Source organism: Nelumbo nucifera, chromosome 1 (genome assembly GCF_055504915.1).
Source record: "Nelumbo nucifera cultivar China Antique chromosome 1, China Antique-T2T, whole genome shotgun sequence".
In the NCBI taxonomy this organism is placed as follows: domain Eukaryota; kingdom Viridiplantae; phylum Streptophyta; class Magnoliopsida; order Proteales; family Nelumbonaceae; genus Nelumbo; species Nelumbo nucifera.
The window spans coordinates 128,251,863-128,374,772 of record NC_142649.1 but is presented as its reverse complement, the minus strand read 5'-3'; the positions used below and the strand labels follow the sequence as shown (position 1 = coordinate 128,374,772).

At 39.0% G+C, this 122,910-nt stretch overlaps 1 protein-coding gene across 5 annotated transcripts; it reads left to right on the top strand.

Annotated features, from left to right (window-relative positions):
• Window positions 1–33,116: 33,116 nt before the first annotated feature.
• Window positions 33,117–80,456, top strand: LOC104613155 (P-loop containing nucleoside triphosphate hydrolases superfamily protein). Of its 5 annotated transcripts, XM_010280864.2 has the most exons (11): window positions 33,640–33,779; window positions 34,298–34,912; window positions 34,998–35,391; window positions 49,784–49,998; window positions 51,690–51,840; window positions 56,036–56,227; window positions 74,074–74,236; window positions 74,395–74,639; window positions 75,101–75,277; window positions 75,347–75,469; window positions 76,467–77,331. In XM_010280864.2, the coding sequence occupies exons 3-11, from the start codon at window positions 35,287–35,289 to the stop codon at window positions 76,770–76,772; spliced, it is 1,677 nt and encodes a 558-aa protein (XP_010279166.1). In that variant the 5' UTR covers window positions 33,640–33,779; window positions 34,298–34,912; window positions 34,998–35,286; the 3' UTR covers window positions 76,773–77,331. The 5 variants fall into 5 exon arrangements, with proteins under 5 accessions (XP_088750322.1, XP_088750323.1, XP_088750324.1 ...); XM_088894196.1 differs by lacking the exons at window positions 34,298–34,912; window positions 34,998–35,391; window positions 76,467–77,331 and adding an exon at window positions 80,120–80,456 and having other exon boundaries at window positions 33,117–33,779; XM_088894197.1 differs by lacking the exons at window positions 34,298–34,912; window positions 34,998–35,391; window positions 76,467–77,331 and adding an exon at window positions 80,150–80,455 and having other exon boundaries at window positions 33,117–33,779.
• The last annotated feature ends 42,454 nt before the right edge of the window (window positions 80,457–122,910 follow it).

Genomic DNA, 122,910 nt, shown 5'->3' with positions numbered 1-122,910 from the left:
ACTTTGAACCTTGCACCCAACTTCTAACATCTGCAATCCACAAACAACTATATCTCATCAGCAACACCACCACACGGTATTGCCGCTTTGCTCATTTAGGTTGAGCCTTGGATATTGGCCAGACATGGTTGCATCTGGAGGTTGCCTGCACTGATTTATGCCGTTAGTTTAATCATTATCCAAAATAAATAAATAAATAAATAAGTTTGTGGTTGAACGTACCAGGATTGAGAATTTGAATAATTTTGGCAAAAGGTTAAGAGATGGATTTGTACATCATACCGATACAACAGTTTACTATATGATGGCTCATTGAAGGGAGAAATACCTTTGATTGCATGGGTGATTATTGGTTGGTAGATGAAGTTTTTGGAGGTTGGGGTGCATCTAGAGGTGGCAATTGGACGAGTTGAGTTGGGTTCGGTTTGGGTTGAGTTTCAACCCAATTCATCTAACCCCTCAACCCATTAATGACCCAATTAGATAGAATTAAATGTGTTGGGTTTAATCCAAACTCACCTGAACCCAACCCAACCCATTTAGATAAAATAATGAAAATTATACAAAAATAATAGAAATTGCAGGAAATAAATTTGAAAAAACACAAAAATGCACAAAATTAATAGAAACTACATAAAAATTTGAAAAACAGAGATTGCGACTTTCATTTTGTCCAAGCCCACCTTGGCCCAACCCATTAATTTTTTAAATTATTAAAATACAAACAAATGAACAAAAATATTTAAAATTACAAGAAAATATAACAAAAAATTATAGAAAATGTGGCAAATGAAAAGAAATACAAATCGTAGAAACATAACAGAAATTTTAAATTACAGGAAAATGTATTAAAAAACGCAGAAAATTACCAACAAAAATTACAAAAAAAATATTAAAAAAAAACAAAAATTTAAGAAGATACAACTTTGTCTGCAATTCGAAATTCTCTTCACTTGTACTTTGGCTTTCAGCAAGATTTGAGAATCATTCCACAACAAAATATGAGGTAGGATCGATATTTTTGTGACTAAAATAATAAATTAAAGAGATTGACAACTTATTTGACGATTAAATAATCCTTTACATCTGGCGTAGTAGAAGATAATTGGGTTAAAAGAACAAAACAAAGTCTGAAAAATGAAAATTCTAACATGTTTTGGTGATCGGATATAATGAAGGAAGATAAAGAATAATAAGAAACATAGCTGAGTTTTCAAGCAAAATTTTAGCAGCTAATTTTCTTAAATACAAATGAAGAAATTCAAAAAAAAAAGGATTGAAACATGAAATACCATTGGACAACACCAAAATCATTTTTCTTCACTACTCGAGTTAGGTAGGTGAGTTGACTCACCCATGCCTCATACAGTCAGCTGATCTCCAGCCCTGAAGTTAAGCCTTTTATCGAACACTTAGCATGCAGACTTTGCTTTGTTCCACCAAGCGATCAGTCATTAAACTCGATGTTAGTTCTATGCAGCCCTGGCCTTGAGGTTTATCACCGATTAGACTCAACGTCGATTGCAGGCTTGATGCCGATAACACTCCTAAATGAACCTGGAACCAATCCCTTTCACAGATTGACCACCGATTACAGTCTTGATGCCGATACTAGAGCAAGATGAATTGCTTGATGCCAATTACAAGCTTGGTGGACGACAACCACAATGAAGTTTCAAAAAAAATTGCAACCAAGACAACTGTCAATATGGCAAAGATGACATGATTTAGCTTCAAGGAGTGAAAACTCTGGATATTGCTTCTACTACAACGTTGATGGAATAGGCTGTGAAAGCTCTAATCCTTGGGCAAAGTCGGTGGCGTTGCCGCCTAAGAGAATGTGAGTGAGAGCAAAGAGCAGAGACCATGAATGCCGAGAAGCAGTGAAAACATCGAAGGATCCTTTTCAAAAACACTCACCTTCTAATCTTATTAGGAGTCGCAGAGTTCATCTCATCCCTTCACCAAAAGCTTCAGTACTCTCTGCTGCTAAATTTGGTTGTTTAGGGTTCGAATTAGGATTATTCAAAGAGGGAAGTCTAAATATAAAAAATTATTGGATTACCAGTTGGATAACCATGACCCAACCCACCCAACCCATTAAATGTCCCATTATTCGGTTATCCAACCCACAGTGACCCGAGACTAGATGGTTACAACCCAACCCGTAAATTAATGATTGGGTTGGGCGGGTTCGTGGATTGGGTTGAAAAACTGCCAGTCCTAGGTGCATCCTGTTCCTATTGCCGATTGATGTAGAAGTAGTTGTGGCATATACAGTGTATACAACTCTTCAAAGTGTGCAGAAGTTTATGGACAAAGCATTCTAATGACTAGAAAAATTCATATTGTTATCAGGTTCAAACAAGCTAGAATATGCATATTCGTGATCGAATTGTTCTTTTTTGTTGATTCTAAATCTCTTATTACTCAGTTTAGCGTTTCATCATTTTTATGTAGCTAGCGTTTCATCATATTAGTCATGATACAATAAACTTGACTCATATATTGGTTTCCTTGTTAGAGAGTGAAGGTTTTGTCTTGAATGAGTTTTAGTCCCTCTTGATGTAATTTCATAATTATCTTTGTAGTAAAAAATGTGGTAATTTTTTATTTTTTAGGTTGAATGGTTTTTAAATTTATGGAATAATGAAGGATAAAAGAGTCCCTTTATTGTTTCTGTTAAATTTAATGGAATCTTATTCTGATAGGGGAGGTTTAAGTCCTATTAGAAATTAGAAGGAAGGTATTAGTATTTATTTTAAAATTTTGGGGAGGTTTAAGTCTTTTACCCTTTTTTTTCTAAAAAAGATGAAAAGAAATCGATTTTGATTTGAAAAAAAAAAAAGAGTCTCAGTTTCTAAACCAAACAAGAAAATAAAAAAAAAACATGATTTTGCTTCCATAAAGGTTGACTTGGGCTACCGTTTGTTATGTGGCTCTCACAAAAATCTCCTATAGACCCTCTTACAAGTGTGGCTTTAAAGTATAAATCTCATATGGACTATAGCTACCAACATTTAAATAGACCTATGGTGTAAAATATAAATAACTAATAAATATAAAATAAAAATGGTGAGTTAATTAATATCTATTTCATCAAAACCTCCATTGGAATATAATATGTGATGCTGCTCGATCCGAGGTGGTGCATGAATTGAGGAGGCAGTCAGATAGTCCTTGCCAACAAGGCGGAGTCGAGATGGTAGGACGGAGCTGCGCTTCAAAACCTATGATCCAAAAAGGGAAGTCAGAGGCCCGAGGAGTTATCCCCGGGTAAGCACTCCGAAGCTCAAGTCAGTAGAAGGTGGTGAATGGTCGGGCCGAGTAATAAGGGTACTGGTCCGAGCAGAGTAACAGTATGGGTGCTAGAAGTCGAAATCCCTTACCTTGAGCGGGAGATACCTTTTTATAGCCAGACATCCATGTCCTAGTAAGATTGGGCTTCCGGGGTTGTCGGGATGAGGTTAACCGCCGAGGTCTCTGGAATAGAGTCCTATTCCCAACGGAGTTGTCCTCATCCCTCCTCTTGTCCTTGGTCATGCTTATTCGCGTGACGTGTAACTGATGTGGCTGAGTAGATAAGATGGGGGGCTACAGTAATAGCGTAGCGCGGCTAGGGCCGCGAAGTCGGTGTATGCCATGGAGTTGGCCGGGCCACATGTCGCCTAAGGCCAGCTCAACCATGACCCAAACACCACTCCCACAGTTCTGAAGTTAAGGGATGAAGTGCTCGGTCAAGGGACTGCTTGGCCGAGGTATTGTGCGGTCAATTAGTCTGACCAAGCGTCAAGGAGTTGAGTTGGGCTCTGAAGTCTAGGCCTCTCTGATGTTTGGTGGTGCTACACCGCGAAAGGGCTCTTCGTTCTTCAGCTGAGGAACTTGTGCTTGAAATTTTGGAATCTGAACATCACTCCCCCAGTTCCGAATCGAAGAGTGGAGTGCCCGGTTAGGGTGTGGCGCGGGCTCCTTTGGTCAGGGTCCATCGTTGGGCGTCTTGAGGAGACCCAAAGGGTCAGTTAGAACGATGGTCATGGGCGAACCGCAGGTGTCTACAGAGTTGGTTGGATCGGCGCTTCAGGGTGGACCGGTGCAATTAATGTCCCTACCGTTGCTTGTCAAGATCGTCGCTTCGGTTTCCGAGGTTTCGTGCGTGCAATGATAGTCGCGTCGATTGGTCTTCCTGAGCATCGTCAAAGCTATGCTTGATCTCCACCATTGATCTGGCTTCGATTCACACTTCTGAGGGTTATAAGAAGGGGTGGAAGGGAATTTCTCCTTTGCCATTTGCGAGAGGAATTGCTTAGATAGCTCAGTGAGCGGTTGTTGGCATTGTTTGGCTTTCACTTTGATTTTGCGGCTTCAAGTTCGGTAAGATGTCTTCTCCGTCTTCCCATTCCTCTTCTTCTTCTTCTGGTTCCTCTTCTAGTTCTAGTGGCTCTAACTATGAGTCTGAGGTCGGGGACTTTGAGGCCGCCGAGGTTGAGGAGGCTGAGGTTGGCTCTTCTGGAGTGGAGGTAGAGTTTCCCACGCAGACTGGTCACCGATTCAGGACCACCCCCTGTGTTTTGGCTCCCGGGGACATGGCTCGGATCCGGGCCATGTATGACATCACCAAGGAGTTCAGGATGAGGTGTCCACAGGCTGGCGAGAGGCCAACGGATGCTCGGCCAGGTGAGGTGTGCATGTATTAGAGCAGCTTGGAAGTTTGGCTGAGGTTTCCTCTGAATGAAGGGGTAGCCGGGGTATTTGGATGGTACCGAGTATTGTTGGTGTAGTTGATACCGAATTCTTTTAGATTTTTGTTCGGCCTTGTGTCTTATTGTGTGGTCTATGACATCGAGTTAACCCTGGTTATAGTGAGCTACCTCCTCCAGCTAAAGCTTCACTAGCAAGGCTACTGTTATTTCTCGGCCAAGAAGAACATCAAGGTGTTGGTTGGGGCCCCCACCTCTGTGAAGCATTGAAAGGAGGAGTTCTTCTTTGTGCACTGTCCTAGGGGCCCACCCTTCCCGGTCGCGCTGCAGCTCCCGAGGATGAAGGTGTCACAACCTAAGTGGCATATGCTTACTTGGGAGGAGAGGTCAGCCTTGAGCATGATCGACGAGATAGATGTGGTGGCGTACACATGCTCTGAAATGTTGATGCTCGTCGGACTGATGCGCAAGGCGGCCGATCTATTTTGTTGCTCCGGTTTACTTGTCGAATCCTTTCTTTCTTTTTTCTATCTTGTGCTTACTCCATTACAATTCCACGGTGGTGGTGTGGAGGTGGCGAGTGTGGAAGAGATTGTCCGCCGAATGAAAGAGAACCGGCAGAGGCAGAACCAGGCTGGTGGTGTGCAGTCGTAGGTCCACCTAGAGGTGGTTCCCCGCCGAGATCTTCCGAGAAGGCATCCCGACATCAAAAGAGGGCTCAACAACGAAGGAATGATGATGAGGACGTGGTAGTGGTAGATCCGGAGGATGTTCGCCGAGCCGCCATTCCCCCATAGACGGAAGTCGGGGGCAGCAGCTCGGCCATCCACGTACCACGACAGTCAGTCCGTAGCGAGGACGGGCTTGAGACGCCTAGGGTGCCCGAGCAGCTTCTCCGCGGAATGATGAGGGCATCCATCGCTCGAGAGGCTGGGGAGACTAAAATGGCACCTTGGAATGCTCACTCATTCGAGCAGTGGCTCAGGTAAGTTCATACTTGCTTCTGTTGTTTTTGAAGGGATGAGAGATCCATCATATGGATGGCCAAACCCTGTAGGAAGGTTGGGCGAATTTCAAAAATTTCTCTCTCTCCCATCTGGGAATCGCATTCCCTATTTTAGAAAACTACATTTTCAATGATCATTCTTGAAACAAAACCGGACCAGATCTGAAACCAATAAAAAGTCAGGGATATACCTGATACGAAGTAGCAGTAACTCCCAATGAAGGTGTTCATGCCCAAAGAGAAAACCAAAACCCGCTTCCATTGAAGATGACAAAGTGCGTGTTGAAGCAGGATCAGCAGGATGGATCTTCAGCAAAAACTAGGATTTTTCAACAAGAATCAAATAGGGGCTGGTGAGCACGACTTCAGATTGCTTCTTCTACCAAAAAGCAATATCAAGAACACTTCTTGATCACTTCCCCAAGTGGAGATCGAACTGGGTAGGGGCGGCAAGAACAGGGGAGAATTATGCAGATTGCTATGTATGAAACTATGGAATTCGCCCCCTATTTATAGTCTTCTTGGGCCAGTCTCCTAATCTAATTAGGAGAGAGTTTCTTGATCCAAATCTAATATTTGTGTTGTAAGGCTTACTTAATAGTTGTTGTTACAATTACAGTTACTTGTTTTTTTCTTCTTTCTTTTCTCTTATTATTTTGATTCTAGGATATGTCGCCAGGGGCATACTTGTAAATTCATATTCTTTTATGAAATTAATATAAATAGAAAACTAGCGGCTGCCAGTAGATGTTCTTCTCTCTCAACCGTACCTCTCTCTTCCTCTCTCTCTCTCTTTCTCTCTCTCTCCCAATCCCCACGAATCACCACATGGTATTAGAGCAGGTTCTCTGGGTTGAAAAAGACCTACGATCCCTCCTGCCCAGTTCTTAAAAGTGTTTGAACGTGGTTTTTTCTACAAAAACCCTAGCAGGTGTCTGGTGGCTGTTTCTGCAAAAACCCTAGCAGTGTTTGGCAGCAGTTTTTTTGGGAAACCCTTGTAGTTTCTGGCGACAACTTTTGTGATCTCTTTTTCCTGTCCGTAATAGCAAGAAAACCCTAGTTGGAGAAGGGTGATGCTGGTGCAGACTCCTCTGTTCAATGCTGTGAAGTCAAGTTTAGATTAACACCTTCTTACGAGTGCTGAACAAGTGTGGTTTTTTTGTTTCAGTTTGTCTCAGCCTTCTTTGGCCAATGGTGCGTAGGGCTCATGCCTTGATTATATAGTTTTTTGTTTGGATGTTGGATGGTTAGAGTGTGTGAACTAAAGTCAGACTGATTGTAATGTTTGTATTGGTGGTGTTGGACCGATTACCGGACTGATTTATTGTTATGTTTGAATGTTGTGTTGACTAAACCCCTTGTTCTTAACAGTATTCCCTGTGTTCTCAACAATATTTAGTGTTCTTTTGTTCACATTCTGATTGTGGCGGCTGTGTTGTTGGGTGATATTTGAACTGGTTTTCAGTAGTATTCAATGACAAGTCTAATGAGACCAAAAAGAACCCTATTTTTATCCCTTAATGTTCACTCTTTTACATTTATTTAGCACTTAAATGGACTCATTACTCTTGTATTTCGATTCAGGGCAATAAAGAAGGCAATTGGAAGAAAACAGGGCAAATCGGGTGATTTTGCACAGTTTCGGCGACAGTCAGTAATCTGGGCCTAACTCTCAATTCCGGACTCCGAATTGGACAATTCAAGAAGCATTAGAAAGATGAAAGGAAGGCCCACAACTTTTATGTTTTTGGTTTTAACAGATTTGGCCCGCATCGAGTATGAAAACGATCCCGAAGTCGGAGCAAGTTCACAGCCAGGCCCATTTCACAACTTAAGCCCAACTCGCAAAAGTACCTTGAAGCAGCCCAAATTTTAAAGCAGCCCAACTCGAATTCAAGAGTCAAAAGTCCAAATTTCGAATGTAATCTCCAAGGAGAGAGTTTTATCAGATCTAAAGTCTTGAATGTAATCCTAGAGAGATAAGAAGATTGAGATTAGATCATTAGATAAGAGATAGGATAAGATAGGATTAGTTCAAAGAAGATCAAGACTCCCTGAAGATAAGATGATCTCCTAGGAGTTGGAAAACAGCCATCTCCTTTGGCTATATAAAGAGGGGGGCGAGCCAGCTCTAGCATCACTCACTCGAAGATCCAAGAGATCATCAAGAAAATCAAGAAACTCAAGAAAGCAGTTCGGCCATGCAGAAGCAGAGCATGGAGATTGCGCAGATCATGAGCAGCTAAGCTTCTTTTTTTGGTTCAAGGGGGAAGTTCGATTGTGTCATTGTGAGGTTCTGTAGTTAATTTATCTTCTTGCTTTCTAATTCAAGTATTCATTGATTCTTGTGCATATTTTTTTTGGATGTTGATGTTAATTAGTTGGACAAAATGAATTAATGTTGATTTTCCTACTGCTATCCATGATTTCGGTGATCCGTAATTGTCACAAATAGTGGTACAAGTAGCAATTAGGTTAATATCTTTTTGTGTCAATTGTTCGTGACAGCCTTTGACCAATGTATTGACATAGTTTAACCTAAAAGGAATCGATGGAACAAGAATAGGACACGGAGTCAACACGTGTATTTCATCACTTTTACATATGATTTTTCACGATATGGTTACGTGTACCTAATGAGACATAAGTCTGAATCCTTTGAAAAGTTCAAAGAGTTCAGACAGAAAGTCGAGAAACAGTTAGGGAGAGAAATTAAGGCCCTTCGATCAGATCGAGGTGGCAAATATCTCTCTAACGAATTCAAGGACTACTTAAAGGACAATGGGATAGTGTCACAATTAGCTCCTCCTACTACACCTCAACTCAATGGTGTCTCAGAGAGGAGGAATAGAACCTTGTTGGACATGGTCCGGTCACTTCTCATACGCTCAGAATTACCCACATCCTTTTGGGGATACGCATTAGAGACTGCTATCTACGTGCTGAATCGGGTTCCAACCAAATCAGTTCCGAAAACTCCATATGAACTTTGGACCGGAAGGAAGCCAAGTGTAAGACACTTGAAGATTTGGGGTTGTCCTGTACACGTTAAAAGAACAAGTGCGGACAAGTTGAAATCTAAAACCAGTCGTTGCCTGTTTATAAGCTACCCAAAGGATTCGGTGGGTTATCTATTCTATGACCCAAGTGAGCAGAAAGTGTTCTGCAGTCGAAACGCCCAATTCTTAGAATCCGAATACATCCTGGACACCCATCATCAGGAAATAGTTCTTGATGAGGAGAGGTCAGGAGCAGTGGGAGATGTCCCACAAGTTCTAGGTAATGACCAACCTAGAAGGTCCACCCGGGTATCCAGACCACCAGTCTGATATGCTTATGACCAGGATAGTTACCTGGTGGAAGCTTTGACTAGTGAAGAGGATCCCGTGACTTACACGGAAGCTATGTTAGACATAGACTCCCAAAAGTGGGTGGAGGCCATGAGAGCTGAGATGGACTCAATGGAGACCAATGGAGTCTGGACTCTAGTAGATCCGCCCTCCGGGGTAAAAGCAATTGGTTGCAAATGGATCTACAAGAGGAAGAAGGGCCCCGATGGCAGGATTGAGACCTACAAAGCTCGATTGGTGGCGAAAGGGAATACTCAGAAAGAAGGCATCGATTATGAGGAAACCTTTTCGCCCGTGGCCATGCTTAAATCCATTAGGATCCTGCTAGCTGTAGCAGCGTACCATGACTACGAGATTTGGCAAATGGATGTCAAAACCACGTTCCTGAATAAAGATCTTAGTGAAAACATCTACATGCAGCAGCCGCAAGGCTTCATTGTTGCTGGTCAGGAACACATGGTATGTAAACTTAATAGATCCATATATAGACTTAAGCGGGCTTCTAGGAGTTGGAACATCCGATTTGATTCTACAGTCAAAACGTTTGACTTTGAGCAAAATCCGGATGAGCCCTGTGTTTACAGGAAATCCAGTGGGGATAAGACCACATTTTTGGTGTTGTATGTGGACGATACCCTACTCATTGGGAATGATGTAGGAATGTTGACTTTGGTCAAGGTATGGCTATCACAACAGTTCTCCATGAAAGATCTTGGAGAAGCTTCATACATACTGGGTCTTCGACTCTATAGAGATAGATTGAAGTGGATAATTGGATTATCCCAAGCTGGTTATATTGACAAAATTGTCAAAAGATACAGCATGGAAAACTCCAAGAAAGTGAAAGAATGGTAGGATCCATCTAATGGACGCCATAAAGGTTGCGGAATGGGTGGGGCGAAATTTCAAAAATTTCCTACCTTCTCCCAACTGGGAATCATATTCCCTGAATTTAGAATACAATATTCAAGGATCTACTTGAACCCTAATCAAACCAGATCTGAACCAAAAGATAAATGGGAGGATTATACCTGATCCGGAGAAGCAGTATCTCCCAAAGTTGGTGTTCACGCCCAAAGAATGCTCCAAGATCTGTCCCTGCAGAAGATGACACAGCTGTGGATGGAACAAAACCAGCAGGGTGCGTCCTACACACTGGATCCTTCACAAGAATCCCCTGGATGTACTAAACACTGAATTCTTTCAGTCTTTCTTGCAAGACTGATGTCAAGAACTGGTTTCTTGACTTTCTTTTCTGCAAAGATCAAATCTTGCAACAATGCAGATGGCGGCGGCAGGAGGAGATTTCCAGAAACGAAAAAGCTGAATTGTTTTCTTTTCTGGAGAGAATGAGATCTAATCTCAATTCGCAGGAACCTTTCTTGCTTACCAGAACCTCTTGGATCGAAATCTGATTTCCCTGTCTTGGTTCATTCGAAAATCTCCTCTCTTTTCTTCTTGATTAAGAAATCTCCTAATTAGGAGTTATCCCAATCCAAATCAGTATTTGGATAGGGGATAATCTTAATCCCTTTCCCAGATAGAGTTAGCTTACTCCTGATCTTATCAGGAGGTTACCAGATTCAAATCTGATTTGAATTTGGTCTCTAAGAGTGGATAAGGCTAAGAGCCCAATCCTTTTTGCTAACTTCAATCTCAAATTCGCCCCATTGATGGGTGATCATATCAGCCCACTTCGAAATGGGCTTTTGGCCCATTAAGTATTCAGTGTTTAATCAGTTTCCAATCTGCTGCCCAGTTGGGTTTCTTTGTATGGCGTGGGACCCAAGCATTGATCTACACACTAGCCACATGGGTTCGGCCCAGCCTTTAATACAAGGCCCAGCCGAATTCACTGAAAATCTCAATGAACCCCTTGAGTCCATCGTATGAACCCTATGGGCCCAACACTTACATTAAGTGGTCCCTGGGCCAAGCCATCTTATAAAAACCCAGGGACTGTGGGCAGGTGCAAGATTAGCCCATCAGGTATTATCCTAAATGGTCTTACACTTAACCTCTCAGCCCTTAATGATCAAGCACTGCCCGACAAGAGAGGACCTCTCCCTCGGCTGCAAGGAACAGTGCCGCACTCTCCTCTCACATGGATCCCGGGAATTAAAACCATTTGCAAACATTTTGAAACCGTACATATATATGTAAATATATTAATTTTGCAAAAACAAAATTCCAACGATTGAAATCAACTGCCGGCAGTTTGGTTTCCATCAGAGAGAGTGCATTCCCAATCATTACCCTTTGTCCGACAAAGTGGCTGATTCTGTCACTATGACCACCCACTCAGATGAATTCTCAAACTGCCTCAACATACCCAGGTTTTGATCCCCACTAAGGATCTCACTGATTGGTATATCAAAGGCAGCCTGATCCAGCACCTAGTGAAGTGTCATAATCGAGTCTAGGGGTCAGGTGTAACTTTCCAGTTTTGCCCATCTATCTCCAAGGTCCAGGGCAAGACTGGAAATCTGGTCCGGTTCAAGGATTCAAGTAATCCCATGCTGTATGTGCCTCGGGTCTTACCCTGATGGCTGAGACAGGCCATCCCAACACTTGGTGGCACACCAGTATCAGCCTTGGCAGGATAAATCTCCCCAGACTTATCCAACGGCTGTGAACATTTAAAACTAACATGAGTCTCTACAAATGTCCAGTTTTAGGGTTTTACACAGAATTAAACCAAACAACATGAATCAAACATGCACTTTATTTATTTCCACTAAATAACAAAAGTACATCAAAATGATTGAAGCTAAGGGCATACAAAACTGTCTAACAGAAAGGAAACGTTCATTTCAGGCACGGAGTCACTCTCTCCAAGAAGATGTCTCCCAAGACTTCTGAGGAGATTGAGAGCATGAGAGATGTTCCCTATGCCTCAGCCGTAGGGAGCATCATGTATGCCATGCAGTGCACTTGCCCAGACATTGCTCAGGCGGTGAGTGTGGTAAGCAGATTGCAGGCAAACCCAGGGCAGGAACATTGGACTGCTGTGAAGAAACATACTCAAATACCTTCGAAGGACAAAAGAGTTTTGTCTGGTATTCGATGGTAGTTCACTATAAGTTCTAGGGTATACCGATGTCGATTTCCAGTCGGATCCAGACGATAGAAAGTCTACATCTGGGTATGTTTTCACGATAGGATCGTGTGCTGTTTGCTGGAAAAGCAACAAACAGGGGTCCCCTGCAGACTCCACAACCGAGGCCGAGTACATTGCCGCAAGTGAAATTGCCAAGGAAGCCGTGTGGATGAAGAAATTCATACACGAATTGGGAACGATTCCATCCAGCACATCACCCATCTCGTTGTTGTGTGACAACAATGGAGCGATCGCCCAGGCTAAAGAGCCTCGGGCTCACTCGAGGTCAAAGCACATCGAGAGAAAGTACCATGTACTGCGGGAGATCGTTGGTAGAGGGGACGTCCTGATTCAGAAGGTAGCATCAGCGGATAATGTGGCAGACCCATTGACTAAGCCACTAACACAGAATGTGTTTGAGAAACATGTGGAAAGTATGGGACTCCGGCTTGTACCAGATTGCACCTAAGTGCAAATGGGAGCTGTTAGACAGTTTTTGTATGCCCTTAGCTTCAATCCGATTTGATGTACTTTTGTTATTTAGTGGAAATAAATAAAGTGCATGTTTGATTCATGTTGTTTGGTTTAATTCTGTGTAAGACCCTAAAACTGGACACTTATAGAGACTCGTGTTAGTTTAAATAATCACAGTCGTTGGATAAGTCTGGGGAGGTTTATCCTGCCAAGGCTGATACTGGTGTGCCACCAAGTGTTGGGATGGCCGGTCTCAGCCACCAGGGTAAGACCCAAGGCACATACAGTATGGGATTACTTGAATCCTTGAACGGGACCAGATTTCCAGTATTGCCCTGGACCTTGGAGACAGATAGGCAAAATTGGAAAGTTACACCTGACCCCTAGACTCGATTATGACATTTCACTAGGTGTCGGATCGGGCTGTTTTTGATATGCCAATCAGTGAGATCCTTAGATGGGGATCAAAACCTAGGTATGTTGGGATAGTCTGAGAATTCATCTGAGTGGGTGATCATAGTGACAGGATCCGCCCCTTTGTCGGACAAAGGGTAATGATCGGGAATGCACTCTCCCTGATGGAAACCAAACTGTCGGCAGTTGATTTCAATCATTGGAATTTTGTTTTGCAAAATTAATATATATATTTGTACGGTTTCGAATTGTTCGCAAATGGTTTTAATTCCCGGGATCCATGTGAGTGGAGAGTGCGGCACTGTTCCTTGCAGCCGAGGGAGAGGTCCTCTCTTGTCGGGCAGTGCTTGATCTTTAAGGGCTGAGAGGTTAAGTGTAAGACCATTTAGGGTAGTACCTAATGGGCTAATCTTACACTTACCCACAGTCCTTGGGTTTTTATAAGATGGCTTGGCCCAGGGACCAGTTAATGTAAGTGTTGAGCCCATAGGGTCCATATGATGGGCTCAGGGGTTTACTGAGTCTTTCAGTGAATTCGGCTGGGCCTTGTATTAAAGGTTGGGCCGAACCCATGTGGCTGGTGTATAGATCAATGCTTGGGTCCCACGCCATACAAAGAAGCCCAACTGGGCAGCAGATTGGAAACTAGTTAAACACTAAACAACTAATGGGCCAAAAGCCCATTTCGAGCTAGGCTGATATGATCACCCATCTATGGGGCGAATCTGAGATTAATGTTAGTAAAATGATTGGGCCTTTAACCTTATCCACTCCAGGAGACCAAATTCAAATTAGATTTGAATCTGGTAACCTCCTGATAAGATCAGGAGTAAACTAACTTAATCTGCAGATAGGATTAAGATAATCCCCTATCCAAATACAGATTTGGATTGGAATAACTCCTAATTAGGAGGTTTCTTAATCAAGAAGAAAGGAGGAGAAAAACAAGAGATAATACATCACAATTCGAACTAGGGTTTTGGTGAAAAAAGAAAACTCCCTGCGAATTGAGATCATATCTCATTCATACTCCAGAGAGAAGAAAAGCAGTTCAGCCATCTTCGTCCCTGGAGTTCTCCTCCTGCCGTCGCCATTCACTATTGCAAGACTCGATCTTTGCAACAATAGGAAGTCAAGAAATTAGTTCTTGACATCAGTCTTGCAAGAAAGACTGAAGAAGATTCGGTGTTCAGAGTTTCCAGAGGATTCTTGCGAAGGGTCCAGTGTGTAGGACGCACCCTGTTGGTTCTGTTCCATCCACAGCTGTGTCATCTTTAGCAGGAACGGATCTTGGTGCATTCTTTGGGCGTGAACACCAACTTTGGGAGACACTACTTCTCCGGATCAGGTATATTCCTCCCTTTTATATTTTGGTTCAGATCTTGTTTGATTATGGTTCAAGTAGGATCTTTGAATATTGTATTCTAAATTTAGGGAATATGATTCCCAGTTGGGAGAAGGTAGGAAAATTTTTGAAATTCGCCCCACCCATTCCGCAACCTTTATGGCGTCCATTAGATGGATCCTACCATTCTTTCAAATACTCCTATGGATGTGGACCACAAGATAGGTGACTGTGTTGGTGAACCTCTGAAAGATGTGAAGCAGTTTCAAAAGTTACTGTGAAAGCTGATTTATCTGTCTATGACCCGTTCAGACATTGCCTATTCCGTTGGGGTCCAGAGCCAGTTTATGCACTCTCCTAAGAAGCCACACATGGAAATAGTAGAGAGAGTCCTTAGATACTTGAAGAAATATCCAGGAACAGGCCTACTATTCAGTAAACACAATCACCTAAAGATGGAAGTCTTTACAGATGTTGATTGGGCAGGAGCTGTGAATGATAGGAAGTCCACTAGTGGGTATTGCACATTTGTGGGAGGAAATCTGGTGACCTGGAAGAGCAAGAAACAAAGTGTGGTAGCAATTCAAGTGCTGAAGCTGAATATAGAGCTTTGGCTAAAGAACCTTTTAGGGGAGTTTGGAGTTGTTGTTCATAGTCCTATGTCCCTTTACTGGGACAACAAGGCTGCAATAAACATCGCCAGCAACTCAGTTCGACATGAGAGGACCAAGCATATTGAGGTGGATAAACACTTCATAAGGGAGAAACTGGATAAAAAGGGAAATTTGCATCCCCTATGTCAACTCCAAGGAACAACTTGCTGATGTCCTTACAAAGGGGCTTCCGTGCTTGCGACACAATGAGTTATGTGACAAGCTGGGCATGATAGACATCTTCAGCCCAACTTGAGGGGGAGTGTTGTAAAGCTTACTTAATAGCTGTTGTTACAGTTACAGTTACTTGTTTTTTTCTTATTTTTTTCTCTTATTATTTTGATTCTAGGATATGCCGCCAGGGGCATACTTGTAATTTCAGATTCTTTTATGAAGTTAATATAAATAGAAAACTGGCGGCTGCCAATAGATGTTCTTCTCTCTCAACTGTACCTCTCTCCCTCTCTCTCTCTTTCTCTCTCTCTCTCCCAATCCCCACGAATCACCACAATTTGGATATGGACTCTTAAATGGATAAAACTTTCTTATCCTTTCAGCTAATCCTGATCAGATAATAAATCAGATCTTGCCCCTTTTATTTAACTAAATTAAGCCCAGTTCAAATTGGGCTTTCGGCCCATTAAGCTTATGTGCTCACTTACTCCTTAACCTCCTGCCTAGTTGGCTCTCTTTGTATGGCGTGGGACCCTTACATCGATCTACACATTAGCCACATGGGTTCAGCCCAGCCTTTGTTACAAGGCCTGACCGAATTCACTGTAGGAGACAATGAACCCCTGAGTCAATCACCATGGGCTCTTAATGGGCCCAACATTTACACTAAATGGTTCATGGATCCAACCACTTTATGAAAACCCAAGAACTGTTGGCAGATGCAAGATTAGCCCATCAGGTATTACCCTCAATGGTCTTATAATTAACATCTCAGCCCTTAATGATCAAACACTGCTCGACAAGAGAGGACATCTCCCTCGGCTGCAAGGTACAGTGTTGCACTCTCTACTCACATGGATCCCGGGAATTAAAACCTTTTTGCAAACATTTTGAATCCATAATATATATATATATATATATATATATATATATATACGTATCTCTATATAAATATATTTTGCAAAAACAAATTTCAACGTTTGAAATCAACTACCGGCAATTTACGTTTCCATCAGAGAGAGTGCATTCCCCGATCATTCACTTTGTTCGACAAAGGAGTTGATCTTGTCACTATGATCACCAACTCAGATGAATTCTCGGACTGTCCCAACATACCCAGGTTTTGACCCCCTCTAAGGATCTCACTGATTGGTACATCAAAGACAACCCAATCCGACACCTAGTGCAGTATCATAATCGAGTCTAGGGGTCAGGTGTAACATTTCAGTTTTGCCCATCTATCTCCAAGGTCTAGGGCAATACTAGAATTTTGGTCCATTTCAGGGTTTCAAGAAGACCCACACTGCATATACCCCAGGTCTCACCATGGTAGCTGAGACAAGCACCCCAACCAACTTGGTAGTACTTTAGTGTCAGCCTTGGTAGGGTAAATCTCCCTAGATCTATCCAACGGCTGTGAAGATTCTAAACTAACAAGAGTCTCATAAGTGTCCCGTTTAAGGGTATTACACAAAAACACAACAAATCATATGAATCAATTATGCACTTTATTCATTTACAATAAATGACTTAATGTACATCAATCTAATTGGATCTAAGGGCATACACTGTCTAACAATTTTAAGTAAGTTCCTCCATGCCAAAATCGTTCCTTGTCCGCAGAACACGTGCTCAGCAATTGCTTTGATTGACCGACTTCGGGACCTGCGGGGGATGTATGAGAGATAGCACTCTGAATATCTGAACCTGAAGGCTCAATTGGCCAAGCTTTGGGTGGCCGGGGAGTGGACAGCCGCGTTGGAAGCGGAGGTTTCCAAGTTGAAGGGCCAGATAGCCGAGTAGGCAAACATTGTGCGTAGCCTGAAGCAACAGATCACCAAGCTGAAGGTGGAAAGGGAGCGGCTAAAGCAGGAGGCCGCCAAAGCGGCAGTGACTCAGTTCAAGGGCTCGGTAGAATACCGGCAGGAGATGGATGAGTATGCCTCAAGCTCCTATGAGGCAGGGTTCAACGTCTTCCGGAGGAGGTGAGGAAGGAGAAGAGGCTGATGAGGTCAATAGGGACGAGGATGGTGAGGAAGGAGAAGAGGTTGTTGATCCCCACGCCAAGGATTGAGTTGCTGCGGAGTGTCCTTTGTTTCTTTTGTTCTTTTTGTAGTGGTTCAGTATGCCAAGCTTGGAGCCATGCCGCTTTTCTTCTTGTTTTTTTTTTTTTTTTTTTTGTAGTGGCTCGGTATGCCGAGCCTTAATCTATGTACCACTACTTCAGTTAATGGAAACATATTTACCTTCACGTTCTGAGCATGTATTCCGTTTTGCCCTTCCTCTTTTGTAAAGCCTTGGTCCTCGGTCTTATTCAGACCGAAGTTGGACGTTGTTTGAGATCTTGTTGATCCCCGGCTTGGGTGGCCAAAGTGTTTCCAAGCTCTCATCTTCGGGATGCTCAGTTATTGGTCTTGGAAGCTTTTTGGCTCTTTGAGGGCCAGTCGTTGCTTGGCTAGCTCTGGTCTAACTGTTAGTTAGTAAGTGTGTTGAGGTCAATGACCACCCTCAGGCCCTGATGGGCGGGGGCATTCTTCTCCGCTTTTGGCTCAGGCTGTGGTCAGCCGAAGCGGTTTGCTTGGTCGGAGATACGCTGCCAAGCTACGCATCGTGGGCTTCGGCCGTTTGAAGGTCAGCCGAGTTAGTGTTGTGCACCGAGCTATATGTGTGTTATGCGACTTGTGTTGCACGACTTACGTGATGTGTGTGCAAATTGTTATGTATCGTGCGTGGTGCATGTGTGTGTGGTGTGCTGAGCAATCAACCCATAGCTTGAATAAACTCTTTATTGATAATGAACTATTGTTAGTACATTTAGAGACTCCTGGTGTTCTAACTTCTTTGTATTGGTCGGCCATCGAGGCCTTTGAGTCTATAGGTGTCGAGTCCAAGGACTCTAGTGATTCTGTATGGCCCTTCCCAGTTTGGTCTGAACTTGCCTTCTCTTGGCGCGGGCAGAATGACTTTGTGGAAGACGAGGTCACCTGTTTTGAACTCGCGTCTTCAGACTTTGGAGTTATAGTACTTCGCCATCCTTTGCTGTTGTGCTACCATCCTGACGTGTGCTCAGTCCCGTGCTTCTTCCACCAGGTCTAAATCTGCGCGGAGGTCCTCTCATTTTGATCTTCATCGTAAAGCTTGGTCCGGAGAGTCAGGGAGCCTATTTCCACGTGTACCATGGCTTCGACCCCATAGGTCAAGCTGAAGGGTGTCTCTTCGGTAACCATCTGCGAAGTACTCCTGTATGCCCAAAGTATGCTCGGCATCTCCCCGACCCACCTCCCCTTGGCCTGGTCCAATCGGGTTTTTAGGCCGTGCAATAAGGTCTGGTTGGTTACCTCGATCTATCCATTGCTCTAGGTTGATGTACGGCGGTGGTTCGATGGTCAATCCTCAGGTCAGTGCAGAGAGCTTCGAATTTTTGGCCGGTGAACTACATCCCATTGTTAGACAGTTTTGTATGCCCTTAGCTTCAATTCGATTTGATGTACTTTTGATATCTAGTGTAAATAAATAAAGTGCATGTTTGATTCATGTTGTTTGGTATAATTCTGTGTAAAACCCTAAAACTTTACACTTATAGAGACTCGTGCTAGTTTTAAATGTTCACAGCCATTAGATAAGTCTGGGGAGATTTATCCTGCCAAAGCCGATACTGGTGTGCCACCAAGTGTTGGGATGGCCTGTCTCGGCCACCAAGGTCAAACCCAAGGCACATGCAGTATGGGATTACTCGAATCCTTGAACCGGACCAGATTTCTAGTATTGCCCTGGACCTTGGAGACAGATGGGCAAAACTGGAAAGTTACACCTGACCCCTAGACTCGATTATGACACTTCACTAGGTGTCGGATCGGGCTGTCTTTGATATGCCAATCAGAGAGATCCTTAACGGGGATCAAAACCTAGGTATGTTGGGACAGTCTGAGAATTCATCTGAGTGGGTGATCATAGTGACAGGATCAGCTCCTTTGTCAGACAAAGGTAATGATTGGGAATGCACTCTCTTTGATGGAAACCAAACTGCCGGCAGTTGATTTCAATCGTTGGAATTTTGTTTTGCAAAATTAGTATACATATATATATTTCTACGGTTTCAAAATGTTTGCAAATGGTTTTAATTCCCGGGATCCATGTGAGTGGAGAGTGCGGCACTGTTCCTTGCAGCCGAGGGAGAGGTCCTCTCTTGTCGAGCAGTGTTTGATCATTTAGGGCTGAGAGATAAGTGTAAGACCATTTAGGATAGTACCTGATGGGCTAATCTTGAACCTGCCCACAATCCCTGGGTTTTTAGAAGATGGCTTGGCCCAGGGACCACTTAATGTAAGTGTTGGGCCCATAGGGTCCATGTGATGGGCTCAGGGGTTTACTGGACTTTTCAGTGAATTCGGCTGGGCCTTGTAATAAAGGCTGGGCCGAACCCATGTGGCTGGTGTGTAAATCAATGCTTGGGTCCCATGCCATACAAAGAAGCCCAACTAGGCAGGAGATTGGAAACAAGTTAAGCACTGAACACTTAAATGGGCCAAAAGCCCATTTCGAGCTGGGTTGATATCATCACCCATCTATGGGGCGTATCTGGGATTAAAGTTAGAAAAGGATTGAGCCTTTTAACCTTATCCATTCTAGGAGACCAAATTCAAATCAGATTTGAATCTGGTAACCTTCTGATAAGATCAGGAGTAAGCTAACATAATCTACAGAGAAGATTAAGATCCTCCCCTATCCAAATACTGATTTGGATTGGGATAACTCCTAATTAGGAGGTTTCTTAATCAAGAAGAAAGGAGGAGATACCCTAAGAGAAATTAATATCAGATTTCGAACCTAGGGTTTTGTAAAAAAAAAAGAAAAAGCAAGAAAGCATCCTGCGAATAGAGATTGGATCTCATACAGACTCCAGAAAGAAGAGAACCTATTCAGCCATCTTCGCCCCAGGAGTTCTCCTCCAGCCGCCGCCATTCTTTCTTACAAGATTCAATTTTTGAAGAAGAAAGAAATCAATAAATTGTTTCTTGACATCAGCTTTGCAGAAAAGACTGAAAAAGATCTGGTGCTCAGAGTTTCCAGAGGATTCTTGCGAAGGATCCAGTGTGTAGGACGCACTCTGCTGGTTCCGTTCCACATACAGCTGTGTCATCTTCAGCAGAAGCGGATCTTGGTGTCCTCTTTAGGTGTGAACACCAACTTTGGGAGATACTGCTTCTCTGGATCAGGTATAATTCCTCCCTTTCCTTTTGGTTCAGATCTGGTTTGATTATGGTTCAAGTAGGATCCTTAAATATTGTATTCTAAATTTAGGGAATATGATTCCCAGTTGGAAGAAGGTAGGAAAATTTTTGAAATTCGCCCACCCATTCCGCAACCTTCATGGCGTCCATTAGATGGATCCTACCAAACTTTCACCCATTGTCTGTGATAAGGACCCGCGGAATGTCGAGCCGATAGACAATACCTTGCCAGAAAAAGTTTTGGGCATTTTGCATGGTAATGCATGCTAGTGCTTCGGCCTCCACCCATGTGGTGAAGTAGTCCACTACCGCCAAGAGAAACTTTTTCTATGTAGGCACATTGGGGAAGGGACCGAGGATGTCCATGCCCCACTGTACAAATGGCCACGGGCTGGTGATCGGCTTCAAGGGAACCGCAGACTGATGATGGAGGTTGGAATGCCGCTAACAACTGTCGTATTTCCGAATGAGCTGGGCTGCGTCTTACTTCATGGTCGGACAGAAGTATCCTTGCCGGAGTGCCTTGTATGCCAGGGTGCGCGCGCCAGGGTGGTCTCCGTAGATGCCTTCGTGGATCTCCGTGAGGACGTAGTCCGCCTCGACTGGAGGGAAACCCTTCAGGTAGGGGAGAGTGTACGAGTAGAGCTGACCCTGGATAAGGCAGTATCGGGTTGATCTTTGCTGGAGCCTCTTTGCTTCTGTCCGATCTTTCGAGAGCGTGCCATATCGGAGGTACTATGTGATGGGGTCCATCCAGGATGGGTTGTGTTGTACTGGGAGGATGAGGAGGGCCATCGGTGTGATGCTCGGTTGGGCCAAGGTGTCCAACTGCACTATTGAGTCAAGATTGACTTTTGGAGAGCTAGCTAACTTTGATAGCGCATCGGAATCTGTTGTATGTTGAACTGCTCGAGCCGTTGGATGAGCTCCTACACCTTCTGTAGATAGCTCGCCATTGTGGGCATTCGCGTCCTGAACTGTCAATGGATCTGGTTGACTACCAGTTGGGAGTCGTTGAAGGCTTCAATTTTCCAAGTTCCCAGGTCTAGGGTGAGGCAAAGTTCGGTGATCAAGGCCTCATACTCACCTTCCTTGTTGGATGCTTTGAATTTGAACCTGAGGGCATGCACCAATATCGTGTTGTCCGGTCCGAGGAGGATGAGGTTGGCCCTACTGCCTTGCCGATTTGATGAGCCGTCCATGTGTAGAGTCCATACCTGTGGTGGCGGGGTCGGATCCTCGGTGGTGAAGGTGCATTCAACAATGAAGTCATCTAGGGATTGGGCCTTGATCGTGGGCCGGGGTGTGTAATCTGTTAGACAGTTTTGTATGCCCTTAGCTTCAATCAGTTTTGATGTACTTTTGACATTTAATGTAAATAAATAAAGTACATGTTTGATTCATGTTGTGTGATATGCTTCTGTGTAAGACCCTAAAACTGGACACTTAATGAAACTTGTGTTAGTTTTAAATGTTCACATCCATTGGATAAGTCTGGGGAGATTTATCTTTACAAGGCTGACACTGGTGTGCTGCCAACTGTTAGGGTGGCTTGTCTCAGCCGCCAGGGTGAGACCCAAGGCACATGCAGTGTAGGATTATTTGAACCCTTGAACCGGACCAGATTTCCAGTATTGCCCTGGACCTTGGAGATTGATGGGAAAAACTGGAAAGTTACACCTGACCCCTACACCCGATTATGGTACTGCACTAGGTGTCGGATTGGGCTATCTTTGATATGCCAATCAGTGAGATCCTTAGCGAGGGTCAAAACCTAGGTATGTTGGGATAGTCTGAGAATTCATCTGAGTGGGTGATCATAATGACGGGATCAGCCCCTTTGTCGGACAAAGGTAATGATCGATGATGCACTCTCTCTGATGGAAACCAAACTGCCGACAGTTGATTTCAATCGTTGGAATTTTGTTTTGCAAAATTTATATATATGATATATACTTATATATGGTTTCAAAATGTTTGCAAATGCTTTTAATTCCCGGGATCCATGTGAGCAGAGAGTGCAACACTGTTCTTTGCAGCCGAGGGAGAGGTCCTCTCTTGTCGGGTAGTGTTTGATCATTATGGGCTGAGAGGTTAAGTGTAAGGCCATTTAGGATAATACCTGATGGGCTAATCTTGCATCTGCCCACAGTCCCTGGGTTTTTATAAGATGGCTTGGCCCAGGGACCACTTAGTGTAAGTGTTAGGCCCATAGGGTCCATGTGATGGGCTCAAGGGGTTCACTGGGCTTTCTAGTGAATTCGGCTAGGCCTTGTTACAGAGGCTGGGCTGAAACCATGTGGCTGATGTGTAGATCAATGCTTGGGTGACACGCCATACAAAGAAGCCCAACTATGCAACAATTTGGAAGACTATTGAGGCAGTTAATACATATTGGGCTGATTTGATCAGTCACTTAAAGGGGCGGATCTGAGATTTGGTTAAGTCCAAAAGCTTATCTAATTTGCAGATAAGATTAAGAGGAGTCCTAATCCAAATACTGATTTGGATAAGGGCAACTCCTAATATGATTAGGAGGTTTTCTTAATCACTAAGAAAGAGGAGGAAAACCCTAATTCGGATTACTTGAATTCGAACCCTAGGTGGTTTTAGCATAACACTCGGTATTCTTGAGATAAGATTCTCCTCCAGCAGCCACCGCCACCTTTTCTGCCAGTTCAAGTTCTCAGTTAGAGAAAATCAAGAAAGGTTCTTGATTGTTCGTGTGGTGCTCACAGTCTTCCATCGAGTTCTTCAGAAAAACCTGGTTCGTGGGATGAACACTGCTGGTTCGGCTCCATCATCACTATGTCATCTTCAGTGGGAGCTGATCTTGGGATCTTCTTTGGGCGTGAACACCAACGTTGGGAGATACTACTTCTCTAGATCAGGTATAATCCCTCCCTTCTCTTTTGGTTCAAATCTAGTCTGGTTTAGTTCAAGTAGGATCCTTGAATTTTGATTCTAAAATTAGGGAATGTGATTCCCAATTGGAAGAAAGGTAGAAAATTTTTGAAATTCGCCCATCCATTCCGCAACAGTTTTGGCGTCCATACGATGGATCCTACCATTCCTTTCATAATCGATGTCGAACTCACTCAACTCGACACTCCACTTGATTAGGCAGCCAAAAGCTTCCGGCCTTTAGAGAACTTGCTTGAGGGGCTGGTTAGTGAGCACCCAAATGTTGTGGGCCTAGAAGTATGGCCTGAGCTTTCTGGCCGAGGTGACCAACACTAGGGCCATTTTTTCCAAGTTGGAGTATTGGGTTTCCGTGCCGCCGAGGACTTTGTTGGTATAGTAGATCGACCTCTTTACTCAGTCTTCCTCCTTGACCAACATCGAGCTAATGACCACATCCCTAACCGAGAGGTAGAGCAACAACTCGTCCCCTGGGCTCGGTTTGGTGAGGAGAGGTGATGAGCTCAGCTAGTGTTTCAAAACTTGAAAGGACTGATCGCATTCCTTGGTCCACTGGAAGTCCTTCGGTCGCTTGAGGGCTTTGAAGAAGGGAAGGCACCGGTCCGCGGATTTAGACATGAATCTGTTGAGGGCGGCTACTTTACCGGTGAGGCGTTGCACTTCTTTGTGAATCTGAGGTGATTGCATGTCAAAGATGGCCTGTATTTTCTCTAGATTAGCCTCAATCCCCCTCTGTGTCACCATGAACCCCAGGAACTTACCAGAGCTAACCCTAAAGGCACATTTGGTCGGGTTCAGTTTCATCTTATATTTCTTGAGGGTGGCAAAGACTTCCTTTAGGTCGGCAAGTCGATGCTCGGCCTTCTTGCTTTGCATGAGCATGTTGTTGGCATAAGCTTCCACGTTTCAGCCGAGCTGATCCTTGAATACCTCATTCACCAGCCACTGATTGGTGGCATCGGCATTCTTGAGGCTGAAGGGCATCACCATGTAGCAGTATAGGTTGTGGTCGGTGATGAAGGTCATTTTCTCCTTGTTATCTGGGTGCAATCGAATGTGGTTGTACCTTGAGAAGGCGTCCGTGAAACTCAGGAGTTCATGCCCTGTCGTTGCGTCAACAAGTTGGTCGATTCTCAGTCGGGGAAAGATGTCCTTTGGGCAGACTTTATTCAGGTCGGTGAAGTCAATGCATATATGATGGGAATAAAAAGTAACATATTTTTTGTCCCCAAATATATTCTTTTACATTAAATTAGCACTTAATTGGACTCATTACTCTTCTATTTCGATTCAGGGCAAGAAAGAAGGCAAATGGAGGAAAACAAGGCTAATCGGATGATCTTGCATAGTTTCGGCACCGTTCAGTAATCGGGGCATAACTCTCAACTCTAGACTTTTATTGGGATGATTCAAGATGAACTGGAAAGATAAGGGAGAACTCCACAACTCTAGTGTTTTGGGTTTTGATAGATTCGATCTGCATTGAGGTCAAAATCGGGGCTGAAGTCGGAACAAATTCGCAATAAAGCCCAGTTCGCAGCTGAAGCCCAATTCGCAGGAAAGCCTTATAGCGGCCCAAGTTATTAAAGAAGCCCAACTCGAATTCAAGAATGAAGAGTCCTATCAGATTCAAATTCCAATTGTAATCCTAGGAAGATAAGAAATTAAGATTACTAGATAGGATTGGATCTAATTAGGACTTTCTAATTTTGAGGATAATCTCCTAATGGGAGTTGGAAAACAGCCCTCCTCCTAAAGTTATATAAAGGGCGGGGGGGGGGGGGGGACTAGCTTCTAGCACTCAATCAATTCAGAAGAAATCACTCAATCCAAGGATCCAAGAGATCATCAAACAACTCAAGCTACCAAGAGAGCAGTTCGACCACTGAGAAGCAGAGCATGGAGAGTTAGAAGATCATGAGCAGCTAAGCTTTTCTTTTCTGGTTCAAGGGGGGAGGTTCGGTTGTGCCATTGTGAGGTTCTGTATTTAATTTAAGATATTGCTTTTTAATTCAAGTATTCATTGGTTCTTGTGCATATTTTCATTTGATGTTAATGTTAATTAGTTTGACAAATTAATTAATGTTGATTTTCCTACTGCTATCTATGGTTCGGTGATCCGTAATTGTCACGAATAGTGGTACAAGTAGCAATTAGGTTAATATCTTTCTGGGTCAATTATTCATGACAGCCTTTGACCAATGTATTGACATGTTTTAACCTAAAGGGAATCGATGGAACAAGATTTGATGATTGCAGCTATCTCAATTGTTGTTATCTTGGTTTAACTATTTTCACAAAACTTAATGCTATCACTGGTTAATATGGAACGCTATCATACCCAATTAAGTAGTGATAAGTGTTGATCGAATGCTGGGTTTGGTCAGCTGAATAAGGAAAACACAAGGTTTATTATGGCTATCCTAGTAAATCTAAGGTTAAATGCTTGAATTGCAAGACTACCAGAGTCTACCTATGATCGATGGTCAATTGACTAACCCGAACCCTTGAACCAGAATTCGGTAAGACTGATTTCTCTTGTTTGTTAAGTTTTCTATTACTCTCTTTTAATTTTAGTTATTTAATTTTCCCACTCAGTGAGTGGTAGCTCCCTATGGGATTCGACCTAGTACCACTTTTACTACAAATATTTTATTGTGGGACTAGTACTAATTTTGAGGGCTTCGACAACCCGTCAATATCCTTCACTTCTCGTTGGCCTTCTTCACCATCACCACATTGGCTAGTCAATCGGGGTATTTTACTTCCCAAATGAAGTTGGCGTCGAGTAGTTTCTGCACTTCATCGGTGATCACTTCCCACCACTCTATAGCGAAGCTTCTTTTCCTCAGCTTGATAGGTCAATAGCGAGGGTCAGCATTCCAGCAGTGTGTGATGACCTCGGGGTCAATCCCCAACATATCCGCTGCCGACTAGGCAAACACGTCGATGTGATCTCTTAGCAATTGCACTAATTCGCCCCGGAGGCGGTCATCTAGGAGAGAGACGACCTGGAACGTCCTCTCGGGGACTTCCTCATCGAGCGGAACCTGGATGAGGTCTTCGACAGGTTGGCCACGCTGTATCTTCACCTCGTCCCGTAAATCATAAGCTTCCGCCATTAGCATTTTTGTGACTGGGTGCGGCCCTAGGTAGGAGGTCAGGTAACGTTGTCGTGCAGTCCTCTGGTCCCCATGTGCTACTCCCATGCCATACTGGGTTAGAAACTTTACCATGAGGTGGAATGTGGAGACAGAGGCCCGCCGAGCGTTGAGGGCCGGCCTACCGAGGATGGTGTTGTAAGAGGTTGGACAGCAAACCATGATGAAGTCTACCATGGCCGTTGCGGTGATGTCGCCATCTCTGATTAGAAGGGGGAGGGTTATCCTCCCAATTGGCATGAGGGACTCCCTAGAGAAACCCATCAGGGGAGTGTTGACGGGGGTAAGGCGATTTCTATCGATGTCGAGCTTGTTGAATGCTTCTCCAAAGAGGACGTCCGCTGAGCTACTTGTATCAACTAGGATGCGACGCACCTAGAAGTTGGCTACTTCTGCTGTAATCACTTGGGCATCGTCATGTGGGGTCTATACCCCTTGGAGGTCATCTTCTGTGAAGGTGATCAGATCGTCTCACCTCTTCTTCTATCCCTAGTTGTCAATCTCGCACAATCGCGCATATTTCTTGCACCCCGAGCTGCTCTCTCCTCCCATAGCGATCCCTCCGGATATCACATGAATTACGCCAATAGGAGGAGCTTGGGGTGGTGGGCGAGCATTTTTTGTGCGCAGTTCCTCCTGAGCTAGCTACTCATTCTTATCGACGAATCCACCGAGGTACCCGTGCCTAATCAAGTCCTCGATGTGGTTGCGGAGGTCACAGTAGTTGTCTGTGTCGTGTTCGTGGTCCCTGTGGAACTCACAATATTTGTCACGGTTCCTCTTGTTTCCCTGTGTTTTCATCTTTTTGGGCCACCGGATGTAACTGCAGTCACAGATTTGCATCAGAACTTCAAATCGCGGTGTGTTTAGCGGCGTGAAGTTCCGGTAGGTCGGTGGAGGTGTCCGTAGTCTACGGTCAAGTCAGCGATCCTGCCTCTTATAGTCTCGATCTGATCTCTCTGATTTCCGCTCCTTTGTATCCCTTCTCTTCTTGTTTGGTTTATCCTCTTCGTCTCATAGTTGCATCTGGCCTCTTCTGCGTTGATGTATTTCTGCGCATGGCTCATTAGCGCGGCTAGGGTCTGAGGAGGATTTTTGGAGATGGAGAAGTTGAACGGTGAGGGGCGGAGCCTGTGCTGTATGACAGTGATGGCCACGAATTGGTTCAGGTTCTTGACCCATAGCGCTTCCTTGTTGAACCTTGCCAGGTAGTCCCTAAGAGATTCTGCCTTCCTCTACCGCACTTGCATGAGGTTGGCCGAAGTTTTCCAATGCCTCTGACTTGCTGTGAATTATGCCAAGAACTGGATCTCCAGTTGCTCCCATGATGCTATGGAGCACGGGGGTAGAGAGGAATACCAAGCCAGGGTCGGGCCCTTGAGGGTGGCCACAAGGGATTTGCACATCAAGCCCTCAAACGATCCATGCAACATTGTTTGAGCTTTCAGTGCCGCGATGTGGTCAGATGGGTCGGTATTCCCGCCGTACTTGTCGAACTGGAGTGCCTACCACCCCGTGGGGGATACCTCGTCTATTATCTCTTGGACGAAGGGTGGCAGGGCTGGGTGGTTGGCTGCGCGAGCTGATCTACGGGTGGTGCCATGCTCTTTTGAACTTGGCTGTGCTCTAACTCCTCCAGCCGTTGTCGAAGCTCACAGATCTTGGCGTCCCTGTTGTCTGGGACCGCGGTATGTGTGGCCCTTTCCTTCTTGGGCTGCGCAGAACGGTCTTTTACCAAACTAGACTTGACGACGGAGACCACACGGGGTGGCGTTCGCTTGCCGAGTCTTTCTTTGGCGGGGATCCACGCAGATTGATGTGTCTTGCTATGGTTGTCCGATTCACGAGAGCGGGTGGAGGAGGCAGATCTTCTTGTCTTTCTTGGGACGAGGGTCATCCTTCGTACGCATTGGGGGGATTGCGGCGGCGAGATTCCCGAGATGGGGATCGGCCGGTTGATCGCTTGGACTGATTCTTGGGCATCTTGATCGCTTTCTTGATTGCGTAGTAAGAGAGAAAGATCTTGGGAAAGGCTTTTTGTGCATTTCCCATAGACGGGGCCAATCTGATGTTGCTCGATCCGGGGTGGTGCACGAACCGAGGAAGGCAATCAGATAGTCCTTGCCAACAGGGCGGAGCCGAGGTGGTAGGACAGAGCCGCGCTTCAAGACCTGTGATCCAGAAAGGGAAGTCAGAGGCCCGAGGAGTTATCCCCGGGTAGGCAATCTGACGCTCAAGTCAGTAGAAGGTGGTGGATGGTTGGACCGAGCAAAGTAACAATATGGGTGCTAGAAGTTGGAATCCCTTACCTTGAGCGGGAGATACATTTTTGTAGCCAGAGATCTGTGTCTTGCTCGGATTGGACTTGTAGGGTTGCCGAGATGAGGTTAACCGCCGAGGTCTTTGGGATAGAGTCCTATTCCCCAGTGGAGTTGTCCTCATTCCTCCTCCTTTCCTTGGTCGTGCTTATTCGCGTAATGTGTTGGGTAGATAAGACGGGGGGCTACAATAATAGTGTAGCGCGACCAAGGCCGCAGAGTTGGTGTATGCCACGAAGCTAGCCGGGTTGTGCTGACGTGGCCGGGGTGATCGGGTGATGATTGGGTGGCCACGTGTCGCCTAAGGCCAGCTCAACCATGACCCAAACAATATGCTTTATGAAGTGCTAGAGGAAATCTCAAGAATGTGTTTCCAGTTTCACCCTAGGCTGTGTTTGGTTGTGGTGCAAATTTATTTGCACTAATACAAATGCATGAGAGTGCAAATGTAAAAAATGCAAATTGTTGTTTTATTTTGTTTTGGATTTTACTTTATTCTGCTTCATGTCTTAATTTACTTCATTTGTATTGCAATCAAATAAAATAAAATAAACATAAGTCAGAATTTACACTCAAATCATTTGTACTACCATGGTTTTGCATCAATGCAAATTTATTTGCGTTGCAACCAGACACAGCCTTAAAAGAAAACAGAAAAATCAGAACACTACACAACTAAGAACATGTTTATATGTTACTGTTTTAAGGAAGTATGTTTTTTTGAACCATTTGTGGAGTTTAATTTTATTCAAGGTTTGGTTTGCAAAAGACTACAAACACAAATTTGTAGAGTGCAAAACCTCCATCAAATGGCTCAACCGACCGAGTAAATGATGGGTTGAAAGAACGAAACATTGAGCAAAACCATTCTGTCCACTCAAGATACCCATTGATACAGGTTAGAAGTCCAAACAAATGAAATTTCCAAATGGCCCTTTGATAAGAATTCCTATTTTTGAAAAATGGGCATCCGCCATTAAAACTAAACTAAAAGGGTGCTAAATGTTTAAGAGTAATACCAAAACGTATCAGTCCTCTTGCTTAATTTTCACTACCCTTAAACAATACTTCTTTTCTTTGGTATTACCCTTAGACAAAATTCTTTACCTCTTACGAAGGAGTATTAAGCCAAAGGGGTGCTAAATGAATTAGGGCCGCCAATGGATTTCGAAAGTTCAATGCCCAATTTGATGCTAGGGCTGTAACTTGGGCTGGGTTAGCCCAAACACAATTCAAGCCCAGCCCAGCCCAAAAACTAGGGTTAGGGTTGAAAAGTATAAACTTGGCTTAACTTTGGGTTGAGGCCTTGACCAACCTAAATCCAATTTAACTTTATATTTGTATGTTATAAAGATTATATAAATATGTATTTATGCATATAGGTATTTGTATATATGTAGGTTCATTATTCATGCATGTATAACTATGCAATTATGCACCCATAAATGTATATATCTATATATTTATGTATTTTTTTGTTGTGAGTATTTATGCATATATGTATTTACGTGTGTGTATATATAAAGAATGACAGATTTTTCTAAAACATGATTATTATGTTCTTTTACAATAAGAATATTAATATTGGATTAACATGAACCCTTAGAATCTAAAAAACAAATAAGTACATTTGACAAAATGAAGTAGAGAAATTAGCATGAGATCATGCTGAGCATGACCTGAACCCAATATGATCGTAGTAACCCAACCCGAAATTTGGAAATTAGAACTTGCATTTGAATAATAATTGGATCAGATGGAGATAAAAATTAATTATATATATATTGATGTTATAAACAATTATATAAAAATTTATAATTATAAATTTACTACGAATCTAATCAGAGCCCGACAACTTCAGGTTGTGGTTCGGATCTGGATCCAAAAGTTTAATATATTGAATCGGATGCGGATATAGCAATCCAATCCGATTACAATGCTAAATTGATCCTACCGGACCTGGTCTTTTGATTTTCAATGTACTTTGATTTCACAGTAGCGTACTAGAAAATTTTTATATTTTTATTAATTAATTGTTCATAAATTCATTTTTTTTGAAAATTAATTTATTAATATCAATAAATTTTGAAAATTTTATTCATATCAGTTTAATTTTTTTTATAAATTTTTGAAAAATAATTTATTAATAGCAATGTTTGTACTAAAAATTTTTAAGATATTCAAAATTTTATTTCTATGTTTTTTATTTTCTGTTGTACAAACAACAATAAACTATAAATAAGTATTTTTATTAATTTAATTTTAACATCCGATGCCAAAATATCAATTGGTTGGTTGGTAAGGTCTTTTATTGGTTTAGGGTTGGCATCAAATTCAGATTGCATTAGGGTTGGAAGATTTTATGGGTTGGAGATGACCTGATTGTGTAGCCCAATGGAAATAATAATAATTTTTAAGCATTCCTTATATTTTAATCTCTATCAAGATATAGGGTGGACTGAACCATAAAAACCCCTTAAATTATCTAATTTCCCGTACATCGCACGGGCCCTACTAATACCACTGCCACAATACAACAATTCCCTCCTTTCATTTGGCTCGCGCGCGAAAGTCAAGAAATCAGAACTTTATTAAAAGACCGGGAAGGGTTGGGTTGGAGGCTCCGAATTTTCAAATCAATTATAAGCGGCTGGCACTGGAATTCGTCCCGGGTAAAGGTAACCCAATTAGGGAATTAGTTACTGCTCTTTTTCCTTTTTTTACTCAAATTCGAAATCCCCCTCGCGGTTCGTGAATCCATCGTGACTCAGAGACCGAAAGCGAATCCCGCGCCCCTCCTCAGTCCTCCCTCGCCTTGACTCGGATAATGATATAATATTATAAGATTCAAAAATCAAATCACAGAATCCCTCCCTTCTTCTCCCACCCGCAACTGCAAATTAAATAATAAAAAAAATGAAATTCATCCAAAACAACTTGAATAGTTGAATCTCCCCTCCAAAACCTGTACAACAACCCACCATTACAAATACCTTTCTCCCCTCTCCTCGTCTCATCCACCATCTTCTCTCTCCCTATCTCTCGGTCGCTGCTTTTGTTAGAGTGTGGTTACTCAGCAATGGATGCTATCATCTCGCTCTGCGAATGCAACAAAGAGAATATCCCTCCTTTCTCTACCAAGCATATTAGCCCGGTTTATGCAGTCACTCCATCTTCTTCTATCCATAAGAAGAAGAGGGTGAGAAGGCCTCTCCAGGACATTACCCACCTTTTTCCTCCTGCTGTTCGATGCGGTTCAGTTGTCGATGTTGATACTGATCTTCTTTTGCTGCCCAACTTGCTGTCGACGTCAAATTCTCGCAAGAGGAAAGCTAGTGATGGCCTTGCTTCAATGCGAGCGGTTCGTTGGACATCTCTTAGGAAGGACTTCAGATAGTTCAGTTGGCACTGTTATTTTCCATTGAGATCATGAATGAATTTCCCCTTCATTCATTTTTTCTCGACTGTGGAACTGGGCATGACAAGAGATTTTTGTTATTTGGGCGTCAAAGATTGAAAACCCATGTACCAATAGATCACAGATTTCACTATTTGATGTTAATTATACATTTTACAGTTGATAAAAGGGAATGAAAGTTCAATCAACACTCTTTGACTCTAATGAGTATGGATATATTTTGTTTCTTTATCTGAAATGAGTTTTGATTGAGTTGGGGGCCTAGGGTGGGGGAGGGGACTGGGGGAGGAGTTAGAGGCCTGGATCAGTATTAAAGGTAGGGATACTTTTTCCTTCAAACCAAACACAACCTATTAAGTAAAGAGCTTCTCGCTGAAACTTGAATTCCATTTGGTCAATCAGGAATTTTTCCTGGGTGACCCCACCTATTAAGCCACGTGGACGAATCATGTGGCCAATTCAGATATATCATTTATGACGTGGGTTATCCTTTTCCTCTATATCAGCCTTAACCATAAGATCCATATTCAATTCTGATTTTTGAAACACATTTGGTCTGTAACTAACTAACTATAAACATCAACTATGGAATAGAACACTGAAAAAATATGGGTCGGAGTTGAATGGACGTATTCTTTCTTACCATTGGTGGTTGTACTTGTACCTAATTTGCGTATCCTTGCACTGCCCGAAGGCCGAATCCAATCACTCAGGTGGATCTTTCTTAAGGTCCAATATGACTGAGTAAAATGGATACGGGTCGGATTAAGTATTGGATCAAATGTAAGTAACACTTTAAAGTTTAATCCATTCATTTAACCCATGAACCGATTACTAAAATGGGTGGGGACGAAGACGAATGACTTCCAAATCCATTCCAGGCTCCAATTCCCCGAATTAGAATATTCGAACCTCCACCTGATCCAAGCAGGCAAGCTGCAAGCAGCAGTGCAGCACCCAAGAACTTCATTCATGCCGAGATAAGAATTCCAAAAATTCTACTTGGACGTTGCACACTCTCGGTCGACACCAGAGAAATCGGAAACTAGAGAAAGAAGCTGAACTTTTCTTGAGAACGTGGGGGGTGGGCATGTTAGCGTTCCGGCCAAAGCAAGTTCTCCCTCCCCCGAGCTACCTCCATCCTCTGCGTCCTCGAACGTCACCAACACAGCTGCCCCTCCTTACACATCATTTCTTCTCGATTTCTCCTCACCCCCTTTTCATCAAACGCGTTTCCCACCTCCTGAGAGGTAGCTTATGCTTGTGTTCTGGTTCGGAATTCTTGGCTGCTTCTTCTTCCGCGGCGGAAGATGAATCCGACGTCGAATTGGGACGCCTATTGGCTCTATTGCCGGAGGAGATGCGACGGAGGGTAAGCGAACACCCGGAACTCCACCGCCTGATTGAGGTTGTAATGGACTTGGGTCGGAAACCTTTGGCTCGGTTCCCCTCCGGCGACTTCGTCCTCTCTGATCATCCCATTACCTTCCAGGACCTCGAGCATGCTACTTCCCAGGTGAGGTGACCGATTTTTTCTTTCTTTCTTTTCTTTTCTTTTCTTTTTTTGAAAAGCAGGTAACCGAATCGATACCATATGGAATTATCTCGTATAGGCTTTTAATATTCGTGGGTTGTTCCCCCAGATCCCATTTGGGTGTTCTTAATTTCTTATTTTACTGTCATTTTTATGGAATGGAGTAATTTGATGATAATTGAAGGTACCTATTTTTGTTTATGTTATTCACTTATTCTAATGTCTTTGCACGTTTATTTGGTTTTGGGTCTAAATTTTATCTTAGGTTTGACGATGGTGGTTGGGGTAGTGCCGTGTTAGCGTAGATTCAGAGCACTCCACAATAATAGTTGTTGACTTGAACTATAACTCTATCTCTTAGTAACTGTATATTAGCTCGGGCTTGTATGTTAACGTGTTGTGATGTAACTCTAAGGTTGCTTTTATATATTCTGGATCTCGTATGGATTGAGCCATAGAACCCATTACCAATTGTTTTCTCTTGTTCTTAAACTCCTTAGAATTCAAACTTGGTATCAGAGCTATTATGTCACAGTAATCATGTCGTCCTCAACTTCTTCAACCCCTGAGTCTGCTACATCATCAAACGTTTCTTCAATTAGCTCGGTGACTATGAACTTCCTCGATATTTCTCATTATCTTCCATTTCCAATAAAACTCAACAGTGAAAATTATTTGCTGTGGAAAGCACAGTTGCTGCCGATTCTGAGAACCCATCAACTTATGGGTTTTATTGATGGAACTACAAAGGCGCCACCAAAGGAGATCACTGATCCATTGAATACTGGAGCCATGATTGCTAATCCAGCATATCAGACTTGGATGCAATTAGACCAACTAGTTCTTAGTTGGTTAGTATGTTCTTTGACTGAGGGAATACTCGCTCAGGTCATTGGCTTATCAACTGCTGCTGATGTTTGGGCAGCACTGGCCAAATCTTTCTCCATTAGAGCGTCACAGTTGAGACTCCAATTAAAAACACTAAAAAATGGTACTCTCTCTATCACTGGTTATGTGCAGAAAGCAAAAGCAATTTCTGATAATTTGTCAGCTATTTCTGAACCTGTCTCCAATGAAGATTTGGCTCTTTACATTCTCTCTGGTTTGGGCTCAGAGTATGACTCCCTCATTACAGCTGTTTTTACAAGACCTGATGCTGATAACCTCAGTTTTACTAACATCCTTTGGTCTTCTACTTAGTCATGAGGCCTGGATTGAGCAACATATTCAGCTGCCAAAGGACAAGAATCCTCAAGCAAATATGCCAATGAATGCACCAAAGAACAACTACAATCAACCCAAGATTTCCAGTAACAGAGGAAGGGGATGTGGAAGAGGTAGCAGATTCAGTTTCAATGCTGATCAACTTGTTTGCCAAATTTGCAATAAATCTGGTCATGGTGCTTTGAGTTGCAGACGTAGATATGACCTATCATTGTCATAGTGCGACACCCTCCATCACTAAACCTGCTGCATTCAACTCTATTATATGTTTGACCCCACACAGCATCCAGACTCTACTGCAACTCATCATCTTTCAACAACATTATTGAAGTGTCGTGAATCTACACTAACGTGCCTTTGGCTTCACATTGTGAGTTAGTTGCACTGGCATGCTACCGCTCAATAAATATCATTGTTTCATATTTCAATCAAGTACCTATACAACTTTCTTAATTTAAACTATTTCCTTTGACTTTGTTGGGAAGGTTTGTGGCAGTGTAAAGTCTTGGCCGAGCCAGATGCTAGTGACAAGATTTAATTGCATGCTTAACATTCCTTGTAGAGTCCTTTTTTGTTTATTTGTTAACCATATCTACTTTCAATGTTGGTATTGAAGGAATTGGAATCTTTTTGTGGATGCTCACTGACCTTCCATATTTCATTATGTGGAACTAGCACTTCGAAAATTTAGTGCACATATGAAGGGAATTAGAAATGTATAATAGACCATTAGTAGCTCTGAAACCAGAGAAAAGTATATAGTGGATTTTGTATCTTCAATTGAATAGTTAATGAACATAGGGAACATAGGGAATGGGTCTTTTATAGTTACCTATAAACTTCATGAAAAAAATATAAGCTTCATATTAAAACATAGAAAATCAACATATTTATGAGAAGAAAAAGAAGAATGGAAATTCATAAAACATAGGGGCTGGGTCCCTATTTTTGTTTTGGAAGAGGGGAAAAAGGAAGAAGAAGAAGATGATGATAAAGATAAAGAATGTTTTGATTGAATAAAATTTTAGCTCTTCATTGCTTATTGATTTGGGTTTTGAAGCCTTTGAGGGTTCAAGACATCATACACCAACGTGTGTTGATTGAACCTTGACAAATAAGAAAATAGCAAAAAGAAGCTAGTATGTAAACCCACAAAATGAATATTTTAGTTTAACAATATCTATTTTTTTTTTGTTTAAGAAGCTAGTTTAATAATATCTACTAATTATTATAATATCAAAAAACAAAGAATATAAGAGTTTTTTTTTTTTTTTTTTTTTTTTTTTTTTTTTTTTTTATCTATAACACCAGCTTCATTAAATTAAGAGAAAAGGGGGAGTATGTATACAAGAGGGGAGATAAAATATTTTAGTTCCCCAAATACAGAATACAAAGAGAATACAGAGAGAAAAATTAAAAACTAGCCCAAAATACAGACTCCCTATTCACCCCTTGCTTGGCCAACCCATCCGCAAATGAGTTGGCACTCCTCTTCACCCAGTTGTATTGGATCTCAATGTCCCTACACATCCATAAGAACTGCTTCTTTTCATTGTTAAAGTTCCACAAACCACTGTCCTCTTTCTTCAACCAGTTAACCACCACCTTCGAATCACCTTCCGGGATCAATTGGCTGACATTTAATTCCTTTGCTCTTCGAATTCCTTCAAGCACTGCAAGGATCTCAGCCCTAAGAGAGTCACCTTCTCCAATAGGGCTAGAAAATAGAGCAATAACAACCCCTTCCTCATTCCTGAAAACTCCTCCAATCCCAGAGGGTCCTGGATTCCTTACACTGCTGCCATCAAAGTTCAACTTAATGAAACCCAAGGGGGGAGGGGACCAAGAGGGACAAAGAGTCCTCTTGCATCTAGCAGTGGAAGCAATCTCTTTCCAGTTTCTTAGCAAGTCATCCACAGGAAAGTCTGAAAACAACTCCAAAGATTTCAGCCAGTGGGCAGCCCTTAAAAGGATTAGGTCTAACAATTCTTCCAGGGTTCTTTCCTTGTCTAAAAAAATACGTGATTTTTTTTCTTCCCACAATGACCAACACACTGATGCCCTAATACTCCTCCACATAGTCTTCCCTTGCTTCTTAGGCCATCTGAAAAAAGGAGAAAACAACCTTTGGACACTCTTTGGAGGAAACCAAGAACACCCAAAGTGGGAGAAAACCCACTCCCAAACAGTTTTAGCAACCTTGCAAGAGACCATGAGGTGGTAGCCGGATTCCCCATCGGCTATACAAAGAGTACATCTATTAGGAAGTAGACAATAGTTGGGTCTCTTTCTTTGAAGTAAGTCAAATGTGTTAATTCTTTCCAAGAAAAATTTCCAACAAAAAAAGCCAACCCGAAGAGGAATAGGTCTGCTCCAAATTTCTTTAGCCGGAAAGGACAACCCAAAGGGGACAGGAGGCTGAGTTAAAGTTTCATAAAACGAGACAGAAGAAAAAGTACTAGAGTTAGGAGTCCAAAATCTGGTGTCTTCCTTAGCAGGATTTAGGAAAACATTCTTAAGGGAGGCAAGCAAAGATACCAAGCTATCCAAGTCTGTATCCCTAATTACCCTACGCAGGCCTAAGTTCCACCCAAAGCCAGAAGTGGAGTCTGAAGGAACCAAGAAAGAAGAGGTAGGTTCATTTTTCAAATTTGATAGAGCATACAAGGAAGGAAACTGGTCCTTTAGAGGAGAATCCCCAACCCAAAGTTGTTCCCAGAATTTTATTCGGTTACCAGAATTTAGACCATACCTTATCCAAGGAGAGAAGACGGGAAGCAGATTGTGAATGGATTTCCAAGGAGAAGCAGCTATAGCCCTTGCCATGATTCCAGGATCCCAACCATTGTCTTCCATCCCATGTATGCTAGCCACAATCTCAGTCCACAATTTATCCCTTTCCACTGAAAGCCTCCCCAACCATTTCCCCGACAGATCCATATTCCTTTTCTTAAAGTTACCAATCCCAAGACCTAGTTTTTTACACCTAGTAATCACCTCCCAACTCACCCTATGATCTCTCTTCTCCTCTCTAGGCTCCCACAGAAAATTCCGTATTAATTTTTTCAAAAGATTGGAAACCTTTGAGGGTATCTTAAACACTGACAAATAGTAGACAAGTAGGTTAGCTAGGGTAGATCTAATAAGAGTGACTCTCCCACCTAGAGAAAAGATAATTTATCTTCCAAGCCGCCAGCCTCTTCTCAAACCTCTCCACTACCGGATTCCAGAAGCTTACATTCTTAGGATTGTCTCCTAAAGGGAGGCCTAAGTATGTCAAGGGCTAGTCCGAGATTGCACATCCTAGCTCACCTGCGTATTCCCTTAGGAAGGCCCCTTACATCCACATTCACTCCCACCACATAGCTCTTATCAAAGTTCACCTTGAGGTTAGAAATCTGTTCAAAGAGATGTATTGCCAACTTTAGATTCCGGATCCAATTAAGGTTTCCTTCTTCATAGAACAGAATTGTGTCCTCTGCAAACTGTAGATGTGTTAAAGGAACCTCCTCCCTTCTACTCTCCACCCTCTTATCAGATTCCTCGAGTCTGCTCTATGGATCAATCTCCCGAAAACATCAAAAATCAGGGTGAAAAGAAAAGGGGAAAGAGAATCTCCTTGTCTTAGGCCTCTCAACGTAGGAAAGAAGTCAACCACAGTTTCGTTTACCAGGATAGAGTAATGACAGGTCCTGACACAGCCCCAAATCCACTTACACCATCTACCTCCAAAACCAAAGCTCCTTAAAACCTTCAACAAGAAAGACCAATCAATCAAGTCATAAGCTTTCTCCAAGTCCAATTTATAGACCACACCCTTCTTTGACTTCCTAAAACTCTCCAAGCTCTCATTTGCAATGAGAATCTGATTGGTGATCTGTCTTCCCTCCACAAAAGCACCTTGGTTGGGTGCAATAATAGAGGGAATGTTAGACAATGTATGCCCTTAGTTCCAATAAGATTGATGTACTTATTGTCATTTATTGTAAATGAATAAAGTGCATAATTGATTCATGTTTTTATGGTGTGTTTTTGTGTAATACCCTTAATCTGGACACTTATGAGACTCGTGTTTGTTTAGAATTTTCACAGCCGTTGGATAGATCTTGGGAGATTTATCCTGCCAAGGCTGACACTGATGTGCCGCCAAGTTGGTTGGGGTGGCTTGTTTCAGCTGCTAGGGTGAGACCTGAGGTACATGCAGTGTGGGTTTGCTTGAAACCCTGAATCAGACCAAATTCCAGTATTACCCTGGACCTTGGAGATAGATGGGAAAAACTGAAATGTTACACTTGACCCCTAGACTCGATTATGGTATTGCACTAGGAGTCGGATTGGGTTGTCTTTGATATGCCAATCAATGAGACCCTTTACTGTGTCAAAACCTGGGTATGTTGGGGCAGTCTGAGAATTCACCTGAGTGGGTAATCATAGTGACAGGATCAGCCCCTTTGTCGGACAAAGTGAATGATCGGGGAATGCACTCTCTCTGATGGAAACCTAAATTGCCGGCAGTGGATTTCAAATGTGTTTGAAATTTGGTTTTGCAAAATATATTTATATAGAGATATACTTATATATTATGGTTTCAAATTGTTTGCAAAAAGGTTTTAATTCCCGGGATCCATGTGAGTAGAGAGTGCAGCACTGTACCTTGCAGCCGAGGGAGAGGTCCTCTCTTGTTGAGCAGTGTTTGATCATTAAGGGTTGAGAGGTTAAGTGTAAGGCCATTGAGGGTAATACCTAATGGGCTAATCTTGCATCTGCCCACAATCCTTGGGTTTTCACAAAATGGTGGTTCAACCCAATGACCATTTAGTGTAAATGTTGAGCCCATTAAGAGCCTATGGTGATGGACTCGGGGGTTCACTGTGACCTGCGGTGAATTCAACAAGGCATGGGCTGAACCTATGTGGCTGATGTGTAGATCAATGCTAGGGTCCCACACCATATAAAGAGAACCAAACTAGCCAGCATATAATGGGTTAAGTGAGCAATATGACTTAATGGGCCTAAGCCCATTTCGAGCTGGGCTTAAATGGTTTAATTAAATTGGGCCATTCTAGGTTTATAATCTGACTGGGATTAGTAGTTGGATAAGACAAGTCTTATCAACTTGAGAGTCTAGATTTAAATACAAGATTTAGATAAGGAAATCTCATTTCTAATCAGATTAGGAAGCTAATCCTGAAGGGATTATAAATAGGGGGCGAATTCCACAGAAGGAATACACTCCTCTTTATAGTCTTTTCTCTCCCTCAGTTCTTGGCACCGTCCCAGTTCGATCTCCACCTACTGGAGTCATCAAGAAGTGTTATTGATATTGTTTCTTGGTGAAGAAACAATCAGAAGTCGTGTTCACACCATCCTGCTCGATTCTTGGTGAAGAATCCCAGGTTCTTGCTGAAGAACCATTCTTGCTGATCCTGCCTCAACATATGTTGTGTCATTTTCAGTGGAGGTGGATTTGGTATTCTTTTTGGGCGTGAGCACCTACATTGGGAGTTCCTTTTACTTCGTATCAGGTATATCCCTCACATCCCTTTTGGTTTCAGATCTGGTCCGGTTTTGATTCAAGAACAAACCTTGAAAATGCAGTTTTTTAAATTAGGGAATACAATTCCCGGATGGGAGAGAAAGAATTTTTTGAAATTTCGCCAACCTTTCTGCAGGGTTCGACCATCCATATGATGGATCTCCCATCCCTTCAGGGAAGCATCTTCTTTATCCTAAGAGACAACACTTTAGCAATAATTTTGTACAAGCTAGTAACTAGACTGATAGGTCTAAAATCCTTTGGTTGAGAAGCCGCTTTCTTTGGGACCAAAGCAATGAAAGTTGAGTTCAGACCCGGATTTATTATTCCCCTTCTATGGAACTCCTCAAAAACTGATCTAAGATCATTCTCCAGTATATCCCAACAATCTTGGTAAAAGGCCATTGTGAAGCCATCTGGACCTGGAGCTTTTGCCCTATCCATTGAGAATGCTGCTTCCTTTATCTCCTCTAGATCAAAACTCCTTTCTAACCACTCTCTCTTCTTTGCACTTAGAGTCCCTCCAACCACACTCTCCCGTTCAGAGGTCTTCTAAAAATAGACTTGAAGTGGTTAACTAGAGCCTCTGTAATTTCTACTTGGTGGGACAACACTGCTCCTTCAACTTCCAAACTAGAGATGAAATTCTTCTTTCTCCTCCCATTTGCCACTGAATGGAAGAACCTAGTGTTTCTGTCTCCCTCCTGAGCCACTTACACGTGGATTTCTGCCTCCAGCTAATTTCCTCCTTAACCAGGATGTCCTCCATCTGCCTCCTCAACACCCATCTCAACTTCCTTTCTTCCTCTCCAAAGGAGCCTCTCTCTACCTTCATGTCCAAATCCTCAATCTGCTCCATCAACACTTGTTCTCTCTTTTCTATTCTTCCAAACTCTAGCCTATTCCACTCCTTTAATTGTGATTTTAAGTATTGGAGTTTCTTGTGGAACCTCATTCCCTCCCATTCAACTGCCGGATTAGCTTGCTCCCACCACTCTCTGACCTTCTCAATAAAACCCGGATGAGTCAACCACATATTTTCAAACCTGAATGGGGTAGGACCATCTCCTCTCATTTCCTCCTTAACCAACACTATAGGCCAGTGGTCTGAAGTAAGTCTTGGAAGAGCTCTAGAAGTTAGATTACCCCAATGTTCCTCCCAATCTGTTGAGAACAAAAGTCTGTCCAACTTAAAGCAAATTGGCCTAGATTGAAGGTTGGACCAAGTGAAGTTATTATTTAGGAGAGGAATTTCTTTAAGTTCAAAGGAGTTCACAAATTGGTTAAGCTTCCTCATACTTGTTGTCATTCTCTGTCTGGGGTTGTTAGTTTCCTCTGTAAATCTCACTACATTAAAATCCCCACCTACACACCAAGGACCTTCCCAAAGGCCTCTGATATCACTCAATTCTTCCCAAAGTTTTTCCCTCTGCCTATAGTCTCTGGGGCCATACACGTTTGTTAATACCCATTCATACCCATCATCCACCTGTATGAACTTTAGGGAGATAGAATTATCTCTGATTAGCTCCTCCACTCCAATGAGTAATTCTTCTTTCCACAAGGTTACAATCCCTCCTAAGGAACCCCACGAGGGAGCAGCCACCCACTTTATTCCCCTGGATCTCCACACACTCCTAGCCCATCTGCAATCAAAGTTCATTCTTTTGGACTCCTGAAGCATTACCACATCCGGATTAAACTTCTTAATTACCTCTTTAATAGTTGCTCTCTTCCTCATGCTGCCCAAACCCCTCACATTCCAACTTAAGTTTCTCATTTTAAACTCTTGGCCTCAACCCCAACTCCTCCAAGATCTATTTAAGCCCTTTTCTCCTATCCCCTTTCACCTCAAACTTCTTGCCCCCCTCAATGTCTCTTTTCAATCTCTTCACTTCACTCAACTTTCTCTTCTTCATCTTGCTGTCCTCTTTTTTTTGCAAGTAGGCTTTTAGGTCATTCGGATTCTTTAGTTTGCACCTCAACTTTTTCACTATAAAGAGACTGGGCCGAATGGGCCCTAACAGCCTCTCTTGTAATATCTTTTATTTTATGTTGATGGGCCACACTTAATGGGCCTGTTATTTATTCTTGTTTATTTTCTTTATGTAACTGTCAAGTTGGCCTCCCACTTAAGGGCATTCTTGTCATCATAAAATTTTAGATCTTAATAAAATAGGGTTAGAGGAGAATGGAGAATGATTTGACTCCTTCTCGTACCTCTTCTCTTCGCCATCTTCTTCTCTTATACAGTTATTCAGACCTGTTTTATTCTGTTAATCACTAAGTTTAAACTTGATATTAGAGGACTGATTTACATCTTGGTATCAGAGCAGGTTTAGTTCCATTTCCTTTTTTTCTTCATTCCTGTATACTCTAAAATCAAGAGAGTGTATGGAGAGATAGGTTCTCTATAGTATAGAGAATCACTTGCCTAGTTGGTGGAAGGGTTTGGAGAGTTTAGTTCTGGCTAGATTTTGCCAAGAAGTATTGCTGTTTTGCTGCTACCCGAAACCCTAGCCGACTAGAGATTTTCGAGGTTACCAGGAAAGGTGAAGCTCAGGTGTGGCTCTCTGTGCTTGGAAGGTGTCTTGTGACTGCTAAAGGAGGGCGGCTCAAGTTTGGAAGAGTTTGGGTTAGTCTGGTAGGTGCAGCAACATCTTCTCTCTTCCTCCCATCTGCTGGACGGAGTAAAACCCTAGTTTTTCAAGCACCCAAGTTCTGGTTTGGCTTCAAGTAAGTTTACATAGTCAAAATTTCTGTTCTTTGATTTCCGTTTGATTAATGGAGACATACGGAAGTGAGTTCAAGCAGGTGCCGGTTTCTAGACCTGCCTCAGTAGATTCCTTTTGACTGGTGTTACCACAATTAAGCTAGATGGGACGAACTATCTTGCTTGGGCACAGTCTATAAAAATCTATGTTTGTAGTAGAGGAAAACTCGGGTATCTCACAGGCAGTAAGGTGAAACCCAAAGAGATAGACCCTGAATTTGAAAAATGGATGCAAGAGAACTACACTGTTATAGGATGGTTAGTTAACTCTATGCAACCTCATATAAGCCAGCACTATCTCTGGATGTCTTCGGCTAAGGAGATATGGGACAGTGTAACCAAGACCTACTCACAGAAACTGAATGTAGCCAGAGCGTACAAATTGAAAAGTGATGTGAAAAACCTGAGACAGGGGGAGAAGAGTGTAGCAATCTACTACTCTATACTAAAATCTCTATGGTAGGAAATTGATGTTATGGAGACAGTGGTATGGGAGAGTAAAAAGGATGCTGAAATGTATAGAAAGCTGGTGGAGAGAAATAGGGTGTTTGAGTTTCTCACTGGACTCAACCCTGAGTTTGATATTATCAGACAGAATATTTTGGGCAGGGGTGAGGTTACTCTTTCACAGGCATATGCTATGATAAGTAGTGAGGAGAGTAGGCGGCAGGTTTAGTTGTAGAGTCCACCTACAGAACATTTTGCACATGCGGGAATGAAACCAAAGGGCCCTACTGAGAAGAGAGAGCAGGTGTGTGAATATTGCAAGAAACCACGACATACGAAGGACACCTGTTGGAAGCTTCATCCTGGACTTCTCCCTGATAGGTTTAAGAACAATAATAACCCTAAGAAGGGCAGTCAGGTGGGAAAACCCAAGACTGCTAATGCTGCTATAGTACCTGAAGGGGGAAGTAAGGAGAGTGAAGAGAAATCAACCATTGAACAGTTGGCTGCAATGAAGCTGGATTTTGAGAAGTATGGGAAGCTCCTAAATCACCTGGAAGCTACAGTTTCTTCAGCTCACCCTTCCAACAGTACATCATCTTCATCGGCTTTTTCTCACTCAGGTACTCGTGCTTCTGCAAATCATGCTTCAGCTTCAGGTAATCATAAAATCCCTTGAATTATCGATTCCGGTGCATCAAACTATATGACCAGTCTATCTAACCCTTTTTGCTCATATCACCTTCGCTGGGAAAGAGAAAATATCCCTTGCCGATGGGTCCCTTGCCCCCATCTTTGGTAAAGGTGATATAAAGACCTCTGACACCCTGTTCTTATCTTCTGTTCTTCATGTCCCTAAGCTTAACGCAAACCTCTTATCTGTTAGTAGCTTAACAAAGTCCATGAATTGCAGCATAACTTTCTTTCCCACTCATTGTGTTTTTCAGGACTTGCAGTCTCAGAGGATGATTGGGAGTGGCCATGAGGCGAACGGAATATACTTGCTGGGCACACTGGATCAAGTTTTGGGACCACCTCATGGATTTGCCTTAGAGTCAGTCGTATCAGAGTCTGTTAACAAAATTTTATTATGTCATTTTCGGTTTGGTCACTTGTCTTTTTTTGCTTTGAGTCATCTGTTCCCAGATATGTTTAAAGGAGTGTCTTTATCGAGTCTTCATTGTGAATCATGTGAGTTGGCAAAGCATTGTAGACATTCCTATTCAATTAGCAATAAAAGATCACTTTCTCCTTTCCATATTGTTCACTCTGATGTGTGGGGGCCATATCACATGCCAACCATGGGGGGTTACAGGTACTTTATCCTTTTTATTGATGATTATTCATGTTACACTTGGATTTATCTCATGAAATCCAGGGATGAAGTACCAGCTATTGTGAAAAATTTTCATGAACTCATCCTCACCCAGTTTAATGCTCGCATCAAAATATTCCGCTTTGACAATGCTAAGGAGTATTTTGAGAGAACCCTCTCCACTTATCTTGAAACTTTTGGGGTTATTCATCAAAGTTCTTGTTCCTACACTCCACAACAAAACGGGGTGGCGGAAAGAAAGAACAAGCATGTGGTTGAGGTTGCCAGATCCCTCTTGTTTGCATCTCATGTTCTTGTAAAGTTTTGGGGAGATGCTGTTCTTACTACTACCTTTCTGATCAACCGTATGCCCTCTCGGGTCCTTGGCTTTAAAACTCCTTTTAGTCTTCTCTTCCCGGATGATGATCTCTTTTCTCTTCCTCTTCGTGTGTTTGGGTATACTTGCTATGTGCATATTCATAGTCAACAAAGGCACAAGTTTGAACCTAAGGCTCATAAGTGCGTGTTTCTGGGATATGCTTCCACACAGAAGGGGTATTGCTGTTTTGATCTAGTTCGTGGCACTTGCTTTGTATCTTGGGATGTCACCTTTGCCGAGTTGACTCCCTTCTTTAGTATTCCTCTTGAGGGGGAGAAATCTGATGAACCCTTTGCTGTGTCTCCAGCCGTTCCTCTTCCCATCCCTTGTGAGTCTGATCATGGGGTGTCCACCTCTTCCACTGGACCTACCTCTGATATCCCTGCTCCTCCTCCTCCTACTCCTGCTCTCCAAAGGTGGTACCAAAGGCGGAGATTCAGACATGTGCAGGTTGTTTCCACTCCTTCAGAAGAGCATCTTGCCACTCCCATCATTCATGAGGAAACAAGTCAGCCCTCTACTGACCCATCTCTGACTGTCCCAGACCTTGACCTTTCTATTGCTCTTCACAAGGGCAAGTGGAAGTGTACAACCCATTGTATCTCCAAACACCTATCTTACAGCCTTCTCTCCCCTTCCTACTACTCCTTTCTTGCCTCTGTGTCTTCGCATGTGATACCCAGGTCTGTACCGGAAGCATTATCTCAAGCTGAATGGAGGGATGCTATGATGACTGAACTTGATGCATTGCATAAGAACCATACCTGGGACATTGTGGACTTGCCGGAAGGGAATGAACCAGTGGGTTGTAAATGGGTGTTTACCATTAAGTATCACTCTAATGGCTCTGTTGAGAGGTTTAAGGCTCGGTTGGTTGCTAAGGGTTACACCCAAATGTATGGCATTGACTATCTTGAGACATTTGCTCCTGTTGCTAAGATGACTTCAGTCAAGGTTTTACTTTCTCTAGCAACTACTTTTGACTGGCCCCTACACCAGTTTGATGTTAAAAATGCCTTCTTGAATGGAGACCTACATGAAGAGGTCTATATGTCTCTACCTCCAGGAGTGTATGGGAAAGAAATGAAAGGCAAAGTGTGTAAACTATACAAATCTATTTATGGTCTCAAACAATCTCCTTGGGCTTGGTTTGAGAGATTTCGGGCTGCTCTTGTCTCCTTTGGCTACATTCAAACACAATCTGATCATACACTATTCTTGAAGAAAAATGACTCTCTGGTGACCTTCTTGATTGTTTATGTTGATGACATTGTGGTCATAGGTAATGACATTTAAGAGGCCAGCAAACTAAAAGGATTTCTCAACTCTGAATTTGAAATCAAAGACTTGGGAGATCTTCGGTATTTCTTGGGCATTGAAGTTGCTCGATCTAAGGATGGTATCTTCATATCTCAGTGCAAATATGTCCTTGATCTTCTTGCTGAAACTGGTAAACTTGGAGCTAAACCCATCTCCACTCCCATTGATCATAATCATAAGTTTTCTGCCATAGATGGTGAACCTTTGTTTGATAAGGGAGTGTTTCAGAGACTGCTTGGGAAGTTGTTATACTTTTGCATGACTCGGCCAGATATTTCCTATGCAGTAAGTGTTATTAGCTAGTTTATGCATTCTCCCAGAGATACTCATCTAGCTGCTGCAGAAAGGGTTTTGTGCTACTTGAAAGGTACTCCAGGGAAAGGTATTCTGTTTGCTAAGCATGGTCACATGAAGCTGGAAGCCTTTACTGATGCAGATTGGGCAGGATGTATTGATGACAGAAGGTCCACCTCTGGTTATTGTGCTTTGGTTGCTGGGAATATTGTGTCTTGGAGGAGTAAGAAACAATCAGTAGTTGCTAGATCCTCAGCTGAAGCAGAATACAGGGCAATGGCTCATGGTGTGTCAGAATTACTATGGCTACGATCCCTTCTAGAGGAATTGGGGGTGGACTACGAGAAACCATTGATGCTCTATTGTGACAACCAAGCTGCTATCAACATTGCACATAATCCTGTTCAACATGATAGAACTAAGCATATTGAGGTTGATAGGCATTTCATAAGAGAAAGAGTCTCTTCAGGAGAAGTTTGTTTAACATTCATAACATCAGAAGAGCAACTGGCTGATATCTTGACCAAAGGAGTTCCAAGGGGGAAATTGACACACTATATAAGCAAGCTGGGCATGATTGACATCTATGCTCAGCTTGAGGGGGAGTGTAAAGAGACTGGGCCGAATGGGCCCTAACAGCCTCTTTTGTAATATCTTTTATTTTATGTTGATGGGCCACACTTAATGGGCCTGTTATTTATTCTTGTTTATTTTCTTTATGTAACTACCAAGCTGGCTGCCCACTTAAGGGCATTCTTGTCATCATAAAATTTTAGATCTTAATAAAATAGGGTTAGAGGAGAATGGAGAATGATTCGACTCCTTCTCTTACCTCTTCTCTTCGCCATCTTCTTCTCTTATACAGTTATTCGGACCTGTTTTATTCTGCTAATCACTAAGTTTAAACTTGATATTAGAGGACTGATTTACATTTTTCACAAACTCTGCAACTGATTCTTTCCCACTAGTTTCCTCTTTCTCTAAGGTTGCACACTCCCTACTCATAGGGAACAACTCGTTCATACTCTTACCTCCTTCACCAGCCCTTTTTGTCCTCTCTAAGCTCCCTTTCTATAATTCCTTCCTCTTCACTTCACCCAAAAAGCTCTCAATGATTTCCTAAATTATTGTCTCTCTGCCATTTTTCTCACCCACTTCCTCCCCTTGTAGACTCACTGTGGCTTTCAAACCATGGGTTTCCGACTCTTGGTGGAGAGGAGAGTCTGGAACAAGGGACATAGAGCACTCATCAGTAACAAAAACTGAATTAATAGAGTTGAAGGATTTACCTGAGGCTGGGATGTGAGGAGAAAGCATAGGAGATAAAGTGGTTGTCACTTTCTTTTTTGAGAAATTGGAGCACTCTGTCTCCTCGAATTGGGGGAAAAATTTCCTTGTCACTGTATCAACACAAAGACCCCTTTCTGTACCCAAGTATGTACCTCTCTGTGAAGTACCCTTGTTCAGCTCTGAAACAACCCGATCTACCTTCTTTTTGGCCTCTTGCAAAGCACTAGAACCTGGGAGGGGCTCAGCCGAGAATGGGTTAAGACCTCCTCTGTTGCATACTAAGTTTCAATCACCTGCTTCTCCCCCTCCTCCTTTTCCTCTCCCACCGTGTCCCCTATGAACAAATGATCTAGGTTGAAAGCATCCCTGTTCTGTTCTTCAAAACGATCTTCATCTTCTGCACTGCCTAGACTCTCACAAGCTTCCGAGCTTTCATCATAGTCAGAATCTGAACCACAGCTAATCCATCCTTGGTCAGCCTCTTCCTTCTCTTCTGTAATATAAGAGTTTTTTCATAGAAGCATGTACAAAATAGGTGACCATGAGTGCTCTATCACGTATGCATTGCCTTGATGACTATGCTGGAAATGTATTCTTACAAGCAAAGAACATACTCTTTGGAATCAAAGTTGTCAAAACATGGTATATTGATAACCTTTGAATTGGGAGGTTTTCTCAGAGTTGGCTTTTTCCTGGGATTTGTAATTTAGCTAAATCTATCTAAACTTCCTAAGCATCTCTTAGTGGTGATTGAAACTGGGTTAGTCCTAGTCCTGAAATATAATTTTGCTTTATAAATGGCAATAATGCATTCTTAAAATTCTCCATTCAACTCAAGTTATGCCAAGTACTTATCTTGCTTCATGAATTCTTTTTGGGCACACCACAATATGCAATCGTATATTCTGAAAATGCAACAATAAACTTAGATTCTTTTTATCTTTGAACTTAGTACCTATGGTTTTAATATTATGTGATCATGGTTTTCAAATAGGGGAAGAAAACAAAACTAGTGTAGTTAAGATGGGTAGGCAACACCTAGTTTTTTTTACCTGGCAAGGCAAGTTGCTGCCTATGTAACAAGTAGACATCACCCAGGTTACAAAAGTGAATGAGTAAATAGTCATATATAATACATTTATAATGTGTGTACATAATCATACACGAATATTATGGAATTACATGTTAACCATAAAATACTAAACCACGAATTGACTTAGTAAATGATGACATCACAACCGTTAGAAATATTGACAAGATTTTGTATGAATACCATGCATACTGAAGGATTAGGAGCTCTAAGTGGGCATAATTTGTTACCAAGATTTTTGTTTATACAACTTGCCTAGTTGAAAACCTAGTGGACACCTTGGAATAAAAATTAATTTACTAAACTCTCTTATTGAAGGTTGGTGACTTCTCCATTGATAATCGCGCTGGCATCAGTCGAACTTTGCACCGCATAAGTGCCATCAGGAATCGGAAGGGAAGGATTATAGGTTTAACTTGCCGTGTTGGTCGGGCAATATCAGGAAGTGCTGATTTGTTGCGAGACCTGGTTAAAGATGGGGCTTCTTTGTTGCTCATTGGGCCTCCAGGAGTAGGAAAGACTACAATAATCAGGTTGGTTATTTCTATGTATCAACAGTTTAGGAGCTATTACTACTTGGTGTAATGGTAAAATCTTGGGCTGGCAAGCATGCGGGTTCAAGTCTGAGTGCACAAAAAAAAAGGAAAAAAAAAATCCGAAGTTAAAGACCGTATCCAGTCTACCCCTCCCAAGACCCCAGATAGCTGGGACCAACACTGGATAATATCTTTTAACAAATTGGCATGTTTCAATGTTTTGAACTTGTGTAATTTTAAGATGCTTGGAACTACCTGAGAAAAAAAAAACTTTGTTCGATTTGGCTAAAGATTTTATTGTCAGATTGTTATGGACAACTTTTTAGGTTTTAAGCCTTCTTTTCCTTTGCTTTATTTTTTATTTTTTTGCCAACAAGATTTGTTTATGCAGTCTATCTTAGTATAATGCATGTAGATAAACAAACAAAAGTGAGTTCTAAGTTTAAAAGTTCCACTTTGTCTTAAAAATTTAGTGAAGGTTTTGCATTCTCTCAAGCTGATAAGTATGTATTTCTTAATTTCCTGTCGAATCATCCTTCTCGAGTTCTTCTGATAAGGCAAAAGTATTTCCCTTTTAATAGATTTTCTCCTCCCCACAAGTAGGCTATTATTATTTTATTTACCAAAGGTTAAAAAGATTTAATGGAGGTTTTGGTAAAAAAATTGAAAGAAAATAAAAAGAAAGGAAAAATGAAGTGATGGAGAAAGGAGGAAATTTGTTTCTCTGCTCTGTACCAGCCCTTGGATTTGAGTATTGGAGTTTTATCATCATGAAAGAGAAACCGTCTCACATCTTAAGAAGCAAACAGAATTGCACAGCAGTATCCTTTCTTTTATTAATTTTTTTAGTAAATCCAGCTCAAGGATTTTTTTTTTTGTTTTCAGATCAATACCATAAATTTCATTAATAATGAGCAAGATACAAGAGAACATCCAGGAGAGAGATAAACTCTCTTAACTCTCTCCAAGATGACAATAGAGGACAGCAATTACAGAACAGCCCAGAAAAGTTGATCCCTTCCCATCCCTTGCTTTGCCAAAACATTGGCAAAAGCATTTGCACTCCTTTTAACCCACTGCAACTTGATCTCTATATTGTGAGTTAAAAACTTAAACTTCCTCCTTTCATGAACAAATTTCCACCTGCCAGTTTCGTCTTTCTTCAGCCAGCTAACTACCAGCTTTGAATCCCCTTCTATGATCAACTTTCTTATATTCAACTCCTTTGCTTTTTGGATCCCTTCTATCACAGCCAGGATTTCTGTCCTCAAGGAGTCTCCCACACCTATTGGTCCTGAGTAAAGGGCAATAACTCCACCCTCCTCATTCCGAAAAACACCTCCAATACCTGAAGGGCCCGGATTCCCCTCACTGCTACCATCAAAATTCAGTTTAAAAAACCCACTAGGAGGTGGGACCCAAACTGGCCTAATAACAGCTCTTGGAAGAGAAGAATCAGTGACATCCTTCCACTTTCTAAGTCATTTGTGGGAATGTCATCAAAGCCAGCTCAAGGATCATGTATGTGAAAAACTAGCTTTCTCCTTAAGGTAAAAGCAACCTAATAAGAAAATACAAAAACAAATAGAATCTTGCATATGGAATTCTAAGAATTCTATTTGGTGGTTGTTAGTAGGTACAGATGACTGTTGAAATTCAACAATAGCCTTGACATCCAACTTTCACAGGGAGATAGCTCGTATGCTGGCAAATGACTACAAGAAACGTGTGATGATTGTTGATACATCTAATGAGATTGGTGGTGATGGAGACATACCTCATGCAGGAATTGGTAATGCCCGCAGGATGCAAGTCCCCAACTCTGATATGCAGCACAAGGTTGGCCATAGAACTACTCCTGATACTTGTCCTATTGTCCTTTTATGTCTTTATGTTGGATATTGAATTCCATACAAGAAAAAATTATAACATCTACATACTTTTAGCATTCAGCTTGACATAGAAAGCAAGGTATCATTAATCTTTACATTAAATGCTAGATGGTAGTAGCACTGAATACCTTTTCCATATCTGCATTGGAATAGGTTTCAGGTTTGGGTGTAGGCTTAGGTATCAGAGCTTCCTGGAAAATGAGGCTATACAACATATTATAACTGATATTCTAAATATTTTAATAGTCAATTATTTTCTTCTTTTCATTTTCAAGTACTTTCTAATATCATTATCTCGTCTTAAAAAATCTATTAAATATATTAGTCTTTTTTTTTTCTGGACAAAAATCTATTAACTGTACAAGTTAAACTGTAGTGTTGACATTGTGAATTAATACGGTTATGTCCTAAGGTGAGTTGAAGGATCTCAGTTTTATAGGTATTATATACCCATTGCAGGAAAGCATAAATAATATATACTGATAGCTTTGCTATTTTCTTAGTTCCAGTGCTGATGTATGTAATTATGCATGTCATGCCGTCTCTGTTCTAGATATAAGTAGTAGTCCTCTGGTGCTACAGTTTAGCAACCTGATATGTATTTCACTTGTCTTCTGGCCATAACTGGATAATACTTGGGAATACATTTGTATTTGGGTTTCAGTGCATCTCTGCAAGTAGCTGATAAGAGAATCCTGCTCAATAAGTATTTGCGATACTTTCTATCAATTGCTTACTTTAACACTTATTGTTATTTACCCCAACACTTCCATCTAAATTTTAAAGTTCTTTAGGTTACTGCCTAGGGTTCACCTGTGACCATGATTTGCATACTGTGCTCTAAGGTCCAGAATGAAGCATGGGTCATTTTGGATTTATTTGACACTATCATATTAGATTCATGATTCTTTGGTGTCCAGGTATTAGACCTATTGGAATTTGGAAGTAAGATTGCAAAATATGCTTTAACATTTGACACAAAAAGTCCAAGTTTTATTGCTTTGAGAGTCTAGGATACTAAAACTTAATGTTGTTCAATATTTTAGTTATTTTATTGACCTTTCTTTTTCTCAAATGTATTGCATTGGTTTTGATGGCTGTTACTTTCAATGGGTTCCAAGATTGATACCAGAAAAAAAAATCTCTGAAATGGGGTGGAGGTCCTTGAGGATAGTGACACAAGAGAGAACCCAAAAGGAAGCTCGTCATTCTAAGGAATTCACCAAAGAGATAAGATCAAGATAGTAAAAATCCTTCCGAGAAAAGCTAGAGGCTCAATTGTATTCAACCCAAAATTTTGAACTCCATTGTTCTGCAAACTACAGGGCTAATATAGACTTGCTTGGAACAACCACCTAAGCTGAGTAATTAATAAGGTAACTACTTACAATGAATCTCAACTAATTAGATTCATGAATTACTCTAGAAGACTTGGACTTAGAAACTAGAGAAAGCATAGAGAAAATCAAAAGACTTGGAATTATGCATTTTTTGGAATCCCGTAGACAGACTGCACCCTTGAGAAGAAATAGGCATAATTTCTCCTAGAGAACTCCAAATCCAACTTTGTTTGATCCATTCTAGGTATTTGTGACAATCAAATGGTATCACAGCCATGGGGATGCTCATGTCAAATACTCCACTCACTCCACCTTGACTGGAGGACCCACCAGACACGATAGAATCCTCAAAAGACATAATATAAGGTCTGATTTCACAGTTCAGTCAAAAAACATCCACTAGTACACAGACAGCACTAGATAACAATTCCTTTCGGTGCACACACAAAAAAGTCACTAGCACACTGCTGAATCAGCTTCTAATCCCAGAAAACCTGCTCCAATACTATGTTTTCTGGGTGAAAGATATCAGAGAAACAGAGGGAAGAGAGAAGAGAGAAGAGAGAAAGAAGAGTTTTTGGGGTCAAAATCTCAGGCTGGTAGCGCCAGCTTTAGTATTTATATTACGGCAACCCAACTTAATAATAGAAGAGAAGAAAAGTACAAATATGCCCCTGCAGCACAAAGAATAGAAAAAACACAGAATAAATAACATAAAAACTAGCTGATTTTAACAAAAACAGTGAATAATTGCTAGTTCTCAGTTTTGTGGAATGGTGGTGTAGCCGGCAACTTCAAATCCACAAGAGGGCTTCGACAAGGAGATCCTTTGTCACCCTATTTGTTTATCCTAGCAGAAGAAGTTCTGAGTAGAAACCTTGCTAAGTTAAGTGCTGAACAGCTGGAGGGAGTATTTGTTACTCATAGAGGATGTCCAATTATTACTCATAGCCTCTATGCGGATGACACCATTATTTTTACTCGGGGAACAAGGAGGGTATTGGACAAGGTTTTGGAGGTGATAAAAAGATATGAAGGTTGTTCTGGAGAAATGGTGAATAAAGGAAAAAATTGCTTTTTCACCTCGGCGAGAACTACTCGTAGTAGGATCCAGATAATTAGCAATGTAATTGGATTCAGTCATAAGAAGCTTCCCTTCACTTACCTTGGAGTTCCTGTGGCTAAAGGAAGGCTGAAAATGACAGATTTTGTTGACATGCTATCGAAAATTGCTTCTAAAGTTGCCGGGTGGAAAGGTAGAATGTTGTCGGCTGGTGGAAAACTTGTTCTCCTTCATCATGTCCTTAATAGTATACCTATTCATGTAATGACATCCATAGCAACTCCTAAGGGGGTAATTTGTAGAATTGAACACATGTTGATAAACTTTTTGTCGGCCAATACTGATTTGGAGAAAAAACACAGTTGGGTGTCTTGGAACAAGGTAACAGGGCCGTTTAAGGAGGGTGGTTACAAATTAAAAAAATTCAGGATGTCCATCAAGCACTTCGTCTGAAGGCTCTGTGGAAGGTCCTATTTCATGACTCAATCTGGTTGGATTTTTTAAACCAAGGTGTTGCGGAATAATCATTTCTATATAGCATAATGTCCATGTTTTACTTCTCAAACTTGGAAATTGAATGTGGAATTGAGGCATGACTTGGTGACTCTTTCCAGGTGGATGGTGGGGAGAGGAAATATCATTTTTTGGTTTAATCATCAAAAAAAGAAAAAGAAAAAAAAATCAAATTTGGCTTGATAAATGGCTGGGTTCAGGACCTTTGATTGATTGGGTCACGCATGTTGAAGGTATTAATATTCAACTACAGGTTCGTGATGTGTTGGATGTTTGAGGGGACTTGGAAGTTGGAACCTTGATCATATTCGGAGTTTTCTTGGTGATAATGTTATCAATATGATTCAGAACTCAGAGGTCAGGTTATCCAATCGTCCAGACAAATTAATGTGGATGGTGGAATCCAATGGTGAATTTTCTCTTAAGTCGGCTTGGTGCTTTTATAAATCCCCTCACTATGAGGTTCATTGGTACAAGGCGGTCTGGAATAAAGCAGTTCCAACCAAAACAAGCTTCCTACTTTGGAAGGTTATGGTTGGCAATGTTGATGTTGGTGCAGACATAAGAGATCTTGGAACCTCTAGTCTCAAAATGTTATTGTTGCCAACGGCCAGCAATAGAAGACATCAATCATATTTTTGTGCATGGCTGCCTTGCTGGAAAGGTGTGGACACATTTCAGCAGACTTTTGGGGCTGCCTTATAGAGGAGTTGAAAATGCAAGGGAGCTTCTTTCGTGTTGGGTTTTGGCGGCAATCAGGTCTAATAATCAATGGTCCTTCCTTGTGGGCCTGGTGCCTTGCTTTGCAGTATGGGAAATTTGGAAGGAAAGGAATCGACGTAAAATGGAGAACAAGTTTCAGTGCTCTCAAATTTGGATATTTTAATGTGTTATTGCTCTCTTGTACAGATTTGAGGGGTAAGGTATTTATGTCTTCCCTCCTAGGCTCCTATTTGGATTTTAATAAACCCCTTTTTCTTTTTATTTTTTTAAAGAGGGTTACTGGGGAAGTTTTTAGTGTTACTTGTTCTCTCTCTTTTGAGATCTTCTTGAATACAAGGATCTTTTATTTGTTTTTGTTATCATCATTGTTAATGTGTATTTATCTATGTATATGCATGTGTGTATAAACACAACACATACATATGTTAAATCTATCCTAGTCAATAGCAAATTTAGATCCATCAGTTAAGTCTAAGTGTCATTTTATTTCTTCACATTTCTAGGTATTGATAGAAGCAGTAGAAAACCATATGCCTCAAGTAATTGTTATTGATGAAATTGGCACAAAACTTGAAGCTATGGCTGCTAGCACAATAGCGCAGCGGGGAATACAGCTAGTTGCCACAGCTCATGGAGTAACAATCGAGAATCTGATAATAAATCCTTCTTTAGAGATGCTTGTTGGGGGTATACAGGTAGGTGCACCTATTCATTTTAATTCATTTATCCTTTTAATTGCATTTTGAACATGCTAGAAACTACTGACGTAAACCTGTTACAACATTTAATTAATAATATGGACTGCAATTGCAATTTCTACCTTGAACGTGAATCTTCTATCTGCAAAAATTATGGATGGTAGCTTGCTAAGTTGGTAAAATTGATGAGGGCTGGTATCTGATATCATAGACATACAATCAAAACCCATCCTTATGGACCAGCACATTAGCCTACTAACCCTCCAGACTTCCAGAGTAATGAAGTCAACTAATAGACTGGTTAAAACTGGATATAGACATGTATGATTCTGTTAGCAATGTTTTTTCCTTCTTTTTCTTTTTTTTTTTGCCCTTTTGTATGAGGTGTGTGAGGAATATGAGGCGCATGAGGTGTACACCTCAGAGGTATCAGCGTCTCTGGCATATATGCCTCAGGGTGTTTTAAGGGCGTCTTGCCGTACACCTCCCATGCCTTTAAAAACTCTGGCTGTTAGTAATACCAATTCAAGCAACTAGATTTTATATTTCATATACAACATTTTGCATTTCACATATGGATAAATATGAATTATTACATACTTGATTTAAGTGTCAAAATAATTATAGTTAATTCAAGTTTCAATGGATATGGCATTAAACAGAATGGGATGGTGAAACAGGATTCATGTAGCTGAACCCATATAGTTGGGATGAGGCTTGGATGATGATGATGATGTTGGGTCTCAAAGAATTGTTGTGGTTGTCGTTATATTTGTTTTTTGTCTTTTTTGTTGTTAAATATATACTAAAAAAGATAATATGCAAAGTGGTTATTGTGAGGACCTTGGTGTCCAGAACCATTAATATAGGGGCATAATTTCCACATGATCTGCAATTCAGATGAGTCAGAAGTAGACTTGGTCCTAAATCTCGTATAATGAATATTTGATTTGTGGATGATGAAAAAGAAATGGTCCTTCTACGCAGTTCAAGAAATTGCTTCATTTAAAAGAATCCCACAATAAATTGAATTAGCCAAGTCTATGGTCTATTTACTTAAATATTTTAAAACACGGAGGTGTGAAGCAACGCGTTCCACTACTTGGAGGTGTGAGGATGGTTCAAACTGAAAGGAGGGAGAAATCCATCGTATGGACGCCAAGAAAACAGCGGAATAGGTGGGCGAATTTCAAAAATTTTTCTCCCTTCAATCAATTGGGAATCGTATTCCCTTATTTTAGAATCAATTATTCAAGGACCTGCTCGAACCAAACCAAACCAGATCTGAACCAAAGATCAAGGGAAGGGTTATACCTGATACGGAGAATCAAGATCTCCCAACGTCGGTGTTCATGCCCAAAGAGAGGTCCAAGATCCGCTCCCGCTGAAGATGACACAGTGACGGTGGAGCAGAACCAACAGTGTGCGTCCTACGCACCGAACTCTTCGCAAGAATCCGATGGAAGCTTAGAGCACCGAACCAAACCAGTCTTTCAGCAATGACTGATGTCAAGAACTAGCTTCTTGATCGTCCCTTCAGAGGAGTTCGAACCAAGCAGTAAGGTGGTGGCGGCTGGAGGAGTTCCTACGGCTGAAAGTGGTGTGGATGCAGATTTTCAGCTTAGGAAGATGAGATCCTATCTCAAACTTGCAGGGTAATTCATTGCCAAAACCTAGGTCGAATTCTTGTAATTCAAGATTAGGGTTTCCTCCTTTCTTAGTGATTAAGAAACCTCCTAATCCTATTAGGAGTTATCCCAATCCAAATCAAGAGGTTACCGGATTCAAATCACATTTGAATTTGGTCTCCAAGAGTGGAAAGGGTTAGAACCCTAATCCTTTAGCTAACCCTAATCCCAGATATGCCCCCTTAAGTGGGTGATCATATCAGCCCAGGTCGAAATGGGCTTTAGGCCCAATAAGTAATCAGTGCTCAATAAGTTTCCAAACTGCTGCCCAGTTGGGCTTCTTTGTATGGCGTGTGACCCAAGCATTGATCTACACATCAGCCACATGGGTTCGGCCAGCCTTTGTTACAAGGCCTAGCCGAATTCACTGGAAAGCCCAGTGAACCCCTTGAGCCCATCACATGGACTCGATGGGCCCAACACTTACACTAAGTGGTCCCTAGGCCAAGCCATCTTATAAAAACCCAGGGACTATGGGCAGATGCAAGATTAGCCCATCAGGTGTAACCCTAAATGGCCTTACACTTAACCTCTCAGCCCATAATGATCAAACACTGTCCGACAAGAGAGGACCTCTCCCTCGGCTGCAAGGAACAGTGTTGCACTCTCTGCTCACATGGATCCCGGGAATTAAAACCATTTGCGAACATTTTGAAACCGTATATGTATATATATCATATATATAAAATTTGCAAAACAAAATTCCAACGATTGAAATCAACTGCCGGCAGTTTGGTTTCCATCAGAGAGAGTGCATCCCCGATCATTACCTTTGTCCGACAAAGGGGCTGATCCCGTCACTATGATCACCCACTCAGATGAATTCTCAGACTGTCCCAACATACCCAGGTTTTGACCCCCCCTAAGGATCTCACTGATTGACATATCAAAGACAACCCAATCTGACACCTAGTGCAGTATCATAATCGAGTCTAGGGGTCAGGTGTAACTTTCCAGTTTTGCCCATCAATCTCCAAGGTCCAGGGCAATACTGGAAATTTGGTCCGGTTCAAGGATTCAAGTAATCCTACACTGCATGTGCCTTGGGTCTCACCCTGGCGGCTGAGACAAGCCACCCCAACACTTGACAGCACACCAGTGTCAGCCTTGGCAGGATAAATCTCCCCGGACTTATCCAACGGCTGTGAATGTTCTAAACTAACACGAGTCTCATTAAGTGTCAAGTTTAAGGGTCTTACACAGAAATATACCACACAACATGAATCAAACATGTACTTTATTTATTTACACTAAAAGTCAAAAGTACATCAAAACTGATTGGAGCTAAGGGCATACAAAATTGTCTAACACAAACTGTAAGAGGTGTAACCGTGTAAGTCTCTCAAGCACAAGGAGGCTTATGCCTCCTTAAGAGGACAGGGATGAGGAAGGAGGATTTCATCTTTATTTTTGGTTTTATGAAAGATGTCTTAATTAAGAAGAATGAAGATGCATAAAAGAAAAAACAAATAGGGCTGCTTTAAAAAGGTGATAGGTTCACCCCCTAGCCAAGGGCCGCCCCGACCCAAACTTTCTTTTCCGTTCTCTTTCCTTACCTTCCTTTCCTTTTTCTCTTTTTCTTCTCTTTCTTTATTTTTTTTCTCTCCCTTCCCTTTCTTTTCTTTTCCTTTCTTTTTGTCTTTTTGTATGATGCATGCATGAGGCGCATTAGGCATGTCTCAGAGGCATCAATGCCTCAGGGTGTTTTGGGGGCACCTTGCCTCCAGGCATACACCTCCCATGCCTTTTAAAACACCGATTTACCTAAATGTCCAATAATATTTTCCTACTTCCACATCAATGCTTCTCCTTCATGTACTCGATTATTATATTGCAGCCCCTCTCTCTGTCTCTCTTTCTTTGCAAAAGGCATGCACAAGGGCACTGAGTTTTCTATCATTGGTATCATTCTTTATCAATTTACTCATTGCAGAAGGTTATTAGAGAAGCATTTAGCTTATATCTGGATCATGCTATGGCTGTTTTATTGTTTGAAATAAAGTTAGGAATACTGGTTAGGATGCTATATTCATAGTCTTACTAGCAGGGACCCGTGTGATGCACGGGAAAATCTGAAAGATTTAATAATTTTATTTTTTCATTTAATGTTGATTTATAAAAATAATTATTGTTAATTGAATATAAACAAATATTTTTTAATAAATTTAGTTTTATTAATAATTTGTTGTAATTTTAATAATTTTTATTCTTTTTATTATTTTAAATGAAAATTTGATTAATTTTAAATAAATAAAAATAATTATAAAAGCTAACATTTTTATTAATTCCATTAATAATTAACAATTATATAGGAATGACAACGGGGTGGGTTCAGGACAGGCCACCCCATTCCTTTCTTTGCCCCATAGTTAAGACGCTCTACCCCATCCCTACCCCGTCCCCAGTGTCACACGGGTTCAGGGCAAGGTAACCACTCAATGTCGGGCGAGTTCAGGGGCAAGGCACCCCACTCCTCATCAAGGATGGAGAATCCTCGAATTTCCCTGCCTCGTCCCCAGTATTGGGCAGGTTCAAGTAGAGGTGTAAATTGGGTCGTGTTGGGTCGGCATGACAAGACCCCCATGTGGCCCGCACAAAGTGCGAGTCGTGCCGTGCTGGCCCACAAGACGTCCCGAGCCGTGCCTCCCTCCTCTAGGATAATTTGGGGGGTCAGTTTGGCACGACCCACGACTCGAGCCCGCATAGGCCCGTGCCATGCCGTGGGTCAGGCGCTCCATGGGCCAGGCCATGCCGCACACCAAGCCAAGCTCAAGGCAAGGCACCCATGAAAGAATGGTAGGATCCATCGTATGGACGCCAAAAAGGTTGCGGAATGGGTGGGCGAATTTCAAAAATTTCCTACCTTTCTTCCAACTGGGAATCGTATTCCCTAATTTTAGAATCAAAATTCAAGGATCCTACTTGAACCAAACCAGACCAGATTTGAACCAAAAGAGAAGGGAGGGATTATACCTGATTCAGAGAAGCAGTATCTCCCAACGTTGGTGTTCACACTCAAAGAAGATCCCAAGATCAGATCCCACTGAAGATGACACAGTGATGATGGAGCCAAACCAGCAGTGTTCGTCCCATGAACCAGGTTCTTCTGAAGAACTCGATGGAAAACTGTAACCACCACACGAACAATCAAGAACCTTTCTTGATCTTCTCTAACTAAGAACTCGAACTGGCAGAAAAGGTGTTGGCGGCTGCTGGAGGAGAATGCTAGAGAAGAAGGTGGCAAACTGCTATATTCTTCTCTAGGGTTATCTGAGATCCTATCTCAAGAGTGCAGAGTGATCTGCTAAAATCCCTTAGGGTTCGAATTCAAAATAATTTGAATTAGGGTTTCCTCCTCTTTCTTAGTGATTAAGAAACCTCCTAATCATATTAGGAGTTGCCCTTATCCAAATCTGTATTTGGATTATGACTCCTCCTAATCCTATCTGCAGATTAGATAAGCTTTTGGGCTTAACCTAATCTCAGATCCGCCCCTTTAAGTGACTGATCAAATCAGCTTAGATCGAAATGGGCTTTAGGCCCAATATGTATTAAGTGCTCAATAGTCTTCCAACCTGCTGCCCAGTTGGGCTTCTTTGTATGGTGTGGGACCCAAGCATTGATCTACACATCAGCCACATGGGTTCGGCCCAACTTCTTTAACAAGGCCTAGCCGAATTCACTAGAAAGCCCAGTGAACCCTTTGAGCCCATCACATGGACCCTATGGGCCCAACACTTACACCAAGTGGTCCCTGGGCCAAGTCATCTTATAAAAACCCAAGGACTGTGGGCAGATGCAAGATTAGCCTATCAGGTATTATCCTAAATGGCCTTACACTTAACCTCTCAGCCCATAATGATCAAGCACTGTCCGACAATAGAGGACCTTTCCCTCGGCTGCAAGGAACAGTGCTGCACTCTCTACTCACATGGATCCCGGGAATTAAAACCATTTGCAAACATTTTGAAACCATTTATAAGTATATATCATATATATAAATTTTGCAAAACAAAATTCCAATGATTGAAATCAACTGCCGGCAGTTTGGTTTCCATCAGAGAGAGTGCATCCCCGATCATTACCTTTGTCCGACAAAGGGGCTGATCCTGTCACTATGATCACCCACTCAGATGAATTCTCAGACTGTCCCAACATACCCAGGTTTTGACCCCCCCTAAGGATCTCACTGATTGGCATATCAAAGACAGCCCAATCCGACACTTAGTGCAGTACCATAATCGGGTCTAGGGGTCAGGTGTAACTTTTCTGTTTTGCCCATCAATCTCCAAGGTTCAGGGCAATACTGGAAATCTGGTCCGATTCAAGGATTCAAGTAATCCTACACTGTATGTGCCTTGGGTCTCACTCTGGCGGCTGAGACAAGCCACCCCAACACTTGGCAGCACACCAGTGTCAGCCTTGACAGGATAAATCTCCCTAGACTTATCCAACGGCTGTGAATGTTCTAAACTAACACGAGTCTCATTAAGTGTCAAGTTTAAGGGTCTTACATAGAAATATACCACACTACATGAATCAAACATGATTCATCAAAAAAAAAACATGAATCAAACATGTACTTTATTTATTTACACTAAATATCAAAAGTACATCAAAACTGATTGAAGCTAAGGGCATGCAAAACTGTGTAACAACCCACTCCCCGTCCAAGGTTTTTAAAATTGGACCAGATAGGAAACCATTCTAGGGTCAAACGACTGACTGTTCGGTCCAAATGGATGACCCGCTCTAACAAAAAAAATAAAAAATTAGAAAAACAAAAAAAGGCCGAAAACTATTTTCTGGGTTGATGGTTCGACCGCGTAGGTCAGTGGTTCGCTAACCAAATAAACGGTTTTTGGACAAAAAGTGGTTTTGAGGTGAAACAGTGTCCGATTCCCAATTTTTTCAGTCTAACCATCTAGTTTGACCCTGTTTTGAAAACAATGTCCCCGTCAACCCAATATTCAATTCGATGATAGAAATGATCAAAATGATATATTTAGTATCAACCACATGGTAAATTTCTAAAAGTATACTAAATTGTCTTTAATATTCAAAAATATAATTTTATGAAAAATTTGGAAAATTTATTGTACTTGTGTAATTTTGAAAATTTATTCAAATTTATTTAAATTTTTATTAAATAATTTATTTTCTTTTTAAATGGTTTACTTATAAAATTATACTAATTTATCTTATAATTTCTAATATAAACTAACTGATAATTTCCTTTTTCCAATATTGTACTGATTTATCTTAATAATTTGTGTAATTATTTGTTCAAATTATAGTTTTCCAATTCCCATGCTTGTGTAATTATTTGTTCAAATTATAGTTTTCCAATTCCCATGCTCATTTATCTTTAATAATTTTCAATAATTTGCAATGAAAATTACATAATTTTTCAATGGTTTTCCAAAATCTATAAAATGTAATAAATTTTCCTAAAATTTCCAAAATAGTCTAATAATTTTCAATAATTATTTAATGCATTTTAAATAAACTTTCAAATACTTTATATCTTTTAATTTCAAAAATGTTATTTTATGAAAATGTTTGAAAACTTTATTACATTTGTGTAAGTATGGGGATTTATTGAATTTTTTTTTAAATTGTTATTAAATATGTTTTTTATTTGGTAGTTTACTAACAAAATTACACTAATTTATCTTTTATTTTATTAATATAAATTAATTAATAATTTCATTTTCTAACATTATAGTATTTTGCTCCCCCATTTGTATTTGGTTATTAATTATAATAATAACAATAACTAAAATTTTATACTTTTTGATAATTGTTAAATATAATTCTCAATTTTATAGAATTTAGTTAAAGAGTTCCAATTTCTATAAAATGTTGTTAATGAGTTAATTAATAACAATATTTATTAATTTTTACTAACCGTACTAATAAGAATATTTAATTTTTGGTAATTTACTATCCGTATTTATTAACTTTTTGTAATAATACTATTTAATACTCATTGGATATGGGTGGGATTAAATATTAACCGTATTTTACTATTTATTAATTAATATGAATGTTTTAAATGAGGGAGAGTGGATATAGATTGGGGGGATGTATTTTATGAATTGATTAGGGAGTGGGGCAACATGATACTTTCCTATTGGTTTAAATGAGATACCTTAGGAGAGAGATTATATGAATATTTTTAGGTAGTTGAGTGACATGGCTTAATGGGAGTGGTGGGAAGGGGAGAGGAGAGAAAGTCAAAGAGAATGCAGCGTGGGGATAATGGAGCAAGGAGAGGCATGGTGACGGGGACCCGTGCTTTGTTAAGTGAAAGTTAAACAATAAATCCAAATTGATACAACCCGAGTTGGTGGGTTTTCGCTAATGGTCAATTGGTTTCGAGTGACAAACTACGGACTTGACCAGATCGATTTGGTTGGCGAAACAGCCTGCAACTGAACTGAACTAATGATTGAACACTCCTAATTTCAACTAAATTTATAGTCTAATCTCTAATAAATAACAATAGTTTAATCTTCAATAACTTTTGAAAATTTATAGCAAATGTACACAACCATTGAAAATAAGTTTATAATGAAAATATAATAGATATATAATAAAAATACAATAATTACAAAAATATAATAAATACCGAAAATATACTAAATTAGTCAATAAATAGTGTAATCTTAAATAATAGTTTAATCTCTAATAAGTATTAATCTATAAATTATAAAAAATATATAATTACTAAAAATAAATTTATAGCAAAAATACAATAAATACGATAAATTAGATTTCAAAAGTTAAAGAATAGTTTTTTAATCTCCAATATATATTGATACTTTTCTATTAAATTACAAAAATATAAATAATTATTGAAAGCATATTTATAAAAAAACAATAAATAATTACTGAAAATAAAATAAATATTAATTATAGTATATATAAATATATAATGAATATACACTATTGTTGTAAAATTATCACTAATAAATATAATTTTGTTGATAGTTATTTTCTATAATTATTAATTGATATAAGCGAAGTTTGTTATTTAGAATATTATTTAGTTATTGAAATAATATTGTTATTTAAATTCTTAAAATACTAATTATTTATTGAATTCAATAATCCATAAAATTATAATTGTACTATTATTACATAATTTTTTATTAATTTTGTAAAATATTAAATTATTATTAATATGAATATTATGAGTTCTATTATAATTATTTTTCTACTTTTAAGATTTTTTTTAAATTTATTAAATAATTTCGTTATTTTAACTATTTAATTTTTTTTCATGTTAAATATTTTGTTACTTAAATATTTAAATAATATGTAAAATATTTAAAAATTTTCATTATTTGAATTTTATTTATTTTAATGTTATTATGTAATATTAAATATTTCGTTATATTATATAGCTATTTTTAATGTTTTTTAAGATTTTTAGTTATTGAAGTATTTAAATAATGTTTTATTTTTAATGTTAACTTGTTATTTGAATAACATTTAAATTGAATAATTCGTAAAATTATAATTTATATCGTTACTACATAATTTCATGATGAATTTTGTAAAAATATTGATATTTAAATAATATGAATATTCTTAAATCTATTGATTTTTTGTGTTTTGAATAAGATATTTTAAATAATATGTATATAATTTCGTTATAACATTTAAATAGTTCTGAATTTTTTTTTTTAATTGAAACTTTCTTTAGATATAGATATAGATAAAAAGTGGGGGAGTGGATAAATAGGAATTAGAGATAGTTTAGGAGAGAATCTCTCTACTAAATTAGAGATAATTTAAGAGATAAATAGGAGTTAGAGATAATTTAGGAGATAAATAGGAATTAGAGACAATTTAGGAAGAAGTGGGGGAAAGTGGTGCCACTTGGTGAAACATTAGAAAAGCAAATCCCTCTTTCTTTATGGTTGTTAGAAATAGTTAAGCATATGCGATTTCCTTATTGGTTTAATGGGTAATTATGTGGAATTAAAAAAATAAAAAAATAAAAAAATAAAAAAATAAAAAATTCAAAAAAACAGAAAATTAGGAAGGGGGGTTTGAAGCAAGGAGAGGGCTGCTGACATGGCATAGGGATTCATTATTTGTTAACAGGGGTTCATTCTAAGGTTTGGTTTTATTCCATCCCAATTATGTTTTTCTTATAATTCTTATTTTTGTAATTTTGTTCGGTAATGCTTTCAGTTACCAACATAATCATGCCTGAGAAACCATGTAGCAGCTGCTATTTGATTGTCAGTTGAGTTCTTCCATACTGTTTTGACAGCTCTGTTTTAAGTAGTTCGAACCAGTAGAGAGTAAGAGTGAAAGAAGAAGAAGAAGGAAGAAGAAGAACAGTCGAATCTGATAGCATAAACCCTATCAGTCGACCCTAATATGGATTAACCTCTAATTAGTTGTACAAAGCCTTAACTGCCCCCCCCCCACACACACACACACACTTAAGTATGGGACAGGAAGTCTCTATTAAAACTGCCACATAAGCACATAACTTAACAGAAATAGAATGACTAATTTACCCTTATTCGGCTAGCTCTAACACTACCCTTCAAGCTTGAGAATATCTGTCATATAATCCCAGCTTGTTACATATATAGTTCACTCTCCCTGAGCTTAAGCCTTTGTAAACAAATCTGCCCATTGATCACCTGAGCCCACATGTTCTGTGCTTATCTCCCCAGTAAGGATCTTCTCCCTCACAAAGTGGCAATCAATCTCTATGTGTTTTGTTCTCTCACGAAAAACAGGGTTAGATGAGATGTGGAGTGCAGCTTGATTATCATAGTACAATTTCATAGGTCTATCCATGGAGAACCCGATTTCTTGTAGGAGATTCCTCAGCCATACTAATTCACATGTAGTGTGTGCCATGGCTCTGTATTCGGCTTCAGCACTGCTCCTTGCCACAACCGTCTGCTTCATACTCTTCCATATCGCAAGATTTCCTCCAAGCAATGTGCAGTAACCTGTAGTAGATCTTCTATCAGATACAGAATCTGCCCAATCTGCATCTGTATACCCAATTACCTCAAGTCTTCCTCCTGGTTTGTACTATAATCCACGGCCTGGAGCTCCCTTCGGGTACCTTACAATTCTAAGAATTGCATCCTAGTGAGGTATCCGAGGGTTCTTCATAAATTGGTTCACCACATTGACTGCAAAAGAGATGTTTGGTTTCATGATAGTCAAATAGTTCAGTTTCCCCACTAACCGTCTATACCTTTTAGGATCATCAAATATTTCCCCCGTATCACTGCTCAACTTAACATTTGGCTCCATGGGAGTTTCAGCCAGTTTTGCACTGTGGTGATTTGTGGGGGTTGGGAGAGAGAGAAAGAGAGAGGTACGATTGAGAGAGAAAAGCATCTACTGGAAGCTGCCAGTTTTCTATTTATATTAACTTCATAAAAGAATCTGAAATTACAAGTATGCCCTTGGCGGCATATCCTAGAATCAAAATAATAAGAGAAAAGAAAGAAGAAAAAAAAAGTTACTTTAACTGTAATTGTAACTGTAACAACAACTATTAAGTAAGCCTTACAACACTCCCCCTCAAGTTGGGCTGAAGATGTCTATCATGCCCAGCTTGTCACATAACTCATTGTGCCGCCAGCACGGAAGCTCCTTTGTAAGGACATCAGCAAGTTGTTCCTTGGAGTTGACATAGGGGATGCAAATTTCCCTTTTTTCCAGTTTCTCCCTTATGAAGTGTTTATCCACCTCAATATGCTTGGTCCTCTCATGTAGGACTGGGTTGCTGGCGATGTTTATTGCAGCCTTGTTGTCACAGTAAAGGGACATAGGACTATGAACAACTCCAAGCTCCTCTAGAAGGTTCTTTATCCAAAGGACTTCAGCCACCCCATGTGCCATAGCTCTATATTCAGCTTCAACACTTGACCTTGCTACCACACTTTGCTTCTTGCTCTTCCAAGTCACTAGATTTCCTCCCACAAGTGTGCAATACCCACTAGTGGACTTTCTATGATCCACAACTCTTGCCCAATCAGCATCTGTAAAGACTTCCACCTTTAGGTGATTGTGTTTACTGACTAGTAGGCCTGTTCCTGGATATTTCTTCAAGTATCTAAGGACTCTCTCTGTTGCCTCCATGTGTGGCTTCTTAGGAGAGTGCATAAACTAGCTCAGGACCCCAACGGAATAGGCAATGTCTGGACGGGTCATGGACAGATAAATCAGCTTTCCCACTAACTTTTGGAACTGCTTCACATCTTTCAGAGGTTCACCAACACAGTCACCTAGCTTGTGGTCCACATCCATAGGAGTATCTGCCGGCCTTATACCTAATTTACCTCTATCCCGTAATAGATCAAGGGTGTATTTCCTTTGAGAGACAAAGATACCCTTTTTTGAGCGGGCAGCTTCAATCCCAAGGAAATACTTCAGGAGTCCTAGATCTTTTACTTCAAATTTCGATGCAAGGAATTGTTTCAAGTTCCGTATTTCTGAGATCCAACTTTCTGTAATGATGATATTGTCTACATACATTATCAATACAGCAACCTGCTCCTGACATCTCTTCACAAAGAGTGTATAATCAGACTGACATTGTTTAAATCCCATCTCTTGAACTGCCATGTGAAACTTACTGAACCAGGCTTTGGGAGACTGTTTTAAGCCATAGAGAGACTTTCGTAGCTTGCATACCTTATTTTCACTCCCCTTGGCACAGAATCCAGGAGGTTGAATCATGTATACCTCTTCTTTTAAGTCACCATTCAGGAAAACATTCTTTATGTCCAGTTGATGCAATTCCCAGTCAAAATTAGCAGCTAAGGACAGGAGAACCCTAATCGAGTTCATCTTAGCCACCGGGGCAAAAGTCTCATCATAGTCAACCCCATGTACTTGTGTGTACCCTTTGGCTACTAGTCTTGCTTTGTACCTTTCAACTGTTCCATCTGCCTTGTGCTTAAATGTGAATACCCATCTGCACCCCACGGGGTCTTTCCCCTTTGGAGGATTCACCAATTCCCAAGTCTGATTTTTGTGGAGGGCATTAATCTCCTCCTTCCTGGCATCTACCCATTCAGGGCATTTTAAGGCTTCTGCAACATTTTTGGGAACAGGGATGCAATCAACTGCCGATAGGAAGGCTCGGTACGAGGGAGAAATGTGGTCATAGGAGACAAAGTGGGTAATGGGGTGTTTGGCAGTGCAAGACCTGACTCCCTTTCGTTGGGCAATAGGGATGTCAAGGTCATCCACAATAGGAGTAGGGTTAGGGGATGGACTTACCTCTTGGGAGTCTGATGGTGTCAGTTGCTTAGTGTTTGGCTGCTCCACATTTCTATCACCCCGCTGATCTCTCCGACGTGTACGTTGGAAGACACGGAAGGGAGTAAGGTCCGGAATAGAAGGAAGAGATACCTGAACCTGCTTCTCCTCTTCCACACTACGACTCTCCCCCTGAGGAGGAGGGAAGAATGGCTCGGACTCAAAGAAGGACATGTCCATAGACACAAAGAATTTACGACTAACTGGGTCAAAGCACCGATACCCTTTTTGAGAGGAGGGGTACCCCAGAAAGACACAAGGAATGGACCGAGGGTCTAACTTACCTCAGGATGGAGACAAATCATGGACAAAGGCCTGACAACCAAAGACTCTCATGGGGATGGAAAATAAAGGGGACTGAGGGTACAACAACTGATGAGGGGCCATGTAGTTCCTTTCTGCAACACCATTTTGTTGTGGTGTTCTGGCGTATGAGCTCCTATGAATAGATCCGTGGGAGGCGAAGAACTCATTGAGCTCCCCATGGAAGTATTCCTTCGCATTATCAGATTGGAAGATCTGTATTTCAACATGGAACTGCGTAAACACCATCCTCTGGAAGTCTTTCACTATCTTCGGAACCTCGTCTCTGCTACGCATAGGAATTACCCATGTATAGCGAGAGTAATCATCGATCAATGTAATAAAGTACTTATATCCGCCCTCAGAGAGTACATTGGTAGGCCCCCATACATCAGAATACACAATATGAAAAGGAACCTTTGATCTTTTATTGCTTGAGTGAAAAGTTGTTCTACATTGTTTGCTCAACTGACACATTTGACACATGAACTCTGACACTGAACATGACTTAAATAAAACTGGAAACAAACATTTTATTATGTCGAAAGAAACATGACCTAAACGACTATGCCATAAGAAAATTTGACTCTTATTTGACTGACTATGCGACTCTGAGGATGACACCGAGAGACCAGTTTTGTTGTCGAGAATGTAGAGACCATCCACTAGGCTTCCTCTACCAATCGTCCTCCCAGAAGTTAAATCCTGAAAAACACATGAGTCATCAAAAAAGGTCACACTACAATTCAAGGAGCTTGTAATGCTACTAATTGAAAGCTAGTTTATGGGAAGTTGAGGGACATGCAATACACAATTCAGGTTAAGGCCATGGGGAAGGGATATGGATCCTTGGCCTGCAATGGAAGAAAAAGAACCATCTGCAAGTCTCACTCTATCCCTTCCTGACAAAAGGCTATAAGATTGGAATAAGTTAGGCTTACCGGTCATGTGGTTGGAGGCCCCTGAGTCAATGATCCAAGGGGAATCTGTGGGAGTAACATGGAATGCAGAAGCCATATTACCTGAAGTGGATGCAAATGAAGTGGAGGGAGTACCAGTGATTGAGTTGTCCATTTGCCGCAAGGCCCTACCATAAGATTCCAGGTGCTCTCTGAATGAATTCATTATATCCTCCTTGGGGTCAAATTTATTAGGATGGTCCTACTATCGGCAACTTGAGTGTCTTGGGTTGCCACATGTGCTGTGCTCATTTTCTTCAAATGGCCTTTACCCTGTTCTTGATTCTTTGCTGCCCACTTGGGTTTCCCGGGGATGTCCCAACAAGTGTCACGTGTATGTCGAGAATGCCTACAGTGGGTACAAAATAGCTTATCTTTATCATCCGCCTTCTTAGGGTCACTTTCCTTTCCTGTTGAGCTATTATTCATTGCAGCCAAGGCAACTTGTTGCTCCCCCTCAGCTGTAACCATCACATTCCGCCTGCTTTCTTCAAATTGGACAAGGGAGTATACCTCGTGAATCGTAGGCAACTCTTTGCTTCCTAGGATCTGCACCCTCAACAGTTCATATGCAGGGTTCATTCCCAACAGGAAATAGAGTTCACAAAAGCTGCCGCCAGAAACTGCTAGGGTTTCCCAAAAAACTGCCGCCAAACATTGCTAGGTTTTCTACAAAAACAACCGCCAGAAATTGCTAGGGTTTCTGCAGAAATAGCCGCTAGACACCTGCTAGGGTTTCTGCAGAAACAACCACGTCCAAACACTTTTAAGAATTGAGCAGGAGGGATCGTAGGTCTTTTTCAACCCAGAGAACCTGCTCTAATACCATGTGGTGATTCGTGGGGATTGTGAGAGAGAGAGAAAGAGAGAGGTACGGTTGAGAGAGAAAAGCATCTACTGGCAGCTGCCAATTTTCTATTTATATTAACTTCATAAAAGAATCTAAAATTACAAGTATGCCCCTGGCGGCATATCCTAGAATCAAATAATAAGAGAAAAGAAAGAAGAAAAAACAAGTAACTATAACTGTAACTGTAACTGTAACTGTAACAACAACTATTAAGTAAGCCTTACAACATTCACCTAGCAGTCCTATTTCATCTAGCAGATCAAGAACATATTTTCTTTGGCACAGGTTTACACCTTGTTTTGATCTAGCAACTTCTATATCCAAGAAATACTTCAATGTCCCAAGGTCTTTTGTTTGAAAATGGTTTTGTAGAAAGACCTTTAGTTTATCGATCCCCAATTTGTCACTACCAGTTATGACAATATCATCCACATAGACCACTAGTAAAATCTTTCCGGATTCTAAATCATAGCTGAACATCGAGTGGTCAACCTGGCATTGTTTCATTCATAAATTCTTCACCACTTCACGAAACTTCCCAGACCAAGCATGAGGCGATTGTTTCAACCCATAAATTGCCTTTTTCAATCTGCACACCTTACCATCTTCCCCCTGAGCAACAAACCCAGGTGGTTGCTCCATATATACCTCCTCCATAAGGTTACCATGAAGGAAGACATTTTTAATGTCAAGTTGAAACAAGGGCCAATCATACATAACTGCTAGGGAAATTAAGACACGAACAGAGCCAATCTTAGCCACTTGAGAGAAGGTCTCCATATTGTCCACCCCATACAAGTGTGAATAACCTTTAGCAACAAGTCTGGCCTTCAGACGCTCCACACTACCATCCGGCAAGTATTTAACAGTATACGCCCATTTACAACCCACAACATGCTTATCGGGAGGAAGAGTAGTGAGCTCCCACATTTGAGTATGCTGAAGGGCAGAGAGTTCCTCCTCCATTGTCTGTCGCCACCCAGGTGAGCTAAGAGCCTCTTGGACATTCTTAGGTATAGAAATAGATAACAATAGTGAAACAAACTGGCGATGTGAAGCAGAAAGACGAGAGACTGAAACAAAATTGGAAATGGGATGGAGGGTACAACTACATTTACCTTTCCGTAAAGCAATGGGAAGATCAAGTCCTGAAGGTTTTGGGACAGGAGCAACAACAGGATCCGCAGACAAGGTAGAAGCTGGAGGAGGAGCTGGTGTCTGTCGATGAGTATACACGTGCCGGATCGGTGGTCGTTCAGTAGGGATCTGCACTGGAGGAGGTGAAGGGTCAACTCCAACTGGAACAACTGGAACGGGATCACTGACTGGAAGAGGAAGAGGAAGCAAAGGTGGAGACATTGATGCTTCAGTTGATGGTTTATCTTCTTTCACGTGTTTCACTTTCCTCTTTGCCTTGAGGAAAACTTCCACTGACTTGGCCCATGGCACATAATTCTCACCATTAAGTTTAATGGAGGTCATCTGCACACCCAAATAGTCGGAGGGGATCATCACACTCGGTTTCTGATCACTGGAACCATCTCCCGTCGCTGCCATTATGTCCCTCACTGCTATCTCTAATGCTGAACTCTCAGTCACCAACCAACTACTGCTGTCAAGGCAACACTACAGCACACTGATAACAATCTCACAACTAGTCACAATCAATAACTTGATGTAGACTAACATTAAGGTTAAGAACTGGATGTTTTGACCAGATTCGGCTACCATCCAGATTAGAACATTGATGAAAGTTACTAGGCTGAGGTATTCGGTCACTTCTTTCAGCACAAATTTTTTCTGTTCACACCACTACTGACATCCCACAAATATTAGGCACCATTACAACAACACAACACTCGAGCAACTACACACAAAAAAATTTCTGTTCACACCACTACTGACAACCCAGAAATAGTAGTCACCATGACAGCAATGCAACAACTCGAGCAACCACACACAAACCCTCTTGAAATTGTTCAGTAGAGGGTAAATACCACAAGCACCACCACACGACTAGGACTGTCACACATGGTGACAGCAGTATTAGGCTGATATCCTAGGGTTGCCGCACCTTCCTAATACATGTAATAGGGATTGCGGCAGTCCTAAAACAAAAAATAAATAACAGATGCCGCAGCTATCAGATTGTGTACCTCAGATTCGCAGCCCAGAGAAGAAGAAAAAAAGAAGAGAGAGAACTTGAAGTCGCAGGAAGGAAATCTTGAAGTCGCAGCCTTCTTCTCCTTCGTTTATGGCTCTGATACCATGTTTTGACAGCTCTGTTTAAGTAGTTCGAACCAGTAGAGTAAGAGAGAAAGAAGAAGAAGAAGAAGGAAGAAGAACAGTCGAATCTGATAGCATAAACCCTATCAGTTGACCCTAATATGGATTAACCTCTAATTAGTTGTACAAAGACTAAACTGCCCCCCACGACAGGAAGTCTATTAAAACTGCCACATAAGCACATAACTTAACAGAAATAGAATGACTAATCTACCCTTATTGGGCTAGCTCTAACACATACCTTTTCATGGTTTCCATATCTTAAGCAATTTGAGAGAATGCATTTGTAAATTGTATTTTCAATTTCTTAAGATCCTCATAACAAGTGTTCTTTCTTGGTATCTTGAATGCTAGTTTCTTCAATTATACCAATTGGCCTTAGGCAAACCACTGACATTATTTTCTTCTGCTAATTCAAATTGGTTCATATTTAAGAGCGTTACACTAGGGGATGAAGAGGCCAGCAGGAGGGGTGTACAGAAAACTGTACTAGAGAGGAAAGGACCCTCAACCTTTACTTCCGGTGTGGAGATTATATCGAAGGCTGAGTTACGAGTTCATCGTAATTTAGAAGCAACAGTGGATGCTATCCTTTCAGGTCTCTCTCTCTCTCTCTCCCTCCCCCTCCCTTCTTATCCCTCTGGCTATCTATTGATCAATCCATCCTTTTTTTGTTTTATTTATTCTCTGTCAAAGTAACAGTGATATGTCCTTGGGCATCTTCTTATTGTTTGCTATTTTGGTATTGTAACAAAGGTCGATCACCAAATTATGAAGTTCGTAGAATAAGCTCAGAGGGAGTGGGACATGATGTTCTGACTGAAGTGATGGAACCTTTAACTGATATTTCTGTTCAAGAGCAAAATGAATCTGTGGTTGATGACATTCCAGAAATTAATGACAAAATGGATGGCCATAATGAGTTCACCAATGAGCCTCCTACAGTATTGGTAGAAAATCCTCACAATGATGAGGCACCTCTTTTCCTATATGTTTATGGGGTAAGATATTATCACATTTGCAACTTTGCAAATATATACATCTGTGTGTGTAGCCCTTTACTATTATAAACTTGTGCACATTTCCTTTATTTTACCTGGTTTTTTCTTTGAAGATGAGGGCTCAGGGAGGCTTAAGCTTTACATCTTAGAGCCTTGCCTTCTAAAACACTGGTTTAATATATACCTCACAAGGAAAAAGGTTTAGTAGATGGTCAAACTGATCAGTTTTCTTGATGACATGGCCATTTGAGATTTTACCTGATAGGGAGTATCAATTATCATTTCAGCTCGAAATCTATTTAAGTACCATTAAATTGTTTCGTGCTAAGCATATTTGAATCAAATAATGGTTTCAACTTTCAGTTTAAAATGTTAGTGTCTGCCAGTTGTCACATTCAGTTGCTAATGTTTAACAAAAAAAGCTGCCAGTTTGGGACTTATAGGATGGGCAGTTATTTTAGATCCTGGAGACAAGCGTGATACAAGCGGTTAAACAGCTGAGAGTCGATGGTGAAGTCGAATTAACTGATAATATCAGTGAAGCAGATGCACTACTTGCCTTGCAGTCTAAGCTGAAGAAGAATTCCCGAATTCAAGCTGTTGCTAAATCTCATGAAATTCCCATTTATGTGACCAAGGTAATTCAGCAGTCATGTTGTCAATCTGAATAGTCCCCAGATGATGAACCTTCTTTTCTTTCCTTGCAGACAAGCTCGTTACTGCAGATAGTGAAGGCTATACGAGCATTTACAAGGGAATATGCAGAGAGAGCAAAGGATTCCAAATCTGAAAAAAGAATGAGTTCATTAGAGAAGATTGATGCTTTAGAGGTATCACTGGATCCCCCCTCCTTTTTATATTGCATTGCTTGGCAGGCACCTAAGAAATTCCTAATTTGATCACCATGGGAGAATGAATGTTTTGTGTCTATTAAAATGGTTACCTGCTAAGGTTTGGAACCAAAAGCAGAAGCAACTAGCTCCACTATTTCGTTTTTCATTTTTTTCCTTTCCTTTATTATCATTATCATCATCTCATCATCTCATCATCATTTCTCCACCTCTCCTCTCTCTTGGGCAAGCTGACCAGCTTTTTTCTTTCACCCTGCAGTCTGCAATTCTTCTCTTTTTGTATTTGCACGGAGACAATGATCATAAATGCAAAAGGCTCTTTAATTTCGGGGAGACCATCAGTGCTGGTTTTCTAGTCTCCTTTACCTAGTGTTGCATGGACATGGACGTTGATACATGTCTATGAAAAAAGTATATACTATTTAAAATAATTCATATATTTTGAATTCCAATATTATGTACATACAAAAATATTGCCTTTATTAAGTGATGTTTGATACAAAAAATGGATTCATCTTGTAGATTGGTTGTTCATTCATGTCAAATAAGCTAGGAGACAAAAATGAAAATGTTATATAGAGTAGGAGTGACTTCAATAATCCGTGGAGTTTTGGACTCAGTTGCCTGCCCCACATGATGCATCAGTCCATTTAGTCCATGACTCCATGCAACGTTGTCTTTACCACATGAAACCAAACCACCTAGGGAGGATGAGAACTTCAAGTCTCAGGTAGTGTGATAATGATATCTGTTTCATTAATGGCCAAGTTATTCTCTTTAGAAAAGAGGCATGATTGTATAACAAGTATGAATCCATGTTGTAGCTATTTGAAAAATGTCTGACACTTAGGGTCTATATATATACATATCCACCACACAAGGCAGTTTTATACCTGGACCTTGTTTAGATAGGCAAAGTACAATTCTGCAACTAGCATTGTGAAGAACTCTATTGATGTTGTGTTCCATTTGACAGGAGGTGAGATTGGCCATTGAGCAAGTTGTGATTCCAAAAGGAGAGCCTGTTGAGCTACTTCCAAGGTCATCCCACATCATGTCTTTACAGATGGATCTCATTCAAAAATACCAGCTACAATCACAGAAAGTAGGGGAGGAGCCTAATTTACGGCTCCGTATCCTTCCTTTTCAGACGAAGATGGATGTGGTTAGACATGGTGAAATGGATGAAACAGGTGATTGGTTTGATGATTTTGGTGGTACAGATGGTGAAATGAATGGTTCATCCTACAATGTGGACAGATTACCACTTCTGCCTGAATAAGCTGTCCTGAAAAGGGTGTACTCCAATTATTACTATTTTTTTTTATGACTAAATATTCTTGGAACAGCCTAGCATGAAGGTGGATGAATTTTGTGCAAATTGTAAATTTTACAAATTTGTACAGAATGAAGTGATGATGCAAGAAGCAAGCATGCAAGTCGTAAGATTCTAAAAGTGTTTCTTGACAACTACATATTTAACCATTATTATAGTTGAGTTTAACCTCCAGTGCCTGGTTTCTCGGATGCCATTAGCAGTCCTCGTCGAAGTTTGTATCAGTCTAGGTAGTCTGGCAACAAACCATGAATCTGACGACAGTGTCTGGGCAGGGTCATCGTCAGCTCTGGTCTTTTGTATCTCCATTAAAGGAATACTTGTTCCACAACTCGCAATAGCCAGGAGCTTTTCAATTGGAAAGAGGAAAAGCATTAAGCAGAGACATTTATCCTTTCGCGTAGAGGTTTCTATAGTTTTAAGGGCTGACAGCTGCTGTGATGTTGTAACTTGTAACACTGGTACTAACATAATAACATATCTGACTGGTACTAACATAGTAACATGTCTGTTTCCATTGTGATGGACTATGGTATGGACTGTTTTTTTGGTAATAAGAGGGCTTATTTATTCCAAGGACAAGCCAAAGAGAAGATGCATCATACATCATGGGGAATAGTCTGCCTCATAAGAGGATTCAGCAAAAGGCCTAAGCCAAGGATGAGCAGCATCAGATGTACACGAGGGGGAAGCGTGAGACCCATAGCTGTAGCAACAGCATGAACCGATGGATTTTAGCGCCTGCTAACAAGGAGGAAGGAAACTCGTTCGAGGTCCCACTTAGGGGGTGTTCTTTTTTTGGATTTTGAGAGGGGAAAAGTTGATCAATTGGATTTTGGTTTCCATTGACCAAGAATCCCATGTTTTTTTTTTCAGATTTATGTTGGTACCAGGGGAAGTTTATTTTCTTGGGTATCACTTACCCGGGTAAGTGATACCCATCTCCCAGGTGGACAAATAACTTTCCCACCTAGGGGGAAGTTGCCAATACTTGAATGAGACAAAAATGTCCTTTTTAATAATGTATTTTTATGGTAAAATGGTCATTGTTTTATTTACATGAAAAATACAAGAACATGGGTAAATGCACTTACTCGGATAAGTGTTTCCAGGAAAAGCTTACCCAGATAACTACATTTACCCGAGTAACTAACTTATCGAAAAGCGAACAGGGCCTTAAGAGAAACAATATCATCTTTAAGGCTTTTACTTGCATGTAAGTAACAAAATAGCTAAGCACGACACTAGGTACACAACTGCATGTCTGCATTAATGTCATGATCCAAGAGGGTTGAATGTAGCATAATCTTATCTTGCAAAAAAGTAGGAAATGAAATAGTTAAATGTTTCCACAGACACATTTTCGGTTTTCAGATAACAAAAATCTGGGTGGTTTCAAATGCTAAAATCAAAACCCGATACGATTGATTCCATTTCAAGGCTACTCTTGATCAAAAGTGTTCACTTTCTGAACCCCATCCCATTATTCCCATCTACAAGAGTTTATCCATCAAGTGATTTAGGGTGCGAATGAAAGGAGTCATTAGAATCAGTAGCTTGTCTTGAAGGATTTAATATCTTGATTAAGATGGAGGAATCATGCATATTTTGAGTAAGCAACATCATTTTGGCTCCCAAAGCTAGTTTGGAAGTGGAGAGTGAAGGCCCCAGCTAAGAAGCAGAATGCTGTCTGTGATGTTAAGTAATCTAGAAATGGTATCAGGATCCTAAGCAATAGATAAGAAGATGACTGCCAAAAGCTTAGAGAAAATTCTCTACCAAATAAGCTGAGCTGAAAGGTTTCCCACACAATATCCCAACAAATCTTGACATTCAACCAGAGAAAAGTTGGAGAGATTTGAAACTTTCATATTGGCCTTTTTCCTAGGGTAGACAGGCTGCCGACTTCTTTTGTTGCGCAGTTGGTAAATAATGCATTAAATTATTTTGGCAATTATTGTTTGCAAGTCCTTGTCGAGCTTGATTTCATCATTGTCGTCAAATTGATGTTCTCAGTACTCTCAGTTGCATTGGTAGGACCAGTTCTTAGAATTACTTGGATTTTCCTTTTTCAATGAACCTTGCTATATATCAGGTTTTCTGATTCATCCTATCTAATCTTAAAGAAATCCAGCAGATGAAGAAATGTCTTATTGATCAGTAGGGGTGGATTCGAGCCAAGCCAAGCCGAATAGTACGAGGCTCGAGTTTGGCTCGCAAAGGTTGTACAAGGCTCAGTTCAAGCTAGAACATTGAGGTCGAGCTCAGCTCAAGTCAAAAACTCATAAGCTCGATCTTGATTTGAGAAAAAATATTTTATAAAAATAAAAAAATATATATAAAAAATATTTTTTATTTGATATTTAAAAAGTTGAGAATTATAATATTTTTATTATATATATATTATTTTTTATAATTTTATTATATATATATATATTTGAGATCAACTCATTTCTTAATTGAACCAATAAATTGGATTCGAACTCGACTCGAAACTCAGTTGAAATCGAACCAAGCCGAATTTTTCACGAACCAAACTTTTCACGAGCCTACAAATTGGCCACCCCTATTGATCAGTAGAATGTGAGCTTCACAGAGCTCAAAGCCTGACGTTTTGCCATTTCCATAGAAAGGCCGGAAAATGATGATCAAGGCACACTGCATTACTTTCTAGTGGACTTCGAAACCATGTGGGAGCATATTTTGGGTTTCTAAAATTGTGACAAGAAAACAAAGAGAAGAAACTAAGGGAAGTAGATTATAAAGAGACAAACTCGATTTGCAAGTGAAAATTAAATATGAACAATGCTTCCTCTGTTATAAGTCTTAAGAGTAAAAAATAAAAACAACTTTTTATATAAAAGTTTCTTGCCTGGAATCCACCACATTTTTCTCCTCATTTTCTCTCCATTACTAGTATATTCCTGTAGAAGCTTTTGTTTTTAGTTTTTTTGTTCTCTCTTTATAACCAGTTTAATCCAGTACTGCTGTATAGACTTGCTGGCCCATGACTGAAACAAATATACAATGTGAAAGGCAGGCGTTGACTCAATAATGTACCATGAAAAGACACAAATATGAGACTGCCAGACTGGCCTTTTTGGCTGAATAATGGAGAAGCTTTGCCAAGATAATCCGATTTTCAGTGGTCCACCATTTTATTCATGCATGCCCTTTCCCCACTAACGAATCCGCTATCATAGGCACTAACCATAACCTATAGTTAATTAATTAATAGAGTCAAACCCCATTTGGGTTTTCATCCTTACTATTAATTAAGCCAATACCGACAGGTTCAGCTGGAATGCTTGGATTTTGGACAGGACGTGGCGATGGATCAAAAAGTAAGAGGCCCTTTGGAAGGAAGAGGGAGTGTCACCGACTCACCATACTGTGGTCACCGCAGAAATTTGCTTTCTATTGCTGCCATCAACTTGTTATAGAAGTTGCCTTTTGTCAAGTCAACTTCTTGGCTGCGGCGACGGTGCCAAACAAGAAAAAAAATAAAAAGAAAAGTGCCAAGCTGACAGCTTCTGAAGAAGACGCTGAAAAGGTCTTCAATAATGATGCCTTTGACGTGTGCAAGTCGGTTAATTAACACTTAAACAGTTTACTTAGAGAATAAATTAGTATTGTAAAAGCAAACGAAATTGTTTTCTGAATAATTAATTAGATTCGAATTTGGATATGACTTAGTTCGATTTGATAAATATTCGTATTCAATCGATTATTTAATTTTTATATATAATATATACAATTTTTAAATGTTTTATGTAATTTATATATATGATAATTACGTTGTATAAATAATTTATATATTTATATAAATAAAATATTTATTTTATATATTTATTAATTACCTAAAATAATTAATTAGTCGAATTCGAACAGAATATTTAAATATTTAATCAGATTCAAATTTGAATATTAATTTTTAATATCCATCGAATATCGAATTAAATTCGGATATCAAATTTTTTAATCAGATTTGAATTTGGATATTACCTGATCAAATTCGGATTCCATCCATTTACACCTCTAACTTTGTGTCTAATTAATGATCTGGGAATGATGAATTTCACAGCAGGCCCTTCTGTGGATGTAGACATAAAAGTCTGTCGAACCACGTGAATCTTGTGTTTCCTTGCTATACATATTCTCCCATGTTTTTTTGGTCTCCGTCACAACAATTTTCATTGATAATTAGTATTAGTCCAATACCCTTTTGCATACTTTACTTTTTAGGCTCGGTTTGGAAGGAATACATACTTTTGCATATATGTATTTCTACTCCTTCCAAACTAAGCCTAAAGGGAAAATTATATTAAAGCAACTGGAATAGAAGATTTTACATAGCATAGTTGATACAAAGTATTAGAGAGTTCAGCAGGAATAGCTTCTGCACTATCCCATTGTCCTACAAAATTACAACTGTTACTGATCAAGAAGTGAGCTGCATTGTTCCCTGTTTGAAGTATATGATGCCAATTGCCAATGAATCAAAAAAGTTGAGTCCAGCTCTGAATGGATGTCTACAAGCACTTTAGGGATCTCCAAAGCAAAAAAGAGGATAGAGAGCCAGAGAGAGACTTTACCACCTCCAAGCTATCCGGTGGGACACAGAAAGACCTCAAATTCAACCGTTTTGCCAATTCCTAACAGCTAGCAAAACAGCATAATATTCCGCTAACAACACTGACGTGGACAGATCTCTCATGGCCAAATTAAGCTGCCACCAAAACCCCTGTGGGAATCCATACAAACTGCAAACCAAAACATCGCACCGTGCACCGTGCACCAAATTGTTTCTAAGCCGATAAATAAGCCAAGAAATTGTGAGAAACTGGTTGATCAAAGATTTGCAATAAGTTCTATCATTAATCTTGCAAAGTAGATAGGATGGCAATCCAGTCCCAGAGAGTTCTCCCCATATCTGTTCTAATACTCAACCAGAGCCAAACCAAACTGATTTTCAATAAGAACATTCTGACAGAATATGGGAAATAGTTTCCTCTCCTGTCTTACAAACAAGACAGATTGGATCATCAATATCTTTTTGCATGCTAAAAGATAAGAAGACTGAGAGTGTTTTTATGAAGAATAAACTCTCACTGATAAGCTTAAAAACAACATTATCAGATGGTTTAGTTAGAGATGTATCATTTTGGGTTAGCACTCAAATATGTGACACCCACACATTGTCATACCATAGGATTGCTTGTGACAGAGAGTGAAGGTGAAATTTAGGCATAAGAGATTGGATCCACATAATTTCATCACAGGTATAAACAAGGCTGCAAAACTCAGACAGCTTTGTTGGATCGAGCAATTTACTTTGCTTCCGGGAGGACCAAGAAAAACGCAGTAGCCCCCTTGAGAATGGTGGTCATTTGAGCAACCTGTCTAGTCAACATCAGAGTGGGCATGCAATTGGAGAGAAGAAGAGGGATGGATAAGAAGGCCATAATGAAGAATCCCTTTTAGGTATCCTAGCTAATTAGATGTGTTTTGTAAGTATTAAATGAATAGAGGAGGGAGAATGCATGAACTAGCTAGCATATCTTGTTAACAGAAAAGGCTAGTTCAGGCCGAGTAATGGAGTGCACCAACAAAGCTGTTAATAGAATGTTGGATTTGAGAGAGACTCAACATCTACCTTGGAGAGACAGATGTCATAGGCAGTGGGAGTAGTAAGGGGTTTAGCCAAGTCCATGCAACTCTTTCAGAGCAAGTCACTCGTATATTTTTAGATAAATGTAGAGCTCCACCATGGTTGCCAAGAAAAAAAAAAGGATAATGGTCCCAAGTCTTTTAGTTTGAATTAATGTAGATCTAATGGAGGCAATGAAATCAGAAATAACCTTGGAGCCAAAACTAACCTTAGAGTTAGAACCAGTGACAATAATGTCATCAACATACACCAAAACAATAGAATAATGTGAGGTCTAGATAACTTGATAAATAGAGATGATTCAAGCTTGGAAGAAGAACCCCATTTGTATGAGCAAACCATTCAACTTGTGATACCGAGCGCATGGGACCTGTTTGAGACCATAGATACTTTTCTTCAAATTAATGACAAACATAAGTACGATTCTCCTTATCAATAAATTAATTAAGCCTTAGGGTTGGACCTTGGATAATGCAAAAGTAAAAATCAATCTGATAGTGACCGGTTTGATTTAAAAGTCTCATGATAATCGACCCTTTGGTTATAACCCTTGGCTACTAGACAAGCCTTGAAGCACTCTACACTACCATTAGCCTTCCTTTTAATGCGATAAACCAATCAACATCCAACGAGATTCAAGTTGGGAGGAGGAACTAGGACCTAAGTACATTATATTGTCGAGTAAGGCATGCATTAAACTCTTTGTTAATAGCATGTTACCAACAAAGAATCATGGGAGGCCTTAGAGAATGAAGCATGTGGGTTTAGTATTAGGAGGGTAAGAGGTACTTGACAATGGAGAGAACTTTGGGTTTCTAAATACCATTTTGGAGCAAGTGATCATGGGATGGGTGGAGCTAGGTGGTTTAAGCCTAATTAGTTCAGATTAGGAGGGTTGAACTGATTTGGGTCAAGGTTATGATTTGGTTCAGTTAGTGGGGATTGGGTAGGTTCAGGTGGAGAGGAGTGGATTCGGTCTAGTTGGGAGAGTGTGAGAGATTCAATGGAAATGGAGGAAGAATTTGGGTTGGGTGGAGCTGGTTCAAGGGGGAAGGAGGACAAGCTCCATTGAGGACATGGATGAATGACCAATATTGGGGTTGGTTTAGGGTGAGCGAAGGGAGGTGGTTGCAGGTGTAGTGGAGGTGGCAGAGGCAAAGGGGAAGTTGTTCTCATTGAAAGCCACATAATGTGAGATGTATACACATCCAGACTTAGGTTCTACGCAACGATAGTCTTTATGATAGTTGTTATAGACAATAAAGATACATGAGAGAGCTTGTGGCTGTAGCTTGTGCTTGTTATATGGTCTCAACCAAGGAAAGAATCTATATCTTGATGCAGTGTGATCTGGTCGTTCCTTGCTGGAAGGCAGTTCGGATGTTGGACTGTTACGTGGCAGGGTCGAATTGCAAGACAATTAGACCAGAAGTCTCGGGGTACTTTACCTGGTGTAAGCACTCCGATGTTTAAGTTAGCGTGGGAGATTTGTGAGAGAAGTGATAGCTTAGAATGTCAAATTGAGAGGGTTAAATTGCGCGTACCTTGTGATGTTGGAGGTGATACCTTTATAGAGCTGCCGTAAGCCTTACAAATGTGTCCGAGATCACTGGCCCATATAATCTGGAGTCCATTCTGCACCCGAAGATGGACTCTGCGTAAGCTGATAAAGCATATCTAGGTCTGTCCGATTCAGGTGGGATAGAGATAAGACCCGTTGGCTCACAGCGTGATCTCGAGAAGATCGAAGATAGCTGGCTTGCTTCCAGAAGGAGGCTACATGGCACCTCGGCAGGTCAATAAGTGTGGCGAGCTGCTTGGGCCCTGATACTAGCTAAGTGACTTGAGGTGCCCAAAATGATTTGGACTGCTGAGATGTTTGAGGATGCTGAGAAGTCACAAAGTCAATTTTATGATGAAACAAGGTCTCCCAAGGAGATAGGCCTCAAAGAGCTAAAGTAGGTAATCAGTTTAGAAGATAGATTAACGTCTTAAAGGCTTGAACCCAAAACGAGGTAGGAATAGAGGCCGCATATAGAGCATGACAAGTCCCATTTCAACAATGGATCCGTGTTTCCTTTCAGCAATTCTGTTGTTGAGTGTGAGGACAAGAAAGCTGATATGTAATATACCATGATTAACTGAAAGGGGTTTGAACAATGTGAGCGAAAGGAAGTGTGTGTCCTTTACTCATGGAACAAGCATAGAAATGATGGATTCCTTTTCAGAATTGGCATTTTATTATCATGAACAATTAATGTCAGGGACTGAAAAAAAGGTTGGATGGCCGAACCAATAATGCCACATACTAAGAGATGCTCTTTCACCAAGGAATGCTACTAGATATGAAATGAGAGAAGTTTGTAGAGGCCTCGTTCATTCTTCTCTTCAAGAAGAATCTTCTTTGATATCCATTAATCCTTTATCTAGAAGCAAGATGGGTGAAATTCAAAACAAACACCATTGTTATTAGTGAACTTTGCAACCGATGACAAGTTTTTCTTGATGCCAAGTACATACAAAACATTTTGATGTAGCAAGGATCGATCTAGACTTAGTAGGAAGAGTAAGAGAACCAGCATGCAAGATATGCAGACCTGTTCAATTACTTATGTGAAGTTGTTTAGGGCTTGTGTAAACATGGTGAACATGTAACTTCCCCATGTAGAATCCGGATACCAAACTTTTTCATTGGGAGAAGTATGGCAACACTGTAAGTAGAAGGATCCTTTGATTCATATTCTGATATTCTTGTTAAAACTGTTAGCTAGGACAGGTAGGGGTGTTCATTTGGTCGGTTCTGTTTGGAAATAGAACCTAATTAGACAATTCGGTTAGGCCATTTCAGAATCAAACCAAACAGAATTAGACTTGAAAATCGAATTGATGGTTGATTTGGTGAACTAAAATGCAAATATATGCTATATTTATATGAATAATTATTATTAAAATATATCAACGTATAATTAAAATGCAAATAACATATTATTATTATTATTACAAATAGTAGTATTAACATATATTAATGTTAACATTAATATTAATACTTATAATTAAAATATAAATATATGTATTTATTTCAGTTAGTTTGGTTTGGTTAATTTTTTCTCAAATCAAATGGAAAACTGATATTTTCTAAAATCACCAAGCTGAACCAAACCAAAAACCAAGTAACCAAACCGATTTGGCTGGTTTGGTTTTCGGCTTAGTAACCGGATTTGAACATAGGTAAGAGTTGAATGGTTCGGCTCTGATAGATTTGATTGGGAGAAACCTTTTAATGATACTGAGTTTGTGATGGTTGTGACTTATCATCCTTCCTCTCGACGCCGTTGGTATAGCAGTTTTAGCAGACATATGATCTGGTTCAGAAATAGAGTGCAGCCTTTTCTAGGCGAATTTCCTGATTAATTAAGAAGTCAGTAGCTCTGATCGTAATAGCAGTAGTGAAGGCCTCATAATCTGGGCCAAGGAATCATCAATGGCTTGAAAGAATAGCTCAGATTCAGATAATACATGTCCAGCTGCAGCCAATTTATCAGCAATAGTTTTGAAATCCAGTAAGTAGGCTCTCATGGATCGGGTGCCTTTCTTGAGGCTTCTGAGTTCACTACGTAATTGCACGATAACTACATCAGATTTTGAAGCATAGAAAGTTTCTAGCTTCACCGAAAGTTCATGAGCGGGTATTGCACCCAACCACTTGAGCCATGATGGCCTCAGTAAGAGAAGATAAGATCCAGCTGATGAACAACGCTTGGTCTTGAGTTTCCCAAAGATAAAATTGTAGAAAAGAGAAAATAAAAAAATAAAAGAATTATTTTATTGCTTGATCTGTCAACCAGGCTGAGATGGGTATAGTATATATACACAAAGATCAAAGAATAAATAAGAAACTAAGAATAGAATAGGTAGTTGCCTATGTACAAAGATGTCTAATTAATTCTTCTTTATAATTTAGTGGTTGCCAAATCTGTATGAGAGCCTTTATTGGTAACTGGAGGAGGTCTCTCATTGGCAGTTGCAAAAGATCCTTTATTAGCGGCTGCTATTAATTTAGTGAAGGGATGAGATATCCATCATATGGACTCCCAAAAATTGCGGAAAAAGGGGGCGAATTTCAAAAATTTTTTTCTCCCTTCAACTGGGAATTGCATTCCCTATTTTAAAAAATCATATTTTCAAGGATCATTCTTGAACCATGAACTGAGCCAGATCTGAACCAAAAGGAGTAGGAGAGGATTATATCTGATACGGAGAAATAGTATCTCCCAACGAAGGTGTTCACGCCCAATGAAAGATCCAAAGACTGCTGCCACTAAAGATGGCGCAGAGCAGGATGGAGCAGAATCAACAGTGTTCTTCACAAAGAATTATGTCCTTCGCAAGAATTAGCAAGATGGCACGTGAGCATAGCTTCCTATCAATTCTTTCTCAAAGAACTGTTGTCAAAATCGAATATTGACTTCTCCCACAACTGGAGATCGAACTGGAAAACAGGGCGGCAAGAACAGGGAGGCGGCAAGAGAGAATTCGCAGGGTGCAGAATTCTCTCTTCTTGTGATTTCAGCACTAAAGAAAATCTGATTGTGTATATTCTAAAGGCTGCCGCCCCTCCTTCTTTTGTTAACCTTAAAGATCAGCTCCTAATCCAATTAGGAGCTGCTTATCCAAATCATATTTGGATAAGTCCTCTTTTAGGTGATAGGGATAAACCCTTATCTTATCTGCAGATTAGATTAGCTTTTTCCTAATCTCATTAGGAGGTTTCTAGATCTGAATCACATTCAGATCTGGACTCTATGAGTGGATAGGGTCAAGACCCTATCCTATCTGCTAATCCATCTCAGAATTCGCCTCATTATTAACTAATAAAATAGCCCAGCTCGAAATGGGCTTTAGGCCCATTAAGCTTATGTGCTCACTAAACCTTCCTAACTGCTGCCCAGTTGGCCTTCCCTGTATGGCGTGGGACCCAAGCATTGATCTATACATCAGCCACATGGGTTCGATCCAACCTTTGTTACAAGGCCTGGCCGAATACACTGTTACGAACAGTGCACCCTCTGAAACCCATCAAATGGGCTCTATGGGCCCAACACTTACCCTAAGTGGTCCTTAGGCCAAGCCACCTTGTAACACCCAGGGACTGTGGGTAGATGCAAGATTAACCCATTAGGTATTATCCTCAATGGTCTTACACTTAACTTCTCAACCCATAATGATCATACACTGCCCGACAAGAGGGGACCTCTCCTTCGGCTGTAAGGAACAGTGTTGCACTCTCTACTTATATGGATACCGGGAATTAAAACCTTCTTGCAAATAGTTTAGAAACCATAATATATATACTTTTATATCTTATATAAAATATACTTTGCAAAACAAATCTCAACGATTGAAATCGGCTGCCGGCAATCTTGGTTTCCATCAGTGAGAGTGCATCCCCGATCATTACCTTTGTTCGACAAAGGGGCTGATCCTGTCACTATGATCACCCACTCAGATGAATTCTCGGACTGTCCCAACATACCCAGGTTTTGACCCCCGCTAAGGATCTCACTGAATGGTACACCAAAGATAGTCCAATCCGACACCTAGTGCAGTATCATAATTGAGTCTAGGGGTCGGGTGTAACTTTCCAGTTTTGCCCATCAATCTCCAAGGTCCAGGGCAATACTAGAAATCTGGTCCAGTTCATAGATTCAATTAATCCTACACTATATGTGCCTAGGGTCTCACCCTGGCAGCTGTGACAGGCCACCCCAACCGACTTGGTGGCACCACAGTGTCAGCCTTGTCAGGATAGGTCTCCACAGACCGACCCACTGGCTGTGAACATTCTAAACTAACACGAGTCTCAATAAGTGTCCAGTTTAAGGGTATTACATAGAAACATACCAAGGGAACATGAATCAAATATGCACTTTTATTCATTTACAATAAACTCATAAAGTACATCATTATGATTGAAGCTAAGGGCATACAAAACTGTCTAACATTTAGTGGTTGCCAAATCTGTGTGAGAGCTTTCACTAGTAACTGGAGGAGATCTCTCATTGGCAACTGCTAAAGATCCTTTATTAGCAATTGCTATTCTAGACAGAGAGCCTCCATTGGTAACTACCAATCTTGTGGAGTTACCTTTTGGAGAGCTTTCCTTAATATGCCCCCTCAAGCGAAATGGGGCGGGAAGCACGTGAAGCTTGGACCAGATAAAATCATACCGAATTGGAGTAGGAGGTTTAGTAAAGATATCGGCTAGTTGATCATTAGTAGAGATATATCGAACATTTAGATTTTTATGGAGAATATGATCATGCAAAAAATGAAAATCCACTTTGATGTGCTCGGTATGAGCGTGAAACACCGGATGCGTTGCCAGGTACGTGGCACCAATATTATCACAGTAAAGAATAGGCGGAACAGATTGACAAACACCCAAGTCCCGTAGTAGAGATTGAAGCCATAGTAATTCTGTTGTAGAGTTATTTAATGAGCAAAATTCGGCTTAGTGCTAGAATGGGCAATGGTGGGTTGTTTCTTCGCGCTCTAGGAGATTAAATGAGATCCAAGAAAAATACCATAACTGTCGGTAGACTGGCGGTCATCAGGGCAACCGGCCCAATCAACATCTGAAAAAGCAACTTAATAACCAGGAGAATTAGATGCAAAAAATAGTCTATGCTCAATTGTGCCTTTGAGATAATGCAAAATGCGTTTCATTGCCATCCAATGACCATTGGTCGGGTTCTGAAGGAATTGACAGGCTTTGTTCACCGCAAATGCCACATCTGGACATGTAAGTGTAACATATTGCAGGGCCCCGACAATGCTGCGATACTGAGTAGGATCAGGGAGTGGGTCTCCCTGAAATTTAGACAATCTAGATATGGGAGCCATAGGCGTAGTCAAGGGTTTAGAGCCTACCAAATTAGTTTTCTGTAGGAGATAAAAAATGTAATGCCTTTGAGAAAGAAATAGTCCAGTCTTGTCACGATGAGCTTCTACTCCAAGAAAATAGTGTAGAGAGCCAAGATCAACATGAGTAGCAGAAGAACCAGTAACAATAATATCATCAACATAAACCGAAACATATAGAGAAATATTATTTTTGGTGTAGATGAAGAGAGAGGGATCACACTGAGAGCTTCTGAAGCCAAGACCATGAAGTCTTCTACTGAGTTAAGAGAACTAAGCTCGAGGGGCTTGACGAAGACCATAGAGAGCCTTTTTAAGCTTGCAGACATTATTTGGATGTGTCTGATCCTCAAAACCCCAAGGTTGTTTCATATAAATATTTTCTTGAATAAATCCATTCAAGAAGGCATTGTGAACATCTAGCTGCTTAATGTCCCACCCTTGTGAAGTAGCCAAAGATAAAACTGCATGGATAGTGGCTGGCTTAACATCAAGGCTGGAAGTATCAGTGAAGTTGACACCGGGAATTTGAGAGAAACCCTGAGCTACTAGTTTGGATTTGTTTCGTTCCACAGAACCATAAGGTTTTCTCTTAATTTTGTACACCCACTTAGAGCCAACAACATTCATGGAAGAGTCATAAGGAACAAACTGCCATGTACCATTTTATACGAGAGCATGAAATTCAGATGCCATAGCAGTGCGTCAGTGTGCAGATTTGGATGTTTGAGCATAGGAAGTTGGTTTTGCATCATTCGGACTACCATCTGCAAGTAGCCCTTCAGGTAAGGGATACCTTGTGATAGTCTGCGCATGGTGGGAACTCATGGAATGGGTAGTCATAGAATGTTTCCATACAGCTGGAGCAGGAACAGCAGGTGTGGTGTCGAGAATATCTTGAATCAGTCGCGTTCTCTGTTGTGGCTGAGCTATCTGATTATCATCATGAGACAAAGACTCGTTAGTATCAGTGGAAGATGAACTTGCAGCTATACATTGTTTAAGAGACGGAAGGTCATGAGAGGTGATATCATTCTCCTACGCATCAGTGACTGAAGGAATAGATAGTAGGGTGACTGGTGCTGAATTCAGAGGTTGAGAAAAATTTCTCTCTTGAGAGAGTCCCAGAAACTATTTCTCATAAAAAACCACATGTCTTGCAATAATTTCTTGTGAAGTAACCAGATTATAGCATTTGCACCCTTTATGAGAGGAACTATATCCAACAAAAATGCATCTAACAGATCTATAGTCCATCTTGTGCTTGTTATATGGCCCAATGAAAGGATAGCAGACACAACCAAAACTCCATAATATAGAATAATCAAGTTTTCGCAAACAACTTTTCATAAGGAGAGAGATTATCAAGTGTTGGAGTAGGCAACCGATTAATGAGAAACACTACAGTTTCTACTGCTTCGACCCAAAAAGATTTGGGGAGAGAGGAGGATGCTAGTAGAGAGAGAGTAGATTCAATAATATGTCGGTGTTTCCTTTCAGCATTTCCGTTATGCTCATGAGTATGAGGACAACTAACTCTTGTAAAATTCCTTCACTATCCAAGAAGGGGGATAATTTTCGAAACTCTCCTCCCCAATCAATTTGAAAAATCTTAATTTTAATGGAAAATAAATTTTCAGCATGTTTCTTAAACTTAACAAAAGCATCAAACACATCTAATTTCCTTTCAAGTTGATAAATCTAAGAAAACTTTGAATATGCATCCATAAACAAATCATAATATTTGTATCCTTTTGTAGACAAAACTGGGGTAGGTCCCCACATATCTGAGTAAATTAACCCTAGAGGCTAAGAGACATTATTAGAAGAAATTGGCAAATTTAAACGATGTGCTTTGCCTAATTGGCAAGCTTCATAAACAAATTGCACATCTACATGTCTTGAATAAGGTAAACCAAATTTAGAAATTACTAATTTAACTGTTTTGAATGATGCATGTCCTAAGCGATGATGCCAATCCTAGGAAGAGGCTCATTCTCCAACAAGTGCTTTAGCTAATTTTTCTCTGTTATCACTGGCTCCTGGGAACTGATAGAGCCCATCTCTACTAGGTCCTCTAAGTAATACTCTCCCCACACGATCCTTCAATAAAAAGAAATCCGGGTGAAATTCAAATACTAAATCATTATCTCTTGTAAATTTGCTAACAGAGATCAAATTCTTTGTCAAGGCAGGAAAATGATAAATATTTTTCAGATTAAATAGATAATGATCATAATTTAATGAAGAAGAAGCAATACTCTTAATTGTTAAACCTTCACCATTACCAACTTTCACTTGGTCCATACAAAAAAATTTAGACTTGTTCTATAAGTTATCAGTATCTGGAGTCATGTGATGAGTTGCTCCACTATCAGAGTACCAAGCAAGATCGAAATTAGTTGTTGAGCCATTGTAAGAAGACATACCACTATGAAACATAGCTGCAGGATTTGGAGAAGTGTGGTTATTTTCTCCTTGGTATGAGTGAAGGGGATGGGATATCCATCTCATGGACGCCCAAATCTTACGGAATGGATAGGGCAAATTTCAAAAATTTCTCCCATCTTTGCAGGGAATCGAATTCCCTATTTCAAAACATGTTTTCAAGGATCAATCTTGAATCAAGAATCAAATTAGATCTGAACCAAAAGAAGTAGGAGGGAGGATATACCTGATACAGAGAATCAATATCTCCCAATGGAGGTGTTCACGCCCAAGGAAGGATCCAAAATCTGCTCCCACTGAAAATGGCGCAGTGCAACATGGAGCAGAATCAACAATGTTCTTTCCAAAAGAACTTGATCCTTCGCAAGAATCAACTGGATGGCTTGTGAGTACAGCTCCAACCAATCTTTTCCCCAAAAGATTGGAATCAAGATCAGATCTTGATTTCTCCCAAGAACTGGAGATCGAACTAAAGGCAATGGCGGCGGCAGGAAGGAGGCGGCAGGAGAGAATTCGCAAGGTGTAGAAATCTCTCTTTCTATGATTTTTCTTAGCTCTAAAGAGAATCAGATCTGTGTGTCTTTCTTAGGCTGCCGCCCCCTTCTTTTGTTAACCTAAAAGATCAGCTCCTAATCCAATTAGGAGCTGCTTATCCAAATCATATTTGGATAAGATCTCTCTTTAGGTGATAGGGATAAACCCTTATCTTATCTGCAGATTAGATTAGCTTTCTCCTAATCTCATTAGGAGGTTTCTAAATCTGAATCACATTCAGATCTGGACTCTCTGAGTGGATAGGGTTAAGACCCTATCCTATCTGCTAATCTATCTCAGAATTCACCCCATATAATTGACTGATCAAATCAGCCCAGTTCGAAATGGGCTTAAGGCCCATTTAAGGTTATGTACTCAATTAGCCTTCCAAACTGCTGCCCAGTTGGGCTTCCTTGAATGGTGTGGGACCCAAACATTGATCTACACATCAACCACATGGGTTCGGCCCAGCCTTTGTTACAAGACCTGGCCGAATACACTGTTATGGACAGTGCACCCCCTGAATCCCATCTTGTGGGCTCTATGGACTCAACACTTACCCTAAGTGGTCCCTGGGCCAAGCCACCTTATAACACCCAGGGACTGTGGGCAGATGCAAGATTAGCCCATCAGGTATTATCCTCAATGGTCTTACACTTAACCTCTCAGCCCATAATGATCATATACTGCCCGACAAGAGAGGACCTCTCCCTCGGCTGCAAGGAACAGTGTTGCACTCTCTACTTATATGGATCCCGGGAATTAAAACATTTTGTAAACATTTTAGAAACCATAATATATACTTTTATATCTCATATAAAATATACTTTGCAAAAACAAATCTCAACGGTTGAAATCGGCTGCCGGCAGTCTTGGTTTCCATCAGAGAGAGTGAATCCCCTATCATTACCTTTGTTCGACAAAGGGGCTGATCATTTCACTATGATCGCCCACTCAGATGAATTCTCGGATTGTCCCAACATACCCAGGTTTTGACCCTTGCTAAGGATCTCACTGATTGGTACATCAAAGACAACCCAATCCGACATCTAGTGTAGTATCATAATCGAGTCTAGGGGTTAGGTGTAACTTTCCAGTTTTGCCCATCTATCTCCAAGGTCCAGGGCAATACTGGAAATCTGGTCCGGTTCAAAGATTCTATTAATCCTACATTGTATGTGCCTAGGGTCTCACCCTGGTAGCTGAGACAGGCCACCCCAACCGACTTGGTGGCACTACAGTGTCAGCCTTGTCAGGATAGGTCTCCCCAGACCGATCCATTGGCTGTGAACATTCTAAACTAACACGAGTCTCATTAAGTGTCCAGTTTAAGGGTATTACACAGAAACATACCAAGGGAATATGAATCAAATATGTACTTTTATTCATTTACAATAAATTCATAAAATACATCATTCTTGATTGAAGCTAAGGGCATACAAAACTGTCTAACAATGAGAGGTCGTACCGTTTGTAGCACTTGAGTGCACCATGGCCAGGTTTGTTACATACCTGACAGATAATTGTATTACCTCATCCTCGACATTGTCCTCGTCCAAACTGATTGCCACGCCCCTGCCTCTGTTGCGGCTAGAGTTTCCTTTGCTATTCTGAAACTAAGAATTATTGTTGTTATTCTTGCCATTAATATTGTTATTTGCAGCTATATTCGCATTGGGAGCTTCACTGGAAACATTGTGCTGAACAAGCCAAGATTCATGGCTAAGTAGTAGACCAAGAACATCATTGATGCCTAACTGATCAACATCAATTCAATTTGTAATAGCAGTGATGAGAGATTCATATTCGCTTCCTAGTCCAGATAGGATGTAAAGAACAAGGTCTTCCTTAGCTACCGGTTCAGAAACAGTAGACAAATTGTCTGCAATAGTTTTTGCTTTCTGAACATACTCACTTATAGACAAATTGCCTTTCTTAAGATTTTATAGTTGCCGCCTTAGTTGTAGCACCCTAGATCATGAGTGAGAAGAAAACAATCTTTCTAGGGCACTTCAAACTTCGGTTGTAATAGACAGTCCAACAACTTGGGCTATACGCCTTCTGTAAGAGATGCAACAAGCCAACTTAATACAAGTTGGTCCAATTGTACTCATGAAGAATAGTTTGGGTTAAGAATTTTCTTACTACCATCATTGGGATCTGTAATTTCCTCCGGTGTTGCCTTGGTCGAACTATCAATCAAGCCCATTAATTCGTAGGCCTTGAGAACTGGCAGAAGTTGAGCCCTCCATAGAAGAAAATGTTCTCCATTCAGTTTGATGGTGAGATACAGAGAAATATTGGGAATGAAATTCATGGTTACTGTAGTAGTCATGTTCTGAATACCAGAAGAGTTGGAGCTCATAGCTTTAAACGAATCAGCACTGTGAGATGCCATAGGCTCTGATACCAAGATAAAATTGTAGAAGAGAGAAAATATAAAAATAAAAGAATTATTTTATTGCTTGACCTGTCAACTAGGCTGAGATGGGTACAATATATATACACAAAGATCAAAGAATAAATAGAGAAACTAAGAGTAGAATAGGCAATTGCCTATGTACAAAGATTTCTAATTAATTCTTCTTTCTAATTTAGTGGTTGTCAAATCTATGAGAGAACCTTTATTGGTAACCGGAGGAGATCTCTCATTGGCAGCTGCTAGATTCTTTATTAGTAGCTGCTATTCTGGACAAAGAGCCTCCATTGGTAAATGTCAGTCTTGTGGAATTACCTTCTGGAGAGCTTTCCTTAATACCCAAGAATCATACTCAGGGTAAGGGTTCTAAATGAAGAAGTCTCGATGTACTTGGACGGTCTAGGATACGAGCCATCAATATAACCCATCAGTTCTTCTGGGTTTCAGAACTGGAGGAAACTGTGATCTTTAGACGAGATAGTTGAGACCATCGAGCTTTACTGCAATCAGAGGTGCGAAATTCAATCCAAATGCATGGTGAATTGGATGAGTGCAAGAGAGATCAGTGGATGCTTCGGTTTCAGAGTGTTGGCTCTGATACCATAAATTAAAGATAAGAGTTTTTGTGAAGAATAAACTCTAACCGATAAGTTTAATGGTGAGATATAAAATGTATTCTATAGTTGTATAATACAAACTAAATTCAAAAGTTTGAAATATATAGACTTAAATTTAAAATGTACAACTACATTATCAAATGGGTCTGTTAGAATTCTATCATTTTCTGGTCCTTGAACTCATATTCATCTCCTCACCGAACGGTTATTAGGAGAGGATAAGGGTTTGGTTTAACACATACTAAGCCTTATTTGTGGGTTAAAAAGAGAACGGAATAAAATCACCTTCAAAAAAAAAAAAAAAAGAAACTCATTTAACCTGGTTATATATAAGGTAGCTTTCTCACGTTATCTGAATCTGAGTTGAAAAAGAAAAGAACGTGAGTTGAAAAAGCATTGGTAGTAGGCTAAAGCTTTGTTAGTTGGTCCAAGTTTCCATTTTCCATGTACTGTTTCTGGTTTTGCATGGAAATTAAAGCATCACAATGGCGATTGTTTGGCAAGAGTACTCTTGAAATGTATATTGATCCGAAGTATCTTATCTCACTTATTGATATTGGTTCTAGGATGACCCACCAACAAAAGAATTAATGCAATCAGGACAGCTAACTTGGGGACCCTGATCCAACGCAATATATCAGGTCTGATCTTTTTCTTTTTGTTTCTTTTCCTTTATCTTTATTTGGGCTATGGCCGGTGTCGGCTGTGTGATATACTTGGAGGAGAGATCAAGCTTATCTGGCAGCATCTAACTAACGATAAACACGCCAATAATAGTAAAATCTGTTTTTTTTTTTTTTTCTTCTTTGTCTGCAAGTAGAGATACCCGGCCAAAAGAAATCTTCCTATTGGCTTTTTTCTTCAGGTTGCAACTTGTATAGTTGAACCCATTTAATCGATAATTGGATAGCAAAGTTGGCAACCGATGCTAAACTTATCAACCAATAGTTTTTCTTTCCTTGCATCAACATTTCTTCATTAATTTGTATCTTTATTTCCCTTTTCTCTTTCGTCATCAGCTTTCAAACCTGTCATGATTATCCTTCATAGTATTCTATCTTGTCAAGATGACGCCAACTATAATTATGACTAATTGCAATTTTATGTCAATAAATATATTAAAAAAAAAACGTAACTTAATTCATAGTTTGCTTTTGCTGAAATGGGCTTTATCAAAATGATTACTTAAAACTTCTCTCGTTGCTTCACTAATTCACAATTCAAAGAGGTTCTAGTGAATATGGATATGACGATTTTAACTATTTTGCTTCTTTTACAATCTAATGTATCAAAACTCGAATTCTCTGTGGATCCAGCACTCAAGAAACAAGCGCATGCAAGATGGCTTAATTGGAAGCCTTATCTCTTGCATTTTCCTACGTTTGCATTCTCTCTCGTACAAACAACCCGCTCAATTTCCAAGTGGGTTAGTCCAATCACCAAGCTCACAGTAAAGAATACTCTAGAAAAACATCAAGAAACAACAGAAGAAGGGTTGGATTCGTTGGCTAGCAATAAGAATGACCAGTACAGACAACAAGCAGACTTAGGTTTTTATTAACAGTACTGGACAAATTGAGGGAGAGAGAGAGAGAGAGTGCTCAAGCATCAGCCAAAAATGTCACCTTTATGTCTGAAAGAGAAAGCATTACAGGGCAATAGCTCATTCTGTGAACTTTACAGCATCAAAACTGACTAGACACACACATTCTTAAGGCCCTCAGCGAAGGAGATTGGCTTGAAGCTTAGGGTCCAAGGTTTTCATTAATTTTCTACAGAAATTGGTGGACTTTTCTTTTCTTATGGGTGAATGACTGCAAAACGCATGCGAAAAATTTCCGGTGCATGAATGAGCCCACAAAGATTAGAAAATGTGTAAAACACGCCTATCTTACTTCCACTATGTTATAATATATGGTAAAAGAGAAAAAAATGAACTCAAATGTTGTGTATATATACCCACATATATCGACCTAGTTTGGACATCCATCCAGAGTAGTAGTCTTGACTCTTGAGGTCTAAGAGAGAAGAAGAATGTCTAGTCTGAAGTTCTGGGTGTGCCTAATCTTCATCTTTCTTTCAATTCTGAGGTCCCAACCTCGCCCTCTTCAGTCGCCATTTCCAGAGGGGAGGAAGCTAAGTGAATCATTTCAAACAGTTACGAATGGCACCCAAGAAGCATATATAGTTGGGCAGGAAAAAGAGGAGCCAACCCCAAGCGACGAGTCTAAACGACTGAGTCCCAGCGGACCTGACCCACAGCATCACTCCATGGATCCATCCTAAGGAGATTGATTGTGTTGTAGGTGAAAGATAGCACGATCATCAACGACGGGAGGGAAGAGTCTTTTCGTTTTGGATTTCGTTTTTGTTTTTGTTTTTGGTGCAATCAGAGTGAAGAGCTTCAATGTTTGATTTCTGGGTTTTTAATAATATAAGGCATGTGCAATCATTTTGCAGTGATTGAATACATGAACTTGCTTTGGGTTGTTGTTCTTAGCATTTTTCTCTATGGATAATGGGCGCGCAACTGCTAGAGGCAAACTAACATATCTCACTTTTATTATTAAAAAACATATATAGTTGGTATTAGAAAGTTTGCTTAGCTCATTAGGATTTATTTATTTAATCTTTGGAGCAATAACGAATCGAGGTTCCAAAAAGATTTAAGTGGTCTGATGTCATGAATGAATAAAGATAGAGATGGAGAATAGAATAAACAAAGAGAATGGGGGGGGATTAGCAAAAGATACTTAGCTTTCCTTTCTTAATTATATATGGTGGGACTGGAAATCCTCCATAGGGATCAAAAGTGACACTCCTTTACTCCTCTATTGGGATTTCAGTGTTTGTACTTAAAGATTCTATGGTCAACCCATAAACTTCTGATGCAAATTTATATATAGACATCATGCTTTGCGGCAATCAGTTTCGATGTACAGCATATATATAATACCGACCTCGGACTCGGAGGTGGGTCATACCCCCAAGTTGCACCCATTTGAAAAACGATTAAGTAATGGACATCTCGTAGACGCTATGGGTCAATGCTGCAACCTGATTGCTTAACGGGATGGGATAGCTTTTGACTGACATGGGTTCATTTCGGGTCAGTATGAACTTGACCCTTTGCCCCACTACTACACTGATATTTAACCTTCTAGCCTCGACTCTCGAGTAAAAAGTTCATCAGATAAAGAAGGCTTGTGTCTTGTTGGCAGGTGAACCAGAAATTCTGCCACATTCTTAATTAATACCAATGACTTGATCGATCTTATATATTGTTGATCTCAACATCTATCAACGTTATATTTACTTGGCTTGATGATCTGTAGACTAATATTGGGCGCCCAGCCTACTATGGCAGAATGGGGTTCAGAGTTTTTGACTGATACTGTTAACCATGGTCCATACGGGTTTGGGGCTGATTAAACCAGAAAAAAAAAGGTTGGTTTTACTAACGGCTTAACTGAGTGACTTGGATGAAATGGTAATCAGCACAACATTACCCACTTTTTTTATTTAAAAAAAAAAAAGAACTGAGAAACCAAATTGAAAAATGTGGTTAACAAACCTAATATATATACCCGGTCACCGGTTACATTTACGTGTTCCAAGGAAACAAGGTGCCTTGCTCCACTATTTTTGCCAAAAAATCATTTTTTTGGCCTCAAATCCCAATCTTTAGAATTTTTAAAAATAAAATTTAAATTGAAATAAAATATAAAATAGACATAATATATATATATATATATATATATATATATATATTGTAAAATGTAATTATACATTATATTCAGTTTTTAAAAAATTGACTTATATATTTATAATTTTATAATATATATTATAAATATAAAAATAGAAAAATAAAAAAAATTAAACCTATCAATTGGTTAACTGATTGACTGGTTAACCAACTAATTCGGTTCAGTTTCGGTTTGACATTTATAACTGAAGGTACCGGTTCAGTTTCAAATATGTGCACATGGTTCGGTTAACTGAACTGAACCATGAGCATCCTACCAATAAGCCATTCAGTTCAATCACTTTATCTGTTATCAAATGACTTTTAAGTGCCTATTTGGGAGGGCTGAAGTGTAGTGCCTTGTGGCTGTCCATATGTGCAGTCCACATAGACAGCATATAAGTTATGTTTGGTGAAAATTTCAGAATTAAATTGGTTATTGATAAGCCAATTGAAGGGTTTTCTACTTATCCTCTTTTAAAAGCTTATCCGAAGAGCCTTGAGAGGTTCTACTGACTCATCTAACAAATCTTGATTTCTTTTGCACCTAATAATGATATGGGAAAATGCTTTGATCATACATACCAATTTGATGTTGGGAAAATCTCACAGTGGGGTTGAGGAGAGAGACGCATGAAAAAACCCAAGGAAGCTCACCACTCTCTGAAATCCACCGAGGGGGATAAGAGCTAAACAATACAAGAAAACCTTCTAAGAAAAACCAAATGCTCAACTGTTTCAATTCAAAATTTTAGTGCGTTAAGCTTAAGGGCTTTATATAGACTTGATTGGAACAATCCTCCAAGCTAAGTAGTAAATGCTAAGATAATTACTTACAATGAATCACAAGTGATAGGATTCATGAATTACTCTCGAAAACGTAGACTTAGAAAATAGAGAAGATATAGAAAAATTCAAAAGACTTAGACTTAATGCATTTTTAGAGTCCTACAATCAGAATCACACATTTCTAGAAAATTAGCCATAACTTTGCACGGAAAACTCTAAATTTTACTTCATTTGATGCATTGGGAAGTAGACTTTAAGAGCTTTTAGATTGGCATGCAAAATTTTACAACTTAGTATGAAACATAACTTCAAATGAGAATATGTGACTGTAAATTTCTTAGATGAGCTATTTAAATTCAATTAAAATTTTGGGTATGTCGCGCGTTCTCCATGCATGTACACACTCCGGTGTCATCTATAAATAATTATCAACAAACATAGTTTATGTTATTTATGGAGATAATTAAATGAAAGCAGCAGATGAACCAAAGGTTATGTTCAGCTTAGCCCCTCCCAAACAGGCCCTGAGATTAAAGCTAAGTACGTTGAACCAAAGGTTATGTTCAGTTTAGGTAAGCACAATGAATGAGCACGTAATAGCTGTGTAACATATGTCTCAATTAATATGCTTTTCATCCAAACGTTTTTGTTCTGTTACACAAAAATTATCTATTATTTTATTATTTTTGTAAAAATAATTAAAAATTAAAAATAATGAAAAAAGAAAATATAAATGAGTCCAACTCCCAATACATTTAAGTTTTCCTTTTTCATTATTTTTATTTTTAGTTATTTTGACCAAGATAATAAAATAATGGATAATTTCTGTCTAATGGAACAAAAATGCATGGATGAAAGATACATTAAATTGGACATATGTCACACAGCTATTACGTTCTCACTCAGCTCACTCATTGTCCTTACCTAACATGCCTACTACATTCAGACCCATTGAACCAAGCCCCCAGAGAAAAATGATAAATTAATTACCTGGCCTGCCCCCCCTAGTGATTGCCTTTATTAATTCTTTCTAAATTCCTGCATATCCAATTGATACTCCTCTCCCCTCTTAATAATGCAATAAAAGAAAACCCAACAGAGATTCCCGATCAAAACGCTTACTGATCATGTAGACATGCATGAATATTCAAAGGACCTTCTTTTGCCTTCACACTGTCTACTGCTTTTTTTTTTTCTTTTTAGATGGAGGAAAGGTCAGACAAGGCTCTTTTTGGGATACCCTACAATAAATCCTTTTATATTTTCACTCCTCCCCCCCCTAAAGTTGCCCTACTACACTCCACAAACGTAGACATTAAAGAAAAAAGAGTAGAAAGAGATGTAAAAGATTCCTAAGATTATATATATGAGTATTATCACAATTAATTAATTAATTTGTTGAAAAAATTATTATATATTTATATATTAATTAGTTGCAGATGAATTTTAGGAATTGATTGGCAAAATGTGAGCAAGTTGGTTAAGTGGGGTTTGGCACTAGTGCATGCAGGAGGCTTGTGGAGGCACGTGCAATGCACTGATCCTCTATATCATTGACTAGCGTAGTGCAAATGTGTAATCCTCTACTCTTTAATTTGTGGCCTTGTAATAGTAATGAGGGCACCTATCTAACTACACAAAGGAAGAGGGTTGAATTAAAATACTCTCGCAAGCTCTAATTGGTCAATGGTGAGTTGATAAATGAGAATCCATAGTCTCGACATTTTGCACTTCCAACAAGCACGTACAATATATAATATACAAGCGCAAGAACAAGATCGAACCAGAGCAATGTTTTGTGTTAGAACTGTATATCGTTACATTATTGTACGATCGATGCCTGTAACCAAATCACGATAACAAACAAAAGCAGACGGGTGGAAGGAGGACGAATGACACTGCAGTTTGGTTTTTAATAAGTTGAGCAAAGAGACATGGATTTCATTTGAGGATTCTCTCTCTCTCTAGATCTGTCTCCACAGCTACAACAATAATGACTTAAGGTATATATTTATATTGTTTTGGCGTATTGGTGGAGATGACTAGTAAAACAAACTTTTCTATTTTGCAGCAAAGACCATATTTTTCTGTTACCGTATCTGTTGGGCTTGTTTTTGCAATACAAGTTTGTAGTAGTCAGTTACGTTTATGCATTTTATCTGTTACCGTATCTCCTTAATTATGTGTGATTTTGACTGAATTGGGTCCAGTATCTGTTCTGCTATGCATTTTACATTTTATTTTCATGTTCATCAGCAAACAAGCCTTAACTTAAGCATATATATATATATATATATATATATATATATATAATGCAAACAAAGCTTAGTCATAGATCGTAGACTTAAAATATGAATAGTAATGCTTATTAGTTTTTGTACTGGATTAGGGTGAATTTGGAATTTGTAGTGTGGAGATTTAATATCTTTAGAGATATTAGGTGTTTGATTGATTGCATATTTTGACACTTGCACCTTTTGTTTTGTAAAAGTATGTAGATTTCTAAAATTTTTCTTTTGCTGCTCTTTTTCACCTTGTTCCACGTTAGTAAAAGTGTTAATTGGACTAGATTTGGTTCAACCTAATCCAATCCAGTGTGAGTCCATTTACAAATGGACTGGACCCAATTTAATCAAAATCTAATACAAACCAAATTCAATCCAATACATTAAAGATTGGACATTTGGGGGCCAGCCCAAGGCCCGATACCTAGAGACTAGAATTAGGTCTAGTCCAAAATATAGGTCAATGTTGAAATTTGAGTTGGGCCTGGTCTCGGCCTAAGATTTATAATTCTAAGTTTAAATATGAGCTAGCCGTATACTCTTTAGGACAAGGGAAGGAGTAGCGATAAGGTGACAAGGTTGCTCACCGGACCGCTTTTTGTGAACAATCCAATATCATGTTTTCTTTGTGATGGTAGAAGAAAACCTTTTACAACAGATCTCTGGTTCACATTTGTTAGCGCTGGATCTTCTTTAAACTAGAAAGGTGAACAAGAAAGATAAAATGTTGAGATTGCTTTCCTCGAATTTTGGAATCTTATTCACCATTTGAGGAAATAGCAGTATCATGTGGCATATTTGAAAAGCAAGAAATAAGTTGTTGTTTCAACAGAAGATAATTCAGCCATCTTTTGTCATTACATCCATCACCTCTGAGTCCACGTTCTGTGCACCCAGTACACCTGCCAATCACAAACACCCACGTCGGCATGCTTAAAATTTACTGATTTAACGGCGTGCACTCATGGCATTGATTCAGTTAGTGACAATATTCTCACTAATACTATATCCAACTTTTCGGTGGTCCGCTCCTACTGGTTGGGTATATTTATACTAATTTAAAGAGTATAATGGCCTCAATAATATTTCTCGAATTTTTTGAGGATAAAATTTATCTCTCTATATTTAAATTTATTGATAAAAAAGAGGGCAAATAGGGTAATTGGTTATTAATATTAAATGACTTGAAAAGAAGTAATTTTAAGATATTCGATGCATTCCATTCTCTCTCATTAAATCTAACATTTAAGGTATTAATTTGCATTCACCTTCACTGAATCATATATTTAGGGCATTTTTGTTTATTCTCATCATTAAATTCTATTAATTAAATCCATATATAATAAATTAATAATTTCAATAACACAAAAACTTATACTTTTAAAATATACCTTGAAAAAAGTATTTTCATCTAGGTGGTGGTAAGAAATTAAATCATTTTGGGTCAACTGGGACAATCTATGTTGTCACAATTAAATAATAAAATTCAAAAATAGATAAAATACAAAAAAATATAGGAATTAAAAAAATGGGAAAAATTTTAACATCATATATATTCAACATATTAAACAAGAATAAGCATGTAAATAAGAAATGATTTTATTAGTGATGAAAATGGAATGCAAACTTTAAAACTAATTGGAAATAAAACTATTTTTTCTATTTTCACTCATTAAATCTCATATATAAGGTATATTCTCTCATTAAATCTCACATTTAAGATATATTTTTCTAATCATTAAAGTCTATTAATTAAATCCATAACATTAATTTTAATAGTATAAAAATAAATATTTTAAAAAATGAATTAAAAAAATCATTTTCTTCCCTCCGGGTGGTGGGTAAGCAATTCTACCATATGGGTTCAAATGGGTTAATAAAAAATATCATAATTAAATAATAAAATAAATTAAATATATAATACAAATAAATATAAAAAGAATTGGGCATATCTCTAATATTTTATATTTATTATACCAAACAAAAACAAGTATGAAAATAATAATATTCTCACTAATTCATCACTAATAAAATCATTTCTTATTTACATGCTTATTCTTGTTTAATATGTTGAATATATATGATGTTAAAATTTTCTTCCCTCCGGGTGGTGGGTAAGCAATTCTACCATATGGGTTCAAATGAGTTAATAAAAAATATCATAATTAAATAATAAAATAAATTAAATATATAATACAAATAAAAATAAAAAGAATTGGGCATATCTCTAATATTTTATATTTATTATACCAAACAAAAACAAGTATGAAATGTAAGAAGTATTCTTATTAATGTTGAAAATGGAATGTCAAATTTAAAAAATGTAAGAAGTATTCTTATTAATGTTGAAAATGGAATGTCAAATTCAAAATCAACCTAGAAATGAAATGATGCCATAATCAAATAATAAATTTTTTAAAAATAAAAAATACAATGAATCACAAAAATGAAAAAATAAAAAACATTTGGGCACATATCTAATGTTTTATATTTATAAAAAATAAAATACTGGGTACATATCTAATATTATATATTCATTATATTGGACAAAAATAAGTATTATACATAAATACTTTTTATCAATGATGGAAATGTAATGCACAATTAAATGTCAACATAGAAATCAAATTATTTTTCTTTTTGGGTGGAGGTTAGTGGTTTGGATCAAATGGATTAATCTATGATATGATAGCTAAATAGTAAATCTTTAAAAATAAAAAGTACAAGTAATCAAAAGAATATATAAAAAAATATATATTAATTATGTCAAATAAAAATTATGATAAGTAGAAATTATTTATATAATGTAGATGAAATATATAACTCAAAACTAACCCAAAAGCAAAGTTATTTTCTTATCTAGATGGTGGGTAAATTGTCCAACTTTTCAAAGAAACTCATAATGTCATAATTGAATAATAAATATTTAAAAAAAGATAGAACGCAAAAAATGAAAAATTGTAGACTTTTGTTGAAAACATTTGGAAACATTTCTAATTAATGTTTTATATTCATTATATTAAATATACATAATTTTTAAAATAAAAATTATTTTTATTTATGATAGAAATGGAATACAAAAAGTTAATAATAATAATAATAATAAGTGTTATTATAATTTAAAATTTGCACGTGCAATGCACGTCACAAACATTTACATTTAGTTTTAATCATATTGTTACATTTGTTAATCATATTGTTACATTTGTTAATTTTCATGATGTATTTAAAATTCAAGTAATTAACAAAAAGAAAAAATTTTCACCTGCAACCCACATACTTAATTACTAGTTAAAGTAAATGTGTGAATGCGAGTACCTCTTTTCTAGTTTTCTACTTTCTATTACTGGTATTGGTGTGGTATGTCCGTGACTTGTTGGCCGAATCACCACGTGGCCAATTTATCTATGTATCCCTCCACGTGGCCAACTTATTCATTAATCTCACTCTCCCTCCTTGGTTTTCACACACCTATGTATCTGACTGCTGACGGCTCCTCCCATCTTTTTATTCAGTATTGGTTCACACGTCAAGAGGTCCTCTAATAAGATTGCTCATTTCCGAGCAAAAATCTGGTCTTATTGGACTGGAGATACCCCCTCTTGTATTGATCATAGTTAGTCAATTCTTTTTTATCAGCATTTATAAACCCAAGACGTTGATGAATGAAATTTGATCTTGGGCCTAATTAAAAAAAATTTAAGAGGAATCATCAAGTTCCATTTCCAAATACACCAAGGATTAATTGATTCATCATATATACCTTCATTTTAATCATCGTACCTAGTTATTTAATTAAATACTACATTCTAATAAGAAATAAGTCAGAATTTGCAGTCCTTGCATTGAAAAGATATGGGTTAAGGTACTCAGATAATTTTTCTTCCTTATAAGGAAGAAGATAACAATAAAAAAGAAAATAAAATACATGAATTTGTATATAACTACAAATATACATGTACAATAATGCAATACCTTGTATATGATATTTCTATATATATTTCTATATTTTTATATATATCTTGTATTTGCACTGTACATATAAGAAAATACTTTGGTGATTATGGTATAAATCCATCAAGCATTAATCTTTGTTCTTTTAATTAAACAGATGCCTTAGGAATTAAACTAAATTGCCATAAATTCTTCTATCCTGTTAAAACCTTGGAAGATCATTATTTTTCTCAAAAAACCTGAGAGATTAATCTACTACTCCATCTCTTCCCCCTTCCTGCTGTATAGAAATATATAGGAAGTCTAGTGTGCTTAAATTTTATTCAATCACTTGCCCATTGGGAATTGGGTAGAAAAGATGAAAGCCAAATTTTCTCAGTGGTTGAACATCTTTCAAAAGAAGAAATGTTTGCTTGATCTTTTTAAGCTATAAAAGGTCAGTTTGGAAAGAGTACAAACCTGAAACCTGTATTTACAATGTACATATTTGTATTTTTATTCTTTTCTAACTGACCCTAAGGCTATGCTTGGTTTGAAGGAAAAGGTAGGGAAAGGAAGGAAAAGGTAGCGAAACCTATACAAAGTTTATATATATTTTCCTACCTTTTCCTTCGTTTCCCTTCTTTTTCCTTTAAATCAAACACAGGGTAAGGTTATGTTTGGTTTAAAAAAAAATAGAAAAACCTATTTTTCCCTTCCTTTTCCTACCTTTTCCTTCAAACCAAACATAGCCTAAGGGGTTATTTAGTACCATGGTGAGCTTATGTTCCAACTGGTTCTAGAACATGCATGCTTTTAGAGTGTGGCACTCCTGGAAAACAACAATTCTTGGCTCTTAAACACAAAATATCTTTAGTAATTTCTTAACATGCTTATTTCTCTCTTTTAAGAACACACCAAACTTTATTCCTTCTTTTTATGGTAAGAACATTTTATTGCTTTTATATATCATTTATTCAATGCATTTCATTTGATAAACAATACATTTTAAATCACAATATTTTATAACATACCATACCACAATTAATGCACAATTTTTTAGTGTTTTAAAACCGTTGAGAATGGGTCCTTATTTTGGTTCTATTTAAGTAGAGGTGTAAAGTAAGCGGCCCGTGCCGTGCTTCCTCTCCGGTGGAAATTTTGGGGGTCAGTTCGATATGGCTCATGACCCAAGTCCGTGTGGGTCCGTGCCATGTTGCGGACCCCGGTCGGGGGTGAAAGTTTCACTTCCATCAATATCAATCACATCAGTGCCAACACTATCATGATGCGATTGAATATCATCAATGGTGAACATGTCGGGGAATCAGTTTACGGAAGAGTTGGCCGTTTTTTTTTTAATTCTAAAAAGATAAAAATTAATCTAATTCGACTTACCTGGATTGTCAATTCAAAATCCCAACTTAATATCAACGATTGAAGCCTTTCAACGTCTAAGCCTCCCAAATTGAGCTAGTTGAGCAAGTCTTCTTCTTGTTGAAAATTGAAACTTCAATAAAGTTGAGACTTGAAAATTGGAGAATGGAGAATCAGACAATCAGTTAATCAGAATTACTCAAATTGTAGAGAATTGAAAATGTATGAGTATGAGAGAGGGAGAGAAGAGATTAAAACAATTGTTGAATTGGTGTGATGAGATTGGTGGAGGATAGGGCTATTTATAGGAATTGAACATAATTCAATTGCTCAAAATACCCAAAAAACTATCTGTTATTTAGTTATTGGGAGGGGTATATTGGTCATTGTAAAGTTATTTATAACTTTACCCAAAAATCCCCTTAAACTAGTTGTTATATAACTGTTGAGGTGGCATTTATGTCATTTTTTCTTCCCCATAAGCAAAATAAATAAATACCCCCCTAATATGGTTGTTTATAACCCCGCCCCCCCCCAAAAAAAAAAGAAAAAAAAAAAACCTGAAACTAGTCGTTGGAGCCCAGCGGCTATATTTCGGATGGGCTGCGCTCGGCCCGCTACAGGACCGGTGGGTCGTGTCATACCGGCCCATGGACCTCGAACCCCCGGCTCAGCACGGCACGAACCTTCATGCTGGGCCTAGCACGGCCTGTGGGCCGTCGTGCCATATTGGGCCGAGCCGGTCCCCGACCCGATTTACACCTCTACATTTAACCTATTAAGAAGCGTTGAAAAATTCAGCACACCGCTGAACCCGTTCAAACCGTCAAACATTTCAATCCAAACAATGGTTCACAATTTTTTAGTTTTTTTTTTTTGTCTGAATAGGAAATCTAGACAAAGGAGCTTCTTTGAAATGACAAAGGGATTTAAGAATTCAGAGAAAGTGTTCTTTTGAAACGACAAAGGGGCTTCTTTCAAACAAAGGGATTTTTTTATCAACGATGAAATGACAAAGGCTTTTTAGAATGACAAAGGGGTTTCATTTTTATTCTTTGAAGAACTCTGACTGAGCTAGGGGAATTGAACAACGAAAGGGTTTCAACCTCTGGTTGCATAGGTCATTAGGCCTTCCTTTTGATCGAGAAATCCCAGGTTATTTTGTAATTTTGTAGGATATTGTTCTTAGATTCATATTATTTTTTTTTTGTATCAGATCGAGAGAGAGGCATTTTCTTTATTTCACTTCGTTATTTATTTTCTACTATATTTATTATTTTAATTATTATTATTATATACATTTATGACATCACAAGTGGAAATTCGGAGATCGACTTCGTCAGTGCAAGGCTTGCGGTGTTGGAACAGTCTTTACATCCTTGCATTGAGAATATTCCCATTCCTATGTACTTTATTTCACGGGGAGATATTTTCAATACAAGACAATAAAAACTGTTTGAACGAGCTTGCACTGACTGAAGCTGAGTTCAACTATTCAACCCAGATGATTGACCACTAGCTTAAAAATTCCATGAGCGCACTCATGGAATGCGCTCTATGAGGCACAGATGTGATCTCCTCTCATGCGCGTGCACACACACTAGTGACAGTTTTTACAAGTACAGAAAAAATTTAAAATCTAAATACATTTTCATCTTTTTTGGTATTGCCATGTACATACATGCATGCACACATACACTTTATATTAATAGGCCGAATTGGCTAGAAATTATTACAGTTGGTGAAAAGACTATTCAAATTTGAGCAACCTATCCACACCCACCTGAGATAGGGATGAACATTTATGACATGGCTTGCTCAACAAGCAAATTTCCTAGTTTGAGCAGCTATTTTTCTTTTAGGCCTGGCCCAAAAGATATATGTACTTATCTATACCATTTTTTATTTTATTTTATCATTAATAAAAACAATTATTCTTTATCACGTTATTTTTTGTAATTAATATAAAATATTAGATATTGTCATATGTGTCCTAATGTTTTCAACAAAATTTGTATGTTTTTTATTTTTTTCTGTTTATTCTTTTTTCCAATTTTTATTATTTCATTATGACATCAAAGGTTGGTACATTTGTTTTGAAAGTTTGAATTATTGATTTGCCATCAAACATGAAAACAATTTCACATTTTTTTTTAGTTTTAGATTTTGTATTCATTTCTATCACCAATTAAAACAGCTATTGTTGATTACACTTATTTTTTCTTTAATGCAATTAATATAAAAATATTAGATATGTGCCTAGATGTTTTCTACAATTATTTTTTGTTTTTACACAATTATCTATGTGTTTTTTCATCTTCCTTTTGTTTTAATTATTTAATTAATATATCCAGGGTTGACACATTTTGACCTAAAAGGTTGAACCCACCACCGTATTGGAAAAGGAATTCATTTCTAGGTTGTTTTTAAATTTAGTATTTCATTTTCTTCATCAGTAAAAACAATTATTGTTTATCACACTTATTTTTATTTAACATTATTATATAAAAATAATGTTGAATTCTTATATTTTTGTGTTTTCATAATTTTTATTTTTTTTAATTTAACTTCAAGGGTTAACTTGTTTGACTTAAAAGGTTGAACTATTGACCTGCTACCAAATATGAAAACAATCACTTTTGAAATGGTTTTAAATTTTGTATTTCATTTCCAACATTAATGAAAGCAATTGTTATTCATCACACTTTTTTTAATATGATTAAAGTAAAAATATTATTTTTTATATTTTAAAAGTTTTATTATTTAACTATGACATCATGGGCTGATCAATTTGACCATATGGTTAAATTGATTACTTGCCACTAGAAAAAAAAAAGAAAATTCTTTGTCTTTTCGGTTGCTCCTAAACATAGGATTTAATGAGAAAGTTTTGTATTTAATACTTAAAAAAATTAAATATAAGATTAATGAAAAAAAATTGAATGAAGTGAAAAGTAATAGCCCAAATTACATTTTTTGTCCTTACAATTAGAGATGGACCAAATTCAAGAATAAGGGCATTTTAATAAAAGATAAGATTAGATGACAAAGAGTTAATACCTTCTCTCTGTGTGTGCATTATATAATATGTCAACATATAAATAACATATTTTGATATATTTTTCTATGATTTTGATTATAAAATTAATTTTAATAACCAAAATTTATTAATTAGTACTCGGATGCCCTACTAGGCCTAGTCCCGCACCTGGGCCTAGGCTGGGACAGGCCTGGCAGCACTAAAGAACGTTGATGTAGGGCTGCAAATAAGTTGGATCAGACCCGATCCGAATCCAATACCATTTGTTAAGAGGCGCAGATCCTAACAAATTGGATCAGATCGGAAAATCCGATCCATTAATTTAACAGATCAGTTCGAATATTGGTTGATCCAATCCGTTGTGACCCAATCTGATCTGTTAATTATGAAATATTATATATTATATATTATTTATGTATTATATGTATATTCTATATATTATTTTATATTTTAATATATTATTATATTATATAAATAATATAAATATAATTCTAATCGAATAGGACATCCGATAATATATTTCGAACCATACTTTTGAAAATCCAACGGATCCTTATCGGATTTTCTAAACGGGTCGGATCGGATATGCCATTACCGAATCCGGCCCAATCCGTTTGCAGCCCTACGTTGATACCCTGTCAAAACCAGGCCAGCCCGTTATCATCCCTTTCATGAGCCATTTTATGTTGATTCTTTTTATCGAAAAAAAAAAAAAGTGGGGTTTGAGTTGGCAAAGTTGGACTCTGACCTCCGTCTATATCCAGGCCCAATATCCATGTCTAGGGATGGGCTCAGATTAACTTTATCGCATCCAACCAATTTATATCCCTACTTTATTAGAGACACTAGAGAGAGATTTAATGGGTGATGGCCTGATGGGAGAGAGAAGAGGGTATAAACATTGATTTTTCTCTCTCCTCCCGGTCAACTTTTGAACTTTTGATTTTTTATGACATCTCATTGGTAAAACAAATCATCCCAATGGTTGCACCAATGAGCCATCACCCAGAAAGAAAAGTGGATGGGCTGCCACCAATTTGGAGTTTTAAAACAGATAGCCCACAAGAAATTGCTCTTAACGGCGTTACCAGTATAACCATAAATGAATCTGTATATAACTCCAATTACTCAAAATTAAACCGTAATTGATCGGTTTAAGACCACAGATTCTTACATTGTCTTTTACTATCGTTAATGTACTTGAAACACTGTGGGCAGTTAAACACAGTGGGAGATAAAACGATGTCTCTTTGATTGTTTTTCCAATTGATGAATACCATTTTCTGTTGTTAAGATAAGGACATAAGAACCAATGGATGTAATAAAAGATGAGCAAACATAAACCCAACTATTGAATCAATAGTGAGTAGAGAAGAGTCTAACCAATTACCAAGAAAGGGAAAACAAGATAACGATACTTTTGAATAAGAACGCCTTATTCATCTAATAAAATCCGTCCTGTCCTTCCTCTCCTTTTTAAAATGGATAAGATATGATGAAATCTCCATTTCCTGCATTCAAATTGATATCATTACCTTCATAAAATAAATCATCAACCAAATAAAAATAAAAATAAAAATAAAAGAGGGAGACAAAAACTTTATAAAGCCAAGCAGTTGACTAGTTGAGAGTTAAATAATCACGACCGATCTTTACTGTATGATATGGTCATTTGACATCCAAATCCATTTATTATATGTGGATGATACATCTTTTTTTTATGTCCACTCTAATGCTCCCCATCACTTGTAGATTGATTCGTTTGAAAAAGAGATGTGTCAAGATTCTCTTCCTTTGAGTTGAAGACTTGAAAGGATTAATTGGATTACAGAGTTTAAATATAAATTCTGAAGTATAATATCAATAACCAGAACTCTTTAATAACCATCATGTGGATCTACGGATATACTTCATCACATAAATAATCCCCAACAGACGAAACCCATTTGTGTGTGGCGAATCGTCGATAAAGCAAGAGCTCAAATTGATGAGAATTGTCCAAGGAAATTTGACTTGATGCTGACCCTTTCACTAATTAGATTAGTCAGGGTTTATGCCTTTTGATATTATATTCTTTCCTTAGGCGTGTCTATGCGCCTCCTTTTGCTTCATATCTACATTTTTTTAGTTAAAGCTAAGCAGCTTTAATATGAACAATCCAGATTAACGATGACTAGATGGTCAACTACAAGATCCCATTTGTTTGTCAGTGTGCCAGTGAAAGTGCGTGGGCTCTCTCTCTCTCCTCCATAGATAGAAAAAAATGTCTCTGTCTGGTTGATATAGTCCTCTGCAGCTGGGCCGGCTTCAGTTAGCAGGAAAACCATTAGTCCAGGGCAGACCCATCTAGAAGTCAGCTTAAGATAAGAGAGTGAGTAATGGGTCGCCAATTGTTAAATATATATAAGCAGGAAGCAGGAACCCCTATTCCCAAACTATCCGCAAGACTTGCCCACAAAGAAAGAAGTATGAGGAGAAGCACTTTGAGTTGAGTAGGGAGTAGGGAGTAGGGACGAAAGACATTAGATGGGTGATGGGTAGTGCAATTGGGAGAAAAATGAGTGGGAGGCACAAACACATAAGACGAGATGAGATGAGGCGCTCCACCTAGCTGGATTTGTCTGCCAAGGCGATCTTCCATTATACCATCATTAAAAAAAACACTTAATTGTCTGGGCCTTATACAACCAAATACGTACATGGGTACATGTTCTTCCCACTATCACACACACTTAGCCTCTCCCCTCGCGCCCCAAGCTCTATAAATATGTGCATGAATATCTCCTCTCAGTATCCACAAATTAATCGTCAACAAGTAATAGAGAGCTTCAGTTCAGCCCACTCGCTTGCTTTAATCATGGCCACGACCAACACAACTCTTCCACCCAGGCAGGTGGTGATATTGTTGCTGTTAATCCTATTGGTGCTCACTGCAGTGCAATCTGAGGCACGAGTTCATCGTAGCCTTCTAAACGAACAGAAGAAGAAGAAGAAGATGAGTAGCTACGTCATTTTACGAGGGTTAGTAGAGAGTCGTCCAATGAAGCACCCCATGGACATAGGATTTACGAGAGTGTCACCTGGGGGGCCGGATCCTCAACATCACTCTCAACCTCCATCAATGCCCTAGACTGTCAGATGACATGCATTCATGCACCACTCCTCCTCTCCTACAGGCATATATATGTATCTTTTGAGTTGCAGAGATATATCTACCAAGGTGTTCATCAATAAGCAAGCTAGCCCAGTTGCTGCAATTTTGTCTATGTGATGTGTGTGTCCACCTCATGAGGTTTTAATTAATTTGTACTACTGTTTTTTGTTTCTAGCTAGCCAACTTGTTTCCTTCCTTTTCCTTCAATGTCATTATGTCAATGTCCATCCATCCATCATGAGAATCTCTGTAGATGGTGATAAGGAAATTAATTGATATATCATGCATTGCGTTTGAGTTTAAGATCGACATAAATAATGTTTAATATATAGGAACACTTAGGTGATGTTCCTATTTATATGAAAAACGTTTATACTTAATTTTTTTCAAAACCGAGAAAAAGTATTTGATAAACAACTTAATTTTGGGGAAATATTACCATGAAGCTTCTCCTTACGAGGCAAACATTTATTTGATAAATTATTAAATAACATTTTGAGACAAACAACTGACACCGCTTTTCAAATAAACTGAAGCCATACCAAATACCATCTTTTAACATCGAACCTGCTGTATTAATGAATGCATTAATTGGGATGAGGGGATGCCTATGCCACGCACATAAGAAAACATTAATGCAACAAGGCCACCCATTTGAAGAATAACTCTCGATCCATTTGTCACTTTGACATTTCTCCAGTTAGGTTTCCTTTAAGTCAAAACAGCTCTACCAAATAAATAAAACACCCCCTAGCTTTCCTAGTGTTTCAAGCCATGTATGACAGCCAAATCAGAAGTTGAGCAAATGTAAGGGGCTGTTTATTTGATTATTGTTTATCTAATAAACGTTTTGTATGATATTTTTCTTGAAAAATGAGAAAAATCGTTCAAAAATGTTTAATAACATCATTAGAGATTAACCAAATAAAATATTTTTTGATAAATAGCTTAATCAAATAAAATTCCAATTCCATTGGGAAAAATGTCTATTTAATGTTTACTGAATTGGGGCTTAGTAAATGAAAATGGTACCAAAACATTTAATTACCCATAGCTCAATTATTTGTTAGTGGAAAAACATCTCTAGGGCTGGGTTGACCAATATAGGAAATCAGCACACTACTATAATTACATTTAGATGTGTAAATCGGGTCATGCTGGCCGGTATGACATGGCACACACAAAGAATGGGCTAAGTTGGGTCGTGCTTCCCTCCCCTAGGATAATTTGGGAGGTTGGTCAGGCATGGCCCACGGCCCGAGCCCATTCCGTGTCGTGCTGTGTCGTGGGTCTAGGTTGGGTAAGGCTATGGGTCGAGCCTTGGGCCTAGGCCAAACCGAGCCAGAAAGGCCAAAACTGTTTTTTTTTATATATATTTTGATATTTTTAATTATTTTTGCTATTTAAAACTAAAATACTTCTTTCCTTTGGAAACAAATTGAAAAAATAAAAAAAAAATCTAACAAAGAAATGAAAAAAGAAATACTTGTCAAAATACACAAAAATTGGGAAAAAGTAGGAATTTTATTTCATTTAAAATATAAAAATTACAAATTGAAAATAAAAATTTACATTATTGAAAAAAAATAACAAATAATTTAGATAAAATTGAAAAAATTACTCCATCTCCTTGACTTTAATCACCTCCTTCATTAGGTGTAGTAGTGTCATGCACTCCTTTGTCTTGTAATTTATCCTCAACATCCAATAAATCTTTAAAGTATATGTCTTTTTCTTGTTTTTCATGGAAGAGCAAATGTCTACCCAATTAGCCAGTACCACCCTTGCTATTCAAGCTAAAATCAATCATACATTTTTTTGCAAATAGTTATTTTTCCCTTCCCCTCAACCTCCTCTATTTTAAGTACTTTCCAAATTGGTCTAGTGAACTTATTGTTGAGGAATTGGTTTCGGGAGGAGGAGTCAACCATTTTTTAATTATAAAAAAATAAAAATTAATTTAATTGCACTTACTCGAATGACCTGGATTACTGGTTTAGAATCTCAACTTGATTTCAATAGTTGAAGCCTTAAAGCCTCCTAAATTGCTAAGTGTATGACAATATGAAAGGAGAGACTAAGTGAATATGAGAATTGAGAAGATAACTGCTGAATTGGTGTCACTAGAATAGTGGATGATAAGACTATTTATAGGAATTGAAAATAATTCAATTGCCCAAAAATACCCTAAAAATTAGCCATTTTTTGTTGTTGGGAAGGGTATTTTGGTCATTATAAAAGTCATTTATCACTTTACCCAAATGCCCCCAAAGTCCCAAACTAGTTGTTATATTATAGGATATAGCTATTAGAGGGGCATTATTATCTTTTTCTTCCCCCAAAGCCAAAATACATAAATACCCCTCCTATATAGATATTTATAGGCTTATAGTTATCGATTGAGAGGTATTTCTATAAACCCCCTAAAAAAGCTGAAACTAACCATTTGGGGGGTCCCGTCCCCCAAGGGCACCAATGGCTAGTTTTCTCAAAGGGGCTCCACTTAGCTTGTTGCGGGGCTATGCTGGGTCATGTCATGCCAGCCACGGACCTGAAACCCCTGACCTAGCACGATCCGCACAACACCTCTAATTACAGTAAACAACTCAGTGATCTGCACGTGTTGCCCATGTGATGAGAGTGCTTTCGATTGGTACTGACCAAAAAACAGTTTTTAAATTGTTTTCGATTTTTTCGATTTAGTTATTTCAATATTAGGGAATTTTGATTCATTTTATTCAGTTTTAGGCTATTTCATTTTTCAGATTTGAAAAATGGATTAACCAAAAAAACTGAACTAATATTATATGTTATGAAATTTAATTTTCATAACATAAATAATAAGAAGGTTAGTTTTCATAACATAAATAATAAGATAATATTATCTTATAATAAGAAGGTTAATTTTCTCTATTTAAAGTTTAGTTAATTCGGTTTGAAATTTTATCAAATAAACTAAATGCACACCCCTAATTTTATCTTATAATAAGAAGGTTATTTTGTCATAGTGGATGTACCTCTTGTATTGAATTGTTTTGTTCCTTCCTCTTTTTTTATTATTCCAATTATGTGAACTGAGATGTGAGCTATCAAAAATAAAAGAAATACTTTCCATAAATACAACAATGCTGTTGCGCCTTGTATACCATCAAAAATAAAGAAAAAATCGCAATGCTAAAATGTTTCATCGTGTGTCCATGAGTGACCTATGAAAATCAATGTGGTTACTCTGCCGGGGCTTCACTATATTATAACAAATAATTGTTGTTTTATCCTGTATTTATTTATTTTCTTTTGATAATGGTTAACATAATTTAAGGGTGCTAGTTCTTCCACCTTGATTAAATATTGGGTTTACCACTGTTTCTAATACATCAATCCATTCGTTCCCATTCTTGCCTTTTTACATCAAAAGATTATTGGGTGCAATTATTCTTTTACCCCACACCATGATAGCGTGTCATGTCCAAGACCCAATAACCAAAGTTTTACTGTTTTCCATTATGCATATTAACTGTATTAACTGTAATAGCAATCTGGGAAGCAGAGGCCAATTCTTTTAAGCCATTTGCTCAAACCTCTATCTGTGCCTGTGCCTGGATAAAGCTTCAGGGTTTGTGCTTCTGAAGCCCCCACCCAAAAGAAAACAAGCTTTGTGCTCATATGGGGTTGAGCAATACTGTTTTGGTTCAATATTGTAATGTCTTTAACATCAACTCTTATCAAACATATCGAACAATTTTTAGTTCATTTCTGTTTTTTAAGGCCTAGAGCCCAAAAGCAAGATCTTTCCAAATAGAGACTAAACCCATTGAATTTTTTTGCTACATATTAGTGGAGATTTGCAAATAAGATATTGCGTTTTAGTACAAAAGATATATTATTTTTGCTTTTTTACAGAAGAAAAAAAAATACTTCATTGCCCATTTGGGAGTGCTTATTTTTAAATGTTTATTTGAGTAAGCACTTATTTTAAGCCAAGACCATACAAATAATCATTTATCTGCATTTGGTGGAAAAAGCCAAATAAGTGCTTATTCTTGAAAATAAACCCGTTTTCAGTAAGTTGAAATTTTGTGCTGATTTTTAAGCACTTATTCAATAATTGCTTATTTCCTTTTTGGTATGCCTTGGTCCTCCATGTCATTTGGAGAATACGTATACTACCCCTCTTTGAAATTAATGCTTTTTCACCAGACACTTATGATGAGTTTTTAAGATAAGCAATTATCCAATAAGTACTTATTTATGAAATAAGCAGTCCAAACACAAACACTATATTTCAAACTTTACAATACTCATATATATATGGTCATTTTATTATAGTTTATAGGGTGTTTAAAACCACAACCCTCATTCTCTAAATTTTATTAAGATGCATTGCGAAGACAGAAGAAGAAAGATGGAAATAGAATTCCTCCCTTTGAAACCCTGAAATGACTTGTATGTTATCTATTCTCAACGGAAAGTGGGTCCATTGAGATGATCACTGTCTTCATTTCTGCCCTTGTTTTTTTGCCTGTGCAAACCATTAACAAAAAAGGGCACATGTCCAAATTAACCAGTTGCCCCAAGGATCAGCCTTTAGCTTCGTCAACTGGGTTCTCAAGTGCAACGAAGAAAGAAGAGAAACGAAATCATATCATTCCACACCACGTCGAATACAAGCACGCGTTTTAGTGAAGCAGAAGCAGAATACCAACTTTAATTTTCAATCCGTAGGGCATTCTCAAATCTCAATGTATACTCAAAAAGAGGAATTAAAGCTAGAAATGCCCAGAACGCCACGAACAAAAAGCACTATTTGGGGCCCGGCCGGTTTGATGGTTGTTTGATTTCATTCACACAGCATTGTTCATTGAATTAAAACAGACCAAGTTTCCAAATTCATGTATATCCACTGCATATTAATCTTGGTGTGGTGGAGATGATGGTGCAATGTATATATCCACTGCATGCATCTTCCACATATATAACATACATGCATGAATCATATATATGTAATTTACATATATATATATATAGTATCTTTCATTAAATTGGATAAAGATGATAAATAATAGGGCCTAACTTAGCTAACATGCATGAGACTCTGATGGAAGATACGAGGTTTCCAAAGGAAAAGTTCTATTTAGAACTATGGGGCCATGGTTGTAGATAGTACAATCCAAAAACACCACTTCTCCCAAAATAAAATGTGAATACGCCAATGTTTGTAATAAATTTAAGGTTATCACATCAACCAGTGTGTGGTGTGTGTGCATTTCATTGGGGCCGGGTCGCATCCATCCCAACAATAATGTTTTCTCAATTGGGTTGCTGTTCTGTGACTGTGTTCATGTATGCACACTGAGGGGGGGACCAGCCACTAGGCTACTTGATAAGTGATAACTACGAATCTCGTCTTTAATTAATCTCTACAATGAATCTGTGATTAATAGCTGCATGCTTTGGTTTAAATAAAAGACAATTTAATTGACACTTAATTCTCTCTTGTGGCTAAGTCATTCCTCTATGGTTGTGTCATAATAAGGTCCCTTAAGTCCTTATTAATGGAACCTTGCTTAATTAGTGTTGCATGAGATATAAAGACGGTTGGTATTGAGTTAGTAGAGATGACAGTAGAGTGAAAGTAAAGAGTAATAGTGATGGGATTTCTTTTAGATAGTTGGCGGTACCGAGGTTGGTTCTCAAAGAGTGACAAAGAACGTAGGAACAAAGAATAACAGTATGCCACCGGATGAAGAAAAGTAAAGATAAAATGAATTTTTCTAACAGTTTTTGTCTTGGACATAAGGGCAGGGTGCTAATTAAACACTATACCTAGCTATTAGCAGGGTTAATGGGTTAGTGGTGGTAGGGATGCATGCGCAGGCCCACTGGAGATCATTTTGGCTATTTGGAAAAAAACAGCTTTGGGCTGTTTTGGAAGCCTCTACAGATGATACCTTAGTTAATTCAGGCCCTTATTCGATCGTCTCTTCAATTAAAAGAATGTTGAATGTAAATCATGGGTTTTAAAGTCGACCCGGTGACCAAACCGGTCAGGGGTCCAGTTACCGGGTCAAACGGCCCAACTGTTCGACTTGAATGTTCGGCCCATTCTAACAAAAAAGTAAAAAAATTCAAAAAAATAAAAAACAGTCAAAACCATTCTAATAGTTAACCGCCCGATCCAACGGTTCCCTGACCAAAATCAATAGTTTTGGGTGAAAATCCGGTTTTTGGGGAAAACGGAACCCATCACCTGACTGGTTCCGAGTTTTTCCGGTCCGATTTTGAAAACCATTGTGTAAATACTGTTTTACCCACACTCATGATTAGATATCATTTACATTAAGCTACCAAAATAGCCCATACTGAAGTTTTTCCGGCCCACTTACATTCGTTACCCTTTGGATTTGAAAATGTGCTTCCTCAAATAAGATGCTGAACTGAATTATAAGATCATTCCTAAGGCTGCGTTTGGAAACGATGCAAATAAGTGTGAGTGCAAATATGTAGAGTGTAAAACGATTCAAATAAATTGTAAAATTGAATTAGTTTTGCACTGACAAATTTATTTCTTACCAAACAAACTTTTAGCTGTAATGGATGCAGACATTAATTCTAATAAAGCATATGCATTTTTTATCAAAAGCCCACTTGAATGCAAATTTACTTCTTTTTTATTGATGTATTTTTACATTTTATTGTCAATGTAAATATGCATTGATCTGTCATTTGTCAATGCATAAATGAAATGTTGCCAAACACAAGCAAAAATGAACCAAAGTGCAAATTTACCCTGAACTGGGATTTACACTCCATTTGCATCATTTCCAAACACAGCCTAAGGCTCAGCTTGGAAGGAATACAAATACAAATATGTAAAGTCTAAAATCTTATCTTTTGTATTATTTTATATGTATTTACATTGTACATACAAAATATGTATAGTATAAAGACATACAAAATAGTACAAAATACAAGGCTTTGCACTCTTGTTCTTTTTTCTTTTTTTTTTTCTGGTATCTTTTGATGAAGGGTTACACAACATAACCCCCCTCCCACCTAGTACAGGCGGGAATCAATATCTCAAGTCTCTGCTACAACCAGCAGGAAACCTTACCAACCAATTGGTTGGCACCTTATGCTTTGCACTATACTCTACATATTTGTATGTATACTCCTTCCAAACTGAGCCTAAATTTCAAACAGCTTTACAGGTGGGAACCACTGCCCTAATTAATTATTGTTCTACATATTTTCCATTTGGGCCAATTTAAAACGTAATAAGTTCTCAATCCAATCTGACCCAAATTGCAACCGCAACTATTACCGATTTTGTGAGTTTAGATCTGATCCTCACACACAGCATGGTCGCACATTGGGATTATCTCCTATACTTCTATTTAATATTCATGGGGAGAGATTCTCAATACACAATGGGATATGTATGTCAAATCCCAATTCCAGCAGAAGCAGACCATTTTAAAAGGCACATATGATTATATGAAGTTCAATTCAATGGAAATAGGCCAAAAAAGAGGGTTTTCTCTGGGAAAATATGTATAAAAGGGCAAATTTCAAAATACGTTAAAAGCTACAGTAAAAGGCCTTAAAATAGTTGGTTTTTACTGCTTTTTTCTATGTCTTGCACTTGACATGATGGCGAAGTTATGGTCTATTTATCCAACAACAACATCACACGTCAGCCATCAAGTGTAAACACCCCACTACCCTCAAAAGTCCCGGAATGGCATCTGCTCCTCACATGCACATCCACCGTGCATTGGGAACATCTCCCGTGAATAATAATTTTTAAGTACGGGAGATATTCCCAATATATAGTAGGATGTGCGTGTGATGCACGTTTGAAGTGCCTTAAGTGAGGAGCAGATCCGGTCTCCAAAGTCCCATCCCACTCATCCGGACTCCTCTTTATTTCTAGCGACTTGGTAGTTGGTAATAGTAGTTTTCTTCATTTTATTCTGCGGATTTTACTTCTTAATTGATCAAATAACCAAACACATGCAGCTTCAAAGAAAGCATCTCATCAATACTAAGACTCAATAGGTAGAAGGAGGTCCTAAACAAAATATAGGTTCCACGGTTCTACATTATGTATATATCACAAAACAAACCTGAGGGTGTGTTTGGTATCATTATTGTTTTTACTTACAAAATACAGATGGATAAGGGATATATATTGTCACATCACGAATGAGTGTCAGTTCAATTATAAACAACCCCAATTAACAGTTATATGCCAATTTCTATCGACCTATCTAAAATATTTTGGATAAAAACAACAATAATACCAAACACAATCTAAATTAGAGGATGGTTGGCATTATCATGCTATTCTACCATAGTGTTTAAATATTAACCACATTACAAGTAAACAAAAATCATGTTTTTATATCCATTTAGGCTGCATTTGGAAATAATGTAAATGGAGTGTAAATCCCGGTTCAGGGTAAATTGGTACTCTGGTTCACTTTGTATATACTTGGCAACATTACATTTATGCATTGACAAATGACAGACCAATGCATATTTACATCGATAATAAGATGTAAAAGCACATCAGTAAAAAAAAAGTAAATTTGCATTTAAGTGGGCTTTTGACATATATATATATATGCTTAATTCATGTTTGCATACATTACAGCTAAAAGTCTATTTGGTAAGAAGATAAATTTGTCAATACAAAACTAACCCAATTTTACAATTTATGTGAACTATTTTATGCTCTACATATTTGCATTCACACTTATTTACATTGTTTCCAAACGCACCCTTATGAAAAAATATCAATGCAATGATAGTCTTTAGAATTTCAGAGGTGGGGGCAAGGGATTGCTGAAATTGTTGTTTGCAATGTTTTTTTAATAAAAAACTTTGGATTATTGGACTATGATAAAAAAACCATCGAATCTGTAGTTTTTATTAAAAAATATCCAAAGGGCTTCGACGTAAATTTTTTCTACCAAGTACGTTTATGCTACTGGGATTCAACTATAATAAAAAATACCCAAAGGGCTTGACAAACTTTTTTTCTATGAAATACGTTTATAATAGAAATATTACATAGAAGGGGGGTGATTGGTCAAAGCCCTTTGGACATTATGTCTTTTCGACAACATAAATTTTTCCAAGATCAATA

Excerpts from the sequence above, each read along its gene's own strand:
- LOC104613155 (XM_010280861.3), top strand. The coding sequence starts at position 33,354 with ATGTTAGCGTTCCGGCCAAAGCAAGTTCTCCCTCCCCCGAGCTACCTC. Across the intron at positions 33,780-49,783 it reads TCGAGCATGCTACTTCCCAG|GTTGGTGACTTCTCCATTGA; the intron begins GTGAGGTGACCG and ends CTCTTATTGAAG. Across the intron at positions 51,841-56,035 it reads ACTCTGATATGCAGCACAAG|GTATTGATAGAAGCAGTAGA; the intron begins GTTGGCCATAGA and ends TCACATTTCTAG.